The sequence below is a fragment of the Diadema antillarum genome, unplaced genomic scaffold (assembly GCF_040938485.1).
Source record: "Diadema antillarum isolate AM-2024a unplaced genomic scaffold, OU_Dant_1.0 seq00000323_RagTag, whole genome shotgun sequence".
NCBI classification, from domain to species: domain Eukaryota; kingdom Metazoa; phylum Echinodermata; class Echinoidea; order Diadematoida; family Diadematidae; genus Diadema; species Diadema antillarum.
In genome coordinates this window covers 27,413-165,280 of record NW_027271342.1, presented here as the reverse complement: position 1 = coordinate 165,280, position 137,868 = coordinate 27,413, and the positions used below count along the sequence as shown (strand labels likewise).

Below are 137,868 nucleotides of genomic sequence, written 5' to 3'. Positions count from 1 at the left end.
AGTATGAATTCCTCTACAAACTGCATTTTGGTTGGAAGATGAAAGCTTTTCTCATGGAATTTGAAGGGACTATATTTCATTGGGTGCATGTACAGAAAATAGGTGACTTTTTGAGTGAAAAGAACTCGTAGTCTGACTTTGCGGACCCTTGGACAGTTTGAGCTGAAGAACCCGCCTCGGAAATTCGATGGATGAAAGGGTATATCTCACTTATCCAGGTTAGTGAAGATAAAACACCTCATTTCTCCCAGCTATTTTACAGAATTTTTTAATTTTGAATTTTAACACACGTCTCTATGGGGAATCATTTACCCGTGTGAGCCCTAAAGAGTCTGGGACGAAAACAACGATGACGAAATGATACCTTCGTGGGAAAACAGTACCCGAAGAATCTTGTACACATACATGTATGAATGCAGGATTTTTTTTTTCCGAAAGGGTCGAGGGCAATGAAGCAAAGAAGCCTCCTGTCGCACGAGGCAATTTCTGTGTTTTTAGTGAAATTCAGCGATCTGGTGCACACTTTTGTGTAAAAAAAGAAGAAGAAAAATTAGTATCCCAGGGACAATGTTAATTGCTAAAAGCTGTCGCCTCTTCTCTTGCGTGTGCTTCCCGTCAATGAGTATCAAGTCTATGGATGTGGATCATCGAGTGGGGGAGGGGGTGTATCCTCCTCCCAAACGAAAATCCTTTTTTATCTTATTGAAATTTGTAACACCGCTCACCAGCAATGACAAAATAACGGCAGTATAAATGCATGGAGATGTGATAGATATCACGATAGATATATTTACATGTGTATTCACACACACGGATAACGAGAAATGTAATTAGAAAACACAGGACAAAACAATTAACAAACTACATTCTTAATTTAACTTTTTGATGAATTTATCTTAAAAAATCTTCAAGTCTATCGCAACTATACACTTGGGCTATGATATAATTATATCATACATCCTATTGTCCTGAATCAGATTCCTTGTTTTGAGAGACTGTGTATACTGAGCATCTGCTGAGTGTCTATGAAAGCAGAGTTTTGAAAAAGCTTGTAAAAAAAAAATGAGAAAAGAAAAAAAAATAGCCAAAATCCACATCAAAATTCCGGCACAAAATAATTTTCACAGCCTTTACAAACGGGCTTGCGCTTGCCAAGACATTTTTTTTTCCAACTTTATTTGCCCAATTCACATGCTGCTTCATATACCAAATACACGTATAATAATGAATAGTACATTATGGAAAAAACAAATAACATAGAAAACTATGGTAGAAGAGCTTGCCGTTTGCTCACATGAAAATCTAGACGATTCTTTTTCATAGCTATGATGCGTTCTGTATTTTCCAAATGCTTCATAGAAAACACAAACAGACTTAGAGTTGGAATGATATTTTTGATTTTACAAGAAAATATAAAATATTTTGCATAATAGATAATTGTATTCACGAAATGTCCTCTTTCAACATGTAAAGTTCCAAAACAGATTTTTTCATCCGTAAACATAACATTGCGGACATTTTTAGCTTTGAGCCAAAAAAATACTTCATACCATAAAGATGACACATGGGTACATTTCAGAAATAAATGTATTAATGTCTGTGGATGAGAGTCACAGAAATTACATATTGCAGAATCACTGATACCTATTTTACACAGATAACATTGAGTAGCGATTTTTCTATGTACGAACTTAAATTGAAAATTACGAATTCTATTCTCTATCGATGATCTATAGATCAAAGAAAAACGAGACTTCCATAACAAAGAATCTTGTAAGTTCAACAGTAAATCAGTTTCCCATTTTACTTGCTGGTCTGTCTCTGAAAGTGTGGCTTTATTGTTCTTTACAAAGTATGGGTAACAAAATTTTGAAACTCTTTTGGCTTTAAGAAAATTGTTCAGTAGAAGATCACAAGGATTCGAAAGTAATACCTGTACAACACTTTGACAATCTATATTTTGTTTTATGGTGAATTTCCATTCTTGAGGAATTGCATAGTATATTGAGAGATATATCAAGAATAATCTTGGATTAAATTTCGGTAATATTTGGTCATAATTCATGAAGGAACCATCAGGGTTGATAATATCTCCTATGTAAGTCATGTTTGATTCCAAAAAAAATTCTAGAATAAATAGGCTGACCATCAATTAAAATATGGGAATTAAACCATAATAGCTGTGAAACAATTTCCTTGAATTTAACTGGATTGTAGTACTTGTAATGACACCATGCAAAAAGAACATCATACCAAAAAATATCAATATTTTCATTTAGAATAAGGTGCCGAGGTGAAAGAATCCATTTAAAGAACATATCACCGCCCATAGTTCTTACATACATTCTAAAAAAAACTTTATGTTTACTCTCATTTTCTTTATCAATGTACCTCTTTACCCAAGTTATTTTCATACCAGAGGTAAAAGATTGCAGATGCGGCATTTTCAGACCATCCTCATCATAATCATTATACAGCAAAGAACGTTTTATCTTATGGTTCTTATAACTCCATAAAAACCCAAAAAATAATTTTTGAACCTCAACAAATAAAGATGGAGGAGGATTTGGCAATATACTCAAAGGATAGATCAATTTTGGAATTACTAAAGATTTTATAATAACAATTTTTTCCATACAGTGTCAAAGATCTACAATTCCACAAATTCAAAAGTGCTCTTATTTCTGCAATTTGGGGTCTGAAATTCAAATCATAATAGTTGATACAATCAGAGAGGGGAATCTTTATTCCAAATACATAAACAAATCTGTTGACCAGATAAGTGGAATGTCTCGACACAATATTTCTGAAAAACCTCCAAGTCTGACTACATTGCATTTCTCAAGGTTTATTTTTAGGCCTAACATTTCTCTAAAACTATCCAACACTCCAAGACATTTTCTTAGATTCAATTCAGTCGGCTTCAAAAACATAATTGTGTCGTCTGCATTTTGACATATTTTCACCTGCATATCGTATATTCCTAATCCCTTGACTTCCTCATTTTGTCGCATTAAACAGCCAAGTAACTAAACTGCAATTATAAAAAGATATGGAGATAAAGGACAACCTTTTCTCACTCCACGTCGTATATCAAAAGATTTCGAAGAAAACCCATTATTTATTACGCAACCCTCAATTTGTAGTATAGCAGTTTGACCCACTGAATAAAGGACTGATTAAAACCAAAGGTATAAAGAGCATGATATAAGAAATCCCAATCTAACATATCAAAGGCTTTTTCAAAATCAATGCTTAAAGCAATACCTTCCATGTTATACATTTTACAATAATGTTTTATATAAATGAACAACCGTATAATTTCTCCTATATATCTACCTTTCAGGAAACCATATTGATCCCTACTTATTATATGAGGTAAAACCTTTTTAAGTCTTTGGGAGAGAATTTTTTATGAAACCTTGTAATCACTATTAAGAAGTGATATTGGATGCCAGTTCTTTAAAAGTAACAGGTCTTTACTCTTTTTTTTTTTTTTTGGAATCAAAGTTATAATGCTTCTTCGCATTGAATGTGGAAGAGATTTTTCCTCAAAACATTTATTATACTTAGAACATAACACATCTCTAATCTGAGACCAAAATATTTTGTAAAACTAAATGAGTAAACCATCAGATCCCGGTGTTTTATCGTTTGAAAACGACATTATAGTTTCATAACACTCTTTCTCTGAAATCTTTCCCCCAATGAATCGTTCTTCATTCTGATGCAGTGTAGGTAACACCAAATTTTTAATGGGATCAAACTAACTTTTTCAGGTTGTCTTTGGTATATAACCGGAGATAAAATAACCTTTCTTCTTCAAGAATATCAGTTGCATCGGTTAAGATGCCTTTGTTAGTAGAGAATCGAGAAATACACTTCTGTTGAAAATTTCTCTTTTCCAAATTAAAAAAAGATACTTAGTATTACGTTCACCTTCAGCAATCCATTTGGCTTATACCACGCACATCTTCTTCCTGTAATTCTTCATATTCCCTTTCTTTACTTTTAAGATACTGAGCATCTGCTGAGTGTCTATGAAAGCAGAGTTTTGAAAAAGCTTTTAAAAAAAATAATGAGAAAAGATATTAAAAAAATAGCCAAAATCCACATCAAAAATTCCGGCACAAAATAATTTTCACAGCCTTTACAAACGGGCTTGCGCTTGCCAAGACATTTTCTTTTAATGTCACACGAAAAAGGGGGGATATCAGCCATCCATTTATGAACATTATATGAATATTTATGAAAGTATTACACTCATTCTGAGGGAGGGGACTTTTCAAAACTGTCATTTTAAGCATCTTCATAATTACAGATCGATGACAAACTATTAAGAGATATCATTGTAAACATAATGGCCCGAATTCACGAAGGTGGTACAAATGAAACTATGGTTTAAACCATGGACAAAAACCATGGAGCGCCAAGTGTCGCACGGAATATTTCGTTACGAAATTGATCATTTCGTCGACATATTGACTGTTTCGTTAACGAAATTATCATTTCGTGGACGAAATGTTCATTTAGTTACAAAATGTCATTTCGTTACAAAATATTCATTTTATCGACGAAATGACTGATTTCGTAACGAAATATTTCATGCGACACTTGGCGCTCCATGGTTTTTGTCCATGGTTTAAACCATGGTTTCATTTGTACCACCTTCGTGAATTCGGGCCAATTTGTTTGCAAACCTCCGGCTGGCTGATGTTGGCAGGAATGCAGCATCCCAGGCTAAGCGTATGTGTTACCATCATACTCATATACCAGCGTATCAGTATATTATGATTAGATACTTCTAATCACGGGGCACTCCGTTGTACACAGTTATATTGTGGGAGCGCCCTTAGTCAACAGAGAGGTGTCTTTGTACTATGAAAGTGCCCTATATCACCAAGGAGGTACTAGGCGAGCTCGCCTAGTACCTCCTTGATTTCACCAGCAAAAGGCTAACTTTTGTACTATACATACGTTTCGCATCTAATTTATACCCGTCGTGCACTTGCTCATTTCCAGACTGATCCCATGGTCTTGAATAGACGTTCTTAAATATGACTTCAACTCAAGACAGCTTTTAACTTCCCCTAGAAACATTTTTCCCGTCATTCTTGGTAAATTTGCGCTGTTCACCGCGTGATCTTCGTGCATGTGACTGACCATAGTTTAGCAATGGTACACACGACGTTCGCACATTCGTCGTGAGAACTATATGCTCAAACTGCCCGAGAAAGGTTTTCGGCTCAATTGTAGGAACACATTCCGAAAAAACAAAACTTCACCGAATGTTGAAATTTGCCATTTTTTGGCATTCCGGTTCCTTCGCAAATCGTTCGCGTAATCCGTGAATTCAACGTGCATGAGTTGTGACTCTCTCACACGCGGGACCTCCATTTTATGTCCTGTCCGAGGGACAGAGTATTTTGCCTCTTACTAGAGGAGACGGTATGATTACACATAACATTTCGAGAACATTTGTTCTCAAACGTATTTTAAAAGCCTCGTCATCTGCGCACAACCTTCGCAAGATTTGCGTTATGTTCGCATAAAGTACATCTACAAATATATATGTATGTATACACTCAGCAAAATAAAAAAGGAAGTTAACACTTTTTCGAGTTCATATTTTTCATAGAAGGTTTTGGTAAAAATCATTGTATAATATACCATATTCAGGGTAATTAATTTGGCTATCAAACTGGTAGCTCAATATAAAGAGAAACTTTACGTATCAGTGAACACATTCGTTTTTGTCCTTCAAGGTAGAAAAGTAAAAATTGACATGTCGTCTTTCATTTGGAAATGCTCTTCAAGATAACAGTGATAACAAAAGACCAATTTAACACATTGAGAGACATGAATGGAACAGTAAAAATAAATTTTTGCTCCATTTATCCCTTTATAACCTCAAACAAAATCAAAGTGGGAAACTAAAGGGGGAAATTGATAATTTCTGTCAACTCAAAAATCAAATGATAATTCAGGACTAAGGGCATAAAGATAACTGAATGAACAGAATATCTTTATTTCGTAGTTTTGATTTAATAATCTAAGAATTCATGAGACAAATTCAAGAACCAAATACAATTTACAATTTTCCTACTTTGACAAAATCGATTCAAATTCCTACCATTTTTTTTTAGATAGATAGATACTTTATTTTCTGCAAATCAATATACATAAGTTACATAATCCTGAACATGATAGGGAATAAACAAAGTAAATTCAACACAGAGTCGTTTGACTTGCATAAACAACGATATACATAAGTTACATAATCATGAACATGTAGGAAATATACAAAGTAAATTTAACACAGAGTCGTTTGACTTGCGTAAACAACGATATAAAAGAGAATTAATGATATAACATACAGTATGCATGTCTATGCAGCAGGGATTACAATAACAATTATAGTTGAGAAGCGATTATGCAGAGGGCCGCCATTATAACCATTGCTTGAAAAGATGGCCGGCCCGAGGAAAAGATAAGGACGTACAAGATTCCTAACAATACAAATTCTGCTGCGAAGATAGCAGGGGAAAATAAACTCTGATGTGTGATAGTGGTGAATGTGCGTGCAGGTGCTTGAAGATGCACAAGGACAGATAGGCTGGAATTTAGAATAATAGAATTGGTTTGCTGGAAGAGGGGACGATATGCGACGTTGCCATCGGGAGACCAACATTAGTCATATAAATTACTTGTTTTTAGTTCGTATTTGAAGTATACTGTAATAAAATGTGCTTCTTTAAGTTTGCTTTGAATGAAAACAAGGAGGCACTCTGTTTCAACTCCTCAGGAAGAGTGTTCCATGTATCCGGACCATGATGTCTAATCGACTTTTGAGCAAGTAAAAGCTTTGGATTACTTAAATGAAAATCATGGGAACGACGGGTAGGGTATGAATGAATATGGTCATTAGTTACTAAAGCATTATGAAAAAATGGTAATAAATTTCGGTTGTGTTTATACATAAATATGGCAGTTAGGTATAAATGTATATCATGGGCCTTCAAAGTTTTTAGGCGGTAGAATATGGGATCAGTGTGAGTCAAAAAATTTGAATGTGTGCATATACGAAGAGCCTTTTTCTGGAGAAGAAAAATTGTGTTCAATTCAGTTTTGCTACATTTGCCCCATACAATATTGCAGTACATTACATATGGTAGAAATAAAGTGTTATATAACATTATTAAATTTTGATCATTAATTAAATATTCCATTCTTCTTAATACACCAGTTGCTTTAGATATCGCTGTTATAATATTCTGAACATGAGTATTCCAAGTTAGATTGCTATCAAGGAGCACTCCTAGGAACTTGGTTGAATGTTTCTCAGCAATGTTTATATTATCAATAAAAATACATTGAGGAAGGGTGGGTTGGGATTGAAGCGTACGAAAGTGCATAAAACATGTCTTATCAATATTCAATGAAAGCTTGTTACTTCTAAACTTTTTGTTTATATTGCTCCTCTCATTTCATATGAATTTGGATTTGACAGAAGATTCTTAATTTTCCTCCATTGTTTTAACATTTATTGGGGTTTTTTTTTAGAAATCATGGGTTATTTTTGCAACTTCAGTTATGTTTTTTATTGGGTTAAAGTTGTCTTTTGTTCTTATTGTTACACGGAAGAGCACCTATGAAGAGCATGCATGAATGACAACTTGTTCATTTTTGCAATTTTTACTTTTGTGCCTTCGAAGACACAAACGGTGTTCACTCACGCTTAAAGTATCCCTTTTTATTGACCTACCAGGTTGATAACCAATAAGCCACTTCGTAATTAGTACAAATTGGTACAAATGACCTTTCTTTTTTCTCAGTTGGGTAGGCACTTCAATCGTTTTCAAAGAGACATCATGCGTACTGGTAAGCTTGCCCGACGTAATAATTCATGGAATTCGTGTTCAAACAATGAATGAACTTGCATAGACCTGGGCCCTGTTTTATGAAGAGTTAAAATCGATTATATAGTTGATTTCAACTGTAAGTCTATGGCAGCCTGTGTAGTAAGGAAATTAAAAATTGATTTTATATTTTGATAAAACGGGGCCCAGATGACCAGAATGGTCCGTCAAACAACCGTCGGGTAAGCATCCATTTCATTGTTTTGCATTGAATGCATTATAAAACTGTTTCATTCATATTGCCAAATACCAGGATTGCTGTTAGGTGGATGTACTGGCAAGCATCATCTACAAGGATTGCATGGATAATCATTATATGAAAGATGCTTATCTCAGTGAATTTAAAAACCAACATGCGTCTTGGTACAAATGACCTTTTTCTGCTCATGCGTAAAGTGGAACTACGAAATGGCTTATTAAATTACCTTTCATATGGTATATAATACATTAACCTTTAGCCAAATATTCTATGAGAAATATAAACTTGAAAAAATGTTTACTTTCCTTCTTTTTTTTGCTAATATATATATATATAATAAATATTATCACGTAATTGGAAACGATTTCTCTCTGCCCATCCCCAACCCCCCCCCCTCTCTCTCTCTCTCTCCACGATGTTTACACTCGCAAATCCGCAAATGAAATTACTATCCATACCATCATGTAAAATGGTTTCACTGTACATATACATACACTACACAAGTTCTCAAGTTTACTTCATAAAATACTCTTACTTGTATCTATTTGACACAAACATAACTAACCTGACGACTCTCCCACATGCAAGTGGGATTTTCTTGCGTTGCGACCGGCTGGACATAGTCTTACCTCTGTATCTATAATGTTGTAGCAACCTTTTATTGGCGTCAGTTTCCAACAAGACATTTCTGGCGGTCCCGGGGTTCACCTGTACTCATAACACATTCATACATACATTGTATATACACGTATATCCAATATATATGAATGTACAGTTGTATACATGCACACACACACACACACACACACACGTATATATATATATATATATATATATATATATATATATATATATACACAAAAAAGTAAGTTCCCCCCTAACATTTTTGGATATATCTCAAAAAGTATTTTACGGATGTTCATAATTAGAACGGGAATGGATAGGGAATTTCATTACTCATAACATGAATGGCATATCATTGCCACCAGATATCATTATTGGTGTAAAAAATCGCATTTTATGTCAAAATGCATGGGAAAAAAGTTGCACTTTAGGCCATAGAGAGCATATTGTATACATTTCCTATGTAAGTTATCAAATGATCTTTTTAAATTGTGTAATTCTCAGGAATTTCTTCAGGTACAATGTGCTTCCCTATTAAACAGATGTTATGCATACTTTTTGAACAATAGGCCTTCTCAATATGAAAATATTGGTAGAACCCATGTGATTTGTAATTCCAATTCAGGTTGATCACATTATTGTGCCTGTGGGCATTTTGCATCATGCCCTCAAGTTGTAGATCGGTTTGCTGAGGGAAATGGCATCGAACGTATGGAGTGGCCTGCAAGATCCCCTGACTGTAATCCAGTAGAGAATCTTTGGGATATCATTAAGTGGAAAGCGAGCAAGAAGTTGAAAGATGACACTTCACTGCAAGAATATCAGCGCATCTGGCAGAGAGCATAGACCAACATTGAGCAGCGCCAAGTACAAACTTTAGTTAACAGTTTGAGGAGGAGTTGGCGGCTGGTCATTGCGGGTGGTGGACATATCAATTATCAAATACTTCATCATATGCTCATGAAAAGAAAGAGATAGAGAAATATGCAATAACCCATGCTTAAATGTTCAGAATCATGAGTGATTGTTTGATTATTTGTGTAAAAGTCATTGCAAATCACTAAAGTGCAACTTTTGTTTCCATGCATTTTGACATAAAATGCATTTTTTCACACCAATAATGATATCTGGTGGCAATGATTTTCCACTCATGTTATGAGTAATAAAATTCTTTATCCATTTCCCTTTGAATTATGAAAATCGGTTGAATACTTTTTGAGATATATCCACAAATGATAGGGGGGAACTTACTTTTTTTGCTGAGTGTATATATATATATATATATATATATATATATATATATCAAAATATGAAAGTTCTGCGTCGGTGTGTAATAAATAGATATCAAGAGCAAAAACAGTGCGGTGTTTATACGGCTGTTTTTACTCTCTCTCTCTCTCTCTCTCTCTCTCTCTCTATATATATATATATATATATATATATATATATATATACATATACACATATACCAACTTGACAGATAACGCCACTGACGACAATTACTACTACTATAGAATTACTAGAGTCTGGGAGTTCAAACCTGCGAGGTCCTGTCTGGCAATCATTTCGTCGCACTCTGTTTAGCCTCCTCGGTATGATACAAGTAAAAGCCTCCCACACTGAATAACTACACTTTTGGACAAATATTCAAATTATAACGTTCATTCACAAGCGTTTATGGTTCATGCAAACACGTTATGTCATTATTTTGTCCTTACTCACATTTCACATTGATTTGCAGTTATTATGATCCGAAATTGGTTGGTGTTTTGAGCATAACACGACAAAGGCAACAATTGACAGTAAATTCAGGGTCATCACAATTTGTCTTTAATCTTCGTCAATTTCTTTAGATTTGAGGAGATTTCATTGCTCAGTTTGCATCAAAGTAGAGTCATTGATGTTACTCTGATAGTCATTAATAGCGGGTATGTCCACTCCTGGTAAGTACCAGGAGTGCAGACTTCGTGGCATGATGTCCACTAGCATGTTGACAACAACAATAAGTATAGCATCCCATTCTTCCCTCAAAAACATCTGCTAAATCCTGCACAGCAGGATTGCCATTGTAACTGCTCCACGAGCTCTGCCTCAAGGAATTCCCTTACAGCAGCGGCCTTGTGTGGTCAAATGTTGTCGTCCTGCAGTCAGAAATTGTCTCTGTACTCTTGTAGGTAGTGAAACTCCAAGATATTTTGTACATGACGGCGTTGGCGTTTCTTTCCGGAACCACAAGGGGCGGTTTTTTTTTTTTTTTTTCGTTGTAATAGATGTCGGCCCATGACATCACTGAGACTCAACCGCCTTGAGTCGTCTTGTTGATGCAGTCATCACGAAGTTTCTCACCGGGTAATCGACGAACTCATTGTCTCCCATATGTTCGGGCAAGGATGTAGCGGCTCTCGTCCGTGAAGACAACATGTCGCTAGTGTTCAGGAGGAAGCATTTTGTGCTCCCTGGCCCAGCGAAGACGAGCAACTCTGTGGCGAACAGCCAGACGTGGACATACCTATAGTGGACCGGTGTAATCGATAACCATGTTGGAGCAATCTCAGATTTACGGTTGACCGGAAAAAGTTGATCCCATGATGTCTCATCCACAATCGACGAAGATGATTCGTCACCATTTTCCGGCTTCTTTTGCACAGATTCAACGGTTGGCGACCATCGAGTCTCGTTGTTAAAGTTTAGCCTTAGGAATTGGATGTCCTGGAGCATTTCGTGACCGCACTTTCCATGCCTCATGTTGACGTTTCAAGATCTTACAGACTCTACTCTTAGATGTCCCGAGGACGTCCTCGATATCATTCTGTTTGTAGCTGTCCTACCACAGTGCAAAACCACTCTCGCGAAATACAGGTTACGCTGAATCAGGCATAGCTCAGGGAGCGTCTCTCCTACCGATTTTCATTGCAAACGGTTCATAGAGCTCGGAAAAAAGGAGCCTCATTACACACAGTGTTGAATCAGGGAAATGGACAGAATTTCGTACATGCAATGGCTTTTATAGACTCGGACGATAGAAATTATTACGTAAAACACATTTTTCAATTTTATATCACTTGTGTAATGGGAAAACATTGTGTAAGCACTCAACTACCCTTTTGTTTACACGGAGATAGTAAAATACTAAAAGAAGCTGTTTAATTAAGTCTGAAATATTTCATTTCATTCCAGTGGCCAAAAGTGTAATTTAATTGATAGATAAATATATACATATTCATATGCATATATGTATCAACAATGATATCAATTATTCTATTAAAATGTCAATGATTGACTTGCTTTTATCTGTAAATTATTCTTCTTCTTTTTTTAATTAGAAGAAAATGCATGGCGGATGGTTTTTAAACTTACTGAATAATTATAACAAACAAACAAGCAAACAATCTGGTTGTCTGGAAGAAAACTAGTTTGTGTTGACATAAAATAGTGATAAGAGTAATTACCAACGCACAACTCGAGATGCTTGTCAAGGCCAAACACACACATAAGGGACAGTATAAGGCAAGGCGAAGATGCCTTGAGTGTGAATTGCAAACAACATCTTATTACTAACCTGGTGTTCTAGGTCAGGTGTCATTTTGGTGCCACTCCGAGTCTGCTTCTGTGTTAACATCGCTTTCCCTGGCTTTAAACAACAGCATTAAACTACTGCTATCGGTCCAATCTTACTTATATTACGGCATCACAATTCATTTACGGACGGCAACTATACTCATTTTCTTGCGGAAAGTCATGAGTTGCTCAAACATTAACTCAACATGCTCAATGTAATAAAGAACTTTTGCAATGATATCAAAAACTGTGTCATAAGCTTGCTTTGCTGATGAAACGTTAGGGACAACATACATCAAAATTCGACATGTATCGACATGTATGTCTATTGCAAAAGGCACCCGTTACGAGTTTCATGCCTTTCGTATATATATATTTTTTTAATCATCGTTATTACAAACATACATCGAGACTTCAATGAAGAATGAATTAGCACCGGCATTGCATCAACTATTTGACAATTCAGGTCAATTCCAGATACTATCCACAATGTCCTTCAGCACGATCCCCTGCACACTTAAGTCCAACGTGATGGATGAGTATCTTTGCAGGTTATGTGATTTTCTCTTTGTATGTTTGAGGCCTTAATACATTTACACTCTTAGATTCGAAATACGATGCATGCAGCTCAGAGTAGGAGTGGTGCGAATCGATACCTATTTTCCTTATATGTATTTCCCCTTTGTTTTTTATTTACCTTCTGTAAAAGCATAAATGAACTTTTACCGTTGATATTTGTTCAATGAACAATTCTTCAACTCCATCCACATCAAAACAGAACGACTTCTTGTGTATTGGAGAAATGGTACTTACATCATGTAGGCACAAATTGTAACAAAAAAAAAATGAAATAATAGCGATTATAATTCTAAAACGAATTCAAGACAAGAAATTCATAATTGTGTCACTGCAAGGTGCACTATGAAGAATTTTTCGTTTACCTGGTCGTTTGATCTACGTAGTGAACACAAATGATAAAAGTACTGACTTTGTCTTTCCAAATCATTATTTTGTGGCATTTATAGAGAAGACATTATACCCCTTCATACTAAAAATCCCTTAAATCTAAATCATGTGTACTTAAATAATAATGTTGTGTTGAGGTGTCAGTTCTGGATCCCATAAAAGTAATAGAATTCTTCTAGACTACATTTCACAATAATTACGGGCGTGTTAAAATTGTATCGTTAAGCATAGCACCAGAGTAATATACATTTCCATTCATACATACTGTGCAAATGTTATTAGAGAGTAGAGAAGGAAAGGGTAATTCCCATTTTTTCTCGTTTGAACTTTTTCCACAAGTTTATACATGTCTCCAGAATGTATTAAAATGTACCAGATTTGCCTGCAAAAAGGAGTTGAAAACTATGTAATATAACGCACGATGACATATGGTGGCTCCTTACCTGAGAGTTCCTATCAGAATGAGAGACATTCGTCATGTAGAAACCACTTCCTGGCAGGAAAGGAATTGCTACAAATCATCATGCAATAAAATACATATTGGTTTACATTAACAAAAGTCAACATTACTTCATCAATACTTCATCAAGCAATAAATAGTCACAAGCAAACAGTCATTCAGCAAATGTTAAACAGTTAATTATAACAATATAGAATAAGCACTGTGTCCTTTACCTGAAAAAAAATGTGCACAATACACTGCAAAGAAGATTTTTGTAGATGGCTATTTTATCTAAAAAATCGCTCACTCTGAAAGTAAGTCACAGGCAGGGCTTGTCAGTAACAATAGAAGGGCAGACTACGTTTGAATGTAAAACATGAATATGAAGTACCAGCTTCTTTCAAGTGCTTCTTAGTGTAACGATTGACAATTAAAGCTGTTCCTCTCAGAATCAAAGATATCATTGATACCAAAAACATGGATTATTACGATACACCTATACGTAGGCTTGATAAATCTAATTGCCCAAAATCTTTGGCACAGTTCGTGAAATGTATGGTAGTCATACTTGTTCACTTGCTCTCAATAACTGGACAGTCATGTGGACCATAAAGGTTATAACGGCGTTGAGACTTACAGGTGAACGTCTACGAGGCTATATTTGAAATGAAAAACCTAGTGTAACCATTTTCAGCAAATTGTCCTCATCGTTCTTCTCTTTTCTTCAGTTCGTTCCGTCAACATAATAATATGTTGCTGTTATAGGGTCAAAATCTGCTTGCCACTCAATATAGCTGTACCCCCCCCCCCCCCCAGTCGTTTCACAATACGTGTTAAGAGTATTCCATGATGGCCTGCATACGAAAGGGAAAAAAAAGCAAAACAGTCAAAAAGTGTTGCCAGTAGGGAGCCTCGCTGATTTGACCACCATAAACCGGAGTACAAAATTTCAGCTACGATATCCGTCATAAAATGCCACCTGTATGGCGTGCCAATAACATATGACCATTGACAGTATAAAACGCGGAGCGCTGGGAGCAACGTATTACCCAAAACAATGATGATGCAGGTCCATATGAGTTTTAACAAGAGACCCAGAGAGTCTCGCGCTCACCAAAGTATCGCTAGTTCCCCTTCCCCGCATTCTTGCTGACTTTTATCTGAGAACATTGCAAACTTGAGGCGGGGGCAGCTTTAAGGGCATTCATTGGGCATGACGGCTATGTGCATATTAATAATAATAATAATAATAATAATGATAATAAGGTCTTATTTACCCAGGGTAGCCTCTTCAGTGTTGCCACTGCTCTACCAGAGGGCCCTGCTATTATTATTACCCTAGCGTTGCCAGGTACCCATTTATACACCTGGGTCGAGAGGGACACAGTGGGTAAAAACATCTTGTCCAAGGACGTAAGCACTGGGCGGGATTCGAACTCGGGTCCTCCGAGCGGGAGTCGGGAGTCTTATCCACTATGCCACAGTGCCCCCAATGACATTATTGAAAAAACCGCCAAGTACACTGTGTTTACAAAATTTGACTATACAATTTAAAAAAAAGTAAAAACTGACCCCTATTCGGTCCCTGCCTAACCCCTAGATCTCGCTTGAATAACCTTGAATGTACATTCGCTAATTTACTGAGAGCATTTCTGGTAATAAACAAGATTCTTTTTTTTTTTGGGCGGGGGGGGGGGAAGAATTTCAAATACATGTAGAAGGTTCTCGGGTCCTTGTACTAAGTATGTATTATCACCCTTGTAATAACGCGTGCCAAATTTGGTGAAAGAAATTGACTATGTGTGAAGAAGAAACAAATCGGTCAACCCCCCCCCCCCCCCCCCCCAGCACCTCTGGAATGGAACTGGCATTAAAAAAAAAGACGTAAAACAGCAGTAACCAATGTACTTACTCATAGCACTAATTTACATATCCCTTCTGGTTCTTAAACAGAAGATCCTTGATTGGGGGGCTTTGTCTCTTACTCCCCACCTCAACCCCCAACCCTTCTCATGGGGCATTGTTCCCTGGGGGACCCAAAGTGAAGAACTGTACCCATTTGTACAAATATATTTTCTATACTCTAGGGAAAATATCATTCAAGTTTGTGAAAATCTGACCATGTCTTTTCAAGAAGAAGAAAATGAGAAAAACAGGGTCCTAACTTAACTCCCCCTCCCCCCCCCCCCCCCCCCGCCCTTCCCTTCATAGCCCACCTCTGGATCTGACATCAACAAACTAGAAACTACAGTCACCAATCTACTTACTAATGGCGCTAACTAGCTTATCTCTTCTTGTTCCAGATAAAAAGATTCGTATATTCTTCAATATGAAGGCTTTGCATCCCCCCCCCCCCCCCCCCGGGGGACCCCCAAGCGAAGAATTGTGCTGATGTGTACAAATATATTTTCTACACTCCAGCAATAGCACCCGTCATGTTTGTGAAAATCTGACCACGCCTTTTTTACATGTAGATGAAAACGTGAAAGTTGGGCCCCACCTTGAACTCTCAGCCCATCCCCATCTTCCCCCCCCCCCCCGATGGGGACATTGGCACTCCAGGGGACCATCAGGTGGGAAGCAATGATAATACCTGCCAAGTTTGGTGAAAATTTGACCATGCGTTCTAAAGAAGAAGATGAAAATGTACAATTTCAGCCCCAATTGGCACCCGTCACAGGACCTCACGGGGAGCACCCCTGGATCCACCATGAACAAACTTGCAACTACAATTATCATTGTACTTGTTCATAACATTAACTTAGCTCTATCACTTCTGGTTCTAGAGAAGAAAATTTTTAGAGATTCCTTAATTTTGGCGGGTTTAGGCCCCCCTCGGAGACCCCCAAGGGAGGGGGCATGGTGCCCATCGAACAAATTGAGATTCTATTCCTCTAGAAGTGGTAACTACCACGTCACCTTCGGCTCAGGTGAGCTAAATATTCATCAAGAAATATGGAGGGTAGAGCGGACAGAACATGGTGGTGGTCTTTGACCCAATAAAAGGTAGAACATTGACAGGAGCAAAACCAAACTAATTATAGGTCAAGATATGACAGTGAAATACCTCTGTACGGAACTTGAACAAAATCCGATGAGAAATGTGGTCAGGAGAATGCAGACGAGGAAACACTCAAGATCAACCATTTTGTGTGTACAACCGAAGGTGCAACTACCAAAAGTTACAGACTTCTACATTTTTAGGTAATACACTTCCACATCAAATTTGAACAAAATCCGTCGAGAAACGCAGCCATGGGCTGCAAACAAGATACCAACAGAAATATTACTTTTGACCCTAAAATGTGGAAAACTGGAGGCAGCACGTGTGGCTGGTATAGCGTACACAAACATTCTCTCTAAAATAATTTTGTCTATAGAGAAGGAACAAGCAAGGACATTATCACCAAAAGTTAGATTTTTACATAATAAATTTGATTAAAATCCGCCTACAGCGTGACCAGTATCGTGCGCACAAATATGATGCTGCGGCGGCAACGTAACACGGCCCAATTGAAAGTATCCTCGAGTACACGTTCCCGGCATACAATAATGAAACTAGCAGGATGGCAAGGATATATACATATCAAATATACATATTATCTCCCTTTCTTCACAGACTTCTCAACATTTCCTGTCGATTATTGACAGCAACTCAAAGATAATGCAGTCAGTCATAAGATTTGTTCTTGTCTTGTAGCTCATTGCATAATAGTTACACACACAAGTCACTATAGCCGCTTATCACCTGCTTCCTTCCTCCACCCCACGACCACCCGTCTGCGGAACATGACCAAAGTGGTTTGCATTCTGGCTAGTATCTTCTTTTTCATGTAACTGTTCATCCGACGCGGTACACTGCCCGGTGTGCATGCGAAGTAGCCCGTGTTCGTGCATCTGCAACAAAAGCCGAAACTCGTCGTCCATGTTATGTGACTTGGTGAAGGGTTCATCGTTAAAGTAGTGGCAGGGTAGCTCCTTCAGTTTATCCCGACTAACGCTAACAGGAAACGGCCAGAAGCCGTACAGATGTACCTCTTGGCAAAGCTGCATTGCCACATGGGTAATGTAGAAACCTAAGAAAAAAGACACCAAAGAGACAGGCAATAAGTGGTGCACACATTATATACACAGGCAAAAGGAAACAGAAAACACCGAAGTAATACAGCTACTTAGACACAGAATGAGAGAGGGTAACAATATGGATGAGAAGGGGCAACATGTAACTAAATGAACTCTATGAAAATCAAGACCTATCGTCCACCGTATAATTGGCCTAGCTTTCCCTTCCAATCCACTTGGGAGCACAGACTAGTAGCCCACTTTATCACAACCTCGACATTCCGCGCGATATGTCGCCATCGCAAAAAGCTATCGCCGCGATGTTTCATTACTTTTTTCTTTTGAGTCTCCCGCATCTTTTGACACTAAATTTGCGACGCCCAGGCACGCGGTTCCAAAGTTACGCATAAATCTATTATGTACATGCATGTCAGACCGAAAAAAAGCTCAAAAACGTGAATTCTTGAACAATTTCAATGCAAATTGCGTTACAGTCCAATTTCATAAAAGCATTATTTTTTTGTTCGGTTTAATTGATCAAAATCAATTAATAACATATCTTCGTGCTTGTAACATTGTCGCGGACAAATTTCATTGAAAGAACGATGAAAAACAAAGAGTCGAAAAACAGAGCAATACATAAGAAATTTTAAAAAACAGTAAAAAAAAAATAGGTATTTTTGTTTTGATGGCACAACTTTTTTCAACTTACTTTTGCTAAGGACAATAGAAAGAATATGAACACACACAAAAAAAAATGTACTGGTTTGGAGATTTATTTAGTGATTTATAGCAAATAGTTGGATTTCACGAGGACACATTATGCTAATTAGCATAATTTAGCACAAATGATAATTTAAAAAAAATCAACTTTATATTTGTTTAGACCAGGCGTCCACTAGGGCGCGGACAAGACGCGGACAAGCCCCGGAATGCAAATTTGGTATTCCGCACTCCTTCGGGAACCTGTCCGCACGTTCCTGAACGTGTCCGCTCACTGTCCTAAACATGTCCGGGCGTTTCCGCACCTTCGGGAGAGAGAAAAATTTCCGCGTCCAAATTTTGATCGAGACCAAAATTTGGACGCGGAAATGAACTTCCTGACACCTTCGGCGACTTGTCCTGACGATGTCCTGAGGATGTCCCGCTTGTCCGGAACCCTTCCGCTCCTTCCGCATACGCTCCGGAAAGAATCCCGCGGTGTGGGGAAGCTTCCCGAATGAAAGCGGAAGACATCAGGAATGTTTTAGGACAGCGCGGAGCCGATGCGGATCTATATATGCAAGTGTCCGGAACCGATGCGGAAATTTTGTGATCTAGACACGAAAATGTCGACACTTTCCGCGAGCGTCATGCCAATGAAACGCAAAATGAGCAAGAAGGGAGGCGAGGCCCCCATGCAAATATCCCCATCACAGGCACACCTTTCGTCTAGTGATGAAGAACAGGTAAATCTAAGGAATTTCCGGTCCCAGAAGACAAAGAAGAAGGTAGTAGAGACTGTGCCAAAAGCAACCAGAAAGAAGTGAAATCAGCCCCCTAACTTCCTAGTAAGTTTGTTTTGATTTGATCTTTTCAGAAATCATTTTTCATCTGAGTGACTTTCCTGGTTCCTATTACTTACTATAGTACATTTTCCTTTATGTTGTTTTCGTATTTTATTTGCAAACAAACTAGGTTGTCCTATGTGACAGCCCAGCTGAAAAATCACAAAAGTAGGTGGAAGTACACTCAGAAAAAAAAGCATAGAATTTTTGGCTAAATGTTAATGTATTATATAAACATGAACAAGTTGTTATTCACACGTAAATGCTTTCTAATGATACAACATATTAGAACAAAAGACAAATTCATCACACTAAAAAGCATGAATTCAATTGCAAAGATATACCTGTGGTCTCATTACAATGTAATATCTTTGAAGCCCAAAATAACAATGAAAGCTAAAGATGATGGAGGAAAATGAAGAATTTTCTGTCACTTCAAAATTCAAGTGAAATGAGAGAAAAAGCAATAAATCATGAACTCGAAAAATTAAATTAAATTTGTCTTTCTTTTGTTTTGTTTTTTTGCTGAGTGTATATATTTAAGTACACATTAAGCATCACAAATCATTTCAGAAATATTCTTTACCTGAATGATTTTCGTAGTTGTTATTACCTTATAATTTTTTCTTCTCTTTTTGTTTTAATTGCAAATAAACTCGATTGTCCAATTTGACAGCCCAGCTGAACCCCCCCCCCAAAAAAAAAAAAAAGTAAATTAAAGTATAGGTTGAAAATATTTCCCCATTTTTACACTTCATTGACAATAGGTTAGTAAGCTCCAAGCATGAAAAAAAAAATTCTCGGACTTGAAAATGTTCAAAAGTGATCAAAATAAGAAAGGGTTAGAGATGCACAAGGGTAAAAATCAGAGAGAGAAAAACAAATTCAATGATTAGGATCATTTTGGCATGCTCTACAGAAGTGTCAGACAAAACATGTCTACTTCACGATGGATAAAGCACAGGTCTAAAAAAGGGAATAAAGAATATATATATATATATATATATATATATATATATATATATATATAAGTAACAAAACTGCAACAAATATCATGCTGTATTCTACAACAGTTTATTTCTTGTGAAGAAATAAACCGTTGGTGAATACACCATGAACTTTACAAAGTTCATGTTGTATTCACCAACGGTTTATTTCTTGTGAAGAAATAAATCGTTGGTGAATACAGCATGAACTTTGTTGCAGTTTTGTTACTTATCTTTTTATCTTTCCCACACGTGGACTACCTTATCAACATGATTATATATACATATATATATGTATATACATTTACATTTTTCATGTATATTATATATATATATATATATATATATATATATATGGTTCAAAAAGTTTGCGAATATCATCCATGTGACTGTAGGCAGAGAAAAAATTGTTCTCCCAGATGAGACAAATAAAAAAAAAAATGAGTTGTCAGCAGACATGCAGACAATCCTATTCTTCGACTTTTGGTGGTCACATTTATCAAATAATATTGACCAAATAATTAATATAATATCAGCCACTACTGCGGAAGCACAACAAGGAGCATCGATGACGGCTAGCAGTCAAATGAGGAAAAGTCAAAGTCAGCGCCAAATTTATACCTTTCCATTTTCCTGGTATTGTCCGCAGTTTGTCCGCATGCCTAACTTGTGTTGTCCGGAAGGCATCCTGATTGTCCGCGTTCATTCCTGGTGTAATCCTAGATGTTTCCGCGCTGCCCGGCTACGATTAGCATATTCCGAGGTATTTCGCGCTCTTCCGGAGTGATTCCTAGGAATGTCCGCAGTCAGTCCGCGGACAGTCCGCGGACAGTCCGCGGACAGTCCTAGGAATGTCCCAGGACAAGCCGATTCATAAAGTTATTCCGCGTCTGTCGCGGACAGGATGCCGAAATAACAAAATTTGCTTCCGCAACCCTTCCGGGGCTTGTCCGCGCCCAAGTGGACGTCCGCCCTTAGATTACGTCACAGGCAATGTGTGTGCCGATTTTCGCTGCGATCGCGCAGTCGACGGCTGAGATCTGGAGGAGGGCCTGGGAGCCTAGTTATACATATATAGGTTTAACCCTAAAAAGACTGGGGGCATTATGCCCCCCTCCCCTCCGGAAATTGTGCGATAACTTATTTTTGCGATAATGTATATTTAAAGTCTTACGCATCTTTTTATACCGAAGTTGCGTATTTGCTGTTCTGTTGGGGGGGGGGGGGGGATGTTGAATCATCCCCCTTCCCCCCCCCCCCCCAAGATTTCAGCCTTCGATTGCCCAATCGCCACGAAAATTGGCATATACGTTTTCTGTGGCATAATCTACCAGACTAAAAAAAAAAAAAAAAAATTGAAATTTTCATCTTTAACATTTTTATACTAATTCCAAATGCCAATATATGTGTGAAATCAAACATTTTTCTCTATTAATCAGAAAATAAACCTCCTAGAATCCTAATTTTTGGTGTGAATATTCGTTGTGATTTCTTAACAATGTGCTTGAAAAAAAGATCTGGTATTAAAATTAATTTCTTATGTATTTCATTATTTAATGGATTTCTTATGTGTTTCTCTGTTTTTTGTTTTGTTTTCTACCTTCTGTTTTTGTTATTTTTTCCGCAAAATTGATCACAGAACCTTTATCAAGTATAATTTTGCTAAAATGAATTGATTCCCCCCCCCCCGCCCCCGAAATGAAAATAATCATATCTTTTTCAATAAGGTGAGAAAACTCCACTTGCATTGACTTTGTGCACAAAATCACATTTTTTAGTCATTTTCGGTCTGACGAGCATGTGCGAAAGGTCGTGTAGCGTTGTCATTGGGTGCCAAATTTTCGCAAAAATGGTGTCATAGGATGTGCGAGACTTTAAACAATTTTGTGCGGCGGAATGGTTGTGGAAAATGTCGAGGCGGTTGATTCAATCCCCCCCCCTCCCCCCTGCTGTTTACATGAGTGACTTGGCGGAGTAATACCCGTATGAGGAGACAGTTTATCAACTACTAGTACCATGCACCCTACACTGCGTATTTATGGTAGCAATGTCTCGAGATACCATGGCAGCTTTGGTAACACATCTATCCTTCCCATTCTAGCCTTTCCTCCACCCCATCCAATTTCTTCTGCAGTACAAATTAACAATACATGTATCAGTTATGATCCCACAATGCACAGAATACACTCACATGGAGGTTAACCGAAAGTGAAAGTTCATTATCGTTACATTCTCTTTAAATGCATTCTATCAAGACATTAGTAGATATGCAATAGTTTCATCATTCACCATATTCCATGCAAGAAGAGAACAGAATGGGGGAGGGGGGCGTTAATCACTTAGAAATGTAAAACGCATGAAAGACACTTTCACTAACACTTACAGTAATATGTAATAATTATGTAGAATTATTACATTAACCCATTTCTAACTATTTGAGACCAAGTTGTTACGGGGGGGGGGGGGGGTCAAATTGACCCCCCCCCCCCACCTTCAGATCTCGGCCGCCGATCGCGTGATCGCCGCAAAATTTTGCCTGAAGATAGAGACGGATGTCAACTACAAGACTGCATGGTCATACAATAGAAAAATATTGGTTTTCTATTTTTAGTAAATTAATTATGCAAATTTATGCATGAAATCATGTTTTCACCTATAACTCCATTAAAAAGACTGAAGGATTGCTAAATTCTTGAGTCAGACTTTCTCAAGACACATCGAACAGTTTTCTTGTAAAAAAGTAGCACAATCAAAATCAATTTCTTTTGTTTTTTATGGTTTTGTTAATTTCTTATGTATTTCATTGTTTTTTCGACCTTTTGTTTTCTATTTTTTTGGCCAATATTTGTTGCAGGCACTTTTTCAAGCTTATCTACATTAGAATTGATTAATTTCAATGGTTAAAAGTTGAAATAATCTAATTTATATCAATTTAACAAAAAAATACAATTTGCATTGGATATGCACGCGATATCATGAATTTGAGCCGTTTTCGGGTTGACATGCATATGCAAAACATTATGTAACTTCAGAACGGTGTACCCGGACGTCGCAAATTTGGTCTCAAAATACGCGGGAGACTTCAATGAAAAAAGTCATGAAACGACGCGGCAAAATCTTTGCGCGTTTCGGAATCGTGGCGCGAAATGTCGACGGGGGGGGGGTCAATTTGACTCCCCCCCCCCCCCCCCGGGTTGGAATAGGGTTAATTGGATAAATGTAATGATTTACTGGAATGACATATGGCACTTATATTAAAAAATAAATACATTAGTAAAATTGGATTGACACGCAACACTTGGAAATGCATGTATGCCGGACAAATAACATAATGCTTTATTCGACTATCATTTGATCAGTTAGAAAATGTGACGAAGCATCCTGGACAAAATAACGAAATGAGTCATTGGTTATTGACACTTAAACACTCAAAATTATGTAATAAGTATCCACGAAAATATTAAATTAGTACAGTTGATTAACACTTCAGCAATCAGAAATGTAATACAGTGTATGTGTACTGCGTGGGGAAATGTACGGTGATTAATCAATTTTTCGTGATTGATGTCAGCCTCACAAATCTGTTGTAAATATATCTAAATTGTTATTTGTTCATTGTATGTAAGTGTGTCATTACCTGCCATGTGTCCAGAATAGGACCATGGACCAGGTATATATGTCAACATATCCTTTGTCTTTACTTATCAAAAAGGGCATGATTACAAAAATGCGTAAAACAAAAGAAAGATAAATAGATCTAACGAATATTATCATGGCAACTTAAAAAATCTCTCCTCGGTGAATATAAGCAGAATCTCGATTTTTCCATGACACCACAAAAAAAAAAATCATTTTTCATGAAATTTACACATTCCATCAACTTGATACTGACATATGGTAAGGATAGCAATCCCCCCTGCTTTCTGAAAGCAATTAATCAAGTGCTCTTTCATTATGCTAGAAAAGTGAATTTTGTGGAAATCCCTTCATATTTTCTTTATATTGTTGTCCACACATGACATCATAACCTCTCGTAGTCTCCTCATCCAGCGGTTCCAACACCAAAACTTTAAATATTCATAACTTGTGTATCGATTTTCCGATTTTCCTCAAACTTTCACTGATGTGTTCTACTAATGTTGCTGCTTTCACTCAAGCCACATTTCTCTTTGGGTTTGGGTTTCCTTTAATATAGGCCCATCCGCGCATGTCATCGCCCACCATTTTAGGGTTCAAACTTCACATTCTCACAGGCTGGGAAATTGTGTTAGTCATTAGTAGGCAGAGTATGCCGATGTTACGTTACCTGATGAAATCAGTTTGGTGTGATTTCTTGCCATCCAAAACTTCCAAATTTTCACGAAGTGATTAGGATTCGCAAGCACGATCTTGGGCCTCGAAATATTGAAGTTGTTGTAGGCTTTAATGCAGATTTCGTTCATGTGGCTTGCGCTGAAGCATGGAAGCCACAAGTAACCGGAAAACTCTGAGACGTTCCTCAGGAATTGGTGAATATCTTCGTCACTTTTCAGTTCACTGAATCTGGTGAGAAAGGTAAGAAAATAACATGACTTTTACTTCATCATCGTGTTCTTGTTTGATGAGTTAGCACCTCAAACTGTTTTTCACAAGAAATTCATCGTTGCTGAGTTATCAAAATATAAGAATTTTCAAAAGACACATCTATACAAATTCATGTCAAACAAGGAAATGCAGCAAAAACTTAAAGGCATAATCTACCATTTGCAAATGAAACAAAAACCCAGCATTAGCGCTTTAGAATAGTTCTAAAATGTGAGTTAGGGATAGAAACAACCACTGTAAAAATTTGAATCCATATCATTGATGTTAGGTATTATTAAATACACAAAATGTGAACAATAGTTATGATAAAATGTTTCCACACTAAAACCGTCTACAGTTATGGTTTATTAAGAAAAATGCTGATACCTCCTTATATTTTAGGCTTTACTGCGAAAACTTTACATGGTGGGATGTTTTGTGACACAATAAACCTACACATATGCATCAAATGTGGTATCTTATTTTTTTTTTTCAAATCACTGCTCCCAAAGGTAAACTGAGATACACTCTTAACCCTATTCTAACTGGGGGGGGGGGGGTCAAATTGACCCCCCCCCCCTCGACGTTTCGCGCCACGATTCCGCAACGCGCAAAGATTTTGCCGCGTCGTTTTCACGACTTTTTTCATTGAAGTCTCCCGCAAATTTTGAGACCAAATTTGCGACGTCCGGGTACACCGTTCTGAAGTTACGTAATGTTTTGCATATGCATATCAACCCAAAAACAGCTCAAACTCATGATATCGTCTGCAAATCCAATGCAACTTGTGTTCTTAGGTTAAATTGATATGAATTAGATTATTTCAACTTTTAACCATTGAAATTAATCAATTCTAGTATAGATAAGCCTGAAAAAGTGCCTGCAACAAATTTTGGCAAAAAAACAATAGAAAACAAAAGGTCGCAAAAACAATAAAATACATAAGAAATTAACAAAACAATAAAAAACAAAAGAAATTGATGTTGATTGCGCTTTTTTTACATGAAAATTGTTTGATATGTCTTGAGGAATTCTGACACAAACATTTAGCAAACCTTCAGTCTTTTTGATGGAGTTATAGGTGAAAATATAATTTCATGCACAAATTTGCATAATTAATTTGTTGAAAATAGAAAGGAAATATTTTTCTATTGTATGACCATGTAATCTTGTAGTTGACATCCAGCTGTATCTTTAGGCAAAATTTCGCGGCTATCGCGCGATCGGTGGCCGAGATCTGAAGGGGGGGGTCAAATTGACCCCCCCCCCCCGTAAAAACTTGGTCTCAAATAGCCCAGTTAGAATAGGGTTAGTAAATAAACATCCGAGTCAGAACTGACCCGGAACTGGGTCCGTTGGGGTCATACACCGTTCCGGGTCAGAAATGACAAGGAATGGGGTCACATATGACCCATTCAGAGTCATGAATTGGGTCAGGGTGACCCAATTCGGGGTCTTCATAACCAAATTCCAAGTCATTTTTGACCCGGAACGGTGTATGACCCCAACGGACCAGTTCCGGGTCAGTTCTGACTCGGATGTTTTAAGAGTGTATGACATCATCATCTCCTCCTATTTGAATGTAAGTTATTACTGACTGCTTAAAACATGGAAATTTACAAACTTCATACCAGTTTTCTGGTATGTCGTGTGATATTGATGAACCTTCGCTCATTCTGTTTGATTTTTCTCTGTTCATAAAATTCAACTTGAATGCGATGTGGAATTGCACTGTAAGTTCAAAGCAAGTCTAAATATATTAAGCTTTCATTCAATGAGCAGACAAACAGCTAGAGACTGACATTGGCAACATACAAAGAGGTGACAGCTCGGGGTCTCTGGTGATTTCAGACCGAATATTCCTTATTGCCATCACTGGCTATCGGGCGAAAGCTCTGTCAATAAGTAGTCTAGTGAATATGAGCCCTGTCTAGCAATCAGAAGGTCGAAGGTTCGAATCCTATCAGAATACTAATATATCGCCCATGGATATTTACCATGGCTATAGCTCCAATACTAAATAATCGATGTTTATTTGCGCCGATGTATAGGGCAATTAATCAAACAGGTGCAATACAAAACGACTCGACACAACAATCATTAATTGAAATATAAAAAAAAAATCCTTTCTGCACGCGCCCCTACATTCTGCATTAGAATTCAGCAAACATATTCGTGGACCTGGCACAGTTACAACGTGTCCTGTCTCAAATCCCAACTGTTTGCAGTTTAACTGTAAGCGTAATAAAAAGAAGTATAGGTTGTGTAATTACAATAACAAAAACAGATTACGGTGAAATAGAAAAGGTCCTCGCATCACACAGTATCAAATTGGCAACAACACTGCGTTTCCTGAAGTACCATAACTATTATGGTCAGTGTTACTTTTTGGAGCTGGAAGCTGGACAATCAGTAAGACCATGCAAGATCATCTTCAAGCTGCTGAGAGGTGGCTCATAAGAAAAATCATTACGTATCTTAGATAGAATAACAAATGAACAAATTCTGAGCAGAGCTGGGTGGGACTAGCGCACTGAAAAGAGGCATTTGTTTTCTTGAACATGTTTTGATAAGAGCAGCTTGAAGATTTAGCCCTTACAGGGAAGATAAAGGGTCAAAGATCACGTGAACGGTAACGCCTAACACACTTTAATTAGGATGATTGCAGAGCCACTGGCGTTACCCCTCTTGAGTTCATCAGACGCTGTAAGAATAGAGGGCAATACATGATTGCTACCAACGTCAGGATCTGATATGGCACCCGGACTGCTTGAAGTTGTGTAATTTCTGTGTACTTACATAGTGTATTTTTTCATTTTTATGTAAAAAAAAAAATATTTAGCAGTTAAATTGTGAAACCCGTAGAGAGCATTATACGTCCTATAGCACTTTATATATTTATAGCACAAATTATTGTTGTCATAAATCAGACTAATATACATCGTTCTTGGGATAATTAGGGATTTAACGTGGCGTAATATACGCCTAGCGCTATTTATATAACTTCTCACAGGCAAACGACTACTTCAATAGGAACATACCTTTTATAGAATATACTCGGATTCATTGTTGTTAAGTTGCTCTTCAGGCCGGCGTCTCTCCCAAACGGTTTCAGCGGCGCTATATTACACCTGTGAATGCATGGAATGAATGAATGAATTGCGTGGCATCAGTACCAGGATCAGTACTGCTGGTTGCATTCATGAACACTTCAAAGTATACGTTGGTAACTCACCATCATGCAGTAGCTGCAGACGCACAACTTTGACCACTCTTGCATCTTCCGTTTCAGTTTTTCAAGCAACCTACAGTTTATTTTCCTTGTCACCACTTTCAGCAATGTACAGAATATTCAAGAATTTACCCAGTTGTGAAAGTTAATTGGGATCCAAACGAGGCAACAAAGTAAACAAAGAATATGTGAAATATAAGGCGCAAACCGAACAGATGATAACCATGATATCATGACAACAAAAGCGTTTCTTTAATTAACTGATGTGTGTATGACATATATGAATTTGCACCGATATGTCAATATCCTTTTTCATTTTCATACGTAAAACGTAAAGCAATCTTTTGTTGCCTGAAATCTTGATTGACGATATCAAGTCAATCCTATCAAGGTGCTTCTGTCGAACGAGCCTTTAAACAACGTACTACATTCTATACCGGTCATAACTTTTTATTTACCTGCTATTTACCTCAATTATTAATCAATTTACAACTTACACACAAAACAATATCTTTTTGAGTTACTGTTTGAAGACGTATCCGTCACATCTCGATACCAAGCATGCAACTATGGTATTCAATACAAGAGGGCTTTAATGCAGCTGTTTCTCCAAACGTGCAATTCCGACGGTTTCTGGGTAATGCCATTCAACTGAATACGGTCGTCCTCGTCATATTCAACCCATGCTGTTGTACTGAAATCAAAGTGACTTCTCAGAATCGTCTTAACTCTTTGCATTGTTTTGTGTGTCTATCACTATGGGATGAGAAACGTGTTATCATTTTTACAAACGGAGATTCATGGCGTCATAATGAATGAGTGTTGATCGTCTTACACACCTGAAGACAAAATCGGATTTGTCTATATCCTCGCCGCAGTCACTGTTCAAAAGAACGCCACTATTTCCGACAACACTACATCTCCTGTAGAGTTTATTCCTAAATGGAGATGTCTGTACATGTTTGGGTAAAAACAAATAAGATAATCATATAAGTCATTCATGTCATAAAATGTGCTCATTTAAGCGCCATGAGCACTGAAAAGTGGACCTGTGCGCTATACAAGTAGCCACTATTATTATTATTATTATTATTATTATTATTATTATTATGTTACTTTAACAGAGTATAAAAACTGAGAGCACTGCGATTCTATGCAAAATGTACACGTACGTGTATACACACTTGGTGATTCTATCCTACTATGAAGAGTGTTCGATATCCTCAAAGGAAGGGCTTTAGACAGAAGTATTGGAACAAGTTCGGTGGCAGTCAACCGCGTGAACTTGTTCCAATTCTTCTGTTTACGTATATATATATATATATATATACATATATATACATATATAATTATAAAGACGATGAAGACAAACAAGTTGACATAATGCATTAGAATCCAACTTCATTTATTTGTAAACCAAATTTTCGACCCTTGCACGGATCTTCCTCAGGGTAACAGTGATATTTGTATTTTAAATACAAACCAGAGGTTTAACATCTGATAACACACCTTTCACACGTATATGTATGTATGTATGTATATATATATATATATATATATATATATATATATTTGTATGTATATGTAATAATTCAAGAACTAGCTCATGTACATTACTAGTTCTGGAGGGGAAAATCAAGTTAGCATCAATTACGTCATCTATGAACATAATCGTGACCTTCAAGACGCTTTGGAAAAAAAAAAACCCACAAAAACATAACTTTCCTCTGTATCTGGTATCAACTTTCTAGAAATGTTATTAGCCTGTTTTCAACACTATGTTTTCTTGTTGCTGTCATCAACAGTTAATCGATTATTTGCAACGATAGCATGCATAGGATTTCTATTACCATTATCATTACCATCACTGCTATCACCATCATGGAAATCAGTGGTGTTATAGAAAAGTATTACAAGGAGAATAATTTGATACAACTTTTGAAACAATAATGAATCATCACGATAATTTCGTGGAAATTTGCAGGTACATCAATGGGCTTCAAATTCGACGTACTGTGACTAGAAACTAAGAAAGAAAACATATCACAAGAAGCCGCAATAATTTCGTAAAGAATAACACATAATAATTGTGCTAAATGTTGGCGGGTCTCTTAAAGGGCTTCAAATGCCACGTATATGACTTATTAAGTTAAAGTTTAACATATCCAATAAGAACCTCAGGCATCAAGATTTTTTTCCCATGGCACAACATTATCATGAAATGATTATAGTTAACATAGGGGTACATAATTATCTACTTCAATTTTGAAATATATAAAATTAGGTAGTGAAATTCGTTCGGACGAGTTTGGCCTTGAAGACTAGCGGAAATCTGACAACTGAAATGTATGCAGTTAGTGAGCTGCAAGTTGTTCTTCCCTTTTGTGGGCAAGAAAAACACAACAGTAAAGTATACACACTAGAAGTCTGTCGGTTACCCGACAGGGCCTACTCACCGCAGGCAGTTTCTCGAAGAGATTTTCGTACATGTGAAAATGATAGTAGCTGTCATCTTTCTTCAAAGCTTTGGAAAAAATATAGTAGTCCAGGGTCGCATTTACGTCACTGTTCTCCTTGGAGACCACGAGATCAGCCACATCAATCTTAGAATGATTATGTAATTCATATCTGAGAAAGGAAAATCAATACTTGAAAATTAGTGCTTTAAAGAGCTTCTTTAATACGCTGCATTGTGACATAAATTGTTATCCTCACACTCATAAATTTGATACAATTTCGATATAATACTCCTGGATCAGTAGAAGATGATCTTTAAAATGCACACCATTGGGGCATTTAGCTCTCTCTGTTCCTCACTGAAATTGCCTTATAATCACAAACACATCCTACAAGATATCGATACTACCAATCCTATTTAACCTCTGAAGGTGGTGCGTCTGTTTCTACTGCTATTATTCTATTCTGCTATCATTGCTTATACAAGTACTGTTACTATTTCCACATAAAAATGTGCCATTGGGTCTACTATCTTGCTCTTTCACAAATATCATTTAATTTGCTCTGTTGTACATGACGAGCAGCAAGTGACACGACGGAAAACGACAGTTCAAAATACTTAATTTTGCCACCCACCTCATTCTCCGGAGATTTTTCTTGTTCATAGTCCAGTCTGCAGACAGAACTTTCTGGTAAAGGAAGACCTTTTCCGCTTCCGCTCTTTTGAAGTGCCACAACTTCTTAGTAAAAAGATGAACTCTGTCAAAAACAGAACATAATGAACATGACAGAAGTAGGGGAATGAGATCTAAATTGACTGAATTTAAATTGCGTATGAATTATTTTTGTTTCTGCTATTTTGAAAAGCGGTTAATAGAGTAAACAAGAGTATTGCAAGTTCACCTTCCAAGCATTCTTGCAGACTCTTACCTGAGAACATTGAAAACTTGGGGCGGGAGGGGAGGGGGCAGCTCTGAGAACTGGGGGCATGGTGTTCATTTGCATATTCCATCACACTGGTAAAAATACCTGCCAAGTACACTGTACTTAGAAAGATGGACTATGCAGTTTGAAAAAAAAAAAGACTTAAAGCCCTATCACTTCTGATTCTAGAGAAGAAGATTATTTAAAATTCCTTAATTTAGGAGGTTTGGGCCCCCTAGAAATGCTACTTGCGAAGTTTGGCGAAAATCTATTATGCTGTTTTCAAGAAGAAGACGAAAATGTACAATATAGGCCGGCATTTGGATTCTCCCCCCCCCCCCCCCCCCGACTCCGGGGGGGGGGGGGGCACCCCTGGATCTCCAATGAACAAACTTGGAACTACAGTCCTCAGTGTACTCACTCATGGTATTAACTTCGCTTTATCACTTCTGGTTATAGAGAAAGTTTATAAATATTCCTTAATTTCGGGGGGTGGGGGGGTGTTGGGGCCCTATGGACCCGTCAATTGGAGCATGGTGCCCAGTTGAAGGAACTGAGATTCTAACCCCCTAGGCATGCTATCTGCCAAGTTTGGTGAAAATTCATCAAGGGTTTTCAAGAAGAATATGAACATGTACAATTAAAGTCCCCATTTTGACCCATCTTCCCCCCCCCCCCGGTTCCCAAGGGGGCACCCCTGATTCCGCCATGAACGAACTTCAAGCAACAGTCATCAATGTACTGGCTCATTGTATTAACTTAGCTCAATCACTTCTGATTCTAGAGAAAATCTTTAAAGATTCCTTAATGGGTGGGGGTTGCATCCCCCCCCCCCCCTTCCTGGGAGCCCCCTAAGTGGGGCAGGATGCCCATTTGAATTAATTGAGATCCTATCTCCCTAGGGATGCTAACTGCCAAGTTTGGTGCAAATGCAATGTGGGGTTTTGAAGAAGATGAAAATGTATAATTTAGGCCCCCATTAGGACCCCTGCCACCCCCTCCCCTGAGTCCTAAGGGGCACCCCTGATTTCGCCATGAAGAAACTCGAAACTACTGTCATTAATGTACTAACTCATAGTATTAACTTAGCTCTATCACTTCTGGTTCTAGAGAAGAAGATTTTTAAAGATAACACTTTGGGGGTTGGGCCCCTGGGACCCCCAGGAGGGGCAGGGTGAACATTTGAACAAATTGAGATCCTATCCCCCTTGGGATGCTACCTACCAAGTTTGGTAAAAATGTAAAAAGTTTACACACGACGCACGACGCACGATGGACGCCGGACGTAGAACGATCGCAAAAGCTCACTTGAGCCTTCGGCTCAGGTGAGCCGATGACAAATTATGGTGACAAATTATGGATTCTATACTGGTACATTCTACTTTTTTCAATAGAATCATTGTCGAACCAAACGAAACAAAAAACACAAAAAAATAACTTACTCATCAGACGAAGAGTTTTCTTTAACATTAAACTTCTTTACATCATATTGCTGCATCAGTTTCTTCCGTACTGTCTCTCTCTTTGCCATTTCTCGTTTCCTGGAAGCACAGAAAAAGGAAAATGGACACAATCATTAAATATTAATCGACATGAAAACGGGAGATATCACGATATAGTTGTTTGAAGTTTACCCTGAAAAGTATGACAATAAGGAAATGGAAGATGTCATGCTACTTTTCAGAGAGTGAATGGGTTTCATGAACCTAAAATTACTGTCATCATGATGAAAACATACATGAGAAGTATGCAAGAAGACGTGTACACTCATTCCCCTTCTCCAGTAAAGTCTCATCAGGTTCGTGCCTATGTGGCACAGAAACTGGCTCTTTCAACAGACTAGCCACATGTACGTACATACGGTGCTATCGCAAACCTCTCTTCCTTAAAGTTGAAATAAAATAAACCATGGCAATGTAATATTAGCACAAAGCGCTTCAAATGTCCCGTGACTAAGGAGAAAGAAAAACATAAAAATTGAATAATTCAATAAAACATTACAATAATTACAATGATTATGTGAAAATTGACGGGCACGAAAAGGGGCTTCAAATATAATAATAATAATAATAATAATAATAATAATAATAATAATAATAATAATAACAATAATAATACAGGGTACTTATAATGCGCCAATTCCACATAACTAATGTGCTCAAGGCGCAGTAAAATAAGAGAGGATTACACAAACATGCACATGAAAATGAATGCCATAATAATGATGATGGGAAAAAAATCGTAACATACAATTCTACTGGAAAACGGTTACGAACAAATATCTAAAAATGTGACAAACTTCAAACATTCAATATTGGATTGAAGGACAAACATGATTTTCTATGACGGCACATGTTTATGAAATTATCATATATAAAGCACACGGGTAAACATCTAGATTACTATTGCATATTCAAATAAGATTTGGCCGTAAATTAGAGTGAGTTTGGCCATGAAGACTAGCGGCAATCTTGCAACCCTGGTCAGTGTTGGTCGCGCTAGTTAGCTGAAATACGTGCTGTTAAATCAAGCACTGAGCCACCAGTGATTCTCCCTATTCCGGATGAGAAAACACGTGAAAACAAAGTGAACACATTTTTTTTTTTTTTTTTTTTTTTTTTTTTGGTGGCCCGATATTTATTTCTGGCGGCCCCGGGCCATCGGGTCACGGCTAATGTCAAGCCTTGTTCACATCATCGTCAGCCAAAAGAGGTTAGTGGATTGAATTGTCTAAGCTACATGAAAAAAAAACAAGAGACCCGCGGGTCTAGCGCTCACCTGAGTATCGCAAGTTCACCTTTCACGCAATCACTAATCTAAATTATTCACAGCTCTACCAAAATTTGACCAGGCATTCTCAAGTAGAAGATGAAAATGTACAATAAAGGCCCAATTTTTTTAAGATTCCTTAATTTGGGGGGATTGGGGCCCCCTGGGGCCCTCTGGGTGGGGCATGGTGCCCATTTTGATAAATTGAGATCCTGACCCCCTAGGGATGCTACCTGCCAAGTTTGACAAAAATCCATCATGAGGTTTTCAGGAAGAAGATGAAAATGTACAATGCAGGCCCCCATTTGGACCCTTCCAACCACCCCCCCCCCCCCCGCCCCCAAGAGGGGCACCCCTGGATCTCCTATGAACAAACTTGAAACTACAGCCATTAATGTACTCACTCATAGTATTATCTCAGCTCTTTAACTTCTGATTCTAGAGAAGATTTATAAAGATTCCTTCATTTGGGGGGTTTGGGACCCCTGGGGGCCCCCTGGGTGGGGCATGGTGCCCATTTTAACAAATTGAGATCTTAACCCCCTAGGGATGCTACCTGCTAAGTTTGGTGAAAATGGGTCATGGGGTTCTCAAGAAGAAGGCAAAAATGTACAATTTATTCCCCATTAGGACCCCTCCTCACCCCCTCCCCTGGGTCCCAAGGGGGGCACCCCTGATTCTGCCGTGAACAAACTTGAAACTACAGTCATCAATGTACTAACTCATAGTATTAACTTAGCTCTAACACTTCTGGTTCTAGAGAAGAAGATTTTTGCGGATTCCTTAATTTTGGGGGGTTTGGGCCCCCTGGGGGCCCCTTGGGGGCCCCCTGGGTGGGGCATGGTGCCCATTTTAACAAATTGAGTTCCTAACCCCCTAGGGATGCTACCTGCTAAGTTTGGTGAAAATGGGTCATGGGGTTCTCAAGAAGAAGATGAAAATGTACAATTTAGGCCCCATTAGAACCCTTCCCCACCCCCCTCCCCTGGGTCCCAAGGGGGGCACCCCTGATTCTGCCATGAACAAACTTGAAACTACAGTCATCAATGTACTAACTCATAATATTAACTTAGCTCTATCACTTCTGGTTCTAGAGAAGAAGATTTTTACAGATTCCTTAATTTTGGGGGGTTTGGGCCCCCCTGGGGGCCCCCTGGGTGGGGCATGGTGCCCATTTTAACAAATTGAGTTCCTAACCCCCTAGGGATGCTACCTGCCAAGTTTGATGAAAATCGGTCTTGGGGTTTTCAAGAAGAAGATGAAAATGTAAAAAGTTTACGCACGACGCACGACGCACGACGCACGACGCACGACGGACGACGGACGACGCACGACGCACGACGGACGCCGGACGAAGGGCGATCGCAATAGCTCACTTGAGCCTTTGGCTCAGGTGAGCTAAAAATGCGATGTGACTTAATGAAATGCAAATTTGCCGGTTAGCCACGGTATCATTGTCAACAGTTTTCTGCTTCATATTACACGAGAAAAGGAACTAAAAATTAGCTGTTTCCAATAATCATGAACCATTTGTACAATGAAACAATAATTATGCACTTGATCCTGATACACAGTATACATACACAATTATACAGCATTTTTATTTTTATATACTATACAGCATCTACTACCAGGGAATGCATTATTTCACGGAAAGGGGAAAAACAATGAGACTCCAGAAACAGAGCGAATAATACTTGAAAACTTTCAACTTTGATTATCCGTGAACACATATGATTGTGTACTTGCGTGTGAGTGTCATAATTTTAGCATGATTTTACATTGTTAAATCATCATAGCTGCGTGATGATGTCTGTAGGGATCTCTTCCATGAACCCTCTTAACCTCATTTATTTGTCGACAACGCCCTACGAATCGGTTCATGTTAATAATGTTCGGGGTAAAATATCATATACTTCGTACCGTTAAAAAAAGAGAAAACATCCTTCCATAGTGTGTTGCTGCTGGTCGTAACAGACTTACTGGCCATGCATACTTTCCTATACTCGTAATGTGGGATCATGGGGGTGAAAGCTAACACACTGCTTAGGCTTTTTCCTCGCTGTCTGATGTAAAGGTAGACCCAAGTCCTACATGTTTCCGCACCTTTTTGCGTTCAAGTTTCCCTCACATTTTCTTCTCGTTGTTCTACCAATGTGGCATCACAAACTGTTTTACAGTTTCCGCATTTAGAGCGCAGCACATGGGATTAAATTTCAGGTACAAATTGAGCAAAGAAAACGGGATTCCAGTGGGATTCGAACCCGAGACTTCCGGATGCTAGACCGGTGCTCTACCGACTGAGCTATAGAAAGCACTTGTTCACAGTGTTCGTCCCAGAAACCCTAAATTCTCAATGCTCGAATGGTCAGAAGCTATAGCAGTGTGTTTGTGTGTGACACACACGTACACACTTCAACCTGGCATAAACCCGAAGGATAATTCAACTTGGGGATAAATGCGAGGGATCACCGAAGTGATGCAGCTTTTTGAGTATGTAACAAACAAAAACAGAAAAACTGACTAGAATGAATATAATTCATTAGTGGAAAATTGAGCAAAGAATTGGATTCCACTCATAAATTATATTCATTCTGGTCAGTTTTTCTGTTTGCGTTTGTTAAAATATTTTCTAGTCAATTCTCAGTCAAGGCAAATATGAAACGACATTTATTATCGTTGTATAATGTAGGGTGATTGCCGAGTCTCTTTGTTATCCCATGACAGTTAACTAAGTTTGACAGTCTCCTGCTTTTCTATATTGGATTGTCTTTATTTTCTGATGTGTTATATCATGTTGATTCGAAATTTATACATAAATTAGTCCTGGATTGATATCTGAAACCTTTTGAAGGATCCCATGTCTAATAAAACACAGTGTGCGGACACAGTTATAATTGCCAAGATACACTTTATTCTTTCCACCACAATGTTATATTACATGACTCGTGTCCATACATAATATGTAAACATTATATATATCACTTTTTATAATATAATTAATTTACACCGATTTTCTTTTAGCATCAACAATAATATAACAACCAAACTGCACATTTGCACTTGCACCCTAACTCACCTTTGCACTGATGCATTTTGTAGCTACCCTACTCGGTTACACAATTTAATGTATTAAAGGACAAGTCCACCTGCATATACATGTGGATAGAGTGAAGGCAACAATATCATTAGTAGAACATATCAGTGAAAGTTTGGGGAAAATTGAACAATCCGTTCAAAAGTTATGAATTTTTGAAGTACCTGCGCAGTCACTGCTGGATGAGAAGACTACCACAGTGTATGATGTCACATGCGTACAACGATATAAGGAAATAAAAAGAGAATTTCACAAAACTTTACTTTTCTGAATAAAGTGCACATTTTTTTAACTTGCTACTGACGTAATATTATTACCCCTGCTTTCTGAAAGAAGAGAAGTCAAGGGTTCTTTTTTATGCGAGAAAAGTGAAAATATGTTGAATTTTCTTTATACTTTCTTTATATCGTTGTACACATGTGACATCACAAGCTATAGTAGTCTTCTCCTTCAGCCGTGACTGAACAGCAACTTCAAAAATTCATAACTTTTGACTTTTTACTGATGTGCTTCACTAATATTGCTACATTCACAAAACCCACATGTCTATGAAGGTAAACTTATCCTTTAAATGATAATATTATGTAAAGAAGTACAAGCCATATGTTTTCCCAGAGGCCGCCATAAACTCAAGCTTCAGCTTACGATGACAGTCTCCTGCATTTTGTATAATTCGACAGAATAATCAATGGTTTTCCACTTGTTTTGTATGATTATAATTCATCTATACAATATTTCATAATTGGTACATTAATTATGACTATATTTATTCATTCTGTGTTGGATATATTGTGATTAGTATTGGAAAATTGTTTATGTTTCATATACTTTGTGAAGAATACAGAAATGAATCATATCAAATCAAATTATCATTTTTGTTATCATTCCGTGCGTGCGTCGATGGCGATATGCAGTGCAAATGTTCGGAAAAATGCATATTTTAAATCCGTTGTCGCTCATTAGAATGGACGATAACCCTCACATTTTTTTTCTTCACATATTCTGAAAGCTGGTGAATGGTAGATGTCAGCGAATGGGTCTATAAATCTTGCAAAATGATGGAAAGTTTGCGAAATCCTACATGAAGTGAAAAATATGAAGTTTCATTATGACGTCATCAGATTTACATTTCAAAATTTTTCGAGCGTATTTCACTAATCCTTGACCAATTTCTACCGAAATTTTAGTATTGTGTAGCTCATTAAATTCTCTATCGATATATCTATCTACCTACCTAATTATAAAATTTGATGACGTCACCGTCGTGAAAAACTCGATTGAAGTTACCCTTGTAAAATTTGACCATTTTACATGTTATCTCTATGGCAGTCTTTTTTTTTTTTTTTGGCGAAATTGACATGACTTTATTAATTAAGCATTTGCTCAATCTCCCAGATTTCGATGAGTTGTAGCTCACAATTTTGGCTTTTGTAATAACTGTTTCATTATTTCATTGAATGTCTGAATTACGTATAAAATTCGTTGGAATCGAAAGTTAGGCTTCGATTTACGGAGATTTTGTGCAATCCAAATAGTGTATAGGCAAAAACTGTTGCCTGTCTTCAGCAAGATGTATATATATTTTTTGCACGGAGTCAGTTTGGAATATTTGGGAGCGTATGTTCACCAAATTTCAAAAGTCTCCAACCAAAACGCTTCATGATATGCTCATCATGCGGCAGGTGAAGAAGCAAGGTTGTTTCCATGCACATTGTTGACTTGCATTGCAGAATTCCCCCCCCCCAATAAAAAACAACAACAAACAACAAACAAAACAACAACAACAAACAAACAAACAAACAATACAAAAGCAAACACTCCTAAAGCAGATGATGATATAAAAACAAGCAAGAGTGACCAATTTTTGGCTGTATTCCTCTCCCATGACGCATGCGTGGATATGGGGCCAAGGCATATCCCAGGGAAAGTTGCCATGATATCGCAGTGAAATCGGGCTGACTCGCGGCGAACTTGTGCGATTCAGTGGCGATCCGAGGTCGCTATGGATTCGCACTACTTCGCAGGACGATGGACATTGGGCGTTCTTACCTCTCACACTCCACCTTAGTTCCACATGATTTATGCGACCAGCCATGAGTGGTGTGTACCCGTGAGGCCATCATAGGTATATACACGACTAATGTAAAGATTAGTAGCACCGACGTCACGCAAAAGAGTTTCTGAGCCCTCCTCGAAGTCATGTTCGTCTGCAGAGTTAGAAAAAGAAACAGAGTAAAAGACAATGGGTGAGTTCAATGTAAAGCCCCGGTCACACAGCACTCCAAGTCCAAATCACGTACAAAAAGTCATGAAAATCTGGTGGACGTGGTCGCAAGCGGTAAGTTTTTGGTAAATTTTGGTTTGGCCGTGCTTTGTACGGGGTATGGCCGTTGGCGGCTGTTCCACTGCTGAAGCACTGCCTAAGCACGGCTAACCACGTCCAGCCACGTGTGTGTACGCGGAAAAATCCATTTGTCAGCGATAAGCCGCTAAACACACACACTATTTCCCGTGATACCAACGCGTAACACGCGTCAGATGACCGTGCTCTGCCCGTGACAGACCGCTAAACTTTCGCGTCTTTACCGCGTCTCCCCAAGTTTTAATCACTGCCGGAACACGGATTATCACACGTGTTTCACGTGTGTTACACGTCTTTACCACGTGTGCCGCCCATGGTTGTCCGCGGAATAAAATATTGAGCAATTCAAAACTTTTTACCGCGTCCGACGCCGGTCAGATTTTCCCCCGAGTCCTGCCACGTCTGTAAATCGACCGTAGCTCGTCTTAAACTCGACATCAACACGAAAAACATCGTCTCCTTCACGGGAGACCACTTTTTGACGTGTTTTGGCCGTGATTAAGCCGTAAAGCGCTGTGTGACCGGGGTTTAAGAGCTTTTGGAAACACGAAGAGCAATCTCAGAAACAAGGGGTCTTACTTTACGCACTCGTGAAAATGCAGACTTTATCTTGCCTCTATATACATGTATGTAAGAATATAATGCAGACGATGAAGCGCATTACAAGAAATCGCAACTCTTTAAAGGCATCATTTACCATTTGCACGAAACCAAAACCCGGCTTTTGTGCTTCAAAATAGTTCTTGCATGTGAGTTAGGAATAGAAATAACGAGTGTAAAAATATTCATCAGTGTAATCAATAGGTATTGTTATACATAAAAAATGTGAACAAAAGTTATTCTAGAAACAAGAGACCCGGGGGTCTCGCGCTCACCCGAGTATCGCAAGTTCACCTTCCATGCATTCTTGCAGACTCTTACCTGAGAACATTGGAAACTTGGGGAGGGAGGGAGGGCAGCCTTGAGAGCTGGGGCATGGTGTCCGTTTGCATATTCCATCACACTGGTAAAAATACCTGCCAAGTAAACTGTACTTTATAGAATGTTGGACTATGCAGTTTGGGGGAAAAAAGACTTAAAGCTCTATCTCTTATGATTCTCGAGAAGAATATTATTGGATATTCCTTACTTTTGGAGGTTTGGGCCCCCTGTGGCCCCCAAGAAAAGCATGGTGCCCACTCAAACACTTTGAGATCCTATACCCCTAGGAATGTTACTTGGCCAAGTTTGGTGAAAATCCATTACGTTGTTTTCAGGAAGAAGATGAAAATGTACAATTTAGGTCTGCATTTGGATCCCTCCCCCACCCCCCACCCCAAACTCGGGGGGGGGGGCAGCCCTGGATCTGCAATGAACAAACTTGGAACTACAGTCATCAATGTACAAATTCATAGTAACTTTGCTTTAATATCACTTCTGGTTCTAGAGAAGAAGAATTGTAAATATTCCTGAATGTTGGGGGGATTGGGTCCCCTAGGGGCCCCTAAGGGAAAGCATGGTGCCCTGTTGAACAAATTGAGATCTTAACCCCCTGGCATGCTACCTGCCAAGTTTGGTGAATATTCATCAAGGGGTTTTCAAGAAGAATATGAACAAGTACAATTTAAGTCCCCATTTTGGACCCATCCCACCGCATTCCCCTGGGTCCGGGGGGGGGGGGGGGAGGAGGGGCACCCCAGATTCTGACATGAACAAACTTGAAACAACAGTCATCAATATACTGACTCATTGCATTAACTTAGCTCAATTACTTCTGATTCTAGATAAAATCTTTAAAGATTCCTTACTGGGGGTGGGTTGGGCCCCCTGGGGGCCCCCCAGGTGGGGCATGGCGCCCATTTCATAAAATTGAGATTCTATCCCCCTAGGGATGCTACCTGCCAAGTTTGGTGAAAATTCATCATGGAGTTTTCAAGAAGAAAATGAAAATGTACAATTTAGGCCCATGAACAAGCCTGAAACTACAGTCATCATTGTACTAATTCATAGTATTAACTTAGCTCTATCACTTCTGGTTCTAGAGAAAAAGATTTTTTAAGATTCCTTAATTTGGTTTTTTTTTTGCCCCCCCCCCCCCCCCCCCCCCCCCCCCGAGCCTCCTAGGTGGGACATGGTGCCCATTTGAACCAATTGAAATCCTATCCCCCTAAGGATGGTACCTGCCAAGTTTGGTGAAAATCGATCATAGGGTTCTCAAGAAGAAGATGAAAATGTTAAAAAAGTGTATGCACGACGGTCGACGGATGACGGGCGACAGACGACGGACGCCGGAAGACGCACGTCGGACGACGCACGACACACGACAGACGACGCACGACGGACGACGGACGCCGGAAGACGCACGTCGGACGACGCACGACACACGACAGACGACGCACGACGGACGACGGACGCCGGACGAAGAGCGATCGTCTACAGTCGTCTACAGTTATGGTTTACTGTGAAAAAGACTGATATCTCCTTATATTTCAGGCTTTATTGCGAAATGTATAAGTAAGATACGAAGAGTTTGTTTGCAAAAACCGATAAGTCCATTTTTGAAGATTTTGAAGTACGGTCCCTGTCATAAAGTACAAAATAATACCTTTTAAATGATATATTGGTCACTACATATAAAGGTACATTTTTGAAGTTATGGTCAAAAGAAACAAACATTTTCTTATTATTCTCCTTATTTTTCTTGACCTTCTTTAATCGCAAATATCTCCATTTGGCAAATATGGACTTATCGGTTTTTGCGAACAAACTCTTCATATTTTGTGATACAACTGACCTACTCATATGCATCAAATGTGATAATTCGAACATTTTTTAAATCCTTGCTCCCAATGGTAGACAATAGCTTTAAAAATCACGTAGCGTCCAGCCATACTGTTCATGCATAAATATATTGGTGACAGGGAAAATGTCAGCGTTAAGATTGTCACGGGTAAATTTGCAACAGGTAAAAACGTCAAGGGTGAAACTGTTAGGGGTTAAAATGTCAAGGATAAAAATGTCCGTATAATATAGCAAAATGTCAGAGGGGAAATGTCACGAATAGAAATTTCAAGGATAAATAAAAAGTCACAGGTGAAAATGTCGCGGGAAAAAAAGTCAGGGGGAAAACTTCACGGGTGAAATAGTCAAGGGAAAAAGATAACGGGGTTAACAATGTTAGAAGATAATGTCAAGAGTGAAAAAAAAAAATCTGCGGTAAAACTGAAAAGGGCTGAAGTACACTATCAGATTTTTTTTTTAAATGAGGTGACAATCTTGGCGGCACACGTAAAGAGGAAACTATGTCAGATATAGAGATTTTTAAAAAAGTCTAGATAAACAAAAATATCGTTCATAGCGGAAACCTCTGAGGATTAAACAACGCCTTGATTAAAGAATTCGCTAGACTTGAAATAGTAAAATTGGAAGGTGTACTGTAAAACAAGTCAGCAGTAAGAATTACATTGACATGGAGAAAAAACATCTTTTCAAATCTATGACCGCCTTAGAGGCATATTAAATGTAACCCGACGGAAGGGGGCAAACATGTCCTTTACTTTTTAAAGCAAAAATGTAAGTCATGCACCACTCAAGTTTATTTATGATTGGTTAGATGAACAGGTAAAAGTAACTGTTTAGGCACTTTATTGAGAGGTTTTAGACATATCTCGCACATCATTTTCTCTCCGTCAACCTCTCAGATTTATTCGTACATGGATTGCTAATAAAATCTATGGACAACTAGAAATGTCGCTATGGCGACTGGTATGCCTCCGCCATAATGCATGGTTCTCACAATAGGTGTATAGTTCAATGTCTTCACGATGTGTGATGACAGTTTTACATAACTGGCAAAATATTGAAAGGACAGGTTTGTCACAAATGTGTTGAATGTTCATTTTCCTCGAACTAAATTTGCTACATTGTCTGAGAGTGCAGGTACATGTATTTGGGGATTTGAGGATTTTAACTTTATATGCTTATGCATTGAGTAATTTTCAAGGTATGAAGAACTAGAAATGTCGCTAAGGCGACTGCTATGCCTCCGCCATAATGCATGATTCTCCTAATAGGTCTATAGTACATGTGGACAATGTATAATTACATTTTCACAATATTGGCAAAATATTGAAATTACATGTTTGTCACAAATGTGTTGAATGTTCACCTTCCTTTACCTAGGTTTAATTAGATGAATATGAGAGCATGTATTTGGGGACTCAAGGACTTTAACTTGACTTTGACCCATTCATAAGTGTATGAACACTGTAATTTTCAAGGTATGGAGAAAAAGTGTAACTTCTGTATTGAAAAGTACACTGTTACCATTTTCTTTTGGCCTTTAACCCTAAAATTCATAGGATAATCACTGTCAGGCAGAACATGCATAAATATGTAGTAAGTTTCAAGATAACTTGAGCAGCTTCTGAGATATGGAGGAAAAAGTTAGTTCAGCACTTTCCCTTGATCTTTGACCTTTTGACCTTTGAGGCAAATCCCCCCCCCCAAAAAAAAAAAGAGAGAAAAAGAAAATTTCCACATAATCTAGGTTAAACATGCATACACCAAGTGCAAAAAAAAAAAAAAAAAAATTGCTGGCATTACATAAATACATACATGAGGGAAATAGTAAAAATTTGAAGTGTTGCACTTGACCTTTGACCCCCTGACCTTTGACCTTATGAACCCTAGATTCTCTAGATAATAACTGCCAGTCAGTACATGTATATATCCTATGTTCCATGAAGATACCTTGAACAATTTCCAAGGTACAGAGAAAAAAGCAAAGTTTTAATATTTTAACTTGACCTTTTGACCTTTGACCTCATGACCCAAAACTTTCACCAGAGAATCTTAATTGGGTAATACATGTATACACTAAGTTTCAAGAAAATATCTTGAGGCATTGCATAGATATGGAGGAAATAGTGAAATTTTACGTATTTGACCATGACCTTTCGACCTTTGGCCTTGACCATGTGCACCCAAAAGTTGATAGGCACAACTTCACCCCCTAATACACATACATGCCAAGTTTCATTAGGATACCTTAAAAGGTTTTGATAGTTACCCTGTCCACAAAATTTATTACGGACGGACGGAAGGACGGACGGACAGACGGAAGGACGGACGGACGGACGGACGGACGGACGGAAGGACGGACGGACGGACAACCCGAAAACATAATGCCTCCGGCACCACTTCGTGGCGGAGGCATAAAAAGTGTAATTTCATTATAAAATAGAAAAAATGTTGCATGTTAGTCTGGTCTTTGACCCTCAACGTTTGACCTTTGACCATCTGGCAGGAAATTTCCCTGAGAATCTCCATTAGGTAATACATAGCCGCATTTACACCTACTAACATCGCGATTTTTAAAATCGCGATTTTTTGGTTCCACCGTTTACACTTGCGCAAAAGTATGCGAAGTTTGAGCTTCACGAAACATCGCGATTTTTTGGTCGGTAGTGCGCATGCGTAATTTACCTGTTTTCAACACAGTAGCTGAGTGGAAGCGCGCGCTATTCAGTTCGTTTTTACTGCAGTGCAGTATATTTTGTTTACAGCTAGCTGGTTGGAACGTTGAGCCAGGGCTTTTTATCACCAGTACAATGCTCACATAAATTTGTGTTTCTCTCGAGTGTAAACTTACGGTAAAACTACATAGCTTGCTATATTAAATCACATACGTAGTAGGTGTGTAAACTTCATCTAAGTATGAGAAAGCTGATGAAAGCGGCATTCAAGAGGATCATGAAATTTCACCGATATTATGACGAAAGTGAGAAGCAGGCTCGTTTTTTTAGGACTGGTATTTTATCAGGCGACAGCAAGAACTCACCATTGTTTTACCGACACTTATTAGTACTCCTGTATTCCACAAACGATGTACATAATACCGAGAGAAGCATGGGCATGCACTCCCAAAATCAACGCATTCCTGGGAAAACATTATTTTGTTAAGTCATCATGGGGTGATGATGAGTGGTTGTCGAACTTCAGGTCTGCTACTAGTTTTCATGTTCTACACCCTGTTGTTGTTGAGATCACGAGCCGATCGAGGATCGGCCGTTTAGACCTGTACAGCACGTACCGTGTAACAGTACTCTGGCCAATGACCGACGTACTCTCTACACGTTCCACAGAGAGATCAGAGCGCGCGTAAACACCCGGTGCAATCCGATACCGTAAGTCACGTGATGAAAAATCGCGATATTTCTGCAGCTTGGGTTTACACTCGCTAACTTCGCCTCAAACTTCGCGATGTTTCAAAAAATCGCACTCCTGCTGGCGATTTTTCTGGCGATGTTTCGAGGGCGTTTGGGTGTAGTTGCTTAGCAACTTGCACCCAAATGTCGCGATTTTAGAAAAATCGCGATTTTTCCAAGCAAGTGTAAATGGGCCTCATGTATTTATTAAGTTTCAAGAAAAATCCTGCAGGCATTGCATATATATGAGGGAAATTGTAAAATTTTGAAATGTTGACCTTGACCTTTGATCCATGACCCCTAAACTCCCTAGAAAATCCCTGCCAGTCAGTACATGCATATGTACCAAGTTCCATGAAGATACCTTGAACCATTTATGGAAAAAAGTGAAATTTTAACATTTTAACCTGACCTTTCACCTTTTGACCTTTGACCTCATGACCTGAAACTCTCCCTGGAGAATCTTTATTCAGTAGTTCATGTCTACACTAAGTTTCAAGAAAATACCTTCAGGCATTGCATAGATATGGTGGAAATAGCAAAATTTAGCAAATGATCTTGACCTTTTGACCTTTGACCTTTTGTCAATTTCACTCAAAAACCACTTAATAAATTGCCCCATCATACGTCATCATTGGACCAAGATTGGTGAAAGTTGCTTCATCCAGTCTTGAATTATCGCGTAAACATATAAATTTTAGGATTTGACCTTGATATTTGACCTTTGACCTTTGACCTGTGGCCGATTTCACTCAAAAACTACTCAAGTAATTGCCCGATCATACGTCATCCTCGGACAAAGTTTGGTGGAATTTGCTTGATCCAGTGAAATTTTACACAAGTTATTTCGTAAACGAATGGGGACGGACGTACGGACGTACGGACGTACGGACAACCCGATAACACAATGCCTCCAGCACCCTTCGAGCGGAGGCATAAAAAGTATACCATAAGAATCAATGTTATCAATACATGATTATTTAAAATAGTTTACAGGAAGACTTATGCAGATTTTATATACATCTGTTACCGGTTAATTTCAAGGGAATGTCTGCAATAAAAAATCCTGTATCTGCGCATTAGACAATGCTCCGGCCGTGGAGCATGCTCATCAGTAAGTCATGAGACTTAATTGAGATTCAAGATCATCTCACTCAAAGACAAAGAACTTTCCTGGTCATCTCCTTGCTTTTATATGTTATTCGTGAATAATACACTTTCGACGTGACAGATGGTTGCAAATAAATCGTTAGCGATTTCAAACAATGATGACAATGATTAGACTACCTGACCTTGCCCAATTGATAAAAACAAAGTGTAAACGGTCATTTTATCCGTGAAATTTTATTTTCCGTGACACTATTTTTCAGCTGACATACTACTGGTTTTTAAAGGATACTTATTGTATCGATATTGTGGAAGATAATCACTGCTGTTATTGTAACGCAGTAATATTATTGGTATTTGAGTGATTGATTGATCAATATTTGACAGTTTGTGTGTGATATAGTATTTTGTGTTGCGGTAATGTAAACTTCAATAGTTTTTGTATCCCGTGTACGTGTTTTAACCTGCCATTCGTTTTAAATGAAACGGTGGACCTAGTTTTTTGTATACACAGTTGTATGTCATTCTAACACTGCCTTGAACTTGAATAAAGTCATGATTACACAACAACATTACCACTCCTGACGTACATTATACACCATTTGCCCACACATTTAACATTTTAACAGCACGTATTTGTAATGCACTCGCCAGAATTAATTTCTCCATTACAGTGTATTACCGAATACTCATTTCTAAATCTTTGGAAAGATGAAAGATAAATAAAATGTACAGTATCGATCAAGAATCAAAATCAGGGTACCCCGTTTCATAACTCATGGTGTCAACCGCTTTACCACAATATACCCATCAGCACTGTACGTGCTGAAACATTGGGAGTTCTTCCTGTCTAGTCCATGGGCCAGGCCATCAGATATTGGTACCACCCGAGGTGGCAAAACCTTTTTGGTGTCATTTTGTTTGTCGGACATAGATACGCTTATCAAGCTATGATAGCATTTCCAAATGAGTAGCTTAGTCATAATAAATGAATTTTTAACCAATTTGGTCTCGTTTTTATATCCCTATACTTCTGAATCAAAACTAACCGCTATACAAATACGAGCACTGCCTTCTGTATGTCTACAGGTGTTCTGTTGTAAACGCGGTGCGCTTAGTCTTTATTCAAGGCAGCGAAGGGAATATCCAAAGGGTTATGATGTCCACAGCTGTCACGCGGTGCGCTTAGTCTTTATCTAGAACAATGTACGGTTATCATAGCGAAAGTTCCTAATAAATGGGATTATCTATACTGTTTTTATACCACCCTCTCAACAAATACATCAGTTTTAAACAAAAATCACTCTGTTCATTTACAACATTATTAATTATAATGTATTGTAGTGTACCGGTACATTGTTTTTGCATAATCTTTCATTGTTGGATGGAAATAAAGCGACATTGGCGTGGTATTAGCGTTTTCACTGGAGTGTTTTCACCGGAAAATGATAGATAATTGAAAAATACGCTAAAATTCATGAGAAATTGCTTTTTTGTTGTTGTTGTTGTTGTTTTTAGATAAAGGGATATACACTGTATTATAAGCTTTGGATATTCCCTTCGCCAACTTGAATATTAGACTAAGCGCTGTGGACATCATAACCCTTGGATATTCCCTTCGCTGCCTTGAATAAAGACTCAGCGCACCGCGTTTACAAGAGAACACCTGTGAACATGCAGAAGACAGTGCTCTTCTTTGTATAGCGGTTGGTCTCGATTCAGAAGTACAGGGATATAACAACGATACCAAATTGGTTTAAAATTCATTTATTATGACTAAGCTACTCATTTGGAAATGCTATCATAGCTTGATAAGAATATCTATGCCCGACGAACAAAATGACACCAAAGAGGTATTGCCACCTCAGATGGTACCAATATCTGGCCTGGCCCATGGACTACAAAAAGGTTTTGCCACCTCTGGTGGTACCAATAACCCATTTTTCGGGTCTTGGCCCATGGACTAGTCATGAAAATTAGAATTTTCTGTATCTGCTATAATGCAATTTCACCGAGGCAAGCATACGACATGACGATAAACACCAATGCTCGAGTTTGTCATTTTTATTTGCATTTACTTGTCAAGTTAACCAGTGGTGCCATTCTCTTGCCGAAGTTGTATGTAAGTGCATTTGTGTGTGTGTGTGTGTGTGTGTGTGTGTGTGTGTGTGTGTGTGTGTGTGTGTGTATGTGTGTGTGTGTTATTATGACGTTTCATACGACTTTTTACCGTCCCGTGCCTTTTTTTCCGAGTCTGGGGATGATTCTTTGCAATAATGTGCATAGTTTATATAAAAATCACATTAGAAGGTACTTCAAAATGATGTCTTAGGTAATGCATCACAATAATATTTTGTTCAATACCAAAGTCTCGCAAAACTACAGCGAATTTTGAGGCGGTATTGCGTAGATACTAATGCTCCTTTGTACCGTGAGTGAGAGTACGGGAGTTGGCACCGCAGTAGAGGCTGATTGATAGCTGTACATAATGATATTGTAATACTAAACATGAAAATAAGGTTACATAACACTTGAACTTGATACGTACATACATTATGTTTTGCAAGTTCACACATTTGTGTGCATTTCAATGTTGTCAGAGTTCTTTATTTATCCATACAAACAGGATGAGCTAGCTCTGACATTTTGGACGGAAAGACCGAAGAGTATCTTTATACTGCAGTCTGTTTGCTTACCCCTTAGCCAAATTACGGCAGGACAGGGGTATGAAGGGCTATCAGGCACAGAGAAATCCTAATTCTCTATTGTCTCTTGAGCAAAAGTATAATCGAACAGTGTCACAACAACCAATCTGTCTATCTTGTCTACTTTTGAAACCAGTTTCAGCACGCAGTGAGCCTTTCACGTATAACATTGCAGTAGAAATCCTTTTTGATCACCCTGTTTCAAATTACGCACACTTCTCACGGAGAATTTCTGTGAACTTTCCACCACATGAGTGGATGGATGGTCACGTGTGAAATAAACGTGATCCGATTACTTTCTTGCGTGGGTATTTTGCTGATTGCAAATCTTTTGTTAGGGACAATGTTGTTATGGGGGCTTTATTCGCAGGGCAACATTTTTTCTGTGCTTTCATGATAGCATCAGAAAGCCAAAGGTTATGGTGCATGAAAGGAAGTATGGTTCTTGACTGTCTGTGCTGAGGAGATGCATACAGCTATTGTCCATGAACCATATTTGACTCCGGCCTCGAGGTGTAACCATACCAACAACATAAAATCCGGTTTATCCGAATCATGTATCATTGATAATAATTAATAATAAATACATTGTGATACATAATTAACGAAATTATCTCTAACGTATGCCTCCTCTTGATAAGATCAGAAGAGGAGATATAGAATGGAATGGTTGATAGACTGTGATGGAGATGGGGAGAATCATATCTCATAGGGTGGATACCCTTTGACCTACACTATTGCTAGAGGTTGATCTGCAGACGGATATGGGGGCAAGAGTCAATACATATGTCATCTGACACCTAAAATGACAATGCATTTGGGACAGCTGTATACATTCCTCTTCTTTGGTTGAGGAAAAAGTTGCTGTAGAAGGAAGGAATGATAATTATGCGTAACTACGGTCTATGGGCATTATGTTATGGGCGTCCGTATCAAAGTACTTCTCCCTCTTGCAAGATCCATCATTACAATCCATGTCCAGAAACTATTGATCATGACAACAACAACAACAAATAATGCCTCCGGCACCCTTCGGGCGGAGGCATAAAAAGAGCACATGGCATATGAGTGAGAATGATAATTACACTGTATGTGCTCATAGCAAATGCTATTTTGTTTGTTTGTTTGTCAATTTTTTCGATTCATGTACACATCCATGCGGTATGTTGTTTAAGATCAAAGAAAAGAGTCTCGTTATCTAGAAATCGCTTTGCTTGTTTTTACCCGACGCCGTAGGCCTATGACCTTCTTGGAAAACATCTTATAGGCCTAGAGAATGAAAAGTTTGCTCTCTATCACACACACACACACACACACACACACACACACACACACACACACATGGGTCAATCCACGTCAAATCATCCAATTTTCAGAAAAGTTGTCACCCGACCCCCTCCGATTTTCTTTAAAATCGCACCAAATGTTCCCCAAAGTGTCTGACGGAAAATCCCAAAATATTTTGCCCCAAGGTCAATTGGTTGCTAAGATACAGCCTCACATAGCAACCGATGCGCAATCCAAAATATTAGTTAAAAGAAAATTATGCATTTTTGATTGATTGTGGTAGCATGGATATTTATGCAAAAGTGTTCATTATCTGGAAAGTGGAAGAACTTTATAGTCTTTGCAAGAAAAAGTGACTGTGACGCGAAATTGACTTTTCGTTAACGTGCACAAGGTCACCGAAAATGGTGTTAAATGTTAATTTTGAAAATTTTAATGCATATTTAGAGGCTAATATCTTCCACATTTCATCACCTTAGGTTCTAAAATATTATGCTGTTGAAGGCTTTGACTTGCTCAGTAATTTTGAAAAAAATCAGCGGATTCGTGCCCACCGTTTTTACGGAGAGCGCCCTCAAAGTTGACAAAAATGAAAAATGTGCCAAATTCAAGGTCACGGATCACCCTTCGTCCCACCTAAGAATGGCATCAATTTTTTTGTATTGATAGACATCTACCTATATTATGTTGGGTTACCAAAGAAATTTTGCTACCGAAATGTTCAATGGTAAATTTACCCCACTGAAAATGGTCGTAAACGGCCAAATTCCCATGTAATATCACATATTGGGTTTGGAGGACATTTCAAATGTCCATGCTTTCAAGATAAAAAGCCCTAGCCCTGTGATATTTGCAGTAGGGGTAGTCTGTTATACATATTTTAGTAATATATACCACAAAACACTTTTATTACATGATAATGACCTTGAAATTTAATCCAAAATTTGATAAAAACAATAAGTCGCTCCATTTTCCTCATTGCACTGCGTGTAATATGTTTTTTGAAAGACTTTTCACAGAGCAATATTTCAAAAATTATGAAAGCTGACAGCCTAACATATTAAGGTTCTAAACTATTTGTGCTCTTCTTTCAGATTTAGTGTCAACTTGATCATGAATGTTATACCCTTGACCTTGAAGTGCTTCTAAAAATAGCTGTAAATTTGTTAACTACAAATTACACACACAACAGGTGTTTTATGGCATGATATACTAGTGATTCTTTGACAAGCACAAAAGTTTTTATGGTGTAAATGTTATATACTGGAATAAATCTATAGGTTCTTGCAAGATATGTTACAATTAATTACTTTGTTCTGACATTGACCCTGAATTTATCACCTTCAAAATCAGGAGAAATGCCTATTCCTGCCCATACAAAAAGTACATAATAATAGTTGATTATGAACATTGCGCCCAACACATAAGAATGATTCTTATTCTAGCCTGTGAAACGCACATTAAAAGCACTGAGAGTCATCTTTTTGGGGGGATTTGTTCTGTAACTTATGACAACATCCAAAATCATTGCCATTCTTATGTATTTTCTTGTTTTTGGAATATTTGTTATGTATTTCTTTGTTTTTTATTTTCTACAGCATTTGTGGGTTTTTTTTATTGGAAATTGTCACAGCCCACTTTTTCTACCACAATTTGAATAGAATTAATCAATCAAAGTGATAAATAGTAAAAATAGTCAAGTTTTTATGAGTTTCACCACAAAGCACTGTTTTCCATAGGAAATGCACACAAAATCACAAAATATTACTGTCCCCTTTGGTGATTGAAATTGAGGGTCATTGTCAGAACAAAGTAATTAATTGTAACATATCTTTCAAGCACGTATAGATTAATTCCAGTATATAACATTTACACTATAAAAAGCTTTTGTGTTTGTAAAAGAATCACTAGTATATCATGCCATAAAACACCTGTCTGTGTGTAATTTGTAGTTAACAAATTCACAGCTATTTTTAGAAGCACTTCAAGGTCAAGGGTATAACATTCATGATCAAATTGACACTAAATCTGAAAGAAGAGCACAAATAGTTTAGAACCTTAATATGTTAGGCTGTCAGCTTTCATAATTCTTGAAATATTGCTCAGTGAAAAGTCTTTCAAAACACATATTACACGCAGTGCAATGAGGAAAATGGAGCGACTTATTGTTTTTATCAAATTTTGGATTAAATTTCAAGTTCATTATCATGTAATAAAAGTGTTTTGTGGTATATATTACTAAAATATGTATAACAGACTACCCCTACTGCAAATATCACAGGGCTAGGGCTTTTTATCTTGAAAGCACGGACATTTGAAATGTCCTCCAAACCCAATATGTGATATTACATGGGAATTGCGGGCCGTTTACGACCATTTTCAGTGGGGTAAATTTACCATTGAACATTTCGGTAGCAAAATTTCTTTGGTAACCCAACATAATATAGGTAAATGTCTATCAATACAAAAAAAAAACTAGAAATGTCGCTATGGCGACTGGTATGCCTCCGCCATAATGCATGATTCTCCTAATAGGTCTAGATAGTCCGTGTGGACAATGTGTGATTACATTTTCACAAAACTGGCAAAATATTGAAATGACAAGTTTGTCAGAAATGTGTTGAATGTTCACCTTCCTTGAACTTGGTTTAATTGGATGAATAGGAGAGCATGTATTTGGGGATTTAAGGACTTTAACTTGACTTTGACCCATTCATACATTTATGCATTGAGTAATTTTCATGGTACCGGTATGGAGAAAAAGTGCAATTTCTGTACTGAATAGTAAATTGTTACCATGTTCATCTGGCCTTAGACCCTAAAATTCATAAGATAATCACTTTCAGGTAGAACATGCATAGATATGCAGTAGGTTTCATGATAAATTCAGCCACTTCCGAGATATGGAGGAAAAAGTTAGTTCAGCACTTTCACTTGATCTTTGACCTTTTGACCTTTGAGGCAATAAAAAAAGAAAAAGAAAAAAAAAACTCTCCAGAGAATTTCTATTAGGTTACACATGCATACACCAATTGTAAAAAAAAAAAATACTAATCCTGCTGGCATTGCATGAACATGAAGGAAATAGTAAAATTTTGAAGTGTTGCACTTGACCTTTGACCCCTGACCTTTGACCCCATGAACCCTACATTCTCTAGATAATCACTGCCAGTCAGTACATGTATATATACTATGTTCCATGAAGATACCTTGAACAATTTTCCAATTTACAGAGAAAAAAAAGAAGTTTTAATACTTTTACTCGACCTTTTGACCTTTGACCTTTGACCTCATGACCCAAACTTTCACCAGAGAATCTAAATTGGGTAATACATGTATACACTAAGTTTCAAGAAAATATCTTCAGGCATTGCATAGATATGGTGGAAATAGTGAAATTTTATGTATTTGACCTTGACCTTTTGACCTTTGACCTTGAGCACGTGCACCCAAAAGTTGATAGGCACAACTTCACCCCCTAATACACATACATGCCAAGTTTCATCAGGATACCTCAACAGCTTTTGATAGTTACCTTGTCCACAAAATTCATTACGGACGGACGGAAAGACGGACGGACGGACGGAAGGACGGACGGACGGACGGAAGGACGGACGGACGGACGGAAGGACGGACGGACGGACGGACAACCCGAAAACATAATGCCTCCGGCACCACTTCGTGGCGGAGGCATAAAAAATGATGCCATTCCTAGGTGGGACGAAGGGTGATCCGTGACCTTGAATTTGGCACATTTTTCATTTTTGTCAACTTTGAGGGCGCTCTACGTAAAAACGGTGGGCACGAATCCGCTGATTTTTTTCAAAATTACTGAGCAAGTCAAAGCCTTCAACAGCATAATATTTTAGAACCTAAGGTGATGAAATGTGGAAGATATTAGCCTCTAAATATGCATTAAAATTTTCAAAATTAATATTTAACACCATTTTCGGTGACCTCGTGCACGTTAACGAAAAGTCAATTTCGCGTCACAGTCACTTTTTCTTGCAAAGACTATAAAGTTCTTCCACTTTCCAGATAATGAACACTTTTGCATAAATATCCATGCTACCACAATCAATCAAAAATGCATAATTTTCTTTTAACTAATATTTTGGATTGCGCATCGGTTGCTATGTGAGGCTGTATCTTAGCAACCAATTGACCTTGGGGCAAAATATTTTGGGATTTTCCGTCAGACAATTTGGGGAACATTTGGTGCGATTTTAAAGAAAATCGGAGGGGGTCGGGTGACAAGCACTGGATGATTTGACATGGATTGACCCACATATATATATATATATATATATATATATATATATATATATATATACACTCTCTCTCCTTCTCTCTCTCTCTCTCTCTCTCAGAATAAAAAGCGGAAGTGAGAAGTGAGGGACGTAAAACATCCAAGGTGAACCGGATTTCACGTCATACACAAAGTTTGCAGCACTCAGAGTCACTCACAACCTGACGTCACTTTAAGAGGAATTTACCCCGATTTAGTGGATTGAGTGAATATAGGGATATTAACAGTACTCATTAGAAACATTTGAAAATTATCAGAGAATCTGTTGAAAGTTATGATTTTTTTTTTTGAAGTTCCAGTCCCGCCACAGCTGCATAAGAAGACTACAACCATTCATAATTATAGTATAAGGCAACTATAACGAAAAATTGATGAAAATTCAACTTATTATTATTTTCTAGCATAATGAAAGAGCTCCTGGCTTACCTCTTTCAGAAAGCAAGGGGAATAACATATTAACCAGTACCTGTTTCAGTGCAAGGTAATGTCCTTTGGTATGAAATATGCACCGGCAACATCATCAAGTGATTGTCTGACTTGACCACTGTGTCATATACATTGTACATTGATGAAATTTCGGTATGTATGCAGCGGCACCTGGGATGATCATGTCCAGCAATTAAAATTTCTGTTTGACCGGCTATTAATTACTTTGGTATTACCCAAAATCTAGCAAGTTGTCCTCTACCAGCGCGGTGCAGAGGCACTGTCCGAGGGTGTGGGGTTCCCCCCCCCCCTTTTTTTTTTTTAAATGCAAGATGACTGGTTGACGGAGCATCTTAGATAATGCTATTACTACCAGGGAGGTGAGAGAACACCTCTCTGTTACTGTTAATACCGATGAAGAGTAGCACCGTAACACCTCATCTCTGTCTGAATCATCAAAGCTGTCTAAAGAGTACTATCACAAGTACATGTATTTCTATAAGTTAGGGTAGCTCAACGTACTAAATAACAGTTTTAATACCATCTAAAATGGTTTTGATTGTGAAGATCTGTGATCTCAGGATTCCAAACTAACGGACATTCATCACAAGATTATTATATATTTGTCTCTGTTACATCTGGTTAGCATTCTGCTCTTAAAAATGTGATTCTAACTAACGAACACAGAAAAGATATCAAATGCACCAAAGGCATCTTGTTTCAATGCCTCATGCTCTAATAAAAAAAAAAGGGTATAGTCGGTACGAAATTATGAGCGACCTTTGTCAGGTGTAGTTGTCACCGGATTTGCGACATCATCGTCAAATATTTGAACATAACCACAATGAGTTTTCATGGGTGCATGGCGTACAAGTTAATCAACCTTCCTCTCTCAATCTTTCTCTCAGTAAGTAATGACAGACTTTGACCTTTCGCTTCACCGACATACCGTACATTGTAAAAAATTACAGCGGGACCCTCTGATAACTTTAAAAATAGTGAATCAATCCAAATATACTTTTAGGGTATGAAACTATAACTTATTACCCACGTCTTGCAGAAAACCCCATCTGACTTGCTTCAGTGGTCAAAGAGATATTAGGATTTTTGTACAGCATGTCAGGAATCCCTTCCCTCCAAGTTCTGTCCATTGTGTTCACATAATGCAGTTCCAAGAGCATCCAAGTGCTCAACTTGGAAGAATCACATCCACGACATGCTTCACAACAATTCACATTTCTCTGTTACCACTTAAACAAATTGGATGGGTTTTCTGCAAAATATAGGTAAGATGTTAAATTTTTAGACCCTAAAATAGCATTCAGACAGTTTATTCAGATTTTTATCAATGCAAAAATCCGGTTGTATTTTTTTTTTGGGGGGGGGGTGGGGGTGGGGAGTGGACATACTGTACAAAATGATTCATCAGGCCTAGATGTTATTGTTAGTAAATGATTAACAAATACTACCGTGACCCTCTACTCATGCTTTGGTTGGTATTTATACTTGCTTCAAACGACAAACTCGAGGAAATTAGTGCATGAAAACATGTCCTGATATACAAGGTGAATTCATGAGGATAAGGACAGATCATAAGAATATTGACTGAGATTGAGAAATCATGAACAGACAAAACAAATCCATTTCCTTAACATTTTCATTCACATAAACGCACAAAATAACTAACTATTCATCCTGCAGGTTATGACGTATTGAATGAAGAGCTAGTTCCTTGAAACTGATGTGTGCACTGTTATTTTTACACAAATTTGTTAGTAGTAGGCCCAGTACTGGAGACACATCCATCATCATACAAGTATACCTACAAGCGTGTACATCATTATTCGCACTAGTATACTGTCCAAGAGCACCGGAAAGGGGGGGGGGGGGGGGGGCAGAGGGGGCACTTGCCCCCCCCCCCCCCAATTTTTAGGGGGATGCAAAACTAGTTTTCGCCCCCCCCCCCCCATGTTCCCCCTGAAAGGTAGCATACAATTAATCAATTATTTAAAGGCCGAAATGAAAAATAAAGGCGCTTTTCTGTCTAAAAATGTTCAATTTCATAAATAAAAACCCTAACGAGGCACTTACACCTATGAAAGTAAATTTAGTGTATAATAGATGGCAGCCTCGCGTCCTTCGATAAGTTTGCCCCCTGAAACATACCTCTTGTAAACCCTGTCATTTTTTTCATTTTTATCTGTTAGAAGCTTTCTAGCAATATAAGAATATTTTTTCATTGTTCGAACAATGCCATCACGTTTAAGCTTTTAATGAATATATTTCAGACTAAGATCGAAAGGCAAGGTGAAAGTAGCTCACCAATGCATGCTCATTGTGAACTCTTAGAGGTAATGACAATCCCAAGATGGTGAAAGAGTAACACTTTAGTGAATTTACCATGGAACATTTCCAACAGTTTCGGCTCATTAATAATGGATTATCATTAGAAGCAGGTACATGTATCATGCAACGTGTATTGTTTTACCGAAGGCTGTAGTCTGGAGTCATATTCAAGCACTTTTTCTTTAGATTTGCTACGAAAAAAAAAATACTATAGTTTGTTCGCAATGATTGTCAATCAGTATTAATGATGCGAATAAAGAATTAAAGATAATGTAATTAACTTAGGACAATTCGCGTTCGAACTGACGTCCCTAACACCTAATTGTATCGCTTCGATTTCTTCAGTTACGTTTAATTCCCAAGAAATGTGTTTTTTAATGCTCTATAAACGCGACTTTTATACTTTGTTTTTACAAAAAGTCCATAACGTCAGACGGGGTATCCCCCCCCCCCTACACACACACACACAAACACACACCCTCCACTTCGCTCCCACTGTCACATAAATGTGCCCCGTCGAGATTTTGTCCCCCCCCCCCCCCCCACTTCATTTTAAAAAAAAAACTAAAAGTGTTCCGGCGCGCTTGATACAAGTACTGCAAATGTAAGTAATACTGTATTACTATCGTTATCATTTTTTATGACAAATACTGTTAACCATTTTGAGCATTGATTTAAGAAGCCTAAAAGTCCAACGTCTAAAATATAAGGAGATATCACTAATTCTCTCAACAAACCATAACTATAAACTGTTTATTCTAAAAACAATTATATCATAACTATTGTTCACATTATGTATATCTAACAATACTTAACAGTGACAATCCGGATTAACATTTTTAGATCAGTTGTTTTTATCCCTAATGGCCTAAATCACATTTCAGAACTATTTTGAAGCACTAAAGCTGGGTTTTTGTTTCATCTGCAAATGGTAAATAATGCCTTTAAAGGACCTTTAATGGAGTCTCTGATCACGTCTGGACCGCAATGAATTCATTGAACGTCTTTCTAATCATATTTAATTCCAGAGGTTTCAAAGTGTGCAACTTGTTATTCCGGACTCATCCACCTCAACACTCGACTGAAATAGCGCCATGAGCGTCAATCATGATAGGAATCACCTACAAGTTGTATACAGCGTCCTTTCATTTATTGCAATGTCGTGATACTTTTCAATGTACCCCTTGTCATAAAGTCTGTTACCACAAGCAGCACCATTATCATTATTATCGATGTCATCATTACTTATCATTAACGCAATCACTATTATATTATCCAATTAAGTTCATAATTGAATTAATTATAGATGTTTATAATCAAAGACACCCGTGATCATGATACTTCAGTTCAGTATTTTACACCATATTTGTTACTGGTTTTGTTGACTAATCAATTTCAAACCTCTACAATCTTATTATCTATTCATTTTTACCGTGAAATAAATAAATGCTACTGTGGAGTAACAGCAACATCATATCAAGTTGAGCAATTACACTGTGTTTGCAAGAAAATGTGTTACAACTTTGTTGGAGAAGAGAAATAGTCAGCGACATCCCTGGACAAAGCCTTTTACACAATGTATGGTCAGTTGCTGTCTAACTTGTCTGTTGTTAAGGAAATACGGTCCAACCTCAAATTCTGACGCATGTCATGCCCGCAGTAGCCATCTGGATAAAATTATATTGAAAGATGAGCGAGATACACACGTACGACATTATTAATTTACTATTCAGTGCAATGACTTACATGATAATTTAATGTTTTATTATTGAAATAATGTGGAAATGAAATGGAATGTGAAAGAAATTTCACTTCCTCTTTGTTCCTTCTATCAACGGTATTTTGGTTGGTAGAAATACAACGTTATCATAGTGATCACCAGCTATTCCTGAATTACCACTACTTTGAAAAGAATCAAGAATTTTGTACTTTTAGTTACTTTTGCACTGAATAGGCGAAAACAATATGTGCCATTTCATGTCTGGATGATAGAGCAATCTAGAAAAATGAGTACTGGACAATTGATGTCTGACTTGTAATGAGGCTAGTGGTCCACAGACTATGAAATTTCTGAAAAGACAAGGATCCATGGATATTTCTTTGGATGAAGTGAAGAAGGAGAGAACAGGATGCAATCATAGCATTTAGACCATCTAAGAACCAGAACAACAAGAGTCACTTTTTAGCTTAAAGGTGATGTGGAATCAGAATAAATAATATTCTTTAAGCAGACTTTTCTTACCCTCACAAAGACTGTGTAAACACAACACACCATAGGAAATAAAAAGAAAGAAACACAAATTCTTCATTGTGTAAAAATACATACTGAGCATTTGTTGAACTAGTATGCGTTAGTTTTGATTAAAATTAAAGTTTTTTTTTTATTTGTGCAGTTATGCTTTGTTACGAGTATGTAGATGTGGATAACAGTGTAATGCTCGTAAAGTTTCTTTAAAATTACATTTTGAGTTATTACAAGTTTGAAGATCCTATAAATACAAAGTCAAAAAGCTGATCTAAATGTCATTTATACATCACAATTCTATTGCATACATAAAATAAGTTGTTCAGATTAGAATATGATTACAAAATATCAACAAATTGAATAAGTAGGGGTCAATACTGAACAAATAGTCCTCAAATTGGCAACTCCTTAAATCAAAGATCTCATGAAAGGGCTCACGGCAACATTTTCAAATGTGTATTGATTACCATCCATGTGAAACTGATAGAAAATATTAATGCAAACGTGCCATCCCTACCCCTTAATGAAAGTGGATATATCTGTAATGTCCGTAACGCTTAAAATGTAATGTCCGCAACGCCATAAAGAAGGTAGGTACCTCTAGAAGGTACATGTGTCATGTGTGTCATTTAATTTAACTTTATCTAATGAAACATTTCTTTACCTTTCAATTTTCAATTTAACTTGGGCTAACTATGCGCTTAAAATGTCACAGACTTTTAAATGAATGTAATAGGAGTGCAAAAAGTCATAATGCCCCCCCCCCCCCCAAAAAAAAAAAAGAAATTATGTCCGTAACGGCAGACGTTTTATGCAATAACTGCTAAAATGAACTGAAAATCCCACTGTTTATGGATTAGGCTCACATGTGTACGATTTCATTGTGTGAGTGCAGAATGAAAATGTTTTGCTTTCTGAATGACCATTTGAAGTTGCATGTTCGCAACGCTGGAACTGCCTGTAAACGCGAGCGTTCCCATGTACACGTACACGTCACTTTTGGATAAAATGTACAATTTGCAAGTGATCGATAAAGTACGTATCACGATCGTCAGGAGCATCGTGGGGGGGGGGGGGGCAGGGGGAGGTTGCCGCCCTGGGGGAACTATCATTCTGCTCCCCCCACCCCCGCATAATCCCCGAGATGTGGAAAGTTTCTTGCTTTTTTGATAGAAAATTGTCAAAATATTTCACCCCATGTGTGCAACAGATCGTGGGCAAGTCCAAGCTATTTTGCATCAGTAACGCGTGGGACATCACAAGAAGATTTAGCCCTATATTGCACTGTTAAGATGGAAACTTCATATGTTGGGCTGCTTTTGATAGCTAGTAGGTATCTTCGTTCAAAACAATAGAAATAATGAGAATCACACGTTCAGTATTTAATTTATGCAAATTTATTCTCCCGTAACGCGTGGGACCACAAAGATTGTCCTTTTTTTCTTCTTTTACTTTTTATCTCAATTATTGTGAAAATACTTGGTATACTATAAAATCATTACAAACATCTTTTTCTACAACAATAACTGTACCTGAAACAAAATATTTCAGAAAAAATCATGAAACAGTTTTCTCTCAAGGTCAATTATAGAAAGATAGGTACAGTAACGCGTGGGACAAGTAACGCGTGGGACATTTTTGTCACTATGAATATTGTGATGTGAATTGCACATGCTCAGAGAAACTTTAATATGTGGTACTAATTATCTAAATAGATGTATTTCTAATAAATTCTTGCAAATTTCAATGATTTAGACCCACCAGAACAATAGATACAGTGTATAATAAAAAAATATGAAATGCCTGTGTTATCCTTTATTTTTTGACATTTGATTTTGAATGTGACCTTGAAAATAGCATGTAATGATCTTTTGTGAATTATTTATCCAAAGTGGAACTTTTCACCAAATTTCAAGTCAGAATTCAGAAAATTACAAAAAAATCCCTCAATAATGTATACATTTCCCATATTAGAAGACTAAGATTTAGTACACTTCCACTGACTTGTACACAAATCGTCCCACGCGTTACTGAAATGTCCCACGCGTTACTAAATTTAATTAAAAATTGCAAGTATGAGATTTATCATAATAACTTTTTATCCCTTGGATATGATTAGGTCTATTGTGAATTTGGCCTTTTGAAAGTTTCATGTCAATCAAATCATTAACTTTTATGCAAATGAGAAATAGTGACCTAAAAAAGTAACGCTTGGGACATGCTAATTTTGGCCCATCCTTCATTTGCATATTTAATCAGTTGAGAAGCTGAAAATCACAGTCATGATAATTTGTTATTCAGACTTAAGGTCACCATACTTATTTTCATAAAAACTTGTAAAAACTATAAAATACAGAATTTTTGAATGTCTCACGCCTTACTCTAAATTTTAATTTATGCAGATTAATTGATTTATTGCTGGTTATGCGGAAGGATTTTTACTTTTTCTTTTTGAAATTCATGTATTTTAACTTCTTAGCTTTAAAATGATACCAAGTTTATGTAAATTGACCCATTTTGAATTTTCAGTCTTGTGTGATCAAATAGCTTGGACTTGCCCTCGTTGCAAAATCTCTCTCGCTTGATGGGAGGGGGACACACCCTCCCCCGCTTGGCCCTTTCCGTAGCCTTAGTACACTTTAAATTGACAAAATTCCCAATATTTCATCAAAAGTGTGCACAAGAGATTTGTCACTTCAATTCAAAACAAATATCCAAAAGTTCCCTCATGTAGGCCTACCGTATAGGAGTATATCCCCATATACACTTCCCTCGCTCAGTTCTCTCCATATTGTATCACATTTAGTGTACTTTTTTGATTGACAGCTTCCCAAATATTCCACCAAAAATGCGTATACAGGATACTTCAGTTTCAGTTTAAAAATGAAGAAGCTACCTCGTGATGGGAAGGGTTGGGATAGCCCTCTTCCACACCCTTCCCCTGCTCGGCCCCCTCCATGCATCAACTACGGGGCAATTCCACGATAACACCGTGACTCTTCGTAGTGTAATTTCACTCATCAAATGTAAATAACAAAGAAAATTTGTTTGATTGCTTTCTAATAGCAGACCATTTTTGTCTCTCTTCTTTCTTTCTTTGAAACAACAACAACAACTTAGCAGACGGTGTTCATGATTATTCATTGTAAGAATAAATACACTAGAAATTGATCAAAATGTCATCCTAAACACTGTAGGCACATTGCTAAGATTTAATATAACATCAAAATAGCGCTACCAGCAGACCAGGGGATATGCTTCAAATCCCCCCCCCCCCCCCCCCCCCCGATCAAATCCTAGCTCCGTCAGTGTTTACTGCGGAAAAGTCTTGAGTCCTGGTTGCAAATTCGAGAATACAATGTGTATTCATATGAACCACAATCATAATGAGGGCATGATAACAATGATTGTTTTTTAATACTGACATCAAAGGAACAGTAAAGAAAAACTAGTCAGGAAAAGCTCACGTTGAAGAAAGCTAAATTATATGCGTAACTGAAACTAAGGCGACACCGCACCATTGTCAGTATTGATAAGACGGAAAGGGGCTGATCAACAGCATTCTTTTTTTTTATACCAAAAGGAAGAAAACATATCCTTCATGTTGTTGCAGTAGTCCATGCTATATTTCCCTGTAGATGCACGGATGGAGAGAATTCTTGTTGTGGCCTTGTTACTAGGATTCTGGAAAAAAACATGGGTAGCATATACTGTGTCGGAAGAAATATGCATTCACATGTAATCAAATAATCCCAAAGAATCTGTCCTGTTCTGCTTTGAAAAATTGTAGAGTGAGTTGGGGAAGTATACACGTACATTTGTATTAACAAGACTAATAATTATGCAGCATTCCTTATAAAGATTGTAAGGGAAGACAAAACAGGTGGCAATGACTACATTTGTCACATTAAAACTGTAAGTCTGTGAACCTGTGTAAAGTCATCCTTTCATTTAAAGAGGAAATTCCTCCCCTCCCCACCCCCCCACCCCCAAAAAAAGATAAATAAATTAACTCTAAAAGAAAGAGAAAAAACCCATACCGAACGTTCCAAAAATGACAAAAAAATAAGCAAAAAACAAAAGAAATAAGGAAGATATGACAATTTGAAATTTCAAACTTTTTCGGAAGAAAAAATCTTAACCAGTCCTCGTGAATTCCATTTCATTCATTTCATTTTACTTCATTTCCGACTAAACAAAAAAAAAAGAGTAGAGAGTGGCTTTTGCATATTCAAGCGAAATTGATGAAGATCATTTTTATTTTACAATAGAACAGAGTCAAGTTTCAGGGAATGCATAGGGAAACTGTAACTGAATCGTATCAAGGAAAAGATGTCAGAAATGGAGGCAACTGCTAAAAAGCCTAGCTTGTAGAATGCAGTCCCCTCGTGAACAGTAAGTACATGTAGTAGTATATAGTCAAACGAAACGATAAGACAAATTGCCTGAGACACAGAGGGAACAAAAAACAAATCATACGCACACAATCGCACACACAAACAGAAACAAAGCAGCTCTCTTACATATACGCGTTGACAGAAGAAACAGGGGGTCAAACAGAACAGAAAAAGGTCAGGAAGAGGACACGTAAACAGGGGCGTCACCAGCTTTTTTTCAAGGGGGGTGCGTTTTGACACTAAATGTAACGAGATATTTTGGACAGACCTTTGGAATATTGGAAGCTCTCAATCCCTAGACTTTTACTTTTTTTATTTTTTTATTTAGGGAAACCAAGCGGGGAAAGGGCACCGGCGTAGCTATATAAGATTTCATCTTGGGGGTGGGGGGGGGGGATGTTAGTATACGAGGGAGCGAGCAAGGGGGGGGGGGAGGGTGTGGAAGTGCCTGTTGTCCCCCTCCCTCCTCCCACGGTGAGAACTTTTTGCATTTTGATGTTGTACATGGTGCAAATTGATGCAGTCTTTTTGCGTTTTTATCGACTTGAAACAGTCCCACTTGTTCAAGGTATGAGCAGTATATTTTGATGGAAATTGTTGTTGAACAATGTGCCTATAAACTATATCATGTCAATAAACTTCTTGTATTGATTCTTACACTGATGTCATGAACGCAACCGAGCCCGAGCAAGCGGAGCGAGCGAGGGGGGAGGGTGTGGGAGGGGGCCAACCCCCTCCCACGGTTAGAACTGAAATTGCATTTTGATGTTGTAAATGGTGCAATTTGATGCATGTTTTGCTTGTTCTATCGACTTCAAACAGTCCCACTTGTTTTAGGTAGCAGTATATTTTGATGTAGATTATTATTGAACAATTTCCCTATAAAATAGTATCATCCAAATAGACTTCCTGTTTTGATATTTACACTGAATATCATAAACGCGGCCAAGCAAGAGCGAGAGGAGTGAACGAGGGGGAGGATGTGGGAGGGAGTGTCCCCCTCCCACAGTGAGCACTTTTTGCATTTTGATGTTGTAAATAGTGCAATTTGATGCAAGTTTTTTGCGTGTTTTATCGACTTGAAACAGTCCCACTTGTTTAAGGTATCAGCATATTTTGAAGTAAATTGTTATTGAAAAATTTGCCTATAAATGATATCATTTGAATAAACTTCTTGAATTAGTTCTTACACTGATGTCATGAACGCGACCGAGCAAGCGGAACGAGCAAGGGGGGAGGTTGTGGGAGGGGGTTGTCCCCCTATAAATGGATTATGGAATGACGGTGTGAAACGACAAAATTACGGGCAGCAATATCAGGAGAATGGCATAACGATTACATGCGAGCGAGCGGAGCGAGCGAGCATGAAAATTTTGACATTTTACAGTCCAAAAACTGCCGTTTGTAGCCATATTTTTTTTGCTTTGGAAATTATGGGGTGGGGGGGGCGCACCACGGGCGCAACTGCTGGGAATTACTGGCAGCAATATCAGGTGAATGGCATAACAATTAAATGCGAGCGAGCAAAGAGAGCGAGCTTGAAAATTTTGACATTCTACAGGCCCAAAACTGCCATTTGGAGCCATATTATTTTTTCGCCGTTGGAAATAAGGGGGGGGGGGGGGGCGCACCCAGCGCAACTGCCGGAAATTACTGGCAGCAACATCAGGAGTATGGCATAATAATTAAATGCGATCGAGCGGAGCGAGCGAGCTTGAAAATTTTGACATTTTACAGTAAAAAAAAAAATTCCTTTTGTAGCTGTATTACTTTTTCGCTTTGGAATTTAAGGGGGCGCATCGGGCGCAACTGCTGGCAATTACTGGCAGCAATATCAGGAGAGCATAACGAGCGAGCAAAGAGAGCGAGCTTGAAAATTTTACATTTTACAGGCCAAAAACTGCCGTTCTTAGCCATCTTTTTTTCGCTTTGAAAATTAGGGGGGAGGGGCGCACCGGGCGCAACTGCTGGCAATTACTGGGAGCAACATCAGGTGAATTGCATGACGATTCAATGCGAGCGAGCGAAGAGAGCGAGCTTCAAAATTTTGACATTTTACAGTAAAAAAAAACTGCCGTTTGTAGAATAGCTATATTTTTTCGCTTTGGGAATTAAGGGGGGGGGGGCACCGGCGCAACTGCTGACAATTACTGGCAGTAACATCAGAAGAATTGCATAAAGATTAAACGCGAGCGAGCTTGAAAATTTTGACATTTTACAGTCAAACAACTGCCGTTTAAAGCTATATCTTTTTTGCTTTCGATATTAAGAGGGGCGTACCGGGCGCAACTGCTGGCAATTACTGGCAGCAATATCAGGAGAATTTAAATGCGAGCGCGCGGAGCGAGCGAGCTTGAAAATTGTGACATTTTACAGTCCCCAAATTGCCGTTTGTATCTATATTTTTTCACTTTGGAAATAACATATTAAGGGGGGCGCACCGGGCGCAACTGCCGGCAATTACTGGCAGTAACTTCGGGAGAATGGCATTACGAGTAAATGCGAGCGATCGGAGCGAGCGAGCTTGAAAGATTTGACATTTTACAGTCCAAAAACTGCCGTTTGAAGCTAAATTTTTTTCGCTTTGGAAATTAAGAGGGGGGGGGGGGGGACGCCCGGTGCGCCCCTCGCCCTGGGTCCGCCACTGGTAGTAAAGGGTGTCGGTTTATAGTCATGATTGGGGGAGGTATGACCAGCGAGGTGGCGTCGAAGTGACCAAGCGGGGGAAGGATGTCCAAAATCTGCACTTTAAAGCATCCCCTATTTGTGCGTGATTGTTTGTGTGTGTGTATTATACATGGAGAAGTTAGGAATTAGCCCAGGTCAAGTCTTTTTGTTGGCAATGCAAGACATTTTTATATAGACTAGTATATGTAAAGCAACAATGCAAAATCAATGATTTAGCTTTGATATAACGAAGCGTATAGGTACAAAGGTGTACATTCTACATCACATTGCGCAACATTGTAGCGACTCTTTTTGCCGTTCGGATGTTCTGAGTACACTGCCCACATCCTGGTTATATGCAGAATGCCAACCAGGAATCACGCTGAATCACAATCTTTTGTCGGCTCCGGGCTTTTTGAACAATGTTTTACCCTTTATACCTAATTGATTATGGTTAAAAAAAATCATAGAAAAATATCTTATTTCATGATCACCCTTTCATTCAAAAGCAGTTTACTTACCCTTGAATTACTATTTTGGTAAGTCTCTTTTTTTTTTTACCAGCGGATAAGGGGAAAGGGGCACCCCCCGTGCGCCCCCCCCCCCCCCTTAGTAGTTACGCCACTGCTTTTGGGTGAAATAATTGGACAGGGGGGGGGCAAAATTATAATATGCTTGCCCCTCTAATATTTTTATGGGGGCAACTTTTTTTTTCTGTCAAAAAAAAAAGATAAGGAAATCTCCTCGTCTCTGGAATTGTAGAGGGGGGGGGGGCAAATTAATGATATGCTTGCCCCTCCATTTTTTTTTTCTCATGAGGCTAAGGCTCGCTCTTGGGATGGCAATATGGATTGGTCAGAAGTAACGTACATAGACCCTACATACTTGTAAGTAGCACACGTACATGCAAACGTGTACGTGCTCTGTACCGTACGGATGTACAGTACGGTCGATAAATAGCAAACACTGTATAGAATACTAGTAGATATGTATAAAATTAGAGCTGCCAGAACCAGGGGTGCGAATTGTTTTTGCCCACGATTTTTTTTTTTTTTTTTTTTTTTGTCTCTGGTGCTAAATTAAAAAAAAAAAAAGATGGAAAAGAATAATTATTTAGCGTCCGGCGTTGAGGTCACTCGCAGACTGATTTTTTTTTTTTTTTTTTTTTTTTTTAAGGATCTGAAGGGGGGTGCGTTCGCACCCAACGCACCCCCCCTGGTGACGCCCATGGTAAAGGAGCAAAGGAGGAAGAGTTCAAGGGTCAGTGCCAAAGCACATGAGACCATAATACCGGGATATGGACTGTATAAAACAGTGGCGGATCCAGAGCGGGGGGCATCGGGCGTTAAAACAACAGAAATAAAAGAAAAAATGAGGGGGGCTCTTGCGCCCCCTTTAATTTTGTAAAGGCGCCTCCCCTTTACAGTAATCCTAGATCCGCCCTTGTAAAAAGTGTGTTATATGAAATGATTCAAACAACCACTCATGATGAATGACCGAGTGTATATATTCAAATGACCGAGTTGATGATGTCATGCCGTCACAATTTTTCATGTACAACTTGTACATTTGTACGTCATAAATTATATGAAATTCGGAAAAATGGTTACTAGTACTTTTAGCTAATACAGGCAACAGCATATTCAAATACCAAAATATATCAGAGTTAACATTTGTCTCTCTTCATCTTTGGTGGATTCAAGGCAAATTCTATATTCATACAGCTGAAAATATGAAATTTATGTCACTTCTGTATATGAAATAAATAAGAAATTGTGAGAGCATGACATCACCAACTTACTGATGGGTCAATCCACGTCAAATCATCCAGTGCTTGTCACCCGACCCCCTCCGATTTTCTTTAAAATCGCACCAAATGTTCCCCAAAGTGTCTGACGGAAAATCCCAAAATATTTTGCCCCAAGGTCAATTGGTTGCTAAGATACAGCCTCACATAGCAACCGATGCGCATTCCAAAATATTAGTTAAAAGAAAATTATGCATTTTTGATTGATTGTGGTAGCATGGATATTTATGCAAAAGTGTTCATTATCTGGAAATTGAGAGAACTTTATAGTCTTTGCAAGAAAAAGTGACTGTGACACGAAATTGACTTTTCGTTAACGTGCACGAGGTCACCGAAAATGGTGTGAAATGTCAATTTCGAAAATTTTAATGCATATTTAGAGGCTAATATCTTCCACATTTCATCACCTTAGGTTCTAAAATATTATGCTGTTGAAGGCTTTGACTTGCTCAGTAATTTTGAAAAAAATTAGCGGATTCGTGCTCACCGTTTTTACGGAGAGCGCCCTCAAAGTTGACAAAAATGAAAAATGTGCCAAATTCAAGGTCACGGATCACCCTTCATCCCACCTAGGAATGGCATCAATTTTTTTGTATTGATAGACATTTACCTATATTATCTTGTGTTACCAAAGAAATTTTGCTACCGAAATGTTCAGTGGTAAATTTACCCCATTGAAAATGGTCGTAAACGGCCAAATTCCCATGTAATATCACATATTGGGTTTAGAGGACATTTCAAATGTCCATGCTTTCAAGCTGAAAAGCCCTAGCCCTGTGATATTTGCTGTAGGGGTAGTCTGTTATACATATTTTAATAATATATACCACAAAACACTTTTATTACATAATAATGACCTTGAAATTTAATCCAAAATTTGATAAAAACAATAAGTCACTCTATTTTCCTCATTGCACTGCATGTAATATGTGTTTTGAAAGACTTTTCACAGAGCAGTATTTCAAGAATTATGAAAGCTGACAGCCTACTATATTAAGGTTCTAAACTATTTGTGCTCTTCTTTCAGATTTAGTGTCGATTTGTTCATGAATGTTATACCCTTGACCTTGAAGTGTTTCTAAAATTAGCTGTAAATTTGTTAACTACAAATTACACACATGACAGGTGTTTTATGGCATGATATACTTGTGATTCTTTCACAAACACAAAAGCTTTTTATAGTGTAAATGTTATATACTGGAATTAATCTATACGTGCTTGCAAGATTATGTTACAATTAATTACTTTGTTTTGACAATGACCCTCAATTTCAATCACAAAAGGGGACAGTAATATTTTGTGATTTTGTGTGCATTTCCTATGGAAAACAATGCTTTGTGGTGAAATTCATAAAAACTTGACCATTTTTACTTGTATTTATCACTTTGATTGATTAATTCTATTCAAATTATGGTAGAAAAAGTAGGCTGTGACAATTTCCAATAAAAAAAACCCACAAATGCTGTAGAAAATGAAAAACAAAGAAATACATAACAAATATTCCAAAAACAAGAAAATACATAAGAATGGAAATTATTTTGGAAGTTGTCATAAGTTACAGAACAAATCCCCCCAAAAAGAAGACTCTCAGTGCTTTTAATGTGCGTTTCACAGGCTAGAATAAGAATCTTATGTGTTGGGCGCAATGTCCATAATATCAACTATTATTATGTACTTAAATACAGGTCTTTATGGGCAGGAATAGGCATTTCTCCTGATTTTGAAGGTCATAAATTCAGGGTCATTGTCATAACAAAGTAATTAATTGTAACATATCTTGCAAGAACCTATAGATTTATTCCAGTATATAACATTTACACTGTAAAAACTTTTGCGTTTGTGAAAGAATCACTAGTATGTTATGCCATAAAACACCTGTTGTGTGTGTAATTTGTAATTTTAACAAATTTACAGCTATTTTTAGAAGCACTTCAAGGTCAAGGGTATAACATTCATGATCAAATTGACACTAAATCTGAAAGAAGAGCACAAATAGTTTAGAACCTTAATATGGTAAGCTGTCAGCTTTCATAATTCTTGAAATATTGCTCTGTGAAAAGTCTTTCAAAACACATTATTACGTGCAGTGCAATGAGGAAAATGGAGCGACTTATTGTTTTTATCAAATCTTGGATTAAATTTCAAGGTCATTATTATGTAATAAAAGTGTTTTGTGGTAAATATTATTGAAATATGTATAACAGACTACCCCTACAGCAAATATCACAGGGCTAGGGCTTTTCATCTTGAAAGCATGGACATTTGAAATGTCCTCTAAACCCAATATATGATATTACATGGGAATTTGGCCGTTTACGACTATTTTCAGTGGGGTAAATTTACCATTGAACATTTCAGTAGCAAAATTTCTTTGGTAACCCAAGATAATATAGGTAAATGTCTATCAATACAAAAAATTGATGCCATTCCTAGGTGGGACGAAGGGTGATCCGTGACCTTGAATTTGGCACATTTTTCATTTTTGTCAACTTTGAGGGCGCTCTCCGTAAAAACGGTGAGCACGAATCCGCTAATTTTTTTCAAAATTACTGAGCAAGTCAAAGCCTTCAACAGCATAATATCTTAGAACGTAAGGTGATGAAATGTGGAAAATATTAGCCTCTAAATATGCATTAAAACTTTCGAAATTAACATTTAAAACCATTTTCGGTGGCCTCGTGCACGTTAACGAAAAGTCAATTTCGCATCACAGTCACTTTTTCTTGCAAAGACTATAAAGTTCTCTCAATTTCCAGATAATGAACACTTTTGCATAAATATCCACGCTACCACAATCAATCAAAAATGCATAATTTTCTTTTAACTAATATTTTGGAATGTGCATCGGTTGCTATGTGAGGCTGTATCTTAGCAACCAATTGACCTTGGGGCAAAATATTTTGGGATTTTCCGTCAGACACTTCGGGGAACATTTGGTGCGATTTTAAAGAAAATCGGAGGGGGTCGGGTGACAACTTTTCTGAAAATTGGATGATTTGACGTGGATTGACCCTGATTTGAATATTCATAACAACTGATCAAGAAGTGTTTCCCGAAAAATTTTGAACTTTCCGAATGTCATAACTTTCAGATTTCTTATCCGAGTTTGATCATATTTGCACTGTTCTGTATAAAATTGTCTCTTACTTATGAAATTGATAAAATTCTGGAGTGTATTCTTCGTTATGTTATCGCAGACATTGTAATGTTGATGTCTTAGAGCGAAGTGTTTGTCTTTTCCTACTGATATTGTAAACGGATACTCACAAAAATTGAGGCGGAAGTGAGAGGATTAAAAAAAATATGCGTCCAGCAATGTAGGTGATTCATTGACTGATATGAAGGAGAAAATTCAAGCGATCAACCGAGTACGACCTCATCTCAATGTGTATTTATTCGTGAATGCAAGTTGGTGAGCTCTTTATAGTTCGAACAAATATGCATGAATGTATAAATTTTTAATGTTGTGAACTCATGTGCACTCATATAAACTCTGTACAATTCGACCTCTGTTTGCCATGCATGATTTGAATAAACACCACTATATCTATCTACCTGTATCTATCTATCTATACTATCTATTTAATGGGCAAGGGTATCAGCTGAAGCAGCACCTTGTTTTGTTGAATTTCCTAAGGCTCCTTGTCAGAGCATTTCCACAAAAAGCAGGTATCCTCTGTCAGTCTATACGAATGTATACGGAGATTTAATGAGGAATGCACCCTTGGTTTCTTAATATTCACCAAAAAAAAAAATAATAATAATTCTGTCCATTGGTGAGAGAAAAATGTTTTCAGGACCACGGGTGGAAAATAATCGAAAGTGAAACCCAGTAATAACTTCATTATCTAAATACAAATATTACGATGTACTATCATGCATAAATGCAAATATCAGCCATTTTCACCGTCTCATGGATTGATTAAAATCAAGCAAAAGTAGATAAGATTTAACACTTGAAAGGGAAACAAGTGATCATAGACAACGATCAGACTATAAACCTTTATCGCTACTATGCGACATTTGACATGAAATTTCAGCCTATGCCGTTTTGCAAACATGGATGTGACTTAAAAAGGCATCAGTCCTATGCACAGATTCATGCTACGATTACCACACAGTATAGCCTCTGATAATAACATTGTTATTTGCTCCGATACATGGTTACTGAAAAAAGACAACTAGTAATGCATATAAATGTCATTACATTTAATATCATAGTACTATACCATTAACAATTTTCATAACCACTTGGCCATACGCAGCGGGTGCACGAACAGCTCCCAACCCCGGATACACTTGTAAGTTTTAAAATACTTTGATTAGTAGAATAAAAATTTAAGAACAAATGTAGGTCTTTTTTCGTAATTTGCCAGTTACATTCCTCGTTATCTTCCTGCGAGTATACCAGTATTGTCATGCTACCTGTCACCACTCCATTCACTTCCGTTAATTTTGTCATGGCGTACTAGTATACAGTAAGCGCGTCAATCTCCACGAACGTGTACACAGTGTACACGTACACACACACACACATACACGTACACGGAACAAGAGGTGACAGATACCACGAATTAGCCATATACTAGTAGGCGTTTTCTATACATATCTTATTCTTCTCACACATAGATTTTCGATACATGTATTCCAACGAAGGTGAATTATTTCAAATATGAAAATGCAAAAATCTTCTCTATGCCCGGCCCGGGGAATACCCCTTCTCACCCCCCCCCCCCCCCAAAACTCGGGCCAGCCTGGCCATCTTGAGCTTTCATGACCATGTCATTGTGATAGTATTGCTGGATCTGGACATGGAACAGAAATCTGAAATGGATCTGTCGATTACAGTGGAATTTCAATTGTGTCGTATTTTCTTCTTACTCTTCTTCATTTTTTCTTTCTTTCTTATCTTCGTTGGCCGAGTACACCATGTCTCGCCAGTGACATGACGTGTATTTAACACATTCCACCAGCTTTACAAACGTACGTGATATACTGCAGTACACGTTTTATATATAACCTCCAATGACAAGGTATTACATCCGATGTCGCCTGCGTCCAAAATGACGTTGCGAGTTGGTGAACAGACATGTAAAGTACGAACGTAATACAACGCATTGCCTTAGAAAAGATGCCAACACAATCACAGTTGCATGTCGTGCATTATAAAATAGATAGTTACCCTCGGCCTCACAGCACAGAGAATATATATTATCCCTGCGGCAGCAAAATACTTACCAGGCATATACAGTCGTCTTCGTCAATGTCACTGTCATTGTAGGGCGTTTTCCGTCTACTAATACTACGTGAATGCTGGTATCTGTACATTGTTTCAGTAGTGTAACCAAGGTAATTGTCCATATTCCCCCTTTTCGACAGGTTTCGAACCACACCGCAAAATCGACATCAAATCATTACATGAAATAATCGGACATCTCTACACAAATACAGGCTTGTAACCATCAAATGCCCTGAAATCCACCAACACGTTGGCACCATCATCGATGATAGACTGGAGTTGTATGCAGTATAGTAGTATGTATTCGCTGTGTAGTGAGCGGTCGGCCCGCAAACCGCTGAGACAATGACTGGAATATTCCATTCCACTCGGACGTACAATAATGTAGTACGCACACCATGAGGGAGGGTATGCAATATCAACCACGCGCTCTCTGCTGCACAGCTCTCCAGTACCGATTACACTGGAGCAAAACATCGTGCATTACGTAGGGTCAGCCCAAAGGTATTATAGAGAACGCATGCAGATTGAATGAGTTGGGCCTTTGTAATCCTGTTAGATTGAAAAGAAGTGAAGTGACATGCTTGATATTGCGTAAAATATCTTGTAAGATCTATTTAACTGTTATGTTATGTCAAACAAGGCGGGAACACTCATCTTTCTCTCCAGCACCATAGAGAGTAACGCGTGCACATTTCTCGCATCCTCATGGTTTGGATAAAGCCGGCTGAGGTGTGAAGGCGTAAACGTTACGAACTTGTGCCAGAAACTCATGAAAGGTGTAGGAGAATGTGATAATCCACATAATCTACATCAAAATGGAAAATGATCCAACTTAACCAATGTAAAAACAGGAAACCTGCCACGACTACAATGCACACAATTTGGAGGGTTTTCTTTATTATCATTATTATAATTTCCTAGTGTCTACTCAAGGTAGGACCTATGTAGCCTATATGGTTTGCCATAATCATCTATCATCCAACGCTGGTGGTCATTTTGGCCATATAGATTGTAAAAGATAGATTTGGAAAAAAAAATAAATCTTAAAAATGATTGCACCAACATACATTCATCATTTTAGCATGATATAAATGAACGAGTGACTTACCTCTTTCAAATGGGAGGCGGAATAATAGTGATTGTCCTTAACTTGTGTCCGTAACAAGTTATCATTTAAAGGACAAGTTTTCCTTCATACACATGTGAATTCAGAGAATGCAGTAATTGATTATTAGAACACATCTGTGAAAGTTTGAGTAAAATCAGACAATCCGTTTAAAAGTTATGAATTGTTGAAGTTTCAGTGCCACCATCGCTGGATGAGAGGACTATAACCGCAGCTTGTGATGTGACATTTCAGAAGGATAATAAAGAAAATTGCACATAATTATTTTCACATTTCTTGCTTAATAAAAGAGCACTTGATTTGCCTCCTTCAGAGGGCAGGGGGAATGACATTACTCTAAATATCCGTCAGTGACAAGTCAATGGAATGCGCACATTTTTCCAAAAAAAGAAAAATATTTTGTGAAATTCTCTTCATATTTTCCTTATAATTTTCGTTCTACGCATCCGACATCAGAAGCTGTTGTATAGTCTTCTCATCCAGCAGTGGCTGCGCAGAAACTTAAGAAATTTATAAATTTTGAAGTGATTGTCCAATTTTCCTTAAACTTTCACTGATGCGTTCTATTTATTACTGCATTCGCTCAATCCACATGTATCAAGGTGAACTTGTCCTTTAATTCTCCTTATATTTTCTTTAAATCCAAGCTCCACTCATGAGATATTAACAAATTGCTGTAGCCTTTGTATTCTGCGATGAAGGCACATGGATTCAACATTTTGGGTAAATGACGTAGACATCTTACACACAGGAACAACTAGATTAACCCCCAATTAACCCCACATAACGAAGAAATAATTAAGATTAAATTTTTCAGAGAACAGTGTGTATCAGAACCTTGAAAATTTGAAAATTTCTTAAAATTAGCGATGTAGTTTCATAAATTCCCATTTGGACTTAGACAAAACCACAGCACCGCTCACGCTTTACTTACCTGTGATAAGAATGTTACACATACCCTCGATACATTTTCACAAAGACAACATGCGTCTTTCATATATAATATATGATATAGAACAGAAGTCCAGAAATGTATCATGGTGTCAATCAGTAGCAGCAGATTATTTGAAGAACACATGCATTTTCGGGCTCATGATGAAAATCACTCAATAAAGAGCAGGAAGTCCGAAAATTTGTGTGTTCTTCAAATAAACCGTTGGTATTGACAGCATGATACATCTCCATCCATTTCAAGCTTAATCGCTTATGATGGTGGTCTCCTGCATTCAATTATCTCTGCTGTTTACTGAAAAATACTGTATATTTTATTTTATGTTTCTGTGTATCTACATTGCTCAATGCAATCACCTATGTGAATCTATTTATGTACTGTTATCGATTTATTTCACTGCACTTGTTATTCTTTGCCTTTGTACTTTTTGAAGTTTGCATTCAAATTGCATCTGATTGAATGCAGAAATAAAAGCAAACAAACAAACAAACAAACAAACAAACAAACATCTTTTGTTGTTGTTGTTGTTGTTCTGCTCCATTTTTTATATCATTGTATTATACCAACACGTGGACTACGCATTACTCAACATAATTGTTTGTACATTGCTCAATACTAGTTAATTTTCTCTGGTGGCCCGTTGGGGCCAATAAAGTCTTTGGATTTGAAATTTGGTGGCCCGAAAAAAAATAAGTAGTGGCCCGAAATAAAAAGAAATAATTTATAGACATTCATTTTGAATTTTGGCTACCCGATCGGGCCAACAAAATAATGATAGCTATTTTGGAAATTTAGTCAAATCCAGTTCGGAGTGGCTCGACATTAGCGGTAGCCCGATGGCCCAGGGCCACCAGATATATATATATATATATTGGGCCACCACTTTTTAACAGAAAATACATGTTTTCGTGGCCCAATTGGGCCGCCAAAAGAACGAGTTAGTCTGGAGCCATATATATATATATATATATATATATATATATATATGTATATATATATATATATATATATATATATATATATATATATGTATATATATATATATATATATATGTATATATATATATATATATATATATATATGTATATATCATATGTATAAACTTAAAGAAATTAGACTGAGATGTATATATATATATATATACCGGGTGTCCCAAAAAAAGCGGAACGGTGGATTTTCAGTACCTTGCGTTCTAAAAGTGATATATTTTTTAACATCATTAGAAAGAGAATCTTCCGCAGAAGACAATGATACCAAAATCATAAAATTTGGTTCAGTACTTTTTATTCTACGCCAATTCCTGAAAATGCAGTCATTTTCAAATTTCGCCGGATTTCTGCGTCTTATGAGATAATAATTTGAGTGCTACACGCGATCCATACGGTGAATATTGTGTAAGCTCAGTGATCCATGTCAACAAAAGATACAGCTTTCACATTGGGCACGGGCCAGAAAAGGAAAAAAAAAAACACTGTGTATGTGTGTGTGTGTCTGTGTGTGTGTACGCGCCCAATAGAAAGCGTTATCTTTTGTTGACATGGATCAAGGAGCGTACACAATTCACCGTATGGAACGCGTGTCGCACCCAAATTGTTATCTCATAAGTCGCAAAAAATTGAAAATGACTGCATTTACAGAAATTGACGTAGAATAAAAAGTACTGAACCAAATTTAATGATTTTGGTATCATAGTCTTCTGCGGAAGATGCTCTTACTAATGATGTCAGAAAATATATCACTTTTAAACCGCAAGGTACTGAAAATCCACCGTTCCGCTTTTTTTGGGACACCCGGTATATATATATATATATATATATATATATATATATATATATATATAGTATATATAGGCATAAATATATGTATACATCTTTTGTATCACTAACAGCTCATATACCAATTTTCAATTGCTCCAAAGGCACATGAATTAATTTTACGTTATGTAGTTATATTGGTGTGTATTGGTATTGTTGTCAGTTGGTTGTTGTTGGTTTTTTTTAGTGGTCCACGTCCAACATATGCTCTGCTTTTCAGTGGATCACCCTTTTCCATCACCATATTTATTTGTTTTTGTTAAAATTGCAAAGTGTGCATTTTTTTACATTATTATTCGTTTATATTTTGTACTACACTTATTGATTTGTCTTTCAAATCAACAGTAGAACATTGATAAAAGTATCACCTTCTATTATGCATTTCCTTTAATTGATGGAAAGAAAGTATAACTGAATTTAATAATTATTGAATAATATTAACATGCTGTGTGACTTGACAAAGCAAAGCATGCAGATGGAAGTAGAGACAAAAAAATATAAAAAAATCAAATTGTTGATATCATTGTAATGGAAAACAGCCCTAAGAGTACTGGATATGTTGTTTTCATACCCTTGTTGATAGCTGGTGCTTACATTGTGACTCTGTATGTCATAGGCGTATAGGCAGCGGGGGATGGGTGATGGGGGATTCATTCTCCCCCCCCCCCCTTCCCGTTTCGGGTGAAAATATCTTTTCAGTGTATTCTTTTTATCATGTCATAATTCACACTGTTGTTGTTTTTCTTCATATCATTTTTGTTATTGTCATTATTATTACAATCATCATAATATATATCGTTGTAATATTCGTCGTCACTTTGTCCTTACTTTCCATATTTCTGATCCCTGAAGAGAATTTTTTCTGTCTCTAATGGGTCGTCGTCTTAAAATGTTTTACAAGAAACGTATACACAACGTGAAAGGGGTAAATGCATGATAGTCTTTACTGTTGGAACGATTTATCGAAGGATTCGAATGCCCCCCCCCCCCCCAACAAACAAAACAAAACGAAAAACAGAAAAGATGGCAAACTCCGACATTCTTCGTATCTGCAAAAGGCAAAAGATCTCCAAACCTGCGCAATTTGGAAACGTCGTCAACAGTTCGTGGGTGTCGTTTCTAAGTTCGGCAGTAATTTCAAAAGAAAATGAGATTTCTTGCGAACGTTTTCTGCACACTGGGTCGTTATTTGCTCGTGATTTGTTCTCGAAGATGTCTTGAAAACCTCGTCATATTTGCATGACCTTCGCAAGACGAGCGTGATCCCTGCTAAAAAGAACACAGCGTCCCACAGTGTGAAATCTCTTCACATTGCTAAATTCTAGCGTTTCAACATGGTGAACATATTATTGTGAGTCATCAATTCACAGTGTGAAACAGAATATTACTTTGTGAACACTGTGTTTTCACTAAGCCGACAATGTGAACCGAACACACTGTGGGACGCAGTGAACTTTCCAGCACGGATGTTCGCAAAATCTTCGCGAAACCCCAAATAGATCCTGACAGTTTGGAGAATGTCTCGCTTCTGTTTCGCAAAATCAGCAAAGTTCTTCCGATTATTTTTACGACATGTCGTTTCATATACTCAGTATTAGGTTTTCTACATATCGAAATCGTAACGTACATCTACACATCAAACAAATGAATATGTAGTAACAAAAATTCTAAAAACCCGTATAGAGAACGAAATGTTCCAACAATGTCGCAAAATACACTCAAAGAGGAAATCCACCCCCAAATAGATGAATTCTGAAAGAAAGAGAAAAAATGCCATACAGAATGTTCCAAAAATAACAACAATTTGATAAAATTTAAGGAAGATATGACATTTTGAAATGTCACATTTTTTGGAAAACAATTCTTGACCATTGCAGTCCTTATGAATATTCAAATGAGCGAGTTGATGATGTTATGTACTCTCAATTTTTTATGTATATAATTATGAACTTCAGGACATTTTTTTGTTTTCATACAATCAGGTAAAGACATATTTCCATACCAAAATATATCAGAGTTATCATTTTTTGTTTGTTTTAGATGGTTTCACCGCGGCAAGTTTTATATTCATACAGCTGAAATATGAGACGTTTGTCATTTCTGTTTATGAAACGAATAAGAAATTGTGTGAGCACGGCATCGACTTGCTGATTTATATATTCATAATAATTGGACAAGAAGTATTTTCCGAAAAAAAATGACATTTTCAGAATGTCATAGTTTCCTTTTTCTTATCCGATCTCAATTATCTTTGCGCTGTTCTGTAGGGATTTTTTTTTCTTCTTTTTCCTATGAAATTAATAAAATTCGGGAGTGGATTTCTTCTTTAAGATGACTTTAGAGTACGACAAAATTATATATGAAAATGAAGATAATGTGTGGGGGAACCTACAAAAAGTCAATTGCTTGCGGGGCACATCCTCAGAAAAGAAGTCGGCACACACACAAGCAAGCATGCATAAAACAACAAATAACAGAGATTGAGAGAGAAATGAAGGAGAGAAAGGAGAAAAAAGGGAATAATTTTGACTTCAACTCAAGACAGCTATCGACTCTCCTTGGAAACATTTTCCCCTTGATGTTTAGGAAATTAACATTATACTCATTTAAGTAAATGTTGGACTTATATACATTTATTTATAGAGGGTCACCAATAGAACGACAAGGAAAATTAGCAGCTCTTTACTTAGATATATGACATTTGATAAATATTTTGTAACATAACAAACTTTACTAATCTATCAGTCATTTTCTCCAGGAGTTAAGGTCGTGCGCAGTAAATTGGTTGCTATATACAGTAAGACCTAAAAAAGCACTATACAGGCTACAGCCACACGCGTACATATGATAGTAGTTTTTGTCCGTGCGTTTATAGGTGTTTATTTATAGGTGTTCATTATCTTATTTTCTTCTGTTCTAGGTTATGAGTGTTTCGATGTTGTCAAGAGTGGCCTAAGTAACAGACGCTCTCCTCCACTGAGGTAAATTTGCATATAATTCACAAAATTGACCATGTAAATTTATGCATAATGTTTCACATGTTTCAGTAAAAGCCAAGGTTGGGGCTATGTATTGTGCGCGAAGGAGAGGCAGTTGGATCTCAGACCGTGAAGGGGACGTTATGCCATGGTGCTGTCTCCCGTTAAGGCCGTGTCACACCAGCCTTGCGTGCGACTTGCAAAGAACAATTTTGACTACCCCGGAGGTCCCCGTAGATATCCGCACATGACAGTACCTAGCATGTATCTCAAGAGTAGTCGCCCGGAGGTGCGCACGCATATTTTTTTACCCGCAACCGTGTTTAGGCCCTGTCACACCTTTCCGGGCAAGCTACTCGGGCTTGTTACGTGTAGGGATTTTCTAGCATACCGGACATTCCTGAGGGCGGAAAGGATTTGTGCGAGTCAGCGCATGTGTCTTATTTGCCGGACGCGTTATACTTGCGAGTATACTGTGTGACCTTTGTACCAGTCGCGTGGGGGCTGACAACTTAGTGAAGGAATTCCTCTAATGGAATGGCTGAAATCTCACAGAATTTCATTATCTTGGCTGCATACGGGACTGCGAAGTACCTGCGTGGGAATTGCCTGGGAAGTACTGCCGCTAAGGGTCTCCTACTGGCGTTCTGCGTGGACCTCTACGGGCATTCCCGCGATTCACCCGGAAAAAGTTTTGGTCATGCTCAAAACTCGGCTGCGGTTAAATCGGACTTGCGTGAGCACCTCCGGGCAACTACGCGCTAGATACTTGTCAGGTGCGGACCAACTGCGGAGAGCTCCTTGGAGTAAATTTGTTTCCCCGCAAGTCAAGCCACAGAAGTTCCCCCGTACGGTATAACAAGGCATGAATGAAAATTGCAAACATTCTTGTTCGCCCGCGGAAAATCTTCTACGTGCTGGAAAGTACCTCCTCGCCACAAGCCCGAGTTATGGTGTGACACGGCCTTAAGGCCCTGTCAAATCTTTCTGGGCAAGCTTTGCGGATTTGTTGCGTGTTAGGATTTTCCAGCACGCAGGATAATAATTTTCTGGGGGCGGACAAGGATTTTGGCGAGTTTCGCTTGCGTCTTAACTGCCGGACGCGAGCTACTTACCTTCTACTTACGTTGTAATAACGGGCGACATACAGGCACTGCGAAGTATTTGCGTTAGCTACTTGCGTTAGCTCTGTGGGAGTTGCCTGTGAGGTGCTGCCCCTACAGCTGTAGCTAGACCTCCTACTAGTGTTTTGCGTGGACCTCTGTGGGCAATAACCGCCACTGTCACACCTTTCCGGGCAGCGGGCAAGCCTTGCATTCTTGTGTCTCTCGGGAGACAGTTTTTGCTAACCGGAGGTCCCTGCAGATGGCCCGCACCTGACAGTACCTGCGGACGCAAAGCCGATTACAGCCAAGTCTTCCATGTCTTGAGCATGCTCAAAACTTGTTCGGGGTGAGTCACGGGGGTTGCCAGCAGAGGTCCAGAACACCAGTAGGAAGCCCGTAGCTGCTGCAAGTCACAGGCAGTTAACCAGCTTGAAGCACATAAATTATACTGAAGCAGGCTTACTTGGTTGCCCGTGGATCTGTGCCAATGCGCGTTTAATCTGCGGGCATTCTACGAGCATAATACTGGTGTTTTCTACTAGCAAGAAAAGCTGTCGATACTCCTAAAATATGTGTGGGCTGGTCAGTTCTGCGGGCTATGCGAGCTATACGAGAAAATTGGGTGCATGCTGAGGGTTGGTTACTGCCTTTCTGCTGGTTAGTTGAGAGTTGACTGCAGCCAAGATAATGACATTCTGTGGGACCTCTGCCCAGTAGTCCTTCAGAGAGATTCCTTCACTGAGCCACCCACGCGCCTGACACGCAGGTCACACGGAATGCACGCAAGTAGAACGTATGTGGCCAGCATTATGGTCCAGCAGGTAAGACGCATGTGATACTTGCCCAAATGCCGCCCGCAGAAATTGTCCTGCATGCTGGAAACTCCATACACGCAACAAGCCCGAGTATAGCTTGCAACTATACAGGTGAGATACGTGCTAGGTACTGTCATGTGTGGGCCATCTACGGGGACCTCCGGGTAGCAAAAAATTGTTTCCGCAAGTTACATGCAAGGCTTGCCCGGAAAGGTGTGACAGGGCCTTAACACTCCAAGTATACTATGGCCACTTTGTAATTTTAACGGTGACAGGGGCTGCCACACCCAGCCAGTTTTATCCTATACGATACCCACAGATCGTGGTAAGTGACCTACTTTAGTTATAGACTGTGATATTCTGTTTGTGGGAATAATGATTTCTGAAGTGAGAGCAGTGGCGGATCGGCGGCGCACCAGGCGCCCTACCCCCCCCCCCCCCCCCTTTAGATTTTTTTTTAAATATTTCCAGAATCATAAAGAGTAAAAAAAAAAAATCATAAAACGTGTACCAAAAGTATACATAAAATCGCACGATGACCAACATAGATATTAAAAATCTCCCTACCGTGGGAGGGGGGACAACCCCCCCCCCCCCCCCCCCTCGCTCATTCCATGCGCTCGGGCTCGGTCGCTACGCTCCCTCACTTTCCACTTCCCCCCTCCACCCCCACCCCTTTACGGAAGTCCTGGATCCGCCCCTGGAGATTGAGTTACAATAAATAGATCAACTGGCCATTGTTTGTAAATTGCACGAGTTGAAACACCTTGTACTTCAAGGCAAATTGAACGTTATTTAAGATAATTATGCTCTGGTGCTCTTGCTATTGAATGATTTGGTCATTTTAATATTTAAGGGATTTTCTCCGAGGGTAAATACTCACTGCTCGAAGCAGAGACAGGAAGGCGCCCATTGACTGTTGATTAGCTCTGAGACAAGGGAGACCGTCGACCAGGACCTGCGCCATGCACTGAGAGAGCGACACGTCCAGGCACGAATGAGACTCGCCACGACTCGCTACGACAGAACGATGGCTACATAAAGCGAAAAAAATATATATATACATTTTTCTTCTCAATTTCAAATTCACAAAAATGACATCAAGTCTACTTGGAACGTTATGAATGATGTATTAAAAAAGAACTATGAAAAGAAACTGGGAATTGATAAAATAATTCAAAATGGGACGATAATTGATGACTCCCATGGAGTTGCTGAAGCTTTTAACACGTAGTTTGTAAATATTGGTCAAATTTGGCCAGTAATATTCCACTAACGGAAAAAACATTCCATTCATTTCTAGAGAATTCCAATCCTACATCTATGTTTTTTGATGCCCGTAGATGAATTGGATGTTATTGATATTGTGAATAATTTTAAAGCTAAAAAAAAAATCAGGTTGTGACGGCATTTCAATATCTCTAATTCTAAAACAAATTATTTATGAAGTAGCTGCGCCTTCGACCCATGTATTTAATTGTCTTTATCGACTGGTGTTTTTCCAAGTAAAACGAAAGTTGCGAAGATTATTCTTGTTTTTAAGAAGGGCAGTCAGGACGACTGGGGCAATTTCCGACCTATATATCTCTTTTAACATCATTTTCTAAAGTACTTGAAAAAGTTGTCTGCTCCCAAACTATCAAGTTTTTAAGAGATCATAATATTCTAGTTGACACACAATTTGGTTTTCGGAAAAAAAAATCAACTACTCACGCCGTTTTGTCGCTAGTAGATAAAGTTGTTAAAGCTATCGAAGCTAAATCACACATTGATGTTGGCTTTTTTTTTTTCTGGACCACTCCAAGGAATTTGACACAATAATTGATCATAAAATATTACTGTAAAAAACTGTCTCATTACGGGATTCGTGGCAGAGCATTAGAGTGGTTCAAAGATTACTCACAAATAGATCACAATTGTACACACGAATGATTCCAATTCAAGCACATATAACATGTGGTGTTCCACAAAGTTTCCTTTTCGGACCACTTCTTTTTATTGTGTACATAAATGATTTGCCCAAATTGTCCGCACTCCTTTCTTTCCTCTTAATTGCGGACGGTTCAAGTCTTTTTTTGACGCACCAAAATATACTGTGTTACTTGATATGCTTAACTCTGAGTGAAACATATTTTCCCAATATAATGTATGTGTGTGTGTGTGTGTATATATATATATATATATACATATATATATATATGTAACGTACTTTATATTCGACTTTATTACTTCCGTATCTCCATTAAAGCATACTGGCCCGGGGGAATTATTCCAAAATACGAATGGAAACTATTTTCAGAATACAAAAGCGAGCTATTTGGATATAAGGAATATCAATTGTACAAATTATTTACCACCCACAAGCCCACTTTTCAAAAGTATTAACCTATTAAAGATTTATATACCAGTTAAATAAAGATGAATTACCTCATGCTTTTACTCCCATGTTTGTAAAAAATAAAGTTATACATTCCTACCCTACAAGACAGGAAAACCCATTCCACTTTTCCCCAGTAAGAACTGCATTTACACTTAAAACAATATAGTACACACACATGTCCGACGTTCCGGAATAGCCTTAACTCTACATTACTGAATCGTTATCACTAAATTGTTTTAAACGCAAACTAAAAAATTCCATCGTGCAGGCTTAACTTCATTCCAACTTCCTTTTCTTTATCAGAATCGTTGTTTATTAGGTATTCCGGGTTTGCTTTTCGTTCTCCTTACAGAGTCGTTCATGTTAAGGCTATTCCTAAATTCATAAATCATTATGTATAATGTGCATCTTGCGCATTGTTACATTTACGTAACTACGTTGCTCTGGTGACGAGGAATCTTGTACGCGTTTTACAGGTGGCTATCTCGTTATTTTCTGATGTATTTTGTAATTAACTCTTGCTCTCTTTGCTCTATTTTCCTTTACGTCCCTTTCCTTCCTTTCACAGTTTTTATTCCTAGGTTGTTTGTTTAATGAGACCAAAATTTCATAAATGTACATACATTACAAGCTTTGCTTCTTTAGTAGGTCCCCCACATTTTTTGTTTGTAAAATTGTCTTCTCTTGTCTTCTTTTTCAGTTACGACGCTATATCTAGTCTTATGTTCAAGCGATTGTATAATGTGATTTGTGTTTGAGATGTGGAACAAACAAATTAAATCAAATCAAATCAAAACCAGCGATACCAGCACATAACGGGGCCCAGCCCGTCGTCGATGTACATTCATCATCAAGACAACTCGAGCGCCAAGAGGTGGACACATTCCAGTCATATAAGTTCAAGATATTCAAGCCAGAAAGCCACAGAAGTCAACAATCAATATCTTCATTCTTTCTTTTTATATAATTTGCTGTAAGAATAAAAGGCATTATAGACAATTAATGTGTTTTAGTTCAAGTAATACACATCATTTCCTCCGTTTCGTTCTTGAGTGAATTAAAGCCTGCCAATAGCTATCAGAGATTATTTCATTTGTTTCATTTTATTTCCAATCTAAAAGATGGAAATTGGGCAAAGTCTGTGAAAAATGTTGTTATATTTCTTCTGCCGACAGGAAGGTATTTTTATACTGGTTACCTCTCCACATTGTGCACATGAATGAATTTTATCGTTACATTGCTTTTCAGATATCTGTGTTTTTACTATAGCAACTAGTGAACTTATATTGATTTTGATATGCGTTTTCAGTTTGTTTTTGTTGCAACACATTTTTCAGCTGACATTATGAGAAGAAGAGTAGAATATTGGGTGGTAGAAGGATTAACGGTGCACCACGTATTCTTTCTAGGGTAGGCCTATGTGTTTGGCCCTGAAAAGGGCCTACCCAATCCCGACGTTTCGGCAAGCATGTTCTGAGAACGGCGAGAACATGCTTGCCGAAACATGGGGATTGGGTAGGCCCTTTTCAGGCCCAAACACATACCCTAGAAAGAATACGTGGTGCACCGTTAAGCCTTCTACCACCCAACGTTCTACCACCACGGCACCCTTCAAAGATTTTAAGAGTAGAATAGAAGTCACGCTAGTTGTCAATGTCGCCCTCTGGTGTATGTGGGCTATGGCGTATAGAGTGTGCGCCTTCGAGTTCTCTTCGTTCTGGAACTTTTTTTTTTTTGTATATATATTAATTCTACGATTTTGGCTTTGGTTTTTATTTTCTCTGTTTACATATAGAATATCTCGCAATCCTATTGTGAGAATACACATGCAGTGAGAACTTTTTGCGTTTTGATGTTGTAAATGGTGCAATTTGATGCATGTTTTTGCGTTGTTTATCGACTCGAAACAGTACCACTGGTTTAAATAAGGTAGCAGTATTTTGATGTTGATTACTATATTGAACAATAATTTGCCCATAAAATGTTATCACTTAAATAAATTTCGTGTATTATTTCTTACAATGAATATCATGAACGCTGTCTTTTAAGCGATCAAACAGAAAAAGCATGAAAACGAGGGTGTAGGAGAGGGGTATGTAGAGCCCACTAATGTCAAAATCGACCACTAATGTCATAACACGTCGACGACAAATGTCATAACAACCACTAATGTCATAACACGTCGGCGACAAATGTCATAACGACCACTAATGTCACAACACGTCGACGACAAATGTCATGCTGAGAACTAATGTCAAAACACGTCAACGATAAATGTCAAAATCGGATTAACCACAAATGTCATAACACGTCGACCACAAATGTCAAAATTTCCAAATTTACTGTAAATGTCATAACGCGTCACAGGGGCGGATCCAGGAATTCCGTAAAGGGGAGGCGCCTTTACGAAATTAAAGCTACCGCATCACCCATTTTTTTTTTCATTTTATTTCTGTTGTTTTAACAATAAAAAAAGGGGGCACCAGAGGGGGATGTGTGCCCTCTCGATCCACGACTACGTCAAGCACAAATGTCAAAACTCATTGATTGCCTTACAGGGGCGGATCCAGGTATTCCGTAAAGAGGAGGCCCTTTACAAAAGTAAAGCTGCCGCAACCCTATCCCATTTTTTTCTTTTTATTTCTGTTGTTTTAACAAAAAATAGAGAGGGGCACTAGAGGGGGAGCCCCCCCCCCCCCATCTGCTATTCTGTCAACCACAAATGTCAAAACCTATTACTTGCATTACAGGGGCGGATCCAGGAATTCTGTAAAGGGAGGCGCCTTTACAAAATTAAAGCTACCGCACCCCCCCCCCCCCATTTTGTTTTCATTTTATTTCTGTTGCATCACAAAAAAAGAGAGGGGGCACCAGAAGGGGATGCGCCCCCCCCCCTCCCCCATCCGCGATTGCGTCAACCACAAATGTCAAAATCGGATTAACCACAAACGTCATAACACGTCGACCACAAATGTTTAAAAAATTTACTGCAAATGTCATAACGCGTCACAGGGTCGGATCAAGGAATTCCGTAAAGGGGAGGCGCCTTTACAAAATCAAAGGCTTGCGCAACCCCCTCCTTTTTTTCATTTTATTTCTTCTGTTTTAACAAAAATACAGACGGGGAGGGGGCCCCGCCCCCTCTAGATCCGCGACTGGGGCAACCACAAGTTAATGGCAAAACACATTGCTTGCATTACATTTTTTTAAACAAAAGAAATAAAAAGAAAAAAACAAGGGGGAGGGGGTTGCGCCAGCCTTTCATTTTGAAAAGGCGCCTCCCCTTTACGGAATTCCTGGACCCACCCCTGTAAGGCAAGCAATGAGTTTTGACATTAAATTTTGTGGTTGACGCAATCACGGATCGAAAGGGGGCGCATCCCCCTCCGGTTCCCCCATTTGTGTGTTTTGTTTTGTTTTTTTTGAACAAAATATAAAGAAAAAAAGATCGGGGGGGGGGGCGCCAGCCTTTAATTTTGTGAAGGGGCCTCCCCTTTACGGAATACCTGGATCTGTCCCTGTAAGGCAAGCAATGAGTTTTGACATTTGTGGTTGACGCAGTCGCGGATCCATAGAGGGCGCACTCCCCTCTTGTGCCCCTCTCTCTATTATTTGTTTAAATAAAAGATATAAAACGAAGAAAAAAAGGGGGATGCGCCAGGCTTTAATTATGTAAAGGTGCCCCCCCCCCCTTTACGAAATTCCTGGATCCGCCCCTGTAATACAAGCAATGAGTTTTGACATTTGTAATTGACGCAATCGCGGATCGAGAGGTTGCGCATCCCCTCTTTCCCCCTTTCTATTTTTTTTTTGTTGTTAAAACAACAGAAATAAAAAAAATGGGGAGGTGCGGCAACCTTTAATTTTGTAAAGGCGCTTCCCTTTTACGAAATTCCTGGATCCGCCCCTGTAATGCAAGCAATACGTTTTGACATTTATGGTTGACGCAATCGCGGATCGAGAAGGGGGGCATCCCTCTCCGGTGCCCCCCCCCCCCCATTCTATTTTTTTTAACACACACACACACAAAAAAGGAAAAATGGGGGGGGGGGAGATAAGCCAGCCTTTGATTTTGTAAAGGGGCCTCCCCTTTACGGAATTCCTGGACCCGCCCCTGTAATGCAAGCAATAAGTTTTGACATTTGTGCATGGTTGACTCAATGGCGGATCGAGAGGGGGCGCATCCCTCTCTTGTGCCCCCCTTTCTTTTTCTTTTTCTTTTTTTGTTAAAACAGAAAATATAAAGGAAAAACATGGGGGGGAGATGCGCCAGCCTTGAATTTTGTATAGGGGCCTCCCCTTTACGGAATACCTGGATCCGCCCCTGTAATGCAAGCAATGAGTTGACATTTATGGTAGACGCAGTCGCGGATCCATAGGGGGCACACTCCCCTCTGGTGCCCCCCCCCCCCCCTCTCTCTCTCTCTGTTTTTTGTTAAAACAAAAGATATAAAAAGGGGGATGCGCCAGACTTTAATTTTGTAAAGGTGCCCCCCCCCCCTTACGAAATTCCTGGATCCGCCCCTGTAATACAAGCAAAGAGTTTTGGACATTTGTGGTTGACGCTATCGCGGATCGAGAGGGGGCGCATCCCCCTCTGGTGCCCACCTCTCTTATTTTGTGTGTGTGTGTGTGTGTGTTTTTTTTTAAACATCAGAAATAAAATGAAAAAAAATGGGGGTGCGGTAGCTTTAATTTTGAAAAGGCGCCTCCCCTTTACAGAATTCCTGTGTCCGCTCCTGTAATTCTAGCAATGAGTTTTGACATTTGTGGTTGACGTAGTCATGGATCGAGAGGGGACGCATCCCTCTCTGGTGCCCCCTTCTAATATATTTGTTAAAACAACAGAAATAACAAGAAAAAAATGATGGCGGGGGTGTGGCAGCCTTTAATTTTGTAAATGGCGCCTCCCTTTTACGGAATTGCTGGATCCGCCACTGTAATGCATGCAATGGGTTTTGCCATTAACTTGTGGTTGACGTAGTCGCGGATCTAGGGGGGGCGGCGCCCCTTCCCCGTCTCTATTTTTGTTAAAACAAAAGAAATAAGATGAAAAAAAAGGGGGAGGGAGTTGCGCCAGCCTTTGATTTTGTAAAGGCGCCTCCCCTTTACGGAATTCCTGGATCCGTCCCTGTAACGTGTTATGACATTTGCAGTAAATTTTGAAACTGTAACATTTGTGGTCGACGTGTTATGACATTTGTGCTTAATCCGATTTTGACATTGTGGTTAACGCAATCACGGATCGAGAGGGCGCGCATCCCCCTCTGGTGCCCCCTCTCTATATTTTGTTAAAACAACGGAAATAAAAAGAAGAAAATGGGGGGGGGGGGGGTCGCGCCAACCTTTGATTTTGTAAATGCGCCTCCCCTTTACGAAATTCCTGGATCCGCCCCTGTGACGCGTTATGACATTTGCAGTAACTTTGGAAATGTTGACATTTGTGGTCGACGTGTTATGACATTAAATTGTGGTTAATTCGATTTTGACATTTGTCGTCGACGTGTTATGACATTTGCAGTAAAAATGGAAATTTTGACATTTGTCGTCGACGTGTTATGACATTTGTGGTTAATCCGATATTGACATTCGTCGTCAACGTGTTATGACATTAGTGGTTGTTATGGCATTTGTCGTCGACGTGTTATGACATTAGTGGTTGTTATGACATTAGTGGTTGATTTTGACATTAGTAGGCTCTACAGGGTATGTCTCCTCCCACACGAGGGTGCTTGCATTTTCAGACCTGAAATTCGGCGATCTGGTGCAAACTTTTGGTAAAATAATTAGAATGTTTGTTTTTGTTTTTCTAGCAAAACAAATTTAAAAAAAATAAAAATAAATAAATGAATGAATAAATAAATAAATAAATAATGAAGATAAATAGGGATTTTTTTCAGGGAAGTGTTGATAGCTAAATCACGGAATTTAGCTCTTATTCCACGTGTGCATGTGCATCATCACTGTGCATGTACAAGATCTGAGGCAGGGGGGTGTGGGAGGGGGATACCCCCTCCTTCTCAACGGAGCATTTGCGATTTTATAATTGAAATTATTTGTCTATAAGAAAAGTGTAGCAACTCTGTGGAAGGAGACAGAGCAGGAGGATGTGGGACGGGATATGAAGGCCCTATTCCCCCTCCTTCACGAGGGAGATTTTGCATTTTAGGATTGCAGTAAAACGTTCTGGTGCACACAAATTTTGTGGAATATTTGGAAAACTGTCTATGTTCAAAGTGCCGCCATAGTCTACTAGTATGCATGGGGGGGGGGGGGGCAGGGAGAAGGCGTGGGAGAGTGCTACCCCACCTTTCCCTTACGAGGGAGCTTTTGACTTTGTAAAGTTGAAATTGAGATATTTCGTGTACGCATATTATTGATGGAATATTTGGAAAATTGTCAAAAAATTGTACTAAATCTGATATGAGGAAAGTAAGAGAGGAAAGGGTTGATTAAAAGGGATATTTCCCTTGTACATCAGGGAACTTTTAAGTTTAAAAAATACCCACAGGTCTCCAACTACGCTGCACTCCTGCTCTTGGAACACTTTCACCTCAACTACGGAAACGCTGGAACCAGACTCTACATGGAGCTTCCATCCGTTTGGTTAACATTCTATCTGAACAGTGTGCCGCCTCACTCAATTCCTTTTCAGCTGACATCGACAGACTAACTGGAGTGTGAACTCCGCTCTTGCTGCACCAACACCCAGTGGCTCAAATACAATGATGATGAATCTTGTCTCTCTAAACATGTGTCTGACCTCACTGCACGCAGGAACAAGAAAATAGGCAACTTCACGAAGAAACGACAACGGTCTAACAGATTCAGACGACACACCATATCCACTTGTATATCCCCCACTTTTGTCGTAAACCTTTCTTCTTCTCCCCTTTCTCAAGCAGAAACATCTCTTCTCTCAAAAGGTCTCAAGTTTTGCCCCACCCCACCTAAGGTCGATCAGATAGCACTCAGCCAAGACCTCTCTACTTTCTACTGCAGGATACGCCTCAAAGAGTTCTTTCTCGATGAACCCCGCCCCTCTGCTTCTGAGCCCTTCAAAATACAAACAAACAAACAAACAAACAAACAAACCACCTCATGGATTCCCCCAAGAATAGAGTTCCCTCCCTGGAAACTTACATCCCAGCTGTCTCATCTCACGTCCGCTCCGCAGATGCCCTTGACAGTGCATCACATGACAATCTTCCAAAGGAAGAACGCCAGGCTCTCTCATCTCTCAAAAATTGTCTCTGTGGGCTTTGGCCCTTGGATCGAAATGAATAGGTTTTTCTTTCTCTCTCTCTCTCTCTCTCTCTCTCTTGCCTCTTCTCCCTATTTTCTGTTCCCTTTTTTTCATACTTTTGCTTTCTTTTTTTTTTCTATTCCCCGATTTCCCAGTTCCCCGAACTCTTTGTAGTTGTAAGCTTTTCACCCCCCCCCCCCCTTATTTCCCCCCTTTCCCTCAGAGGTACCCACATGGTACAAGCATAGTCTTTTTAGTGGGTACCTCCATTTTTTTTTTCGCAGAGTGTATATAGAGTGTATGTTTCTTTTTTGTACTGATCATGTAGACATGAACATGTTGTTATCCCTGTCTGGCTATGTATATTCTCAACGACTCGCATGTCAAATTTATCATATGTTTCTTGTACATTCTGTAGAAAAAAATGAAAATAAAGTTTGAATTTGAATTTGAATTTGAATTTGAATTAAAAACAGGTCTGACATCATCATTAAGCCTGCAGACAAAGGATCAGCTGTTGTAGTAATGGACCACCTGACCAGCTGTACATCGATGAAGCCATAAAACATCTCCACAATCCATCCCACTACACATTCCTTGACCCTGAGCAATAGATCCAGTCGACACTCGATGACATGAAGAAACATGAACACCTCACCAAGAAGGCTCACAAATTTCTCTCCCTTATTAATGCCAAACCTGCCCGATTCTATCTCCTCCCCAAGATCCACAAACCTGGTAACCCTGGTCGTCCCATCCTGTCTGGAAATGGTTCCCCAACAGAGAACATCTCCCTCTTTGTTGATCACCACATTAAACCCCTTGTTTCACTTGCACCCACATTACACACCAGACTTTCTCAGGAAATTCGATGACATCAAGGACCAGATACCCGAGACTGCAATCATTGCCCCAATCGACTTCTCTTCTCTCTACGTCAATATTCCTCACGATGAAGGTATCCTAGCCTCATGTGAGACTTTGACTCGCAGCGGCCATTCCAGCCCCCCCCCCCCCCCCCCCCCCCCCATATCTGACATCAAATCCCTCATGTCACATGTACTGACGAAAATCAACTTCACATTCATGGACAAGCACTACCTACAGGTATCTGGCACAGTAATGGGTACCAGGATGGCTCCCTCCTTCGCCTGCCTCTTCATGACCAAGCTGGAGCAGCAGATGTTAGGTTCAGCCCCCTGTCGTCCCTGGATTTGGAGGCGCTACATCGATGACATTTTCTTCATCTGGACCAGGGAGGAAGAAGGCCTCCATGCTTTCATTGACCACATCAATTCTTTCCACAGAACCATCAAATTCACTTCTAATTTATCCCAAGAGGAGACCAACTTCCTTGATGTCATACACCGTTAGGAAGGAATCTAACTATGTCACCGCCACTCTCTACACTAAACCCACAGATACCCTTAGTACCTTCACTCAGCCAGCTGCAACCTCCGCCACTGCAAAACCAGTATCGCCTTACAGTCAAGCCCTCAGACTTCCTCGTATCTGCTTTGAGGATTCTAAGTTTTCTTTCCATGCTAGGAACTTGAAGAGACGTCTCGTAGCCAGGGGCTATGGTACCAGGAGAGTTCAACAAGTCATCAACAAAGTTCGTTCTCTCCCCAGATCTGAAGTTCTCAAACCGAAAACCAACAAGCAGGACACCACTGACAGAATACCCCTCAACTCAAGACCACCTTCCATCCTAGTCTACCCTCTCTCCACGATATCCTTCGTGACAATCACCAATATATAGTGTGCAAAAATGTCCCGAGGAAGATTTCCATGCATTTCAGACTTGAAATTCAGTGATCTGGTGCGCACTTTTGTTGAAATATTAGATTTTTGTTTCTATAAAAAACAAAAGATTACGAACGATTATACCCCCCCCCCCGCCACACACGCACACATGAGGGGACCTTTTGCATATTTGAAGAGCTCAGTTGCAAAAGGTACTACATCCATTTTCTATCAAAATCCACTTTTTGGTCTTGATGTACTCATCTTTTAGGACCTCTTTACACCTATACTAACGACAAGCTGAATTTCCAATCAGAAAGTGTTAAAAAATTACATCTAAAAATCAGTTCGGTTGCAAAAGGTACTACATCCATTTTAGTTGGGTTGCAAAAGGTACTACATCCACTCCAATGACATCATCGGGAAATTGACCAATCAGAGAGCAGCATTGGATTGACCCTCTACCATCGTCTACTGACTTAATCCGTAAACAAAAGAAGTTGGCTTTTGGCTTTTTGGCTTTCTGTTAAAATCACCACGCAAATCTTGAAAAACTCATCACATTTCTATCAAGCAATGTAGGAAAATGAAGGAGAACTCATTGACAAAACAAACCATCCCATGAGAAGGATCGTGAATTAAAAGCAGTCGACAAGAGCAAAGGAGAAACTGGAGAAATTATGCGACTCTCATGTAGTCCCACATACTGCATCTACTGTTAGTTACCAGTACCGTGCGTTACTGATAGGGTGTTGAGTTTGAGCCATTAATTGTACCCAGAATAAAGTACAGACACTTTGTAGGTATGGTCTATTTCTTACATAAACAGCTTAACAGCTTAAATAAGTGTTTGACAACTAGTCTGAAAGCAAAGTTACTTTGTTAGATGTAAACAATGGCATGAAATTTTGACATCCCTGCCAACAGTGCTTTACCTGTGGGTATGCTATGCTATTCTATACGTGCATGATGTCAACTTCCAGGCCCCAGGGCTTGAAAGTACATAGTGACATACAGCTTTGAACACTAGATTTATATTCATTCTTGTAAATGACACCTTTTACTTATACAATGTCACAAAGGTAATACCAAATGTGCGTTTAGCATAGGTTGTCATATTACTCATCGACGGTCTTGATTTCTATCAGCTATTAGATTATCAGATTTATCTTACCTGATAAAGAACATACAAGAATGAAATTCATGTAATGAATTTAATTACACCGTTGAGAAAATGCAGCACATCCAGATGCTGCTTTTCCACCTTTTCCCTTAGAGGTTACATTGAAAAAAAAATGAAAAATAATGAGTACATACAGTATTCTTGAGGCACGTAAAGGGAGAATTCAGAGCGAGGAAAATAGCCAAAAATTCAATACAAAGAGGAAAAAGATAAGAAATCTTGAGATAAAGTTCGTGAAAGAAAAACAAAAGGAGAAAACGGAAGAGAGAAATCACCTGGTGAGATATTGTGACCTCTCCCCATCTATAACCGTTCACGCATAATGGATCCCCCCCCCCCCTCTATGCTTATGACCAATGACAGTCATTCATTCAAAATATTAGTCAGCAAGGGAGAAGTGGGGCATTAGCGATGAACATTGGTTTGTTATTCTTGATGCTAAATAGGGCAGGGCATTGTCAATTACCTAGGCCCCCTTGACCTCGTATCCCATCCCCATCAACACCACTGCTGAAAAAAAAATAATAAATCCACGAAACATGTCATAACATCACACTAAATATATCCCTGGCATGTGAAATTTCGGTTTCAAAAGGTACTACATCCACTTTCGGTTGCAAAAGGTACTACATCCACAAAAATATAAAAATGTTTAATTCATAAAAAATAAATGAATGGACCTGGATTTTCTTAGAGAGTGGTTTTGGTGTTGTATCATCTAGCAGTATAATAGGGGGAAATATCATTCCAGTCTGAGCTTGCTAAATATGATAATTAAAAAATCGCGTTTTTCTCAGAACTTGAAATTATGGATGTAGTACCTTTTGAAACCGAACTCTTCATTTATGAACGTCATTCAACGATCTGGTGCACTTTTGGTGTTATATTTGGAAAATTGACAATCCTCAAAGGCTAGACAATTCAAAGTCCGTGTATTACCCAACCCCTCCAACACGAGAGAGCATTTTGCATTTAGAGTTGAAATGAAAATAATTATATCGTATACGAATTTATGATGGAATATATGAGACATTGTCAAACAAAAGTGTTCTAAATCAATGTGGCGGAAGGCTTAATCAGAAGGGGATTATGTCCCTCCGATGTTAGGGAACTTTTGCATTTTGTAAGTGAAAGATCTGGTACACACTTTTTGATTAATTTCCGGATATTTGTCAATCTCAAGAACATACAAAGTCTATGGAAAAGGACCGAGCGGCGAGCTTTCGCATTATGATTGCAATACAACAATCCGGTGCACACTTCATACTTTTTTTGGGGGGGGGGGGGGCACCCGAAAAGCTAGCTAGTTTTGATGTGGCTCTCGAGAATGCTGACTGGTCAGGAGTGTTTGGCAGCGATGATATCAATATATCTTTTCATAATTTCATGGAAATATTTAATCATCATTTGGATGATGTAATTCCAAAACAAAAAAATAGAACAGACTATAAAAAAACACCCAGATTACCTTGGATCTCAAAATCAATCCTTCGTTCAATTAATAGGAAAAATCGTTTGTATTATAAGTATAAGTTGGAAAAAACTGAGCGATCGAAAAATAGATATACATCATACAAAAATACTCTGACGATGATTTTACGTTGTGAAAAGAAAAGATATTACTTCAAGCAATTCTCGAGATATAGATTTGATATGAAAAATACTTGGAAAATTCTGAAACAGGCCATGAATGTTCCGAGTAAACACTCTGACATTGATAAAATTAAAGTGAATGATGAAGTGATTAATGATTCTCTTCATATTGCAAATATTTTCAATTCCTATTTTTCAAAAATAGGTGAAAATTATGCTCAAACTATTCCTGCAACACAAACTCAAACTCATTTTACTGAATTTTTAGGTCAGCGCAACTCTGATTCCATATTTTTGACACCAACTAATAGATTTGAAATTATTGATATAGTTTCCTGTTTTGAGAACAAACGAAGTTCTGGTTATGATGAGATAGATAATTTCATACTTAAGGGTGTTATTTCCTCGATTGCTGATCCACTTGTTCATATATTTAATTTGTCAATCCTCAACGGTGTGTTTCCGGATAAAATGAAATTGGCTAAAGTAATACCAATATTTAAGAAAGGTGATAAACTTGAAGTCAGTAATTATCGCCCAATTTCATTATTGTCTTCACTTTCTAAGGTTTTAGAAAAACTTATTTATAAGAGAATGAGCAATTTTTTGAAGGTACATGAAGTTTTTACGAACTATCAGTTTGGTTTTCGTGAGAAACATAGTACTTCGCATGCTCTTTTATATTTCGTTGATAGAGTAGTTCATGCCATCGATAATCACTCTCATTTAGTTAGTATTTTCTTGGACTTCTCCAAGGCCTTCGACACCATCAATCATGACATTTTACTTTATAAATTATCGCATTATGGAGTACGTGGGAAGGCCTTGGAGTGGTTCAAGAGTTATTTGTTCGATAGAAAACAATTTGTTACAATTAAAAACAATGATTCAGTTATCAGAGAAGTCAAATGTGGCGTCCCACAGGGAAGTCTTTTAGGGCCGTTATTGTTCATTATTTATATCAATGATTTTTGTCGTGTATCTGATGATCTCTCTTTTATTCATTTTGCAGATGATACTAACATATTTTTTGCCCATAATGATATTGATTTTCTTGTTCACAAAATCAACATTGAATTGAATAAAGTGACAAATTGGGTCAGAGCTAATAAGTTATCACTTAATGCTCAAAAAACGAAATATATGATTTTCAGCAATACTGTTGATAGTTTAAACACTAATATAGTTTTAGATGATTCTCATCTACAAAGAGTATCAAATATTAAATTCTTGGGGGTCATTGTAGATGATAAACTTTCCTGGAAATCACATGTTGATAATATTTGTAATATGATATCGCGTAATACAGGTGTTATTAATAGATTGAAATTTCATATTCCTCAAAAAACATTACTTATGTTATATTCGTCGTTAATATTGCCTCATTTGAATTATGGAGTTTTAGTATGGGGCAACACGCATCAGAATTTACTTGAAAGAGTGTCCCTCTTGCAAAAGAAAGCCCTCCGCATTATCTGCCATTCCCCTGTACGTTCTCATACAAACACGTTGTTTACCTCCAATAAGCTCTTAAAAATTAAAGATTTATTTTTGTATAACTTAGGCCAATTTATGTATAAGTATTGTAACAATTTGCTTCCGTCTATTTTTAATTCCATGTTCCTAAAAAACCAATCATTTCATGAATATCCCACTAGGCGTTCCAATGAATTTCACTTACCCCTCTTACGCACGATTCTTGCTAAAAATACACTTATTTATATCGGCCCAAATTATTGGAATTCTCTTAATCATGATATAAAAAACGCCCCATCCATACATTCTTTCAAGAGGAGACTGAAGTCCTTTCTATTGCAGTCGTATGACTTTCCAGGACTCAACTAGCCATTTGGCCTTCTTTCTCACATACAGACTTACTTTTTCCTCTTTGAAGAATAAATTCTAATCTTTTGGATGTCTGCTGCTGTCTACGCTTTCGCCAAAAGAGTCAAAGACATGAATGTCTGTCTTATTCCTGTTCTCACGTCCCTTCATTTCCTTGCTTTTCTCCTTTCAGACTCTACAATCACTTTTTTCCCCTCCACAACTATTTTCTGTTTCCCTTGATACACTTCTGTCGGAGATCGCTGTCTCTGTTGTGCATTTTCGTTTGCTATTTTGTCTTCTATTTGTTCATCGTTTCCATTCCGTTTTGTCCCGTACAGCCTTTTCTTCAGTAGTTGTTTTGCTGTCTAGTCTTGTTTCATGTTTTTTCGTGTCTGTTAGTCTTGTCCATCCCGTCTTGTCCCGTACAGCCTTTTCTCCAGCAGTTGTTTTGTTGTCTAGTCTTGTCCTATGTTGTTCACGTCTGTAATAGTAAGTGTATTTATCTGTGATTCTAGTTCTCAGTGGGCTTCCAGGCTTCTTCCTCTTTTTTTCCTCTCCTATAGTATTTATAATGCTTTAATTAATTTTTCCATTGATGTTATTATTCCAGAGGGGCCCACATTCTACAAGCTCTGTCTTTTTAGTGGGTCTCTCCATTTTTCGCACTTTAAGCAAAGTTATACATGTACTATATTTCGATCACTTCTGGTTTTTTTTTTTACTACAATGTATAATTACTATGTGGTCCTCCTCAATTGTTTTATATTCTTTTCGATACATAATGTTCTGTTTACCTTATTCTCTGTTGTCAAAAGAAGTGTAACTTATATGTTTTGTCGAAAAATGAAATAAACTTTGAATTGAATTGAATTGAACTTCCCCTTTGCTCCCCTAAGCCCCAGTCACATATAAACACGGATGCTCAAGGATCTACACGGCAATCTCCGGATCATGCGATGATCCGGGGAGATCCGGGATAGATTTGCCCCAAATGGAGAGTCGACGAGCATTTATGACTGTACACACGGCATCAACACGGCAGCTACACGGATGAAGCCGGACTAACACGGCAGCTACACGACATCTACACGGCGCTAACACGGACCATGCCGGACAAAGCCGGCATCTACATGGACCAACACAGCAGAAACACGGACCAACACGGCAGCAACACGGACTAACACGGCAGCGACATGGACCAACACGGCAGCCACACACGTGCCACACCTGCAGACGAAAAAGCGAGCAAATTTTTAATTTTCATCAGTCTCGTTCTCGTCATGTCAACATTGTTTTTGCTTCTTGAGTATAATCATCAAAAAATTCACACATTAAAATGATATATCACAATTCTTGTTGCATCTTTAAAGGGATCGTATGGGCCATTCTCCGAAAAGTGTGTAATTACAGTTGTACATGTGACAAAAATTCAACATCACAGATTTCATTCATTTTTTAACAATTCATAAAAATGAAATTGGAAAAGATTTCTGTGCAAATAATACACATGAATTCAATTTTCCTTTGTACCTGTCTGTAATTAAAGGACAAGTTCACCTTCATAAACATAAGGATTGAGAGAATGTAGCAATATTAGTAGAACACATCATTGAAAGTTTGAGGAAAATCAGACAATCCGTTCAAAAGTTATGAATTTTTGAAGTTTTTGTGCAGTAACCGCTGGATGAGAAGTCTACTGCAGTGTATGAATAACTTAGATGTCACATGCGTACAACAATATAAGGAAAATATAAAGAGAATTTCACAAAATGCCATCTTTTGAAAAAAGTACACATTCCCCCGACTCGTTACCGACAAATGTTATGGGTAATATTATTCCCCCTGCCTTTAGAAAGAGGCAAGTCAAGAGCTCTTTTATTATACGAAAAAAGTGAAAATATGTTGAATTTTCTTTTACATTTTCTTTATACTGTTGTACGCATATGACTCACAAGCTGTAGTAGTCTCCTCATCCAGCGGTTCCAACACAAAAATTTTAAAAATTCGTAACTTCTGCATCGATTGTCCAATTTTCCTCAAACTTTCACTGATGTGTTCTACTAATATTGCTACATTCTCTCAATCCTTATGTTTATGAAGGTGAACTTGTCCTTTAATAAGGCCTCAAGAATCGATAAATGATGGTAACGTATCTGACAAAGCATTTATGTTCATTGACACATTTAACTACTGATTTACATCAAGCCCAGATCATTGAAACATGCGATTCAAAAATTTGATCTTTTTTTTACCTTTATGGAGATTGATACAAAATTATAATGAACAAAGGTAGACCATTCATGTAGTCTCGTTTGCTGTGAAGTTGACAACATAATGCGAGTACCAGACTTTAGCCTTTAAAATCCCGGTAAGTTGATTTTTAAAGAGACAAAAAGTTATTGTAATTATAAAACACACAAACACACACACACACACACACACACACACAAATACACAACAAAGCAGAAATGTAATGGATTTGGAACGCACATTATCTGACTGCACTTTTTGTAAATGCCATAATTCTAAGGGATAGAACAGTTCTGATTTAGATGAGGATAATCAAAATCCTCTTATACAACATACTTCCAAGAGCATAGAATTCTAAGAGAAATTAAAAGTTTATTTCATGAAATTCGGTTTAGAAATGGTTGAGATGTCCCAGATAAAGTAAAAGAAAGATGTCTAAATAAAAGTAGATGGGCCATCATAATATTATTTTTAGGACCTCTTTCTTTTACTTTATTTTGATTCAGCGCCTGTGGCAGCAGAGAGAAGTGAGATGATGTTGAAATCTCCCCCAATTTATAGGGAAGTCGAGTGGGTCCGTCTGATCTTGATGTGAAAAAAAGAAGTGATGGACGGCCAAGGATACTCCCGGCACCTACACGGTCGTTCCAGGCATCAACAAGGACCTTCCCGGCATTCACACGGCGGCCACACGGACCACTCTGGATTGCTCTGCCAACACGGCAATCCCCGGATGACGCCGGATGTTTTTGACATCCAAAAGTTGCCGTGTTGGCATCCCGGATGTCCCCGGCGTCAACACGGATCTCTCCCGGATCACCCCGGATCTGATCCGGGGTGGTCCGGGGTGGTCCGGGATGTCTATGTGACTGGGGCATTAGGATCGACGCTTCTGATCATCCTTGTGTATGCCCATCTGCAACATAGATGTATCCTGAATGAGTCATCATCGTTTGCTCAATTCAGGAAATTCATAGGCCTATAAGCCAGTTCGTAGTTCCACTTTGCGCATGAGCAGAAACAAGGTCATTCGGACCAACAGGCGAGTAATGGTTTTTAAATTCACTGGGATAAGCATCTGTAATGTAATGATTATTCATGAGATACTTATAAATGCTGCTTGCCAGCACATCCACCTGACAGCAAAAGTGGTATTTGGCGATATCAATAGAAAGAGATTGTCAATACATTCAATGCAAAATAATGAAATGGATGCTTTCCCAAGTGTAAATTGACGGATCGTTCTGCTGGCATCTGGTCTACGCAACTCTATTCTTTGTTTGAACAGGATTGTGAATCCCATAAATTGTTGTGTAAAGCTTATGCATTATGTCGCTTCAAACGAGTTAAGTGCCCCTAACCGACTGAGAAAAGAGAAAGGTCATTCGTACCAATGCGCCCATGAGCTAACTCCGAACTAGCTTATTAGGAAGGGAGGGGTGTATGTCAGTGCGTATAGTGTACAGAGTATACATGGGGGAGGGGTTTAGTACATTTTTAGTTGTTTTTGGTTTGTTTGTTTGTTTGTTTGTTTGTTTCGTACGTAATTTTGTAGATGGTCCCGAGTGGTGCGCGTCATAGTAGGTACCGTCATGGTATTTTACAGCTTCAACATCTGAACCATTCTTTACTATTTGCGCTGTATAGAGTAGGATAAGTCTAGGCCTTTATACTAAATTTATGTCACAATATTCTCTAGGGTCAAATCCATTAAAAAAACCTGGAATACTTTGTACTGTAGAGATCTGTAAAGGCCGTGTCACACCATAACGCGGGCTTGTGGCGAGGAGGTAGTTTCCAGCACGTAGAAGATTTTCAGCGGGCGAACAAGAATGTTTGCAATTTTCATTCATGCCTTGTCATACCGTACGGGGGAACTTCTGCGGCTTGACTTGCGGGGAAACAAATTTACTCCAAGGAGCTCTCCGCAGTTGGTCCGCACCTGACAGTATCTAGCGCGTAGTTGCCCGGAGGTGCTCACGCAAGTCCGATTTAACCGCAGCCGAGTTTTGAGCATGACCAAAACTTTTTCCGGGTGAATCGCGGGAATGCCCGTAGAGGTCCACGCAGAACGCCAGTAGGAGACCCTTAGCGGCAGTACTTCCCAGGCAATTCCCACGCAGGTACTTCGCAGTCCTGTATGCAGCCAAGATAATGAAATTCTGTGAGATTTCAGCCATTCCATTAGGGGAATTCCTTCACTAAGTTGTCAGCCCCCACGCGACTGGTACAAAGGTCACACAGTATACTCGCAAGTATAACGCGTCCGGCAAGTAAGACACATGCGCTGACTCGCACAAATCCTTTTCCGCCCTCAGGAATGTCCGGTATGCTAGAAAATCCCTACACGTAACAAGCCCGAGTAGCTTGCCCGGAAAGGTGTGACAGGGCCTAAACACGGTTGCGGGTAAAAAGATATGCGTGCGCACCTCCGGGCGACTACTTCTGAGATACATGCTAGGTACTGTCATGTGCGGATATCTACGGGGACCTCCGGGTAGTCAAAATTGTTCTTTGCAAGTCGCACGCAAGGCTGGTGTGACACGGCCTTTAAGCTCTCACTAGGTATAGGCGGGCGCGCGAACGTCATGCATCAGTCGAAATCAATAGGATCACATTCTTCTTCTTCCTTTTTTTTTTAATCTCGGCCGGGGGATGTTCGTACAGACCACCCCCCCCCCCCCCATTTTACGCTCCTGCCTCCCAGACTGTTTCCCCTGGGAGGGGTAAATCATCATGAAAAAGTTCTAATTTACTGCGAGTTGCAATGTTCTTAAAATTTTCTGTAGATTTTGATTTTTGTGCTATTCCCCTATTTGGGGGTGCTGAACACTAATCCAACTGTTGCCACATTTTTAATGACGCTTTCAGCTGTTGCCATGGCAACGAATGATTTTCTTTTCAAGAACATAATGTTCTTCATTAAACATCATAAAAAACATGCTGTAAACATCAAAATATGTCCATATAATCATATCTCTCCTTAACAAAATTAAAAATCACAATTTTCCCAACGCCATGGTTACCTAATAGCAATGACGGTTAACATGGAAACAACTAATGAACTAGTTTAAAAGAAAATAATGATATTTTCATGAAAAAGCGTGAAAAACATGACAAGATCGAGTAGAATATTTATTACAAATTATTATCATGATTATCAGCTTTTTCGACTATGTTCATCCCACTGATCATTTTCGTTACTATAGCAGTATGACAAAAAATGCCTATTAAATAAAAATGAATTTTTGTTTAAAAACGAAAGAATATAATAAATCGATAGATAGTGAATTTCTGTAGATTTAGATTTATTGTGGTATTTCCCCTATTTTCGGGATGCTGAACACGAATCCACCTGTTGTCATTTAAGTGACCTCTTTAGCCGTTGCCATGGCAACAAATTATTTTCTCAATATGTCAATATAAACATAAATCAAATTTAAATTCACTATTTCTGAATGTCATTGTTACCTCATAGCAATGACGGTTTCCACGCATGGCAACAACTATATTTATAAAGAAAACAGTATTATTTTCATCAAAAAGCATGAAAACATGACAAGATCGAGTAGAATATTTGTTACAATTTACTATCATGATTATCAGTTTTTTTCGACTATGGTCATCCTGCATCATTTTCGTTGCCATAGCAACATGACAAAAACTGCCTATTAAAGAAAAATAGGTTTTCTGTTAAAATGAAATAAAGAATAAAATAGATTAATGAATAATAAATTTCGGTAGAGTTCGATTTTTTGTGTGTGTGTGTTATTTCTCCTATTTTGGTAGTCCAGATACTGGACGATTTTAATCATCCGTATTCCCCACACTGACACATGCATACATGCATACACCCCACACAATGCGCTCAACCGCTGATTGCCACACCCCACCAGTTGGTACTCCCGAGGATCGCTGATTTTAAAGGGTGTGTACAGTTCTGGTCGAGGTGAAGATTTAGCTTTTAACGTTTTGTAAGATATTCAGAAACCACTCTATGAGATGTCAAAGAGCATGCAATTCTAAGGGGTATCAAAAGTTTATTCGATGTGTCGTGAAGTGGGTCGACTTCACGGGGTATATGAACGGTTGAGGTCCACGGGGTTCACACCAATGAGGATGTCGGGAGACTTCAGTTAAAGGAACTTTAATGTTTCTAAATGACTCAAGAAACCAAAACAAAAAATCCAAAAGAAAACCCCCTGAATCCAACACAGGAATCTCTGTTGTTTTACGAGTTCCCGTTTGTCAGAACACGTCGTACAAACCCGGATTTTCTCCCAAATCGGGATGATTGTCCAAAACTTTGACTTTTCCTCCGACGCAAAACGTGTCCTCTTCCTCTGGCCGTTCTTAGAGCGAATGAAACTCACGCGGTCTCTCCGAGCTGACCAGAGGAAGATTTCTGACCCAATCACTCTTTTCTTCCAAATTATTATTCTTACTCTAAAATAATCTTGGTTTTCCACAAAGCGAAATAACCACGAATATACCTTTCGAGAATCACAATACCAGAAACTACTTATATCTGAAATTATCATAGCCGATGTTTTTATTCTATAGTTTTCTTCAGGAGAGTTACTTGCTTGCTCGCGGATGACCACATGATGTCATCGCAAGTCAAGCGGTTTTCTACGAAATACACCCCGATTAAAGCAATTCTCCTGCCTTTTTGAGGCAAAAACAGCAATACAAGTGAATTAAACTGTATTCAAATCCCTTTTTAATCCCGTTTATGCGCGGTAGGGAAGTGTTCTATTTCAAGCATCTTAATCAGCCATAATGATTACCATATCAATGAATTTATTTGCACAAACTAAAAAATTAATCTCGTCAATTTTCCATTTTCCGACCGATGAAAATCGGTTTTGAAATGGCTGAGATATCCCAAAACAAGGTGAAAAAAAGAGATCCTGATAAAGTTGTGGCATGTCGCCTTTTATTGTGAGCACTTATTTTGATATCTCAGCCATTTGAAAACCAATTTTCATCAAATAAACTTTGAATCCTTCTTCATACATGCTCTTTCATATTTCATAAGAGGCTTTTCATTATCTCACTTAGGAATGTTCAAAACATGAATCCCTACCTCAACCAGTACTGTACAATCCCTTTAACGTCCGTGGTGGGCACACACTGCATGTGATGCCATACAGCTACGAATACAGTTCAGGAAGGGGACTACTATTTTGGGAGTGCCGAACACGAATCCATCTTTTGCCATATTTCTAAATGACATCTTTAGCCGTGGCAACAAATTATTTCCTTCAAAAGGACATGTATTCTTCATTGAACATCGTAAAAACATGCCGTAACTTCCAATATATGTCAATATAAACATATTTCTGTACTTGAATTAAAAATCACAATTTCCGAATGTTACTAGCTGTTGCCTCATAGCAATGACGGTTGCCATGGTAACAACTGTTTTTAACAAGAAAATAATATTTTCATGAAAAAAGCATGAAAACATTAAAAGATCGAGTAGAGTACTCATTACAAATTACTTTATGAGCTTTTCACCATGTTCATTCCACATCATTATCATTGCCATGGTAACAACATGAGGAAAACTGGGAGGGGGGTTAAGCAAGCAGGAGTATTTGATTAAAAGGGAAAAAAAGAATGAAATAAATATATGATAAATTTCAGGTGCGCCTCTTTAACCACTTTTTCTTAAAGGTCTTATTTTCTGAAGAATCAAGGCATTTCCATAGCAAGTGTTATGCTAAATATTAAAACATTATCACTGTTCTGAAGGTGCAATGTGATCAGAAATTCAGGAAGCTGACTAAAGTCTAAACTTTTGTGTTTTAACATAATTGTTTTTTTTTTATTCTTTCTTTACTTATTTCATGAAACCTTTTCTCTCATGTTATTGTTAGAGCAACAAAAACGATGCTGGATATGCTCCTCAATCTTGTCATGTTTTCATGTTTTTTTCATGAAAAAAATCATTATTTTCTTTTTAAAATGTTGCTACCATGGGAACCATCATTGTCAGAGGTAACCATGTAATAACTGGATTTGCTTATTGACATCTTGGAGAACACATGTTATTTTAAAGAAAATAATTCGTTACCATGGCAACGGCTGGAGACGTCATGTAGAAAAATGGCAACAGGTGCATTCGTGTTCAGCACCTCCCCCCCCCCCCCCAAAAAAAAAAAAAAATAGGGGAAATAGCACACACAAAATCAAAGTCTAGGAATACAGAAAATTTTAAACGCCCCGATTATTGTGTCAACTCGCCGTCTACTATTCACTAACCGTAGCGGCGACAACCAGTGCAGTAGTGCAGTGTCTACACTGCTGCCCTCTTCACACTGCTTACTCTTTGGTGGATCCCCCTATTATGGAGGGCATGCGGCAGTTTGACGCACTTCGTGCGGCTACGGTCACAACCACAGAACTCTTAAAGGGCTTTTACACTTGTAAATTTTTGCTTAGTCCCGTACCAACGGTGGGGCTAGGAAGGGGGGGGGGGCTTAGCCCCACCGTTGGTACGGGACTATCCTTAGCCCACTTTCTGTTTACACTCGTTTTTGCCAAAGTGGGCTAGCCCCACCGATAGTCCGGTACTATCTGGCCCTGCAAAATAGCAGGGTTAATTGCGGTGCCAAGCAAGTGAGTGTAAACAGTACCAAAAAATAATCCGGGGCTAAGCGACGGAGACGAAGTCCGACCCCCACTGACCAATCAGAAACGAGGTAATCAAGTGCTGCCAGTGCGTGCGTGTACGTGTACAGTGCACAGCGTAATCATGAATATTCATGTGGTTTGGAAAGTGCGGGGCTAAGAAATACGAGTGTAAAAAGGTCAGTTTTCTCCTTAGCCCCGGACAAGAGATAGTACGGGACTAATTGGCCAGTGTAAAAAGCTGGAAAAAAAAATTGGTACGGTAGTAACGATAGTCCTGGTCAGAGAAAGTCCGGGGTTAAGAAACACAAGTGTAAAAAGCCCTTACACTCTTAAAACATCTGAGTCAGAACTGACCCGGAACTGGGTCCGTTGGGGTCACACACCGTTCCGGGTCAGAAATGACAAGGAATGGGGTCAGATATGAACCATCCAGAGTAATGAATTGGGTCAGGGTGACCCCATTCGGGGTCTTCATGACTAAATTCCAAGTCATTTTTGACCCGGAACGGTGTGTGACCCCAACGGACCCAGTTCCGGGTCATTTCTGACTCGGATTTTTTAGAGTGTAAGAGTTCTGTGGTCACAACCCCCAAAATCAGCCTGCTCGGCGACCGGTCGGCGAGTTTTTAGCCAAAACCGGTCGGACAACGACCGGTGACCGACCAGGCGCCACTGATTTTTGGGGCATCGGTCGGTCGCCGCTGAAGTTTTAGCGCATAGTTAAAATTTCAGCGGCGACCGACCAGTTTTCACTCGCTGCCCAAAATACGCTCGGTGTCGGAGCGGGAACCGCCCAGGCACTGACCTAATCGAGCTGTCGCTGCCGAGCGATTTAGGGAACAAAAATAATAGAGACAAAAATGACATAGAAAACCAAGAGAATAGATCGAGCGGTCGCCGTCGAGCGACTTAGGGACTAAAAATGTTAAGATAAGTATGACAGAAGCACTGAAGGAAACCAGAGACTAAATGGAGAAGATAAAGCAGGGGGAGGAATAAAGGGCAAGGAAACACCACCAACATCTCAACAACCAACATGAGGGACATAGGAAGTCAGAGGCAACCACTTTGGGGCAAAAGAGATGAAAGCTAAAAGTTAGTATTGATATGTTGACGTCGTAGAATAAAATGGTTTGGTTACCTAATCATTTATTTAAGGCCTATTGATTGAAGAAGAAATGAATGACAAGAGATGGGGAAAATTGATATAAAACTGAAGAGGAATAGAAAAATACTGTAAAATAGAGAAGATATTTTGGAGATTTTTTTGAAGATATTTTGGAAAAATCTAATCTATTCTAATCTTTGTTCCATCTTATGGGTGTTCCACCCTTTTGTTTTAGTTTCCTAATTTCTAGTTGTCTGTGCTATCACATAGCTGAGGTTGTTAGTTGATAATTTAACTCTTAGATCTTTTTCCTCGAGTTTTATCTTAATTGATTAATTAATCAACACATACATCACAAATCACATAGGTACACTATTAAACACAGGTAGCTCGTGAGAAATTTCCGGCAGAGACCGGCGGGTGGCCGTCGGTACGCCTACGGTTCACCGGTAGACTGGGGCGGATCCAGGAATTCCGTAAAGAGGGGGCGCGTTTACAAAATTAAATGGGGGGCGCACGCACCCCTCCCCCCATTTTTCTTTTTATTTCTTTTGTTTCAACAAAAAATAGGGGGGGGCGTGCGCCGGTTGCGGTCCTCCCTGGGTCCGCCCCTGGGTAGATGACCTATCGATCACCCGTCGGTCGCTGAGCGATTTCGTAAAAATCGGCCGGTGACCGGTGGGAGATCGTCCAGTTGCCGATGGGGCATCGCTCGGTGACTGCTCGGACTCTGCGCGATGCGCGCAGATCATAATTCCCATATTTCGCCAAAATTTTACTGAAAATCGATCGGTGACCGACGGGAAATCGACAGGGCACCGCTCGGCCATCGCTAGGGTTTTACAGCCTGGGGCCTGTTTCACAAAGGTCGCACTTAGTAAGTCAGACTTAGCGCTAGTCAATCTTAGTCTAAGTGCGACTTTTTAAGTCTGTTTCACAAAGTCAATCTTATACCCCTTTCCCGCTGAAGAAAATCTTCCCCGGGGGCACCTGGGGGCACCCGGGGAACCCCGCAGTGTGAAAGGTCACTCGGTTGAAACCTAGGGGAAGCCTAGGTGAAACACCGATGAAATTTTGGGCAATTTTTACCCGAGAAGCGTCCTGGGTGAACACCGATAGTTCAACGGGAGATCACCCGGTGGTTCACCGAGAGCGCCCAGTGTGAAAGGTTGTCTCGGTGAAACACCGGGGAAAATATGCAGATTATGTCAAAGGTCATGTTTTGTTTCTGGTCATGCACACGTTTTCAGCTAGCTAGCGCGCACTCGACCTCCCAAATCCACACGTACAGGGTACTAGTAATTCGTGTTTGTAAACATACACACGACATTACATAGTATAGTACTAGTATGTCGTTTCGTGTGCAATGTGGCGTTCACAGTGCGACGGCATTGTTTTGCATCGTGCTGGGCATTGTATTGTTTACTAGTAATTAGCACGCCGTGTACTGTATACAAAGCTGATATAGGTTTACAGTGTACATATGTACTTGATCGATTTGATGCGTCCTCCTTCTTCGTCTTCCTCTAGTGTCTAGCTCTTAACTCTTCCAGTAAAGTCTGATACAGTGCGCCTCTTGCTTGATTTTTTCGTATTTTGTGCTTTTCTCGTCAAGTGCTGGGTTTACAGTGTACAGGAGAAATCCGTTGACGTTTTGTGCTGTTGAAATTTGAAGGAATTTTGCAAATGGCTGGAATGACTTCAATTACGTAGCGATCGAGGCAGCAGTGAACGAAGAACTGAGCGGGACGTCGGCTGACGCTAGCCGCGTACGAGTCCCTCCTCCGAAAACTTGCGGAACATGGGATCGAAAAAACCAAATCGCAGATGCAAAACAAACTCAAGTACATAAGGGCGGACTCACACTGTGCGATTTTTACTGCGATTTACCCTTTGCGATGTCGCACGACGAGAAATCGCACAGTGTGAGGATGTCTGCGATACGACAACCGGCGATTTGGGGATATCGCAGGGATCGCAGCCCCATCGCAGAACTTTGAACATGTTCAAAATTCTGCGACAATCGCTTGCGACGATGATCGAAAACTTTCAGTGAAGCAAGGTGGTAGAAGAAGTACTAATCAAGATTTGGCTGGATATGCTTCCTTTATTCCACAATTGCTTACTGATCTATCTCAACATGATGACGAAGATGAGATGGGGAGGGTGTTTTACAACGACTTAGAGTGCAATCGTGAGTAATTCTACCATGAATATGGGCTTCTCGCGTCCATTGCAGCCGTTTTGTCCATACGTAGTCCCATGTATAGAGTTTGAACGAGGGCAGATTAAACAGTCTGTGGGTTGGTTAAAATTTTGTTTGCGTACCGCCAGACCGGTACTGTATGCATAGCCTTGGACTAACTTGTTAAGTGTTAGATCTAATGTTTAAATTATACTAAGCCTAGGCCCTACTGAGTATGCTATAAACTAGACCCATATCTAGCTAGGCCTAAATACGTGTGTGGGCCTAGAAGTGGTTCTAGGCCTAGTCTCCCCTAGATCTATGTACTGTACGTGTTCCAGTCGAATTTTATAAATTAAATCGACATAAAGTTTTACACGTTGTATAAACTATTAGGCTAGGCCCCTGGTCTGGACAGGCCCTAGCGTTAGATCTAAGTCTAGACCATAATGGCTTAGTAGGTTTTTTTAGTATTGCACTGCTACTGACTGGATCGACTGACGTGGACGTGAACACTAACAGTAACAGTAAACACATAACGTTTGGGCCTAACGTTAGACGTGGTTTCTGTCTAACGACATAACGTTGAAAAACAGTAACCAACAGTTAGAGATCTAGTCTAGTCTAGAGGCTTCAAATGTGAAACATTCTTCCTGCCCTGCACACACGACCATACTATCATTACTAACACACAGTTACAAAACGTTGGTGGAGTACAGTTAATTCTGAGTACCGGTAGACCTCTATACCGACGGAACCAGAACAGAAACAGAAACAGATCCAGATATTTTTTTACACGTTGATAGGAAAGGATATTGATAATTGAAAGTCTAGCCCATCAAGATGTAACTGATATTATTAGTGATAAGATCTCTAGAAATCTACATTTGGGCATTTCCGTGAGTTGTGAGACATGACCACCAAAATTTTACCCGCATATTTCAGGACAACTGATAATCTTACTTTGTTAGCCATAGTTTGAAGTGTGTGAAACCAACTTTACCTTTAAGAAAAGTTCCCTTTTGTGCATTTTTACACCTTTTGAAGCCAGAAAGCATTTTTTGACCTAAAAATCCCTAAAAATGCATTTTTGTTGCTCTTTGTGATTATTTTTTATATTTGAGGCTCAAATCAAACTTTGTTTGGTTTTACAAATCAAAAATATATTAATCTAGCAGAAAACAAAGTGGAGACCTCGATATAAGATATGTACTTCGGACACCAGCGTGCTCTTACATAGCTCGAGAAGCTGTTGTAACGTGAGTTACCGAAACATGAACTTTTTAACCTAGCAATTTTACTATGCCCAACTGAGACATGGTATTTTGGATTATCAAATAACTATGCAGCACACATCCAAGAAATATGATGGGACCTATAGTCTTTGCTTCAAATTCTCATAACAGAGGTCTTAAAATTGTAACGTGAGTTACCATGTAACGTGAGTTACCACAATGTAACGTGAGTTACCGACATGATTTTTCTTTAATACCAAGAAATTATATGAAGGTTGTGATTGTAAGTAACCAATGAGTACATGATTGCTGAACTCTTGTATTAAGATTCTATTTCCAGTATATTGTTATTCTCTTGGTCTCTCTCTATCACCAAACCAACTGGTCTACATGTACAATGTATTAATTACACATGTTCATCACATGTTAACTTCTGAAAGAAACTGCTCCATATTTACTATTTAATATTACAGTGCATGTATACTGATCTGTTACGAAAGGGTTTTAGTTGTTAAAAGACATTTCTTCTAAAGCTGCATGGACCTTGTTCCAGCAAATTATCAAAATTTTGTGATGACTATTAATAGCCTCCTGATTGGGATAATCACTGTATGATTACTCTTGAAAAGTTCTTGTTTTTGTAATTCAAGTGATTACTATTTGACATTTCATAGTTTATACCTACCTGTATAGACCAAAGCCATTGTTTATGAGGCTGAAACATTTACATGTATGAACAATTTTAAGATTGGAGCTCGCTTCCTGCTGTTTTTCTGAGATTTTTGAGAACTGAACATTGTGAATTTGACACGCTTTAAATATGTGTTTTATACTATTCTACTCTGAGGTTTTAGCTATATTGTTGCAAAATCCTACAATGAAACTTTTCCATGTTTACTATAATTTACTTTACATGCTGATCTATTACCAAAAACTTGTTGAATGTGAACCTCATTATCAGACATTTTCTTTAAGAGCTGGACAGTCATGTACACGTACCTTAAAGCAAAATATGAACATTTTGTGATATTAATAGTTAGCCTCCTGATCACAAAATATTTACTATTCATGTTTTTCACTGGGATTTACTGCTTCAGTCTGCTTGATTACTCTAGAAAATACTGGTATATACTTTTTACATGTATGTACAATTTAAATAATGGCTACTTGACATTTCATAGACCAAAGCCATTGTTTTTTAAGGCTAAAACATTTTATGAAACATGTTTTATTAAACTGATCAATACTGGTAGCAGATAACTAAAATTTATCTGCAGTTTCTGTAATTCAAGTCTAATTTCTGTACCAGTTTTGTATAAGAATTTGTAAACAAATCAAACGTACTGGTAAACAATTGATTATTGAGTAATTCAAACAATTATTAAATGATTGGAATATGAATTGCATTGTTTAAAAGTTAAAAGATTTATTGAAATATTTCATTTCTGAACCTTTAAACTCTCCACAGACTACTTAAATGTACAGGTCTCTAGTCTCGTGACTCAGTGTATTGAATGGAATAGTTTATGGATGACTTGTTTTATCTTGATAGCCTGAAATCCATTTAAATCTAGTAAAATAAAAAAACAATCAAATCAAATTCTCAATTAAATCCTCAATTTCTGATGTATTTGTTAACTGGAAAAGAGTGTAATTTAATGAAATAGACTCTGTTTCATATCATTTTGTTGAATACAATTTTTGTCTCAGTACAAATGAAAGCTTGGAAAACGACTCAATTAAAAATGAAATTTATCTTCAAGTTGGTATTCTAAATGTAAAGTTTCCTGCCTTTTGGTAATCTCACGGATAAAATGGGATTGATTACTGTCAGATCAATGTTCAAATCAATTTAGATTCTTTATTCATGAAGTTTGTTTGTGAAAAAAAAGTTGTCTTGGTAAGTTTTCTTTGGATCATCAAGACAAAAAATCGTCTTGTGATCATGTGGACAAACTGTAACGTGAGTTACCGTAATGTGAGTTACCGCTTCACATGACGATACCTGGAGAATATAAGACAATTTGAATTTTTACCATACTCGGTGATGTATGTTGTTAGTCCATGACTTTGACAAAATAGACTTTAAAGTCTCTCTGTTTCTTGTTTGAGGAAACTTTTGAATATAAGACATGCCAAATTTTTGCATGTCCAAATTATGTAACGTGAGTTACCGACATTTGTAGTGTTTTTTCTCATAGTTCTCATAAGAGTCTGTGGATGTAATGTTGCTGTGAGGTAGGATGGAGGTGCATGATACTCATTCACATATAGTAACTCATATCACTTATTAGGTTTTAAGGATATTGATCTCAACAACCTAATTTTGAGTTCAAAATGTAACGTGAGTTACCGTGGAAATGCCCATTTTCTTATTAAAGTCTTATATAGATCATTCACTAAACTAGTCTGTCTAGACCCTAAGCACTAGATCTAACAGTTAATTAGTCTAGCACTAGCAGTCGTAGCATGCACTAAACGTTAGCACTACTCGCAGTCAGCAGGCTTCTTCTTAGTTTTAGACCCGTTCTACAACATTAAACGATAGTGATGTTAGTCCCTTACGGTGATCTAACGTATTAGGGTACTAACGTTAGATGGATCTACATTTTTTTTTTTTTTTTTTTTTTTTTTTGGCCAAAATGTGCTCATGGATTTCAAAATCATACGGTAGGCCTACTCTGGTTAGGCTAGTGATGGCTACAGAAATACAGTGTCGATTATTACTTAGGCCTAGGCACCTACTGGATCTAGATTGTCAGTAGCTGTGCTAGCCTTTCCTGCCCTTGGCTGTGGTCTAACGCTACAACCGTAGGCTTAGACCTATTTTGTATTAAACGTTAGAGGAATTAGAACTCTAACCATTGGAGTTAGACCTACACTGTAATTGAGATCCATTGCTATAGTTACAAGCAGTATGAATCCAGATCCTAGACAAAAAATAAACAAACTGTTCCCACACTTTTTTAAAGAGTAGACGTAGTGTCTAGTCTCATGGAAATTACCTAACTAAGCCAGGAGTATAGCACTCTAGATTTTTAACAATAAGGCCTAAGTGGAGCTGAGGTAACTTAGATTGATCAGTTGTTCTTGGAGATTTGTACAGAAATTGTAGTCTAGAAACACACACACACACAAAACAAATACAATGCATTGAAGTGACCCTCTCTACATGTAGGTTACTAGGTGATTAACATTTTATCCATGTTTGTTCGAGTTTTTATGTGATGATCGATCATGCACTCCAAACTGAAAGTTGTTACTGTATGAGGCTGTAACATGTTCATGCTCAGGTCTGCAGACTAGTGCTACAAAGTATTTGATTATCCGGCAGTGCGTCATTTGTTAATCTGTGTCGATAATAAACACAGCCTTGTCGTTGCTGCCTCAGCAAGTCACAAACGTGCTGTGCACAGCACTTGGTAAGGCTATATAGTATACAGTACAGTACCGGTGTACATGTCATACCGTACTCTCTGTTAACTTTAATTGCCCTTTAATTTCATAACAAAGTATATCAAAATGAACTCTCAGTCTGAAATCATCAAAGACCTTGCCCCAATCTGTAGGGTGTACAAACTGTACTTGCAGTTTGATTGCAGAATGTAAAACAATATTCAAGGGCAATCATGAATTATCCAAAATTGCAGACTGTAGGAAACAATGCTGTGTGCGTCATGTGTTACACATGTATGTATATTGACATACTTGTACTAAACGTACACTATATGTAATGCATAGTGTAATTTAGTTAAGCTTTCAAGCTCTTAGACCTTGGTAAATGACTGAAATAATTATGATTATGATATATGAATTTATGAAGCACTTATGTACAGGCCTGTCCAATGATCAACAATGATGAATAGTTGAATAAATTTGTTTATCACTATATGTGTTTGTTAACTCTAGATTCATTCCCAAATGTTGTCCTTTTTACCCAAATGGTAAATTTAGAGTCTACTGTAATTATCATAAATGCCTGAAAATAGTTGTCCCTTTGTGTCACCCTAAACAGGTCTGAATAAAAATGAAATCTCTAAGGAATTCATACTGGAGGCTTGTCTCAATGTTGAAAAGGAAGAGCAGAAAAGGAGCAGCTGGCAACTGGTTGTCCTGCAGAAGTACATGAATCCCTCTCTTACCTGCAATTTCTAAGGACAAACATGCCATGAGGATACCTAACCAATTTTGGAGACTGAGGTATAGTATATATGTTAGAAGATAAAATAAACACTTTTTCATACTTTCCAAAATGTTTATGTGACTGCATGTGTGAATGAATCAGTTTCTTTTTCTTTTTATGGTGGCTTGACAATTAAAAAAAACACATTAAGTTGAGAGCAAGAAAGATATTATTTCAAAAAGTGTAATTTAATTGTCTTTTACAGTATTTTGAAGAAAATGAAAATTTCATTCATGCTACCCTAAAAGTGATGAATAGTTTATTCATAGAACTTCAAATACAGGCATTGTAAGCAATTTCTAGAAATAAATGAAAACATCATTTCTTTGAAAGAATGAATCCATTGTAAGACATAGGGGGAATGCATCCCTCTTCATCATTCTAATTCAATACAATATGTTATCATGTTTGTGTGTTTTTTTCTTTTTCTTTTTCTCCTATTTACTAGGAATTACAAGATGATAAAGACTCTACCAGCAAGGCGTCAAAGGCTGAAATGCTACACATAAGGAGCAGAGAAAGGAGAAGCAGGACCTGTCAAAGCAAAACCTAAGAAGATAAGGAGGAGTCAAGAAGCAATGGAAACCAACATTTTATCAGCAGTAGGTACCCTGCTGATGCACTAATGGAAAATCTTTGCTTTACCTCTAAAATAGAGAGAGAAAGGAAAACAAAAACATGCTTGTTGTTGTTTTTTTTCCTCTCTCTCTACAGACAAGTGCAACATATTTATGTATTTGGGGTGTATCTGAAAATCCCAAATTTGATTTACATACTTCAAAGAACATTGTTGAGTAGACTTTATTCAAAGAATTATCATCCAGGGATACTTCTTTTTGTCAGGGCGTTCAGATCTATGATTACTGTCGAAAGGATTATTCAGGCGTAAGTTCTCTAAGTATAAAATAAAAACATGCCACATTGTTCTTTTACTTTTTCAAGAAAATAAAATTCCACAGTCAATTCCATGGTCGAGGAACTTCATAAAAACTCAACTGGATAACTCAACTGTGGTTGTCAGTTGCTAATGTGTGTAGTTCAAGTGCTGTAAACACTGTAAGCAAATGGGCGGAAAGTTGGAGGCATCCTAAACTACAAACATTTGCTTCACAGGGAACCTTATGCATTTTTGTAACAATTAATATTTCCCCTATTTTCTCCCTTTTGCTCTCTTTTTTGTGTTTGTTTAGCCCTTGTCATGTAGTTCACCTCAACACTTACACCTGTAACTGCAAGATCGGTGTTGGATGACATTGCTGTCTCTCTGGGACTTACTGGAAACAAAATGTGACTTTTCAAAGCAGGAAAGTGGTAGCTACTACAGCAGGCAGTCGTGAAGGTGGAACTTGAAGAAACTGACATATTGACTTGTTTCTTTCATTTATGTTGGACCAGTGAAAGTTTCCATGAACTTTACATGCATTTGATGTTAACTTACAATGGTTTGATTTCTGTTTTCCCACCAACTACAAACACAGCTACTCTCGAAAAACTCACCAAATTTACGTGCAATCACCGTGAGTCATTTTTTTTCCTGAAATACCATCAAACAGCTGAAGAATTTCAATGTGCAAGGTTTTGTCATGATTTTAAGGCGATTATGCACTGTTACTCCAACAATGCACTTTCCCTTTCTCTTTAAAATGTATCCTGCAACTTTAAATCATGTACAACAAATGTACCATGTTTTGTTTGTATCACTGGAAAACTGGAGAGGGAAAAATTCCACAAGCTTTTGTTTGATTTGTGAGGGCCATTACAATGTTCAGAGACAATAGCAACACTCTTTCCACTACTGTTTAGAAATGTATGTTTTGTGCAACTTTACATTAAACTCAACATGTGGGCCAACCATTGTTTTAATGGCTCGAAAACTGGGGGAGAAAGCTGTTCTTAAAGCCGTTACATAACTTTGAGGGCAATTAGTGCTGTTACCATGGCAACACACTTTGCAGTGAGCTGAACATGTAAGCAAAACTTCTTTTGAATCGATGGAAAACTTCAGAAGTTCAAGAGATGTTTTACCTTGAAGTTGTTGTATATGACTTGCACTGTTGCAAAAGTGGTAGTGACATGACATCATATTTCTTCGTCACTCACAGGACTGCACAGAGTAAAAACACCTTAGGCCTTTGTGGAAGTAAGAGCTTATTGCAAGTTGTCTAATATTAGTTTAACTTGACCATTGAACAACTTAGTTTTGTAAACTTATTAATCACCCTAATAATGCCAGTCTACATCAACAAGGCTTTTAATAATCATTGCACAATGATGGAATTGCACAGTGTGTTTTCATCGCTACTCCCGTTTGGAACGCCGGCATCACAAAGGATCAAGCTACCAAGCTAGAGTCCGTGCAGAAGCGAGCCCTCCGAATCCTACTTGGTTCGCAGTATACGTCCTATGACGAGGCTCTCCTCCTCGTAAACCTACCTACCCTAGCTCACCGCCGTACTACATTGTCCCGCAAATTTGCCTTGAAACTTTCTGCTCCTACCTCAGGTCTTCGCCATCTACTCCCAACTCGAAATCCCGGCATACGGACAACGAGACACACCCAGCCTATCCCCCAACTTAGATTCCGAACAAATAGACTCCGAGATTCCGCAATACCATATTTTGTTACTCTCATCAACCAGCCGTAATTATGTCTTTAACCAATCGTTAACCGACTCTGAAATAATTGTATCAAAGATTTTGCAGTATATTGCTTTATTTTCTGTCACCCCATAGCATGTGTATTTAAATGCACTGATCATTATTATGCATGTGTTACACCGCTGTTCGCATGCTCAGGGCACAAGCAAACTATTATGTCGTACTTGTGGGTGTACGTGTGTGTCTGTGTTGTATACTGCTTGGGTATAATTATGCGTATATACCTGTATGTTCGGAAAAGTATAATATGCGTATGTATATGCCTTGTGTACAGCACATTATGTCCTGTATGTGTGGGTGTGAATGTGTTTGAGCGTGTATAATGGGTATGTGTGCCTGTGTGCATGAACTACTATTTGCCTGTTTGTACGTATGTATGTACCAGATCGAACACATTTATACTTGCATTATTATAGATGAGTGGGTGCGAGTACAAGTTCATATAAATTGAAATACTCACGGTAGGTGTGGCTCTGTTTGGTTGTATTATTATTACCGCAACGCGAACTGAATGGATTTAATCACGGAATTTACTATGTCCATTTATGTGTTTGTAATTTTTTTTTTCTCCTTAGGAGAGTTTGCAAGTGATTTCAAGCTTCTGATGCAATGTAACATGTGCAATTTGAAGTTAACATATTGAAGATGAATCTGATATATTTTTTGAAGATACTGTGAAGTTTTTACAGCTTTGTTTATAGACTCAACACACTGTTGTTGTTTTTTTTTTGCCGCTCTCATGTACTTCTGTATTATATATTCACATCCGAAATCATTTACCCTTTATTTGTGTGCGTTTGTGTGTGTATGTGTGAATGTGTGTGTCCGTGTGTGTTTGCGTTTGTGTACGTGTGTATATGTGTGTTGGCGTGGGTGCGTGTGCGTGTGTGTGTTGTGAGGGTATGTGTGTGCATCTTAGTGTTTCACTTGTCACATGATTGGTTTATGCCATATTTCAAAGCACGCGGAATAACTGGAGCGCTAATATTTATCACTTGGTTCAGGTTATATTTTAGTACACCATGTAATAGCAACAAATGTAACCGATACTCATAAGTGAGGCAATAATTTTTATACTTTTGATATGGTCAATGATAAATAAGTGATTGATATTTTTATTCATGTTGATTGTTGCCGTTTAAGGAGGTATTCTTACAGCGTGAAGCAAACTTATTATTCTCTCACAGTTTTATCTGTGAATATAATATGTACGAGTGTATATGTGTGTGGGCGTGAATGCGTGTGTGTGTGTGTGTGTGTGTGTGTGTGTGTGTGTGTGTGTTGTGAGGGTATGTGTGTGCATCCTAGTGTTTCACTTGTCACTTGATTGGTTTATGCCACAATTCAAAGCACACGGTATACAGAATAACAGGAGTGTTGATATTATCATTTGGTTCAGGTTATATTTTAGTACACCATGTAATAGCAACCCATGTACCCGATACTCATAAGTGATGCAATAATTTTTATATTTTTGATATGGTCAATGATAAATAAGTGATTGATATTTTTATTCATGTTGATTGTTGCCGTTTAAGTATGTATTCTTACAACGTGAAGTAAACTTATCATTTCCTCACAGATTTATCTATGAATATAATATGTACAAGTGTATATGATCATTATATATTGTTTCCATGCAATAATGACTTTTTATATTTCATTGTGTATACAGTTGTACTACTCCGCAATTCAGCCATTTGGCTGCCATGGCAGTATTATGAATAAACCTGATTGAATTGAATTGAAATGAATTGAATCGCCCTTGTCTAAGCGTATTGAAATGTGAGTCTGACAATGATACATGTATTGCCAGAAATGTTTGAGCTAGAAAAATGGAGAATGGCACATGTATCATTGCAATAAGTTGTACTATAGCTGCAAACAAGAAATCATGTTACTGTGCAATTCTGAATTTAGAGCAATGTGAATGCAGCAGTCAGCGTTCTGAGATAGCTATTTTTTTTTCCTATGCAGTCGTATATATGCTACCGTATAAGTGCTGCATGGTATTTTAATCATACATATTTTAATTGCTGATCTCCCCCCTCTGCACAAAATTATGTTTGTTTGTTTGCTTGTTTTTTATCATACCTCTATCTGTATCGATGGATAGCATTTATTACTGGACTCAACATCTGAGAGTTTGAGTCAGCAAATTGTTATAGTTGTATTTGCTACATTGTAGGCTACAATTTGCCACTTACCCTTATCAGTCAAAGCAATTCAATGTTCATTCATTTGTATCTTCCTGATTTATTGGTAACACAATTGTATATTTCTTGCTTATAAGTCAGTTCTGGAAAGTGTAACCAAAATTACATGTACTCTAGCCTTGAACCTTGTATTTTTTTTCTTCCGCACATTTTAACCAGCACATCTTCTTCTTGTAAAGAATGCCTAAGGTAGGCACCAACATAATCTGGGATGGACAGAAAATGGACAATGTTGAAGATGAGATCTCCTGTAATGATATTACATTTTTAAGGTATACAGTTGACAAGGTTCACACACAGTTGGAATTTCAATTCAAATGACTGCTTTGCCACAGTATTTTGCAGTGTATGCAGTGTCTGATTAATCTGGATTAGGACCAGTAGCACATTTAGTGCATCTCAAAGCACCCCTTCGGATGCTGGTATGATCATTTCAATTTGGCATTTTTCAAAATACACTGTATGTTTACAGTAAGTGTTTATGTACCTTTGTACACAAACTCTAACTGTAAACATTGCTTGTAGAGTATGTTAGATTGCAGCAATTTCCTCTCTGAGGTTTGTTTGTTTGTTTTTGCAACGTTTTTTGGGAAATTGTAGTGGCATAGGTAGTTGTCTCATGCAAATTGTAATGGTAACTCGTTGAGCTGAACTTATTGTAGATGTTCAAGTTGACTGAATTTATTCATTGTTTATGTGGAAAAGAAATGGAAGTTGATGTTTTTTTGTCACTTTGTGTGATACTTTTAAGAACTGTGACATCCATACTGCAGTATGTATATATGAATTGTACAGCACAATTATGATATTGCTTTTCCTACTAGTTTTTTTTTGCATTTTTTGGACAGTACAATTGTATTGAACTAATTGAAGCATACAGCTGTCGTCATGATATAGAAAGACAAATCGACAACTTGAACTGCTTTGTACCATCTTATCTTTTTCTTTTTTGATGATGGAAATAAACTATTGAATTGACTTTAATTGTGATCAATGTGTCTATATTTTAGATTTAATTTAATGACTTGAATATATCATTATCTTTATTCTTGTCACGTTTTTATTTGTGAATCAATATATATTGTAAATAAGTGTGATTCCCTTACATCTGGATGGTAATTACATACTGTACACAAAACAAGAGTGAATTTTTCAAGGGCCAACCAGAAAAATATGTCAGCACAATACCTTATGTGTTTGAGAAACCACAATGCTAGAATTCCACTATCAAAGCCCTAGAAAAGCACTCAGAGAATACAGACCTCCACCAAGCAGTACTTTTTCACCCTTACTGTGATTTCTGCCCATTGTAATAATTACATAAATATGCGTAATATGCTGTAAATGACTATTTCCAATGATCAAGAATCCTACAACCACGTAACCCCCCCCCCCTCCCCAAAAAGGGGGGGGGGGGGGACTTTGATCCAGGCAGTGATCCAAATTAATACCAAAATATGGCATTTCTTTTTTCTATCATTATTAACTTTATTGTCCCCGCCGAACGAGTTCGAGCAGGGGACTATGAAACGGGCTCCGTACGTGTGTGTGTCCGTGTGTCCGTCCGTCCGTCCGTGTGTCCGTGTGTCCGTGTGTCCGTCCGTGTGTGCGTCCGTGTGTGATCAAAATCTTCAATTTGCTACTTCTCTGTCATTTATGAGCCAATTTTGATTCTGTTTGCTTTATATGATAGCACTACATGGGAGCTTTGAAACTTCTACACAGAATTTCAGTCGTGACCTTTGACCTTGACCTTTGACCTATATTGTACATTTTGCAACAAAATGCTACTCCTTCGCCATTTCTAACCCGATTTCGATTCCGTTTGCTTTATGTGATGGCACTAGGTGAGGGCGTCAAAACTTCTACACAGAATTTTGACCTTTGACTTCTTTGACCTTTGACCTTGATTTTTGACCTGTATTATTGTACATTTTGCTACAAAATGCTACTCCGCCATTTCTAACCCGATTTCGATTCCGTTTGCTTTATGTGATGGCACTAGGTGAGGGCTTCAACACTTCTACACAGAATTTTGACCTTTGACTTCTTTGACCTTTGACCTTGATTTTTTACCTATATTGCACATTTTGTTACAAAATGCTACTTCCGGCGGGGACATATATTACGCACCGCGTAATTTCTACTTTTCCTTGTTTCTTAGAATATACAGTGTTATTCGATTCATATCTAGTAATTTCTGTAGTTACTTTAGAATTAAAAAAAAGCAAGCTTGAACATACTACTTTTCAAACCAACGTCGCCAAAAAACAAAACAAAACAAAACAAAACAGTCACGAGTGACTTCATTCATGGTGACCGTTCTTTATGATGAACAGGTGCCGTAATGTACGATGTACGCATGCGCACGGTGTAAATCGTAGGCCACAAATCGCACAGTGTGCGGTATATATCGCAGCACCTGCGACTGAGTGCAACAGGCTGCGATATCGCATATTGTCGCAGCGCAGCGCATCGCAGTAAAAATCGCACAGTGTGAGTCCGCCCTAAGATCACCCACGTTGCGAGCAGAAAACCCGTCTAGGGGAAAGTTTCACCGAGAGCAGTGTGAAACGACGGCACTCAAACTTTCACCGAGAGGTTCCCCGGTGAATTCACCGGGGAACCTCTCGGTGGTTCACCGAGACGGGCAGCGGGAAAGGGGTATCAGGCTAAGACTGACTTATTCGATTTGAATAATAATGTACGAGCCAAAAATATGCAAATTAGCCATTTGTTGTCTGCTGATGATTTTTGAGTAATTTCTGGAAGGGAAATTGCTTTGATTTTCTGCAACTAAATTTACGATTCATATGACATTACTGTATCATTCGTGAATATTCACAGTGCTCATTTACTGACTCATATTATTTCTCTTTTGTACATGAATAGCCGCTCGTTTGATGATTATTTTGATATAAGAGATGTTTTGTGCATGAGGCTTCTTTAATCCAGTCCCACATGTTTATATTGGACTGTGTGAAAGTTAGGATGAATGGGGTTGCTCGCGCAGCTCGCAGCAGCTCGAGCTAGCTGGCACTGATATGATCTCTGCATTCTGTACAACCATTCACATTGCACAATTGGTAACTGTGGACCTTGGTAGAAGAGGATTCTGGCGAGCCTCTTGTTGCACACGAAGAGAAGTTTTCTTTTCCAACTAGCTAGGGTTGGTCGTAACTACAGAAGTGAGTGTAGCTTAATCTGTTAGTCATTAGGTAGGTCCTTGAAATTATGTAATTTGAGCAAGAGATGATTCATCGAAGGTTAGGAAGGGACTGAATATTATGAACTCTGTGTGTGTTGTACCGGTACTTGTATTGTAATTTGTAGAGTCTGCTCATTACTAATATCATGTCATTAGACAATGTCTACATTAGCCCGACCAGACGCTGTTTATACGCTGTGCGAATAACTGGGCTGCGTATAGATCTAGTTATGTCGGCATAAACGGCTACATATAAACTCTTATCAGTTCTAGTATTAGTATGACTATCAATTAAACATGGCTATGCCTAACAGTGTAGAGTCTGTGCACTGTGTTATTAATCAAGATAGGGGCACAGTGCCACATCTTCATGATTTTGAAGAAAACAAAGTGCATGATTGCCCTAGACTGCATGTATAAGGTTAGTTAGAACCATAATAAATCATGGCTATTACTATAATGGCTATCAATTGGTCGAATTTTAAAGTCCAATTGCTGGGCCCTGAGTTGAATTGGGAAGTAATTGATGAATTTATGCGTTTTCGGATTTTGGAATGTGTTTGAGAACTGCATCAATCAAGATTAGGCATAGAAACTACTAGACCTCTAACGTTTTCCGTGTATACGTTACTGTAGCCTTTGATGCGAGGCAGAGGTGACTGTCTATTGGCTAACCGTTTCCTCTAACTGACACAAAATGCTGGGGGGGGGGGAGGTTGTCATGTCTTATTTTGTTTTGTTTTTTGCTTCCAGGAAAAAAAAAAGAAGCATTCATTAAGATGTAACTGGTACCGTAGAAATGGAAACTTGGCTAATTTCATTGGCAGTCATGTGTAGAGGTAGACCAATAAATCTGCCTCTTGTCGGGTAGCCTCTTGTTAACTGTATTTATATGGTCGCTAATGCAGTCGACCGTATTACAGACTGTACAGATACAATTAGGCTACCGAACAAGAGACAAATTTATCGGTCTAACCAGTTAGTGTAGATAGACACAGCCCCGTCCTGTACACAAGAGGTATAATATTTCTAACAAGTATAGGTCTAACTAATTTGTTAGGTTTTTCTAATTTCTTGTGAATGCATGATATTTATAATGGATAGGCATGCATTAATATTCATGGGTAAGCAGCTAAGAAGATAACACAGGCAAGAAAGGATTGGTAGAAATATAATTAATTTCCAAAGTCCAGATACATGTAGATTATATAGCTCTTTATGAGCTAAAATTTTGGTTTAACTTAAAAACAGTTCAAACTATCAGTACATTTGTAGGTAGGGATCTATTTTTATGACTATTTTTAATTTGGACCATTGTTCAGTGAATAGTGTAGGAGTATGGTAGACCCTCTACGAAACTAGTGATTCTCTAGTTTGTTAAAAATACTGCCATCTCACTCCGGATAAGATAAAGTGGAAGAAATTAATGAATATTAGGAGTTGATTATGCTTTTGAAATTCCCATTTTGGAATTTAAGTCTGACTCTACGCATTGCTTCGGGCCATGCGTAGAGTTACGCAGGACTTGGTGGGATTTACGCATGACTTAAGCTTTGTGAAACAGGATTCAAAGTCCTGCGTAAATTTACGCAGGACTTAGGGATTTACGCAGGGTTTGGGGATTTACGCATGAGTTAAGTCAAACTTAAATCTTTGTGAAACACCCCTCTGCTCAGCATCTCCCAAAACTGCTGGGCGGGCAGTGTCAAAATTTCAGCAGCGACCGAGCAGGCTACAAATTGATCGGTCGCCGCTCTGAATTGTGACCGGTACCGTATACTAGTATGTGGCGTACGTCCATAGAGATGTATACTATGCGTACGTCTGATCCTATCCTCCCTACATACAAAGAGCTGTTCTGGTTCAGGTTCTGGTTGTATATTGCACACAACGCCCTGGTGGACTATCACGGTACGTGAAATTATATCTTACTCTTGACCCAAACACTCATTAACTGCTCTGTTAGAGTGTTACATTTAAAAGGCAAATCTTGAGACGTCAGGCAGTGTTTCTAATTTGAGACATCTGAGCTGAATCGTCGTATTTAATTAAATATTAGGGTCTACTCACAACCCTTGCTGTCGCTGTATTATAAGAAAGTCCGCCGTGCTTCGCACAGCAGAGGGTCTGGTCGGGCTATCGTGGTGGTAGAACGTTCCGTTGGGCTGGGTGGTATGATTGAGGGTATAACCTATCGGCACCCTACGGATTTTCAACTGGTTTATTCAAAAAGTATAAAATGAATTCGCCTAAGTTTTGCCTCGAATATGCCGTGGTTACTACAGTTTTGTATCCCGTGACCGTTCTGTTGATTATGAATCTCCTTTGTAAAATAACGCCATTTTACTATTTAGTGCGTGCGTTGCATTTTCTTACCTCACGATCGGCACCCCTCCCTCCATAGCCTATAGGTAATACACGTGAATTTTAGTCATGCGTTGTTACAGAGTGGATATTTAATTAACTGAACCGTGTTTAGTTTGTTTATGAATTTGTTTTTCGTCTCTTCGTTTATATTATTTTCATAGCTAATGGCGCTTAATCCCACGCGTACCTTTTTTTTTTTTTTCGTTCTATATACAAACAGCCATGACTATGAGTCGCTGTAGGTAGCGACACAGCCTACTACTACATGTACTTACAGCGTTTGGTCGGGCTACCATGGCCATGCGCAATGCCCATGATACGCAGGGTGCCGATGTCAAGGTACTGACTGGTACCCTAGCTGCACTGCCGATACGTATTCACTCTACCCTGAATACTAGTACTGGTAACTGCGACCAGCTACTGAATTGAAGGGGGAGCGCCCCGGGGGCGATTTTTTTTTTTTTTTTCCGTAACCCTAACGCGTCGAAATTGCCAATAGTGTCACTTGAGCAAAGACTATCACTAGTGTACAAGTTGATTTTTGTACGCATGTGCGTGGACTCGGCAGTTAGGCGTTGAGTTCGTAACTGTTGCACAGTATACAGAGTACCATTGGCATGGTCGTCTGCTATTACCACAGAATCACATTACAATGTGAGAATGCTATGGGACGCCGTCCTTCAAGCAGAAACATAACGGGTTTGTGTATGGGTATGTGTATGCGCGTGTGTGAGTGTTTGTGTGTGTGTGTGTGTGTGTGTGTTTCCACTTCACATGTCATCGCCATCGGGTTCGGCTTTGCCTTAGGTGGTATTTCTGTATTTTTGTTCGCCTTCTGCTGACACTTTTCCTGTGTCTCGCGAGACTTGCGTTACTAGGATGCATGCAAACTCGACGTCGTCATCAATATCTTGCAAAAAGTAAATTAACTGGAAATCTAATTGAAGCTTGGAATAAATCATAAGCAAAGTATTATGTATACGTATCATAGCGACACGTAGCGGTATATAGGTTAGTGAAGCAACCTTCTTTGTCAAATTTATAATCTGCTATTTACATGTAGATGTAACGTCTGTATATCTTTTCATTTTACTCATGTTTGTATTCCCATATACACTATAATCTCGTATATCTTTTGTGTCATGTGTAATCTTTGAGTATTGTATTCACTGGTTTGTTATATTGTTATTTATACTCTTTGTTTGCTACTCTCATACCCCGAGAGGAGGTCGAAAGAGTCAATAGAATTCACAAAATTCACAAATATTTAGGTCTACAGCGATTGCTATTGTTAACATTGATCATGTTAAGCCCCACAAAATCAAATTCGAAGAGGGCATTTGGTCTTGGGTAACATGGATGAACTCCTGGGTTATTTTGGGTTTATCCTCCAACTTCACAATGATTCAGAAAGGCGTAGTATAGGCTCCTTTTTAGTTCAGGTTCTATCAACGTATATGATTACATTCTCATGCAATAACATCCATGATGAAGATGGGGGAGGGAAGAGAAACTGTGGGAGGGGGAGGGGGAGCTAGTAATCATCGATTTTGATCGATGAAATCTCTCTATAAATATTTTAATTTAATCAGCTTTAAAAATGCATTTGGATCGGCATTTAAAAATCAAAAGATGTGCTATTGAAGTTTCCATCAAAATCAATTCATTTTTCTAGTCCATACATGTGCAAATTGCTCTAGTATCACGGTTTGAATTGCTCTATCAATAATTTTTTGATGTTCACTTTATCATTGCCAACCCTAGTCCTTCTCATCACTTACCATCATCACCTCTACCATCACGACCATCATTGAAGGAACCAAAACCCAAAAATAAATATGAATTGAGTGAAAGCAGCAACATTAGTAGAACACATGCAGTGAAAGTTTAAGGAAAATCGGGCAATCGATGCAAAAGTTATGAATTTTTTAAGTTTGGATGTTGGAACCACTGGATGCATGACATCATGTGTGGGCAACAACATAAAGAAAACCAAAGAAAACAAATATGTTTTCACTTTTCTTGAGTAATGGAAGAGCATTTGATTAACCACTTTCAGAAAGTATAGGGGGAATGATTACTACCCTTAACATAAATTATGTCAGTATCAATTTAGTTGATGGAATGTTGATGGAATGTATAATTTTATCGATTTTTGGGGGAGTGGAATTCTCTTCATATTTTCTTTACATTGTTGCCCATCATGGTCTCTAGTATAGTCTCTTTATTCAGTGCTTACAGCACAAAAATATATATAAACGAAAAACTTTGCATCGATTGTCCGATTTTTCCTCAACTTTCGCGGATGTATAATGCTAATGTTGCTGCGTTCACTCAATCCATATTAGTCTTTGGGTTTTGGTTTCCTTTAATATCAACCAATCATCACTACCATCATTGCTTTTATTAGATTATCATGCACGACCATAAACATCATTACTATCATTTATTTTCACAACTGGATATCATCTTATCACCACGATTATCACTCGTATTACCATCGTATACATATCACCACAAACAATATATCTTCCACCACTATCAATACTTTTTTCCATGTCATCAATCCATCATATCAACAACAACTTCACGAAATCTCTTTCAAAGTTTTTAGCATCATCATTATCATCAGTCTAAATAAGCATTGCGACTGGCAATATACAGTATTCGTACTCGATCCCTCCCTTCAACGCGCACATGGCCTAGCACCCGTAATTGAAATGATGAAGAGAAACGATTGAATATCAAAACACTGATTTGTTGGATTGTTTGTTTGTTTGTTTGTTTGTTTGTTTGTAAGAACACTAGTCGCATTCACCCGTACAAAATAGCTGGTTACCGAGCGCGCTCCAAAACTCGAGAGTTCTTGTTGTACTCGCAACTTTTTATAAACTTCATGATCGATATATTATAGAAACAACACCAGGCTTTAGCTGGTATCAGATTCCCAGGTGGGTTCATGACTTTGAATGTGTATAAACCATTTGTTGTCGACTGACACCCAAAAAGGGAAGCCATGCGTGATTTGTTGTCTCGAAGTCGTGCAGTATCGTACACATAGAGCTGTGATAGAAGTTTACCAGTACACTTGTATATGGAGTTTATCAATATCAGCATAGCCATATGTTTACTATGTGAGAAAGAGAAAAAAAATCAAACCCACAGCTCCGATTCTCAAGTAAAACACATGTGCTTTGTAGAAGAGATTTGAAACGATCGTTTTATAATGTGTTATTTGGCACAAAATAATTTCACTTATTTTTAATAATATTAATCGATAACCAAATTAAAATCAATTTGCCCGATATTCAGCCAAATTTAAGATCTTTTCATTAAGTTGGAGCAATGAGCATTAGTTCAGAGTCACAGAGGCTACTTTCGAGTTTTTATGAAATGATAGCTATAAGTTTGAACGATAGCACCCAAAATATCATGGTTACAGTTCGTTATTGAGAAGGTTCGTTATTCAGAAGGTTCTTTATTCCGAAGGTTCGTTATTCCAAAGATTCGTTATTCCGAAGTTCTTTATTCCGAAGGTTCGTTATTCCGAAGGTACGTAACGGACCCTATTTCATTGTCGGATCAATGAACCTTCGGAATAACGAACCCTATTTTATTTTCGGATTGGCGAACCTTCGGAATAACGAACCCTATTTCATTTTCGAATAAACGAGCCTTCAGAAAGCGAACCCTATTTTTTCGGATAAACGAACCTTCGGAATAACGCCACAAATGTTCGGATTAACATACCCTTTTTGATTTTCGGATTAACGAACCTTCGGAATAACGAATATCCGAAACACACAAATTCCCTATACTTAGAGGTTTGTTAACCCTAAATTCAAGAAAGGTTCGTTAATCCGAACATTTGTGACGTTATTCCGAAGGTTCGTTAGTCCGAAAATAAAATAGGGGTTCTATTCCAAAGGCTCGTTTATTCGAAAATGAAATACGAAAATGAAATAATTTGTCCGCGTCATCATCACGTTTTGTTCTTACCTTCTTTTTTATATAAACTTTGGCGAGCGAGCGAGTCGAAAATTTTTGTATTTCAGCTTACGGAACATGGAATTCTTGTGTGAACACAATAAACATTGTCATTTTGTCCGCCTCATCATCATGTTTTGTTTTTATCTTGTTTGATTTGGTTTTCTGCCCCCCCCCCCCCCACCATTCTCCCTCCCCCCTTCCAGGCGAGTTTTATTTTTTTTTTTTGGGGGGGGGGGCTTCTTCTTCTCTTCTTTTTTCTTTTCTTCTTCTTCTTTTTTTTTTTTCTTTTTTTTCTTCTTCTTCCTTTTTATTTTCGTTTTTTGCGCCCCCAAGGAGTGGCGCCCGGGGCATGTGCCCCCCTTGCCCCCCCTAGATACGCCACTGCCTCACATACATGCGCTTTATTAGACCTTAACCGCCCACGATCTAAAAATGACGTCAAAATCACGTCCATTTTCCTTGTTTACATAGTTTTCGTGAAAAAAGCGTCTTTCAGACGTCTTCCTTTTTTTCTTTTCCAATATACATCAAAAAGGCATGAGTTAACGTGTAGATGACGTGCTCGTGACGTTATTCTGACGTAAATCCTGTCTTTAGAATTGTGATTTACACGTCATTTATAGACGAATCTAATGACCACCAATGACATCTTTGGGACAACTTCCATTTGAGCAAAAATACGACATATTCACGTCAGTTTGAAACGTTTATATGATGTCAAGTATCTGTGTTTATTTTCGTCTATAAGACTTTAAATTAGTAATCTACACGTCTTTACAACATCTTCGTATAACCAACCAGGCGTCAGAAAGACGTCACAAATATGACGTCTTTTAGATATGGGTTTAAACAACAATACGACTTATTAGCGTCAGTTTGAGACGTCTTAATAGCGTCTGTTTTCTTTGCTTATTTACCGCAAACAAACGACAGTTATTACGCCTTTCTAAAATCTAGACAATAACGTCTCTCTATGTCTTCCATTTGAGCAAAAAAAAAAAATCTTATTTTTGACAGTTGACTGACGTGAAATTGTCGTCCTGACGACAGTATATATGTCGCAAACTGATATAACTCTCTAGTTATAATTCCTAGGCCTTATCATATGAAGTTACAAAGACGTCGCAAAACTGACGTAAATTTAACGTCACGTCATTAATATGACGTGGTAAATAGCAAAGTAAATTTTATTTCACTTATACGTCGTAAATATGAAGTGAATAATGCGTCTCAAAACTGACTTGAATTTTACGTCTTTACCCAGCTAACACAAAGACGTTTTCTAAGCGTTCTTGAAACATTCCAAGTTCGTTATTTGAACGTTTTGTCAAAACTTTTTCAGAACGTCTTCTTGTGGAAGGTTTTCGACGTATTTAAACATTTCAATTGGACATTATAAAAATGTTGTTTTAAACGGTAAGATAACACTAAAAAAACTTTCTAAAGTTTAAAGGACCAACAGAAAAACGTTTGGACGTTATAGACATCCAGATAACTTTTGAAAACCCTCTAGAACGTTTAAAAACGTTTTAAGAACGTTCAAAAAAAGTCTTATGACCTGTTCCAGAACCTTGTTTGATTTTGGGATTAACGAATCTCAGAATAACGAACCCTATTTCATTTTCGAATAAACGACCTTTTGGAATAGCGAACCCTATTTTATTTTCGGACTAACGAACCTTCGGAATAACGTCACAAATGCTCGGATTAACGAACCTTTCTTTAATTTAGGGTTAACAAACCTCTAAGTATATAGGGAATTTGTGTGTTTCGGATATTCGTTATTCCGGAGGTTCGTTAATCCGAAAATCAAAAAGGGTATTTATTCCGAACATTTGTGGCGATGTTCCGCAGGTTAGTTATTCCGAAGGTTCGTTTATCCGAAAAAATTGGGTTCGCTTTCTGAAGGCTCGTTTATTCGAAAATGAAATAGGATTCGTTATTCCGAAAGTTCGCTAATCCGAAAATAAAAAAGGGTTCGTTATTCCGAAGGTTCATTGATCCGACAATGAAATAGGGTCCGTTACGAACCTTCGAAATAACGAGCTTTGTTTCAGTTTCGGATTAACGAACCTTCGGAAAACGAAACTTCGGAATAACGAACCTTCGGAATAAAGAACCTTCGGAATAACGAATCTTTGGAATAACGAACCTTCGGAATAAAGAACCTTCTGAATAACGAACTGTAACCATGATATTTTGGGTGCTATCATCGTTCAAACTTATCAGTTTCCTATGAATGTATTTCATAAAAAACCCTCTGTGACTCTGAACTAATGCTCGTTGCTCCAACTTAATGAAAAGATCTTAAATTTGGCTAATATCGGGCAAATTGATTTTCATTTGGCTATCGATTAATATTGTTAAAAATAAGTGAAATTATTTTGTGCCAAATAACACATTATAAAACGATCGTTTCAAATCTCTTCTACAAATGTGTTTTACTTTAATTGGAGCTGTGGGTTTGATTTTTTTTTTCTCTCTCTTACACAATGGCTATGCTGATATTGATAAACTTCATATACTGGTAAACTTCTATCACAGCTCTATGTATACGATACTGTACGACTTCGAGACAACAAATCACGCATGGCTTCCCTTTTTGGGTGTCAGTCGACAACAAATGGTTTATACACATCTAAAGTCATGAACCCACCTGGGAATCTGATACCAGTTAAAGCCTGGTGTTTGTTTCTATAATATATCGATCATGAAGTTTATAAAAAGTTGCGAGTACAACAAGAACTCTCGAGTTTTGGAGCGCTCGGTAACCAGCTATTTTGTACGTGTGAATGCAGCTAGTGTTCTTACAAACAAACAAACAAACAAACAAACAAATCAGTGTTTTAATATTCAATCGTTTCTCTTCATCATTTCAATTACGGGTGCTAGGCCATGTGGGCAATGGAGGGAGGGATCGAGTATAAATATATTGCCAGTCGCAATGCTTATTTAGACTTATGATAATGATGATGATGCTGAAAACTTTGAAAGAGATTTCGTGAAGTTGTTGTTGATGGATTGATGACATGGAAAAAAGTATTGATAGTGGTGGAAGATATTGCTTGTGGTGATATGTATACGATGGTACGAGTGATAATCGTGGTGATGATAAGATGATATCCAGTTGTGAAATGATAGTAATGATGTTTATGGTCGTGCATGGTAATCTAATAAAAGCAATGATGGTAGTGATGATTGGTTGATATTAAAGGAAACCAAAACCCAAAGACCAATATGGATTGAGTGAAAGCAGCAACATTAGCATTATAGGGCCTACATCAGTGAAAGTTTGAGGAAAAATCAGACAATCGATGCAAAGTTTTTCGTTTTTATATTTTTTGTGTTGTAATCACTGAATAAAGAGACTACTAGAGACCATGATGGGCGATAATGTAAAGAAAATATGAAGAGAATTCCACTTAAAAAAATCAATAAAATTATACATTCCATCAACTTAATTGATACTGACTTATGTTAAGGGTATCATTCCCCCTACTTTCTGAAAGTGGTTAATCAAATGTTCTTCCATTACTCAAGAAAAGTGAGAACATGTTTGTTTTCTTTGTATTTTCTTTATGTTGTTGCCCACACATGATGTCATGCATCCAGTGGTTCCAACATCCAAACTTTAAAAATTAATAATTTTTGCATCGATTGACCGATTTTCCTTAAACTTTCACTGCATGTGTTCTACTAATGTTGCTGCTTTCACTCAATCCACATTTCTTTTTGGGTTTTGGTTTCCTTCAATTATGGTCGTGATGGTAGAGGTGACGATGGTAAGTGATGAGAAGGACTATAGGGTTGGCAATGATAAAGTGAACATCAAAAAATTATTGATAGAGCCATTCAAACCGTGATACTAGAGCAATTTTGCACATGTATGGACTGGGAAAATGAATTTATTTTGATGGAAATAGCACATTTTTTAATTTTTAAATGCCGATCCAAAATGCCTTTTTAAAGCTGATTAAATTAAAATATTTATAGAGAGATTTCATCGATCAAAATCGATGATTACTAGCTCCCCCTCCCCCTCCCACAGCTTCTCTTCCCTCCCCCATCTTCATCATGGATGTTATTGCATGAGAATGTAATCATAATACGTTGATAGAACCTGAACTAAAAAGGAGCCTATACTACGCCTTTCTGAATCATTGTGAAGTTGGAGGATAAACCCAAATTAGCCTAGGAGTTCATCCATGTTACCCAAGACCAAATGCCCTCTTCGAATCTGATTTTGTGGGGCTTAAACATGATCAGTGTGGAATAACAATAGCAATCGCTGCAGACCTAAATATTTGTGAATTTTGTGAATTTTATTGACTCTTTCAACCTCCTCTCGGGGTATGAGAGTAGCAAACAAAGAGTATAAATAACAATATAACAAACCAGTGAATACAATACTCAAAGATTACACATGACACAAAAGATATACAAGATTATAGTGTATAATGGGAATACAAACATGAGCAAAATGAACAGATACACTGACGTTAATCTACATGTAAATAGTAGATTACAAATTTGACAAAGAAGGTTGCTTTGGTCACTAACCTATATACCGCTACGTGTCGCTACGTATTATATAATACTTTGATTATGATTTATTCCAAGCTTTAATTAGATTTCCAATTTACTTTTTGCAAGATATTGATGACGACGTCGAGTTTGCATGCATCCTAGTAACGCAAGTCTCGCGAGACACAGGAAAAGTGTCAGCAGACGGCAAACAAAACTACAGAAATTACCACCTAAGACAAAGCCTAACGCGATGGCGATGACATGTGAAGTGGAAACACACACACACACACACACACACACAAACCAACACTCACACACGCGCATACACAAACCCATACACAAACCCGTTGTTATGTTTCTGCTTGAAGGACGGCGTCCCATTCTCACATTGTAATCTGATTCTGTGGTTAGCAGACGACCATGGCAATGGTACTCTGTATACTGTGTAACAGTACGAACTCAATGGTTAGCAGACGACCATGCCAATGGTACTCTGTACACTGTGTAACAGTACGAACTCAATGGTTAGCAGACGACCATGCCAATGGTACTCTGTGTAACAGTACGAACTCAACGCCTAACTGCGAAGTCCACGCACATGCGTACAAAAACCAACTTGTACAGTGATAGTCTTTGCTCAAGTGACACAATGGGCAATTTCGACGCGTTAGGGTTACGGGAAAAAAAATCGCCTTTTTGGGTGGTAGCGTAAATCTGTATGGAGGAGGGGGGGGATATAAGCCGTGGCATAACTGGACCGGTGCAACCGTGGGGGGGGGGGGGGATTGGAGCCCCCCCCCCCCCCCCCTTTACAGGGATCGAATGTTTGCATCCCACACTTTTGTGCATGAAATATATTAGGTGGGAGAATGGGAGTGGCAGCGAAAATATGAAAACCTTATGTTCTTGTTACTTTTGCTTGTCAGCTGACTTTCAGCAGAGAATCACACCTCAAAAATACGACTTTTTTTTGCTGTTCTTTCTTTTTATTTTGTTTCTTTTTGCTTGACAGACGATTTTGACACCCCTCCCCCAACTTTCAAAAACGTAGCGTCGCCCTGCATGATGTGCAAATGAAATCAGTAAAATGGTAATATGGTTATCCATTGATTTCTTTGTATCTGTGATAATGCAGTAGATATTTCCTTAAAGCTATTATGCATATAGTGTTTCTCAATTTTCTTGATTGAAGTCAATTAAAGAAATCATCCCCATGGCTGGGCTTCGTTCCGTTTTAATGATGGGGGTGGAGCCAAAACATGGAATGTCTGTGCGAGGGAGGGTGTGGGAGGGGGTGTCCCCCCTCCCACACGAGGAAGATTAACTTTGCATTTTCAGACCTGAAATTCATCGATCTGGTGCACACTTTTGGTGACTTTTTTATTTTTTTCTCATAAAAAAAAGTAAGAAAAAGTAATATTTACAGATAATTGAATGACTTGACAAGGGCCCCGTTTCATAAAAAGTTGATATGATAGCAACTCTTGCTGGGATGGCAATTGTCATGGTAACGGCAAGAATCCAGCTTCCTGATTGGCTGTTGCTATTGGAAGTTGCCATTCCAGCAAGAGTTGTTATCCTAACATCGTTTATGAAATGTGGCCCAGCTCTTTTTCTGCGTGTGTGACATCACCGTGTAGGCCTAAAGTTGTCAGGTGAAGGGGAAGGGTATGGGAGCGGTAGCTCCTCCCAAATGACGGAGCTTTTGCATTTTTTAGGATTTACAAAGAACGAGCTGATGTGCACTTTTATGGAATATTCGGAAAATTGTCAATTGCCAAAGTATGCAGAGACTAAACTCTAAATCAATGGATGGGAACCGAGCGGGGGAAAGGTGAATTAAGGACAATCCTCAGTTAAAGTGAAATCCATGTCATTTTCTTCAAACTTTCCGTACCGTAACTTTGACCCATCCAACGCCCAAATATGTAAATAAAACCATAGGTTCATGTGCTTGTTTTTCTTCTACGGGACTTTGAAGAATATGACCACACAAATCTGCCGTCCTGTATGCTGTACCAAAGTGATAGCGTTACAGGATCAGGACCATGATTGGCAACAAAATCTGCAATGACAAACTTAAATTCCTATAATTCTTT

At 38.4% G+C, this 137,868-nt stretch overlaps 1 protein-coding gene across 1 annotated transcript; it reads right to left on the bottom strand.

The window, feature by feature from the left end:
• Window positions 1-16,287: 16,287 nt before the first annotated feature.
• On the bottom strand, window positions 16,288-74,703 carry LOC139730625 (alpha-N-acetylneuraminate alpha-2,8-sialyltransferase ST8SIA3-like). Its single transcript, XM_071641482.1, has 9 exons — window positions 74,430-74,703; window positions 39,395-39,552; window positions 32,922-33,020; window positions 31,192-31,314; window positions 30,555-30,726; window positions 28,938-29,050; window positions 27,908-27,997; window positions 24,610-24,845; window positions 16,288-17,784 (listed from the first exon to the last, which is right to left on the bottom strand). The coding sequence occupies exons 1-9, from the start codon at window positions 74,550-74,552 to the stop codon at window positions 17,453-17,455; spliced, it is 1,446 nt and encodes a 481-aa protein (XP_071497583.1). The 5' UTR covers window positions 74,553-74,703; the 3' UTR covers window positions 16,288-17,452.
• Between the last annotated feature and the right edge of the window lie 63,165 nt (window positions 74,704-137,868).

Excerpts from the sequence above, each read along its gene's own strand:
- LOC139730625 (XM_071641482.1), bottom strand. The coding sequence starts at position 74,552 with ATGGACAATTACCTTGGTTACACTACTGAAACAATGTACAGATACCAG. Across the intron at positions 31,315-32,921 it reads GAAAACTCTTCGTCTGATGA|AGTTCATCTTTTTACTAAGA; the intron begins GTAAGTTATTTT and ends TGTTTTTGACAG. Across the intron at positions 30,727-31,191 it reads AAAAATCTCCGGAGAATGAG|ATATGAATTACATAATCATT; the intron begins GTGGGTGGCAAA and ends TTCCTTTCTCAG.